General features: G+C 35.1%; 11 protein-coding genes, 1 long non-coding RNA gene and 3 other non-coding genes across 19 annotated transcripts in view; 9 read left to right on the forward strand and 6 right to left on the reverse strand.

Moving 5' to 3' along the window:
- The first annotated feature begins 354 nt into the window (after positions 1 to 354).
- Positions 355 to 18,701, forward strand: alox12 (arachidonate 12-lipoxygenase). Its single transcript, NM_199618.1, is given in 16 exon segments — positions 355 to 522; positions 602 to 647; positions 3,537 to 3,680; positions 6,879 to 7,083; positions 7,169 to 7,250; positions 7,327 to 7,449; positions 7,562 to 7,668; positions 8,502 to 8,674; positions 8,763 to 8,906; positions 9,886 to 10,089; positions 10,193 to 10,279; positions 12,562 to 12,731; positions 12,818 to 12,939; positions 14,512 to 14,612; positions 16,512 to 16,682; positions 17,224 to 18,701. Coding segments are annotated over 14 exon segments (2,013 nt in total). The 5' UTR covers positions 355 to 522; positions 602 to 647; the 3' UTR covers positions 17,404 to 18,701.
- Positions 18,702 to 18,783: 82 nt separating this feature from the next.
- Positions 18,784 to 20,083, reverse strand: rnaseka (ribonuclease, RNase K a). The gene is given in 3 exon segments (NM_001045405.2): positions 18,784 to 19,314; positions 19,417 to 19,499; positions 19,796 to 20,083. Coding segments are annotated over 3 exon segments (306 nt in total). The 5' UTR covers positions 19,874 to 20,083; the 3' UTR covers positions 18,784 to 19,169.
- A 486-nt stretch (positions 20,084 to 20,569) lies between these two features.
- si:dkey-6n21.12 lies at positions 20,570 to 28,752 on the forward strand. Of its 2 annotated transcripts, none has more exons than XM_001338781.8 (7): positions 20,570 to 20,906; positions 22,489 to 22,734; positions 23,192 to 23,307; positions 23,386 to 23,473; positions 23,617 to 23,778; positions 25,807 to 25,924; positions 28,183 to 28,752. In XM_001338781.8, the coding sequence occupies exons 2-7, from the start codon at positions 22,528 to 22,530 to the stop codon at positions 28,281 to 28,283; spliced, it is 792 nt and encodes a 263-aa protein (XP_001338817.1). In that variant the 5' UTR covers positions 20,570 to 20,906; positions 22,489 to 22,527; the 3' UTR covers positions 28,284 to 28,752. The 2 variants fall into 2 exon arrangements, with proteins under 2 accessions (XP_001338817.1, XP_017212507.1); XM_017357018.4 differs by having other exon boundaries at positions 22,517 to 22,734.
- A 149-nt stretch (positions 28,753 to 28,901) lies between these two features.
- si:dkey-6n21.13 lies at positions 28,902 to 32,906 on the forward strand. 4 transcript variants are annotated; one of them, XR_012383295.1, is made up of 3 exons: positions 28,902 to 29,114; positions 29,912 to 31,405; positions 32,421 to 32,906. XR_012383295.1 is itself a non-coding variant. In XM_073908435.1 (3 exons), the coding sequence occupies exons 2-3, from the start codon at positions 30,006 to 30,008 to the stop codon at positions 32,491 to 32,493; spliced, it is 1,251 nt and encodes a 416-aa protein (XP_073764536.1). In that variant the 5' UTR covers positions 28,927 to 29,114; positions 29,912 to 30,005; the 3' UTR covers positions 32,494 to 32,906. The 4 variants fall into 4 exon arrangements, 2 of the variants coding, with proteins under 2 accessions (XP_073764536.1, XP_073764535.1); XM_073908435.1 differs by having other exon boundaries at positions 28,927 to 29,114; positions 29,912 to 31,248; positions 32,486 to 32,906; XR_012383294.1 differs by having other exon boundaries at positions 28,935 to 29,114; positions 29,912 to 31,724; positions 31,853 to 32,906.
- Positions 32,907 to 40,183: 7,277 nt separating this feature from the next.
- On the forward strand, positions 40,184 to 81,834 carry si:ch211-196f2.3. Its single transcript, XM_073908432.1, has 13 exons — positions 40,184 to 40,237; positions 72,736 to 72,780; positions 73,397 to 76,510; positions 76,955 to 77,070; positions 77,335 to 77,393; positions 77,478 to 77,537; positions 77,705 to 77,820; positions 77,918 to 77,968; positions 78,231 to 78,411; positions 79,190 to 79,351; positions 79,615 to 79,697; positions 80,265 to 80,416; positions 80,661 to 81,834. The coding sequence occupies exons 3-13, from the start codon at positions 73,486 to 73,488 to the stop codon at positions 80,703 to 80,705; spliced, it is 4,050 nt and encodes a 1,349-aa protein (XP_073764533.1). The 5' UTR covers positions 40,184 to 40,237; positions 72,736 to 72,780; positions 73,397 to 73,485; the 3' UTR covers positions 80,706 to 81,834.
- Positions 42,198 to 42,331, forward strand: dre-mir-15b (microRNA 15b). The gene has a single exon (NR_030005.1). It is a non-coding gene; the product is annotated as a microRNA 15b (primary transcript).
- mir457a (microRNA 457a) lies at positions 42,751 to 42,833 on the forward strand. The gene has a single exon (NR_030141.1). It is a non-coding gene; the product is annotated as a microRNA 457a (primary transcript).
- On the reverse strand, positions 44,442 to 47,867 carry zgc:92664. The gene is given in 5 exon segments (NM_001002422.1): positions 44,442 to 44,943; positions 45,139 to 45,243; positions 45,355 to 45,575; positions 47,369 to 47,463; positions 47,672 to 47,867. Coding segments are annotated over 5 exon segments (507 nt in total). The 5' UTR covers positions 47,693 to 47,867; the 3' UTR covers positions 44,442 to 44,878.
- ache (acetylcholinesterase (Yt blood group)) lies at positions 48,502 to 59,161 on the reverse strand. Its single transcript, NM_131846.2, is given in 5 exon segments — positions 48,502 to 51,260; positions 52,105 to 52,283; positions 52,439 to 52,631; positions 52,801 to 54,278; positions 58,961 to 59,161. Coding segments are annotated over 4 exon segments (1,905 nt in total). The 5' UTR covers positions 54,212 to 54,278; positions 58,961 to 59,161; the 3' UTR covers positions 48,502 to 51,138.
- A 5,042-nt stretch (positions 81,835 to 86,876) lies between the features above and the next one.
- snapc2 (small nuclear RNA activating complex, polypeptide 2) lies at positions 86,877 to 96,002 on the reverse strand. The gene is made up of 5 exons (XM_001923692.8): positions 95,960 to 96,002; positions 93,141 to 93,397; positions 92,872 to 93,045; positions 89,100 to 89,625; positions 86,877 to 87,597 (listed from the first exon to the last, which is right to left on the reverse strand). The coding sequence occupies exons 2-5, from the start codon at positions 93,351 to 93,353 to the stop codon at positions 87,269 to 87,271; spliced, it is 1,242 nt and encodes a 413-aa protein (XP_001923727.2). The 5' UTR covers positions 93,354 to 93,397; positions 95,960 to 96,002; the 3' UTR covers positions 86,877 to 87,268.
- Positions 96,003 to 96,568: 566 nt separating this feature from the next.
- Positions 96,569 to 96,650, reverse strand: trnal-aag (transfer RNA leucine (anticodon AAG)). Its single transcript has one exon. It is a non-coding gene; the product is annotated as a tRNA-Leu (tRNA).
- A 6,895-nt stretch (positions 96,651 to 103,545) lies between these two features.
- Positions 103,546 to 116,545, forward strand: nat16 (N-acetyltransferase 16). The gene is made up of 4 exons (XM_001342820.7): positions 103,546 to 103,656; positions 109,134 to 109,357; positions 111,306 to 111,530; positions 111,635 to 116,545. The coding sequence occupies exons 2-4, from the start codon at positions 109,142 to 109,144 to the stop codon at positions 112,199 to 112,201; spliced, it is 1,008 nt and encodes a 335-aa protein (XP_001342856.1). The 5' UTR covers positions 103,546 to 103,656; positions 109,134 to 109,141; the 3' UTR covers positions 112,202 to 116,545.
- The window catches only part of LOC141375366 (uncharacterized), a 45,845-nt gene continuing 12,023 nt past the window's right edge, over positions 110,358 to 144,179 (reverse strand). Inside the window, exons 3-7 of the long non-coding RNA XR_012383302.1 lie at positions 143,628 to 143,739; positions 135,426 to 135,513; positions 133,583 to 133,831; positions 111,297 to 112,246; positions 110,358 to 111,041 (exon numbers count right to left, since the gene is read on the reverse strand). This is a non-coding gene — a long non-coding RNA (uncharacterized lncRNA). The remainder of the gene's footprint in view (positions 111,042 to 111,296; positions 112,247 to 133,582; positions 133,832 to 135,425; positions 135,514 to 143,627; positions 143,740 to 144,179) is intronic.
- On the forward strand, positions 138,391 to 142,529 carry si:ch211-196f2.6. Its single transcript, NM_001386734.1, is given in 5 exon segments — positions 138,391 to 138,612; positions 139,749 to 140,114; positions 140,188 to 140,320; positions 140,456 to 140,504; positions 141,913 to 142,529. Coding segments are annotated over 5 exon segments (738 nt in total). The 5' UTR covers positions 138,391 to 138,560; the 3' UTR covers positions 142,051 to 142,529.
- Positions 143,718 to 144,179, forward strand: part of nat16l (N-acetyltransferase 16, like) — a gene marked incomplete at its 3' end in the record, with an annotated part of 8,472 nt that continues 8,010 nt past the window's right edge. Inside the window, 1 exon segment of the mRNA NM_001123054.2 lies at positions 143,718 to 143,732.

The raw sequence follows: 144,179 nt of genomic DNA on the forward strand, positions 1-144,179 counted from the left end.
CATTTGCAGTGTCCAACTATAATGCAATGACCTCCTGACTTGAGCGTTTTAGATGTCTTGTTGCAGATATGACTGTGCTGCCTGCGATGTCAGTTCATGTGAGGTTTCGCACATCGATTGCAAAAATATTCTAATGTTGAGCCTTGTGGTTTTTCTGTGAGATTCTACTTCCTTGAAATGGAGAGCAAAGAATAAACAAATGAGGTTAAAATGTGAAGTAAAGGACCAGAGTGGGAGGTGGGAGAGGGGGAAGGGAGAGAGAGAAAGGTATGAGGGTGGAGACCAGTAAAGACAGGACATTTAACACTGCAAATATTAGCTTCATTCAGTCAGTCTCAGAGGAAGGGTCAGTGAGCAGACACGGTTACTGTGTGTGCTTAAGGCTGACATGAAAGAAGGAAACTAGGGGTGGCTGAGAAAAAAAATAAAAAAGTCACAGAGACATAAAAGAGCCAACAAAAAAACTACTGCTGAGAAGAAGAAACACGCATCAGATTTTCACCACCACACCACAGAGAATAGGTAAGTTTAGAAACACACATTCTTCAGATGTCTTGTCAAGATAATCACATTCATCTCATTTTTGACATTTCTGTTGCAGAGAAGAAGAAAACGATCAATTTCATCACCACACTACTGAGAAAAAGGTACATTTTTAATGCACAAAGTAGATATCGTCACCTTGGAATTATAAGGTTCTGTCTGCGTTCTGAATGATTTTGAGGTGTTGAGCTTCAAAGTTTTTGAATTCCATAGCAAACAATATGTGTGTAACATTTGTTTTTTAAATAAAAAGTCTTAATGTTAACAACTTATAAAAACATCACATGATGTAAATAAGTTGTAATCATTAAGAATATGTCAATAACTCAATTTTGACAATGTCAGATAGAACCTTATAATTCTAAGGTGACAATATATTGTTCAAATTTGTTTTTGGTTTGAGCGAAGCTTATTCTTCCTCAAGTTTAGGATGTTTTCTGTTTTTGGTTTTGGTTTAAGCTAAGCATATTCTTCCTCAAGTTTGGGATGTTTTCTGTTTTTGGCTTAAGCTAAGCATGTTCTTCCTCAAGTTTGGGATGTTTTCTGTTTTTGGCTTAAGCTAAGCATGTTCTTCCTCAAGTTTGGGATGTTTTCTGTTGATTTACATTCTTCCACATGTAGGATTTAGTCTGTGAAACACTGAATAACTAGTTTAGTACTAGTATAATACCAAGGCATGTTTGTCTACGTTTAAGATTTCAGCACAGCTCGTGTACCTGCACTAACAGAATACAATGATGCATTGAACTTACTGAATGGGCTTGCTGTAAAGGCAAACTGAAAGTGATATCAGATATTACTGGGTGGTTAAAGATAAGCCTGTGTGTTTGATCTAAGAGATCTACACCCTAACTACTTGTGAAGTAACTAACCTATAAAGGATAACAAAAAATGCATGTGAACTAAGTTATTAATTATTACAGGAATCTGCAAAAAGATGGTGACCTGATTCTTGGGTCAACTTAAAATATTAATGTATTTGGTATAAAGGTATGCATGTAAGTTCATTCAGTTTTATTTTTGGCCTTAATAAAACAATTTCTAGGTTACTATTTTAATTGTATCTGTTTATTTTTAACATTTCTAAATGCAGTAGCTAATGTAAAGTGATGTGACGCTACTGTTCAATGTTACATTTATTTCAGTTTATATTTATTATATTATTATATCATAAACAAATATGGTAGCAGTTTCTGCAGGTTTCGTAAGGCAGAATAACTGTTCAACTCTGACAACATTTTATGATTCAAAGGGAAAACACTACAGCATGTGTTCTTTTTATATTCTCCCTTTTTAATGTTATTTTAATGAATTGTAAGCAGTAGTAATATGATAGTAATTATACATTGTAATTTCCACAAACTGAAGTATGAAATGTGAAACTGTTTGTGACCAGAAAAGTTAATACATAAACTAATCAAAACTTAATTGGATTTTTTTGTTATTTTTTCTTTTTTTAATCATGATTATCTTATATCAGACAATAAAATATACATAATATTGATACATATAGACATACTAATACAATTCACCAAACAAGAAATTATGAGGAAAACATAGTTATACACTAAATAATTATATAAATAAATGGTAAAATACCACTTATATGCACAAAATATACACACATAAAAAAATAAGAATAAAAAAAATAATAAATATATTATACATAGAAAGGTAAGAGAAAAAAGGCAATTAAGATATAGGTGTCTCCTTAAACATTTTTTAGAAAAGGGCTCCAGACTTTTTGGAACTGTTCAAGCTTTTGTTTTATTGCGAACTAAATCTTTTTCATTTGAACAGCATGTAAGAAATCAAAAACCCATTGCCGATTGCCATTGCCCATTGCCGAAGGGAGAGCTGCTGACTTCCAATTCATAAGAATAAGTCGTCTAGCCAGTAAGGTTGCAATGGCTAAACTATTGGCCTGTAAAGAATTTAGTTCAACATATTCTGGCAGGATTCCTAACAATGCTGTTAGGGGGTTTGGGTTTATTGACAATTTAAAAAAAAAACTGCAGAAAAACACCTGAAGACTTTCCCCCAAAAATCAGACAGTTTCAAACAAGACCAGAAAGTATGTAAAAGTGTGGCTGGTTCAGTTGTACAGCGAAGGCAAGTTGGATCAATACAGCATGTATTCTAAATGTATAGGAAGCTGACAGTTGTATTAGAAACACTTCAACATTTTAAACTCTACACATAACCTCATTACTTTTAAAGTCATTTCACCATATAAAACTGCTTGAAGTGTAAATATTTTACAGTACAGTTCTCTTAAGTGCTATTGGGTTAATGTTAGGTTGATACCTAGTTATTACTCGGGTTGTGTAATTACTATATGTACACCATTTTTAGATGCAAAACATTACTATTTGACATTGTCACGATATGTGCAGACATACAGAGGAATTGCAATACTATTTCTCTTCTCTTTCATCCAGTGTTTACATTTTATTGCAGTATAAAAGTTTGTATATTCAGCTGAGGTTTTTTTTCTTCTTCGTATGAACAGATTTTTTTGTATAAAGGTGTAACCACAGTGTACTTGTAATAAATGGATTCTTCTAAACTGAGTGAATATAAGTCGATGAAGACAGTGAATCGAGCTACACTGATTTGGGAATTAATCATTTGGGAGTTTTCTGTTTAATTTTGGATCTCAGAGAAAAAACATTGATCAAGTAAATGTGTCTTGAATTAAGGATGTTTAGATATTGTATGTGAAAACACTTTTCAGGGTCTTTGAGGAGTTTTGGTTTTCTAGACGTTTACTTAACAGTAGTAGATTTATCAGCGGAAGACTTTCACTTCCATAATACTTTGCTCATGCTTTGTCCGGATACAAGTAGATTGCATAATACCTAAAGGGAACAGATTCACATCTGTTGTAGCTCTCTGTTGGAGAGTTTGTGTATATGCTAAAATACTTTGTGAATTGCGCTGCTCTAAAACTGTATACGTTACAGTAAACCACATTACGTGTATGTGTGCAGATGGAGTACAAAGTGACAGTGGCCACCGGGACTTCTGAATATTCAGGGACCAATAATTATGTGTACGTGACTCTGATTGGAGAGAAAGGAAAGAGCGAGAGGACGCTGCTGGACAATCCTGGCCTGGACTTCTGCAGAGGAGCTGTGAGTGAACATCAGTGTGTCTGATTATGTTCATTCAAAAATAACGTCATCCAAACCTGTGGGAGTTTCTTTGCTCTGCTGAACACAATAGAGGTTTTTTTTTTCTTGAGATTGTTGGAATGAAGAGAGCTGACCATAGCTGTTACCTTCCATAGTAAGAAAGAATAAAAATAAATACCTAGCATTAACTGTTTTCTCACCAAGAGTCTACCAAATGTCTTTGTTTGTGTTTGACAGAAGAAACTTATACAGGTGTGGAAATATATATGTATATATATATATATATATATATATGTATATATATGTATATATATATATATATATATATATATATGTATGTATATATATATATATATATATATATATATATATATATATATATATATATATATATACGATGGTCCCTTTAAGGCAAGTAATATCTCTTGGCGGCCATCTTTGAAACGCCTCTCGGGCAGTATGCTCAGACATTCTTTTTGAATGGGGAAACATCAAATTCTCCAAAACTGCTTGCCAAGATTACGATTACATTACATATTATGAAACAACAATAAAATTAAACAACAACTGTCTCTTTAGTTTCATTCCTAAATGTTCGTATCACACAAAATCTGCAGAAACTCGCGTCTAGTCCAAGCCCCTTCCCCAGAGTATTATTAATCTATAGCGGTCGCTGATTGGCTCCAGTATTAGAAGGTGGCGCTTCATTCGCCATGTTGACTGTTACACTTTTCCCCATTTAAAAGTTTACGAGTGACATGGCTTGTGTATTCTAGAGTCTTTGCATACGCACATACATGCATACATATGCACATACATACATACATACACTGATTCCCTAGTGTGTATAGTGCAGTAAAGTATAGTATAGTATAGTGCAGTAAAGGTCACATACATTTGTTATATGAGCTACAATAGGTATTAAATGCAAAACTAATTTAATTAAAAAGCCATCATATTCATATATAACCAGCCATATTTAACAGCATTTGCTAGTATCTAATAATCATAAAAGTTGCCAGATTATACATTTTATTACTTCATGTTAAAACTGCCTGACAGGGCAGTCAATATTATCATGCTATGCTAAAAAACTGATCAATGGCCAATATTTCACTACTATATTATATTTTTATAATAAAGAGCCACCAGAAAACAGTAAAGACAAACATTAATGCATAAAAATGTGTAAACAAGCCATCCACGCGTGAAGATTAAAAGCGCATGTGAAATGCAAATAGACCATAAATGCAAAAACAAATCTTGTGAAGGTGCTGAATGTTTTCACAATCGTGTGCCAATGATTATGAAATGAACCTTTATGTTTTAAACTTTGCGTTTTCTGGGGGAATCGTTTTGCAGGATATGTTGCCTTCATTTATACTTTTTCCCATTTAAATAAATAAGACACAAACTCAAAGTGGATAGTTTACCCCAAAAAGGTATTTCACACCTCTTTCAGTTTCAGTCTTCTGTTGAACACAAAAGAAGTTACTTATTACAAAATATGGATTTCTTCAATATATATATATATATATATATATATATATATTTTTTTTTTTGTGTGTTCAGCAGAAGAAATCTAACTGGGATATAAAAAAAGGTTCATCTTTAGGTAAATTGACCCATTAAATATTTTTTTCACTTGCTACAAGTGAATCTAGACATTACTCTACAATTTAGTTAAGATTAAGGAGGTGGTGATAAATTGGTCGCAGATATTTATTGGCCAATATTGGATTTATTTAAAACTATCAGCAATATGAAAACAGCAGATATAGATGGTTTAATAATAACGTAGAGGAAATTAATGATGTGCATGTGTTTTGTATAATCCATTTTTCTTGGAGCAAAATCATTAAATACTTTTTAAAAAATGTATTTGTGCAAAATTTCAGGCCTGAGTGCTAATATGTGCTCAAACGCAGACACAAACACAATTGATTAGTTTGGGCGTAAATGTATCCTTTAAATATAGCGACAGCTCTAGCTTCATTTGTTAAGTTTATTAAATAAATATGTTCTATTATACGCTAAATAAATGTTCACAAAATCCCTTTTGAAGATTGTCTTTTCAAATCAAATCAAGTCAAATCACTTTTATTGTCACATCATCAGCAGCACATATGCTATGATTAGTGAAAAGCCTAGGTGCTGGCTCCAGACAGTACAAAATACAGATGTGTATATATAGTGCAAATACAGCGACAGTGCAAAAAACAACAGCATACTCCCAAAAAAAACAGGACAATGTAAAATTGACAGCGATATGTACAATTGTATTTTATTTTATCTTAAATTGTGCCTCCCTTAAATTTTGTATTTTTGAATATTAAATAGATTAAATTTGTGTTCACTTAATTAATTTGATTTTAAGGGGGAAAAAAGCTAGTATTGTATGCAATTTCCCAATATTAGTATTGGAATCTGAAGGTTTTTCTTAAAATCAGTATCGGGCAAAAAAAGTGCATCCCTTTTAAAGGTTACATTTAACTCTTATTAAGCTATTTGTGTTTTAAGTTTCAAGCATTTAGTATTAAGTGATGATAAAAGTAATGTAACAACTTTCTTCAGTTAAGAGAAAAAGAGAAAACTGAAGTCATTGCCTTTGGGAACAGAGATGAGGTTCTCAAGGTGAATGCATACCTGGCCTCTAAGGGTCAAACAGCAAAAAATGAGGTCAAGAATTTTGGTCTTGAGTAAGATATAAGTTTCAGTTGTCATGTCAAAGCAGTAACTAACTACACATACTACCATCTCAAAAACATTGCAAGAATAACATGCTTTGTTTTCTTGTGAAGACTTAGAGAAACTTGTTCATGCTTTTATCAGCAGGAGGGTGGATTACTGTTATGGACTCCTCACTGGCCTTCCCAAAAAAGACAGTGAAACAGTTGCAGATCGCACTATTATGTCCCTTTTTTCTTTTTCATTCCTTTAAAACCCATTTAACAAATTTAATATTTTTTAAGTAACTTTTATTAATATGTATAATATTTAAAATCATATTTTCTTATACTTGCCTCTTTTATTCCTGTTTATGTAAAGCACTTTGAATCACCATTGTGTATGAAATGTTCTATATAAACAAACTTGCCTTAAATTGTGAAATGAGTATAAACAATGCAGTACAATACTGACTGGTAATAATAATTGAAACCACATGTAATGCAGATATATATTGTCATTGTTTTGTAGGTGGATGATTACATAGTTAAAAGCGATACTGATTTGGGCCCCCTGATTCTGGTGCGACTGGAGAAGCATAAGTACTTCATAGAAGACAACTGGTTCTGCCGCTACGTGAAAGTCAGTGTACCTGGAGAAAGATGTTGTTACACATTTCCTTGTTACCGCTGGCTTGTGGGAGATGGAGTGTTTGTAGAGCTCAGAGAAGGCACAGGTCAGTTACATTGATTGAAAGTTTAAGGATCAGTTTAAGAACAAGATTAAATCATAGTAATAAACTCTTGGTTCTACTCTCATAGCCAAAAAGCTGAGCGAAGACAGTCTGCCGCTGGAAATGGCTCACAGACAATCAGAGCTTCAGGAGAGGCAGAAAACATACAGGTCTTCTTGGAATTTACATACTTCATTCTTATCTTCACATAACAAGTCCCCATTAACCCCTATTTTCTTCTTTCAGATGGGTTGCATGGGCTCCTGGCATTCCCAAATGCATTGATGCAAAAAGTGAAGCTGATCTGCCCCAGGATGCTCGATTTGACAACGAGAAACGCAGTGATTTTGAGGGATCTCTTCATTATGCGTAAGTACAAATGTGATATGGTTTTATTAGAGTAACCTGATATTTAATTATCCACCTAATATTACATTAATCTAAACTGCACTTCATTTGTTTCTCCTTTCCTGCCTCTCAGTCTGTTGGAGCTCTCACTGAAAAAACTGGCAATCCGGTTTGGAAAGTCCTGGAGTGACCTGGAGGATTTCAGGAGGATCTTCTGGAAACTAAGAAGCCCTATAGCTGGTAATAAATGATTTATGTTCTCCTTTGCTTAATACTAATCATGTATTTTACATAATTATTCTTGGAAAGCACTCTTCCTTTGAAACGCCATTGTAAAAGGTGTTTATGCAACCTCTTAGCAATGCGACTCGCATTTCAATTCGGCCAATCGCAAATGAATGCTATTTCTCAATGGCATGTGAAAATTCCACAATTGCACTCCCACTGTTGAATGACAAATGTTGCTTAACCCAAGGTTATGTTGTTGTTTTTCTTGTTTTTCATGCTGACATGGTGCTAACATATTATGAGCTTTCAGTTTACAAGCTATAAAGAAAGTTTATATCAATTAATAGAGCAAATAGGTGCATTAAACGTATAGATAACATGAGTTCAAAAACTCTTGGGTTAAACTAACTGCTGACTTTATATTAATTGAAATCCTTAAACCTCTCCAGTAGCAAATTTAAATGGACCTTTAAAATTAACAACTTTATAGTTATTCCAGATTTGTTGTGAATTTAAATCCAGAATAAAAATGATGATTTATATCAATTTTTTATTAGATTTTAAAATCTGGCTAAGGGACTGCCATGAAAACTAGTCTTGGGTTAATTTGGGTACATTCATGTTCTTGATGAACTTTGATTATTGTACACAGTCCCTTGTTGTGAAAAATAAAATAAACTTCAACTAAAAGCCTGCTTATTCTGGAGTTTCATGCAACATAATCTTTAGATTAACCTTTATTTTAGTAAAACAAAAATAATCTTTGCTGGTGCAGCCTCTCTTATGACTATATTTTTAATGTATGAAATTGATTTTAAATTGAATAATATGAATATAATGTTCAGAATACACCATGGAGCACTGGAAAGAAGACTGGTTTTTTGCTTACCAGTTCTTGAACGGCTCAAACCCACGGAATATCACCAGATTGAAAAAGGTGCCTTCAAACTTCCTTGTCACTGGAGACATGGTTCAGTCATCTCTGATACCCACAACCACTCTGAATGAGGAACTCAAGGTGACTCTCACTGGAAACACTTATTCCAGTCAATACAATCAAATCAGTGGATTTAATAATGTATCTTTTTTGCCTCCTTTTTCTGAAGAAAGGAAACATTTTCCTGGTTGATCATGCAATACTGGATGGGATTCCTGCCAATGTAATCAGAAACAGCCCCCAGTATATTGCTGCCCCACTCTGCTTACTGTATGAACACCCTGAGAAAGGGCTCATTCCCATCGCCATACAGGTAAAACCTGCTGACGCTATCTGATATGGGATGAAATCAGAACTTCTCAATTTCACAATCACACACCTGCCTCTATTTAAGATCTACGTACAGAAATGTGTTGGAATGCAAGCACATGAATTAATCTTTCAGATATGCAGAGATGAATGGAGCATAAACATCTAAATTGGGTAAAAGTACAGATACCATAATTAAATGTGATAAAGTGTTGATTAAATGATAAAGTGCTATTAATGTTACTCTAAAAGTATCTATAGTCGAAAGTACATGTGTTTTTTAATGTACTTGAGTGTTACAATTAAAAAGTTACAATTATAGATCCTTATTTTTGTTGTTAAACTTGTCACACAATGATAACCATGCATATAATTAACGGTTATTCAGGTGTTCATATGAAAAAAACAATATATACTGAACAGGTCAGTATATAACAAAAAATAATAAAGTCAAAAGTTGTATAAATATGTACTGTTGAAGTCAGAATTATTAGCACCCCTTTGATTTTTTTTTCTTTTTTAAATATTTCCCGAATTATGTTTAACAAAGCAAGGACATTTTCACAGTATGTTTGATAATATTTTTTCTTCTGTAGAAAGTCTTGTTTTATTTCGGCTAGAATAAAAGCAGTTTTTTCAGGATCTTTGGAATTAATGAGTTGTTGATTCATGAGCAGATGTAATCTTTTCTGTTTAACTAAGGATTTGTTTAGTGAGATTTCTGAATTATTTGATATTTTAGAATAATTTGAGTTGAAATTTAATGCTTTCATAAACTATAAGTAGTTTGATAAAGTACAAAAATACTTAGAAAATGGCTAAAGCACAATAATGTAGTAATAACGCTTTCTTCGTACTTCTTTTTTACTGTCCACCACTGTTCGTATGACTCTTGCCTTTTACAGGTTGCAACCAGTAGACGATCACACATTTAAGATGCTAAGAACCACAAATGACTGATTGTCCTTCTGCTTTTCTTTCAGCTTGAACAGAAACCTGATAAGGACACACCCGTATTTCTGCCCAGTGATCCACCTCTGGCCTGGTTGTTGGCTAAGATGTGGGTTCGTCATGCTGAATTCCAGGTCTTTCAGTTGTTGTCTCATCTGCTGCGCACACATTTGATGGTAGAAGTGATCTGTGTGGCCACACTACGGCAGCTGCCAGCTGTTCACCCCATATATAAGGTCAGAGGACATCTGCAGACGAAAGCACATTTGCATGTTAGCTAATCACTGATGCGTTATTAAATAACTGACCATTCGTTACACTGTTTTTCTGTGGTCGCAGCTCTTGACTCCACACTTGAGGTACACGCTGGAGATTAACTGTCGTGGCAGAACACAGCTCCTCTCTCCAGAGGGCATCTTCAAAAGGGTGACATGATCTTCTAATAATTAAGTCTGGGCTTGCATAATACTTAGTATTGTTAGGATTCCGATAACAAAGTTTCTTGTGATACAACATTTAATCTCAAGAAATGCTTTTTTTAAATTGTTTTTTCCAATAGAAACATTTATAAATTTAATGTTCATACTAATATAAGTGAGTAATAACTCTATAAATCTACTGATCTATAATTAACTATATTCACCCTAACAAAAGACTGTTTCAAGTATTTAGACAAAAGCACTAAATGACTCAACTCTCTGCTCTAATGTGATAGGTTCATCTTTAGGACTGGTCTCCTCAAATAGCAAAATACTGAGTAGGTGGTTAGAAAGATAGTAAAGCCCCATCTGATTGGTCAAATTTAGATAACCTATGCATGCAACTTACATTATGATGATGATAATTTTTCAGTATGTTGTTTAGCCCTAATAAATACCAAAACATTACAATTATCAGCACTTACTTATAACACTTATTATCAAATTCTATCTCTCTATCTATCCATCCATACGTATATCCATCTGTATTCATCCATCCATCCACTGTATCTGTCTATCCGTCCGTCCGTCCATCCATCCATCCATCCATCCATCCATCCATCCATCAATCTATCTGCATCTATCCATTCGCCCGTGTCCATCAGTCCTTTCATCCATCTATCTATCTATCTATCTATCTATCTATCTATCTATCTATCTATCTATCTATCTATCTATCTATCTATCTATCGAAATGAAATTAAATGGATGTATGGTTGTATAGATGGATGAAATTGATGGCAAAAAACACTGAAATAACCAACAAATGGCATCCAAATTCAGGGCACTGAAGAAACATTGTGTACAATTAAACTGAAATTATTATGACTATCAAAATTAAAGGATATCAGTTTTATTTCCTGTTTTTATTTGTATCATTTGTGTATTTTCTTCTACTTGTGATTAAAATGACAACAATCTCATAACATCATGCAGTTATTCAATTTTTAATGGTATTAAACGTAACTTAAGAGACTGTAAATATCAGGTGCAGCTTTTGTGCTTCCTTTGCAAAATGCCTTTTGTATTCTGGGTGATTGAGTTGAATAATATATTTTTTTAAAATGTCATTATGAATACAACATATGCATGTACTGCAGCCTCAAAGATCATAAATGTGCCTGAAAATCAGCTTTTGTAGCAAATATAGTCCTTCAAAGGGATACTTCATTCTCAATATGTATTTACTTGATTGTTTACTTCTGTTGGACACAAAAGAGGATATTTTTAAAGAAAGCTGAGAAACTGTAACCATTGACTTTCATTGTAGGAAAAACAAATATTGTAAACAGGGTGAACTTAAAAAGTCTTAAATTTCAAAAGCTAAAATTTAGGCCTTAAATAGTCTTAAATTCACTGAAATATGGTATTGTATGTCTTAAATAGATTTAAGCAGGTCTTAAATGTCCTTTGTCCGTGTAAAGCTACAGAATTTCTGCCACCAACAATCCATCTAAAAAAACTTGTTTAACAAAAGTGAAATTGATGAACTAATTTAACTTAAATATATTCCATTTGTTTAAAAATTCTCTATGCATTTATGCATGAACGTATGTTGTGTGCGGCACGCAAGAAGGTCGCTGGTTCAAGCCCTGGCTGGGTCAGTTGGCATTTCTGTGTGGAATTTGCACGTTGTCCCTGCCTTGACGTGGGTTTCCTCCCAGTTCTCCGGTTTCCCACATAGCCCAAAGACATGTGCTATAGGTGAACTAAATAAACTTAATTTGTCCATAGTGTGTGTATGAATGAGTTTGCATGGATGTTTACCAGTACTGGGTTCATTCAGCTGTGGCGATCCTTTATTAATAAAGGAACTAGGCCAAAAAGAAAATAAATGTATGTGCATTTAGTTTATTATAGTTTTTAAAACATGCCTTTTTTTAAGAAAATTTATGCCAGTAACTAAAGTTTGCTTTTTCAACACATTATTTAAAATATGTGGCTAAGAAAAAACAGAAATTTCATTTTAATGGGACAACTATAAAAATTCCTCTGGCTGTTACAAAAAGTCTTAGCGTTTTGTTCTGGAAAAATCTGAAATTTCATTCATAATGGTCTTAGTCTTAAATCTCACTTGGTGAAACCTGCAAAAACCTTTTGTAAAAATAAACGGTTTTAAGCACAAATTAGGGGGGTGGGGGTAAGTGATGGCAGAATTGAAATTTTTGGGTGAACTATCCCCTTTAATGTCAATCATTTCTGAGCCTAACTCACAATGGTGTTTTTCAGGTGGTGTCCACAGGTGGAGAAGGTCTCTTGATATTGGCTCAAAGGGAGTATAAAGTTCTGACCTATCGCTCTCTTCAGCCTAAATTTGACTTCTTGGACAGAGGGGTTACTAAAGTAAAAGGCTATGTTTACAGAGACTACTCTCTGATGCTGTGGGATGTGATTCAGAAGTAAGCTAATGAAACATTAATTCTTTATTCAGTATTTAGCTTTGAAAATGAGACCAGTCTTTCCTTAAGCACATCTTTTCTCTCAGTTTTGTTTCAGGAATTGTTTCCCTGTACTACCAGTGTGACAGTGACGTGCAAGAGGACTCTGAGCTTCAGGCCTGGATTCATGATGTGGCTGTGGAAGGCTTTGTGGATGTTCCTGAATTTGGTAAGATACTACATAGCTGCATTGGGGGGACAGTATTCAGGATGCACTTATTTTGATGCAATTCAATAGTTTCCACAAAAATGTTCAGCGTAACAAATGTTATTAGTTTAGATAAAGAGTACTGTTTCTTAAAGACAAATGATTTTCATGGTCAAGGTCAACTTTATTTATATAGCACCTTAAAACAACATGAATGTTGACCAAAGTGCCTTACAAACATGGCAACAATAATAAACAGGTAGAGAGACAGGACAATATGTGCTACGATAAAATAAAAAAATAAAAATGCATTTTGAAAATCTGTATAGTCAATGAGTACTAAAAAAAAGAAAATATTTCAATAGGCCAGAGAGAAGAGGTAGGTTTTAACAGATTTTTAAAAACAGTTAATGTAGATGAAGTTCTAATTTCTAAAGGTAATGTGTTCCAATGTTTTGGAGCATAGACTGAAAAAGCTCTGTCTCCTTTTGTTTTCAAGCGGGATTTAGGAACAATTAGCAAGAACTGAGCAAAGGACCTGCGTGATCTTTGGGGAGAAAACAAACTGAAGAGTTCACTTATATAGGCTGGGCCAAGTCCATGTAGAGCTTTAAATACATACATACAAATACAAACATAAAATGTTTGAGTTAGTCAAGAAAGATTCTTCTTCTTCTTTGGCCTTAGTCCCGTATCGTTGCGGGGTCGGCTCTTTGGAACAAGTGCTCCATTTAGACTTCTCCATATCATAACCACTTTTTTACACATTTTGGCCGGTCTGTCGTCTGGGCCTGTCACCCTCATACACTCATACACTACGGACAATTTAGCCTACCCAATTCACCTGCAGGTTTCCTGTGGGGGAAACCGGAGCACCCGGAGGAAACCGACGCGAACGCAGGGAGAACATGCAAACTCCTCACAGAAATGCCAACTGAGCCGAGGTTCGAACCAGCGAACCTGTGAGGCGACAGCACTACCTACTGCGCCACTGCTTCGCCCAGTTAGTAAAGAAAGATTGTGTGATTTTATTAAAGATTCAGTTTTGCCATTGCACTAATGAATTAGATTTTAAAACATATGCCAGAGTAGTTGGCGGTTCATTCTGCTGTGGCGACCCCTGATAAATCTAGGACTAAGCCTAAGGAAAATAATGAATGTATTCATAAGTTGCAGTAGTAGTTCACAGTGTTTGCTACATTTGTGATTTAAAAAAATGCAGCCTCTTGATAAAATACAATACAGATACAGTCAAGACTAGATTTTAAGAGCCCAAAAGACATTAAAAGGTATTAACAGTACACATCTTTGAGATTAGAAAAAAAACTGAAAAAGAAAGGAATAAAAACAATATATAGACAAACAGCGCTCCCATGTGGTCAGTAAGGGCATCTATGCTGCACTAAAACACACAAGAAAACTATTTCTAGTTAAAAGTTTCCATAGTCTACTTAAAGGATAATGATAAATGTTTTGTAAAAAAGGAATTAAAATACATGAGTTAAATAAATGCCACTTAAATAAATGTTACTTTTTTAAATGATTAAATAGAAGCTATTAAGTATAACCACTGAGGTTTGTTCTTCATCTAAGGCTTGGCCAATGATATGAAGACAAAAGAGGAGCTGATCACTCTGTTAAGTGTGGCAATCTTCACCAGCACAGCACAACATGCTGCCACAAACAACGGACAGGTAATCAACACATTTCTAACAGCCTATCATGTCTGCAGCCTTATTTTAAATAGCTGCATTTTTATGCTATACTCGATGCACATGGCTTGTTCATTTACAAGGAACGATGACATGATTTTGTTACATAATACATATTATAGAATAGGGCTGCACAATATATATCGTTTCAGCATCGATATCGCAATTTGAGCATTTGCAATAGACACATCGCAGGATCTGGAATGTGGACTTATAATTAGTTGACCAGAAGCCACAGTTAAAAAAAAAATAACTAATTAACTAATTTATTAAACATTTGCATATATTTTTTAAGGTCTGTGAGTGTTTAAGTATTCTAAGCCAGTTTTAAGCATTCAGGTACAACAATTTATAATGTTTGTAACTTGATTAATGTAGTCCATATAGGGTTATTTTAATTCAGTTCATGTACATGAATACGTCTAGACTCCCAGAAGCACTGTTTATTTTTATGTGTATATTTTCTAGTGTATTTAGCACTGCTTGTGATTGGCTTATTATATTTTTTTGCACATGCACCTACAAAATTGTCTCAATCAATTTAAAAGGACAAATTCTTTCCAAATAGAGCCATTCAAGTCATCTGGTGAAGTTATGCTCAATATTGCAGAAAAATAAAATATCGCAATGTCCATTTTTTCCAATATCATGCAGTCCTATCACAGAAATAAATTAAGCATGTTATGAGTTAAGAACAGGATAGATATACAGACAGACGCCCATGTTTTTTTTTATTATTACAATCAAATATATTCAAATTTATTGGTCCATTTTCAAACAGCAAAAATAATGTATAAAGCAAAGATTGTATTTTACTTCCTGTTAATATTCAAAAATGGTTTATAAATGGAGAAGGAAGTTATCATTTTAGAAGAAAGTATAAATAACTTCAAAACATTCTTATGTTTGTTCAACATTAGGAAGCTTTTGTGGTGTGGAGTGAGATTATGAAAGTTTTGAAGTTTGACTCCCTTCATAAAGCAGTATAAGCAAACCATTTTCAGAATGCATATGGAAGAAGAGCAGATTTGATTGATGTTTCAACTGATTTTTTTAAGTGCATTAGAAACTGATGAGATGACAAAATAATGGAGATAATTTGATAATCATTGTTGAGGATTGTTATTTATTGTTGTGGACTGTTATTCATCATTGATGTATAGTGGAGAAAAAGGGTAGGATTAAATAAGCATATGCTTAAACATGTTGTTTTTTTGGACATGTATAGGTTCAAAATTAGATTTTTGAAGTTGATTTGCATACTAATAGTATTTGTTTTAATTTTTGACATGTTCAAATTAAAATCTAGACAGACAGACTGACTGACTGACTGACTGACTGAGCTAACTTTGCAATAAATACAGATTGTTTTTATTCAGGAAATAATTTAAGAGAAATGTTTAAAAATGTGTCTGTTAGAGCAATTTTAGAATAATTATTATTAGTCAAGCTAAAAGATTGTAAATGACTCTTCAGGTTGTTGTTATTGTATGTCTTTTGTGTAATGAATGTTTATTAGGAACCGATATGATTGCATGTTATAAATTGTAAATTCAGTTGAAGTTTTGCCATGAATCTAGCCAATGCTGCCGATATGGCATTAAAATAAAAATAAATAAATAAATAAATATATATTGTTTAAATAAATTAAGCGCTAATTAAGCATAAAGTTTTCCCAGAGATGGGTTGTGGCTGGAAAGGCATGCACTGCATAAAAACGTGCTGGATAAGTTGGCGGTTCATTCTGCTGTGGCGACCCTGGATTAATTACGGGACTAAGCCGAAAAAAAGAAAATGAATGAATAAGTATGAAGTGACTGGCATCACATGTATGTGGTCAGTGTATGGTGATTGTGGTGACAGTTTTTCTTTGTCCTGTAGTTTGACTGGTGCGCTTGGGTACCCAACACCCCCTGCACCATGAGACACCCCCCACCAAGAGATAAAGATGCAGTGACCATGGAATTGATTATGGACACGCTGCCCGACATCAGCCAGTCCTGTGTGCAGATGGCCATCACATGGCATTTGGGCCGGGCACAGCCTGATGCGGTGGGTCAACAGTGTCAGATGTACTTTAACATCATCTATATGTGCATTATAAGTCCAGTTGAATCCAATTAATCACTAACACAAAACTCTCTATTGACCTTATTCTGCAATGCGGAAGTGTGCTGGCTTTTACATTTTAGAACTTCCAATTTAGTTTCCTTTGGGAGAAATGACTTGGAATAATTAATGGCAGAAAATGATAAAACTGCTTGCTTTACAAACAAGTGTGTTTATGACTAAACATAAGAAGAAGAAGAATTTAATTGGAAAATATCAACTTGCAACATAAAGCAGCATAACTGATGGTGGAGGAGGAGTTTCCACCCTAAAATGTGTAGAGCGCTTTGTGTGTCCAGAAAAGCACTATATAAATGTGAGGAATAACAATAATAAGTGAATGACACTAGAAGTGTTGAGCCAAAAAGAAACCAATAGCTGCACCCTCTCGTACATGAAGAATAAGGTCAATAAGCTTCTCAAAGACACTTTAATTAAACACATTTACCCTTTGGTAAGGCTGTTTTTTTTTTCTCTCTTTAAGATCCCAATGGGCCAGTATGTGGAGCAGTACTTCACTGAACCCGCTGCTTTGAAGGTGATTGACAAATTCAGGAAAGAGCTGAAAGAACTGGAGGACAAGATAATGGCCCAGAACGAGGGACTCGAACTTCAGTACCTTTACCTTTGTCCAAGCCGCATGGAAAACAGCATCACTATTTAGAGACAAAAACAAACACTACCTGACAAAAGTCGTCGCCTATCCAAGTATTAGGAGCAGCAAATAATAACTTGACTTCTAGGTGATCATTTGGTATCAGATGTGGCTTATATGAAAGGCAAAGGCCTCTAGATTACACTTATTTTACCAAAATAAAACATGATCCTGCCTTGATTTTTAATTGTTTAACTAGGACAGTAAGGTCTGACTTTGCTTGGACAGTCTTGTTGCGTAATGTGCAGAAATAATGTCAAAGAAAGCGTTCTTGCAGGACTCCTCGAATCATCAAGATTCTTTGGATTCATCTTCAATGCCTTCTCCTTCATCTTACCCCAGACATGCTCAATAATGTTCTTATCTGGTGACTGGGCTGGCCAATCTTGGAGCACCTTGACCTTCTTTGCTTTCAGGAACTTTGATGTGGAGGCTTGAAGCGCTATGAAGAATAATAGCACAGAATCTTCTGCCAAATCTACCTTTTGCCACTTTTCCAAATGATCAATTAGAAGTCAAGTTATTATTTGTTGCTATTACAACTGGGATCGACGGCAATTCTTTTGTCAGGTAGAGTACATGTAAATACGCATTTGTACCATCTTTTCCAGTCAATGACTTGCTTAGCAATGGGATCTATCACAGCATGTGTCAAAATTGTAATATATATCATTTGAAACTTTGTAAAGCATCAGTACGTAAAGCTTTTTTATATTCATTTTAGTGAACCGTTTTTTAGTTTGATTTTAAACTAATAATGTGCATTGAACTGTTTGAACGGAACTTTCTATGAGCTGTTTCTGTGTATATTTTACCACTGTATGCATCAGCTTTAGAAAACACACGTTTTATATTTAATACATTTTTGTTTCAGATGCAGACAATGCATCATCACTAAACTTTAATCTGTGTACATATGCATGCATTGGCTTTTCATTTGTCCATTACAAATAAAGATTTTTGTTAACACTTTAGGTCACAATTTATTTTATTAACTACTCGCCTATTACCTGCCTATTATTAAGATATTAACTGTTCATTAGTGGTTATGAAGTATGATCTTATTCTGCATCCCCAATTCTTCCCATAAACTAAACTCAGCTTCTACCTTACTATGAATAAACAGTTAATTAGTTGTTTATTAAGGTAGTAGTGTTAGTTAATGGTTTGTTAATATCGTGAAGTATGACCTAAAGTGTCACCAAACATTTTTATTTCATATTTTAGTGTTGTATTCTTATTTTACTTGTAATATTTTCCTGCATATCTTTATCTGTGGACACCATTCATTAAAAAATTATAAATCATTTTATTCATTTTATTATTCATTAAGTAATTATAGAGCAATGGATACAATCTGAAAGTAATCTGCACACTGACAACACAGGCACCATTTTGAATGAATCATTTATTGTGAAAACAGGACCATGTCGATTTCCACCTAATATTCACCTACTCAGATTGTAAATTTGACACGTGTATAAATAAAATGGCAATAATTTATCAACAGCATTTGCAGATAATAGACATTTAAAGGTTTAACAGGTCCACATATACAAACAGCACTATAAAAGACAAATTAAGGCACCGCACATACATGATTAAACTCACTCATCTTCTATTTATGAGAAGCTTCAAGACAGAAAGGCAAGAGTAAAGTACATAATCTCATTCCATTTTACACATCCACATTCAATTTAAAGCAATTACAGCATTATTACATATAGACACAGTGAGGGAATGGACAGGTAGAGTTTAAACTCCAGTCACATGTACTAATGCACCAGATATTCCTTGCGCTTGTTCAGGCGAACCTGACAAAATGACAGGAATCCTATGCCAACGTAGATTACTGCTGCAATGAAGCAGTTGTATCCCACTTGGTTGTACAGTTTATAGACGCTTTGCGGTGGTGTGTCCCTGAAAGGAGACAGAGAAAGACAATGTCATGAATGCATGTGACATCCCCTATGTTAGACGCTCTTTATTTTCCAGAGTGACTCAATAGCAAGCGGAACTCACTGGCTGTGTAAGTCTTCCTCAGTCAAAGGCACGTCCTCTATAAGAATAGCTGAATGAGTGGTGAAAAAAATCCCCAGCAATGCCTAAAACAAATCAGAAAATGTAAACTATAGTGTCATGACTGTAATTTCACACATCACCAACAATCTACTAGTTTTTATATTGATAGTTCATACATTTTAATTAATCTATGACATTTAATATGCTACTTTCGTAATGTAGTAAGGAAATATGTTATAATGTAATGTTTAATAACGTTAAATCATCATGATCCACCCCAAAGCTGCTGATATTGTTGACCGTTTGTGCGAAGGTACTTATTACTAAGCTTAAATTGAGTCTTTTACATGTCTAAACTATAGAAAACATGTTAACTTACCAGCATAATAACACCCCAAATGCTCAGCACCAGTCCACACGCTGCCAGTTTAGGACCGCAGAAAAGCAAAGAAACCATTTTCTGAGCAGTCGCTGGTTGGGTTACAGTTACCCTGAAATGCCAGAGGACGGGTTCAAAGGAAACAAACTTAAAGCGACCGTCGATTTAACTTTCAGAAGTTACTTTTGTTAGAGTTTTTTTGACCTCGGTAGGATCGATGTCAACAGTCAGCCGATTTAATCAGCTGACTTTAGAGGAAGCGGAAGTAGAGAAACTACAGAGTGTAACGTCATAGAAAGTTTGAAACAAACTTTTAGCACATTTTGTATAGCTCAGAATACATTCTTGCCGATATTCTGAGATCCACGACTGTGTATTCAAAGCAATTTACTTACTTTTACTTCATTTACCAGACTCACTTTAACGGATTAAAAAAGTTTTTTTTTCGTTTTGACAATTTATGTACAGTTGTAAGTTACTTTATAACACTATTTTACAGGTTTAACCGAAATATAAACACAATCCTACAGTTTTCCTGTCATTAATATAACATGTTTAGACTTGTTGACGCTTGACTCCTCAACCCAAATTTGTTTTTCGTCTTAAAAAGCGTTGTGTGCATCTATTCATCATTAGTTACTGACTACATTATTGTTCAGTTTTAAAGTTTTATCTAATAAGTTTGCATTAGCTGTGTTTGCAAACGATTGAAACTGGACACCTTAGTGGTAACTTTTGTGACTCTTCGCTCATTCCTCCTCCCTTCATGCTCTCAACCCATAACAAAACGTCGCCAAATTCCTTAGGATTTTGCTCTCTGCGTTGAGTTTTAGTTATATTCTTTGGTTTTAAGAAACAAACTGTTATAATTGTGTAACATTATTAACCTTAAACAAGCTTATGAAAGTCTTAGTTTAGCGGTAGGAGCTGAAAAGAGAAACAGAATCATCTTCATGGATGAAAAAGAGAGAAAAGGATAAACGAAGACTTGAGGAGGGCGCGTAACGGGACGAGCCCGGAGGAAAACAAGCTTTGACTTGAAGAAAAGTATGGAAATGTATGAGTTCTGTTGAAGAGCAGGACAGAATTTGCCAACACATTCACCAAAAGAGTAAGTATACCGGTAAAAACACTTTTAGGATTCAGCTTTAGGACACATCGTGTCAGTTCAGTACGTGGCCAAAGGGGATAGCATCATGCTACATTACAATCCTATTAAATAACTGAAATGTACAAATCTTTTAAAACATGGAAATAAATATATTTCCCTTTCTGATTAAACTTAATTCCCAAACTAGTCAGTGATTTTTCAGGGCAGTTTTGTCCATTGCAGTTTCAGAGGTAGTACGGTAGATGGCTGTGGGGATGTTGTAACGGATCAAGGAAAAAAATATAAGAAGACATTTCGTCCATTTTCTCCAAAAGTCAAATAAAACAAAGATGTTGCACAACTAGCCTTTGTAGTAGGTAAAATGTTACAAAAGTGGACACAAGTGTCTACCATTTAGAAACTATTGTGTGTGTTTTACACGTTAAAGACTAAAGAGATTACTTTAGTAATTATTTGAATAGTTAGTATAAGTACATTTGTAACTTTTGTATATGTATTTGTTCCTGCCATAAAGATAGCCTTGGATTCATGCCAATAAAATAAACCACTCAAAGAATAAGCACTGTAAAGAAAATTAATCTGTTCACCAAAATTTTAAATAACTGCTTTCTTATTGTATGTAGTTTTAAATGAAACTATTACTCCAGTCGTTCTTGCTTTTATAACAATTATCAATAATAATAATAATAATTCATATTAGAGTGATTTCTAAAAGATCATGTGTCTGAAGACTGGAGTAATGAAGTTAAAAATTCCCCATTAAAATCACTGGTATAAATGATTGAGTTAAATGATAAACTACTTTTGAACAGTTATTTATAGTGCAATAACATTTCACTATTTTACAGTTTGTAATATGTTTTTGATCATATGAATGCAGCTTTGGTAAGCAGGAGAAGCTTTTTTAAAAACATTTAAAAACCAAACTGACCCCAACATTTTAAACAGCAGTGTACATGTATTTGTTTCTGCCATAAAGACAGTCTTGGATTTATTGCAATAAGATAAACCACTAACTAATTAGAATAAGAACTGTAGGGCTCAATTATACTTAATACATAAGAATTGGAAAGGGAGCTAGAAATAAATGAAATGGCTACATACTACTCTGGAATAAAAAAAAACATGTTGTTTGTTAACAGTCAAATAATTATCGCTGTTGTTACAACTAGAAGCAACTAAATAAAACCAATTTTAGATTGAAACTTCACACAAATATGAACATTTATTAATCCTCAAGTGAATCCAAACCTTTATTTATATATTTTTATTTTTTAATAAACACAGAAGATATTTTGAAGAATGATGGTAACAGTTGCTATTAAACATCCAAGTCAGGGGGAAAATACTATGGAAGACAGTGGCTACCAGTTACTAGCAATCTTCTAAATATCTAATTGGAAAAAAACTCAAATAGGCTTTGGAAACAGTGGAGGGGGAGTAAATGATGACAGAATGTTTGGGTTTGACATTTGGGTGGGTCATCTGTTCATTGCGGTTTCTCTTACAAAAATATAAAGAGAGTTATGTTGGTGTTTAAAAACGCTTTACACCTAAAATATATCGTCTCCTTGATCCTCAGAGGCCTTGTGTCCCTCTTATCCTGTTAGACATCTTGAGAATGGATGGACTAAAAGAAAAGGAGCGGGAGAGAGGAGATGAAAAAGAGAGTGACGAGACGGAGGAGGACGCAGAAGGAGCAGCATTATTATGGCAGGAGGGATACCCTGAAGATGACTTGGGCCTACCCATCATGCACTGGGAGGATCTGGGCCTTCGTATCGCTGAACTTGAGAAGCAACAAGAGGAGCGGAGACAAAGGGAAAAGGTCTATATGAAATTAAAAACAGTTTCGCATTAAATTAAATTTTTCATCAGGGGTTGCCATAGCAGAATGAACTGCCAACTATTCTGGCAAATGTTGTAATCCAGCATTGGTAAACACCCATACACTCTCACATTCACACACATACACTATGACCAATTTTATTTACCCAATTCACCTATAGCGCATGTGTTTGGACCGTGGGGGAAACTGGAGCACCCGGAGGAAACCCATGCGAATATGGGGAGAACATGCAAACTCCACTCAGAAATGCCAACTTGCCCAGCTGAGACTCGAACCAGCCACCTTCTTGTTGTGAGGCAACAGTACTAATCACTAAGCCACCATGCTGCCCTATTGTGAAACATTTTAATGAATATTTTTTTTTGTTGTGGATTGACTGGAGTGACACTTCATTTACTAGTACACATCAAAATCATGCTTTAATATATTTCTGCAGGACTTGGACAGGCTGACGGTAGACTGGCCAGACATCCGAGGGCTAAGCAATCACAGAGAAACCTATGAGGACATGGAGGATGATTGCAACAGTCGGCTCACTTCTCTGACATCAAGGTCACGCAGATTTCATAAAACCCAAACTTCATCAGAATCTGAAAAAATCTGTAATAACTGTGCTTGTTTACATTCTAGGCTCCAGAGCCAAATGAATCTACAGCTCTGCTTCATCAACAACAGTGAAAGTGAGGAGGAAGAAGAGGAAATAGAGGCAAAGAAAGAGGTGTTTTTTTTTTTTTTTTAACTGTTGTTGGGTGCAAAGTAATGTGAACGATATTAAACAACTTGGATGGAGACATACAATTTTGGGATTTGTACTTGATGGGGTTAATAACAGCTTGTTATTCATTTTGCTACATTTTTCAGGTGACAAAACAGTCCAGTAAGAGTGGCAGTAGTCAGCAGTTAGAGAAGGAGCGAGGTTCAAGCTCTGCATCTCCTAAGAAAACCAAATCAAGAGGGTTCAAGAATGATGTCAGAGCTGCACTGAGTGTACTCAGACATAAATTGAGATTGGAGCAAAAACAGGTGAGAGGAGAGCATGCAATTACTGCATAACATACATTTCACTTTATGCATTGGGTGTTTTCACAAAGTGCATTTATTCAAACAGTTATGCATCATTTTCTATTAGTTTTTTAAATAGAGTATTTTGTACATTATCATTTTCAAGTTTGGGTTTTTAGCACAGGTTTATTATATTTATCAAAACAAAGAATCCACAAAAAATGTTTCATGAATTCTGTAAAAATGTAACTCTTTTGAACATTAAATTTTTTCTTGTACAGAAAATGAGCAGATATTTATTCATTTTTCCCCTTAGTCCCTTTATTTATTAGGGCCCAGTAGGAATGGGCCGGTATAAGAATCTGACGGTATGATAATCTTGGATAAAAATATCACGGTTTCACGGTATTGTGATTACTGCTCTAAAATAAGTTGTTTTTAAATGTCTGGGTAAAAAAAACAAAAACTTTTCCCCGTTTTAACACAATATATTAAATCTTGAGAAACATTTAAAATATTTTGGAACAGTAAACATGTCATGTCACTAGTTTTAAAACAGATTTCTTTACAAATTAAAATGGCATCATTGGATTTTTTTCTGCTGGAGATACTGTTGTCCTAAAAAAAAAAAGTATATATGTCTATAGACGTCCTATAGCATGTCTTTGGACTGTGGGGGAAACCGGAGCACCCAGAGGAAACCCATGCAAACTCCACACAGAAACGCCAACTGACCCAGCCAGGGCTCAAACCAGCAACCTTCATGCTGTGAGCTGACAGTGCTAACCACTGAGCCACAATGCTGCCCCAAATCAGCATATAAGAATGATTTCTGAATGATCATGTGGCCCTGAATGCTGGAGTAATAGCTGCTGATGTCAACTTTTTCAAATATTTTAAAAGCAAGAGATATTTTATGCCCAGCCTGTTGTGATCACAGAATAAACCTAGACAGGGTGAAAGTTGAGATTTATTTGAGTTGAAACAGTTTTTACATTTTTAAATATTTAATTTTTAACAGTTTTAAGCTGTGAACATAACATAGGCAATTAATTGAAGGTGATTTTCATGCACATTTTGTCAGTTAATCCATTTCCAGTAAATCTACAGCAGGTGCTTTCAGATGGAGTAGCATTTACTACACAGAGTTGTAGTTCACAGACAAGCTATGCTGATTGCTGTGCTATTATTCTGATGATGAAGTCTAGTTAACGACAGCCGTTTTGCATTGCTTCTTAGTAAACTACTGCTGTGTGTGGTAAGCTCTGTTTTTACTCCAAACTCACTTCATTACTTCAGTCAAGTGTTTGAAATGAATCTTTCTGTGTGACGATTTCATAGTCTTATTATTATTAGTTATGTAGAATCAACATCATCAAGCAATAAATATTGTGATATCAATACAGTTTCACAATATAGTTTGAATAGTACTGTTTGAAGGTTTTCTGAGGAGCCTAACAGTATTCAGGTACAGAAATTAATAATCACAATGCAAAAAAATGCTTTTTCTTATTTTGCTTTGTCTCCTTCTAGTTCAAATATCTAAAAATTCTTAGATCAAGTAAAAATATTGTTTAGTTTTCAACTTTAAAATCAAAATGAAGAGTTTTTCCTTAAAACAAGTGAAACCATCTGCCAATGGGGTACAATAATATTGTTTTCGCATTAAATTGAAGATATTTGGACTAGAAACAAGACAAAAATAAGTAAGTAAGTAATTTATTTTTGCATACATTTTTATATATTCCATATAAATTCAGCAATTAAACACAATTCTTTGGCTGCTGGTCAACTATAATTCAGAATTGACATTGCATATCTTGCGATGTGACTATTGTGGGTGTGCACATTGCCATATTGATACTGAAGCAATATATTGTTCAGCCCTACTAGAAAGTCTGTTGTAATATTTCACAAAATATATGTTTTTATAAAAAAAAAAAATTCTAATTATGCAGCTTTTGTGATCAAAAGAGACCCCAAACTTTTGAATGGTAATGTTATCATGCACATGATATGTAATCAGCACTCCCCTGATCTCCATCACAGACTATACCTCCCAGTGAGGCTGTCAGAGAAAGGAAACACTATGAGCGAAATGACTTAAAGAATTTCAGCCTGAAGGAGTTGAAAGCATTAAGGACCTCACTAAGCAAAGACATACATGGTAAGTCAAAGCATTAACTGTTAGTCATCATATCACTTTCTGGTTTGGAAAATGAATACGACTGTAAAACGACTTACACCTGATATTAAGATCTGCTTTGGTCAGACGATCACTAAATGATGAGAAGTAGGTTGAGTCTTTTCTGCACTTTTGATCGAATGCTGCAAGAATAGCTTGAACAGATTTCAAATAAACACAAAAGGAGACAACAAAAAAATGATATGGGGAGCAGTAGCTTTTTATGCTCTGATAGCTGCAAAACTTTACCGAAGGTTGTCTGATTGTGTTAGATTGAGGACTGGATAGACAACATTGTATGGTGTTTTTCTTTCTTTTCCTTTTTTTGTACTTTAAAATCAATTGTACCATTTTAAACACTAAAGTTTCAATCCCATATGCCTAGCATGCTTCAGAAACACACCCTGTATTAATTGAGAATTTGGTCAGTAGAGGTTGAAATCCTTTAGTGGCAAATGTAATGCGTTCAGCCACATACACTACAAAAAGCATTTTGCTCATTTTTGACTGCGTCTGGAAGTGGTCAAAAGTGGACATGCCCAAAATATGTTTGGACCAAATACACAAGTATTTAGTTTGTCCCATCATGATCGGAGATTTGCATCCCAAATCTCATACTTATCCACTATTTTACGCCATTGTGTAGTGTAAGAAGTGCATGTTAGTGCAAGTGGTGTTAGTGAAGCCAGCAGGGGGCGCCCAACCTGCGGTCTGTGTGGGTCCTAATGCCCCAGTATAGTGACGGGGATGCTATACTGCTCAGTGAGCGCCGTCTTTCGGATGAGACGTTAAACCGAGGTCCCGACTCTCTGTGGTCGTTAAAAATCCCAGGATGTCCTTCGAAAAGAGTAGGGGTTTAACCCCGGCATCCTGGCCAAATCTGCCCACTGGCCTTTGTCCATCATGGCCTTCTAACCATCCCCATATTCAATTGGCTGCATCACTGTCTCCTCTCCACCAGTCAGCTGGTGTGTGGTGTGCGGTCTGGCGCATAATGGCTGCCGTCGCGTCATCCAGGTGGATGCTGCACACTGGTGGTAGATGAGGAGATTTCCCCCACTGTGTAAAGCGCTTTGAGTGCCCAGAAAAGCGCTATATAAATGTAAGGAATTATTATTATTATTATTATCCACACTGAAAACTCTAAAAAGAATAAGTGCACTTTAAATACCCAGATGATGCATTTATTTAACCGGTAAAATGAAGTGTGTTATGTTGGACACTTCATGCACTCAACGACTGCAGCTTTGCTCGCGTAGCGGAAGCGGCGGAGCTTTCAGACACTGATGTTGGATTACTATATTTATTTTGGATTGTAAAAGCAATATTCTCCTACGAGATTGATTATAGCGCCTCCCGGTGGTGAATGCGGTTATACTCATGGCAGGTATTATTTGGTAGTTTGGTCATTTATTTCACTAATTTGGCAACCGTCAAACCATCTGGAAAACAATTCAATTCAGCTTTATTTGTATAGCGCTTTTACAATGTAGATTGTGTCAAAGCAGCTTCACATAAATGGTCATAGTAACTGGATCAGGGTAGTTTAGTTTTTAGTGTTTAAGTTCAGTTCAGTTTAGCTCCGTTCAGTGTGGTTTGAAGTCATTATTGAGAGTCCAAACACTGAAAAGCAAATTCATCGATGAGTAGCTTTTCAGATCCTGAACCATGCAAGCCAGAGGCGACAGCGGAGAGGGAAAAAAAACTTTACCAATAGGAGAGTGAAGAAAAAAAACCTTGAGAGAACCAAACTCAGTTCGGCACGACCATTTTAATTTCTCCGCTGGCCAAAAGTCTTGTGCAGAGCTGCAGTCTTAGCAGTGGAGGCTGGAAGCTGGCCTCAGCGAAGACTCGTCTGTCCCTGGAGCGTCACTGGAATCAGTCTCATGCTCTCCACTCCCCCCTAACCAACAGTGCAGCAGCTCAGGATACGGCCTGGTCCCGGATATGGAAGCCTTGGGATCATCTCGTCGCTGGTCTTGGGTCCAATCAGTGACTCCGCATAATCTGAGGACCTCGGGATGAGTATCCCCAGGTGGAAATGGAGAATAAAGAGAATAATAACAGTTTGAATTTTCAGCTCAATAAAAACATTAGTGTTCCATTTGGGACTACATTCATATACTATGCTGTTGAGTGTGTAAGTGGATAAGTACATAGTGCATAAGTGCATGGTGTGTAAAGTGTGCCGTTTGGAATGCAGCTTAAGACTAAGTGTGCTTGTGTACTTCTGTCTTTAGACCTCAGTTCAGAGTTGGTGGGTCGACTTCTCACAAGGGACCAGCTGAGAACAGAGCAGGACGCCATGCTGCTGGAGGTACAAGATATGACATCACTCTGATGCACACCTAAAATAAAGCATTTCCTCTGAAGAAGAAAATGATCGGGACCTTCGTTTACAATACTGCCTAAATAAACTGACTTTACTGTGAAAAGCTTTGGCACTCCATCACATCACAACAAAAGACTTTTAAGGTTTTCACAGTTTTTCAGTTAATCTTTTTGTTGATATTTTTATGGCACAGGTGAGGATTTAAAACTGCCGTTTACACTGCTTTTTTAGCTAAGTCATGCAGATAAAGTTTCAATTTAAATATATGTCATGATGTTTGTCTTTGAATTACTGTAATTTGTTTGGTGGCAAAGCCAATTATGCAAAGCCTCACATGTTAATAGATGGCTCATTACATGCTACAAAGTATGTGTTCATACATACATTGCCAAGCAACTCATAACTGGATTGTTTGTGTCACTGTTTGTGAAATACTGAAATATTATTTTGTGGAATAAAAGGGACTTCATTAAGATTGTATCTGTGCATTGATTTGTTACAGAAATCATTGCCTTTTCTCCATTTTATGTGTGTGTGTGTTTTGCCTAGCCAGAGTTTGTATTGTCAAAAGGCCAGCTCAGCACTAATAGAGGAAAGAAGAAAGAGGGAGGGACAGATCGTGGAGCAAGAGATGACCAAGGAGGGTTGGATTGAGAGCTTGTTCAAAATAATGTGAGAAACTGGCACGAAAGAGAAAAATTCAAGGGCTGAACGACAAGACCGAGTCAGCGATGCAACCACATTTTTTTTTATTTGCTATTTGACAACTGTTTTCAGTGTTGGAATAAAGCTGCTCCTACGGTTTTGCTCATATTGTGGTTTTATTGCTCTATTAAATAGGTAAGTGAACATTTTTAAGAGTTCTTAACCACATTGAACAGGTGTCCTTGCATATGTGAACTGTTTTACTATACGCAGACCTAATTTATCCATATAGACATTTGTTGCCTATAGATATTCTTGTTTTTGTAGTCTCACTATCACGTTTACAGCACTTACAGTGAACTCTTGCAATATGTTGGTAATGTGATTTATAATAAGGGTTGTTTGCACTGTTTATGATGTTGTCGTATTTCCCAAGTAGGGACCTTGTTATTTATTCAGCCAAAGCAGACTACCTTAATGTCATTTAGTGACCTAGAGGTACTCACAAATTTATTGACATAGTGTCTCATATGTCTGAGAAGTGGTAGGCAATAAGCCCAGTCAGCTGTGTGCTAACTTTACCAGGAGGTAGGAATGGCCATGGTGTAGCATCCCAAAGGATGTTTAATGTGCAAATGGATCCATGGGGAGCCTAGGCGTAGTTTGACAAAGGCTGAAAGTTTCTAAAGCTGCCAATTCCATATGAGTTCATATTTGTTTCGAGGAAGAGGGATGGGATAGAGAGTCCTGATGTGAGGCATGGGGTGAGGGGTGGGTAAGATAGAGAATAGGACATAGAGGGGAAGTGTGGTTACTGTTTGATGGGTTAATGAAGTGAAAAGGGTCTGAATCAGCAGCATATATACCTATGCGCAAACAGTACCAGAGGTTGTGAAAGAGAAAGGGGGATGCGGGGAGGGCTAGAAAGAGCAGATGGGATGACAACTGCAAACGTTTTGACAGTTTGTCACATTTTGTGTGCATCCTAACAGCAGCGTACATCTCACAGATGTTAATCTAGACGAGGAGAAGGAGGACCATTGCCATTCTGGAAAAGAAGTGGTTTCAGAAGCAAAGAATGGGAGGATGAAACAAGGACGCTCCCTAAGAACAATGACGACAAGTTGGATTGAAACAGAGAAGGGGGTTGATGCCCGGCTTTCCTCTTCAGCAAATTCTTCAGGTAACGGCACCTGCAATATTGATGAGTCCTACAAGTACATCTTCCTGCCCATATGCTACTCCTTCACCTTTGTCTTCAGCATAACCCTTAACTTTGTGGTTCTGTACCGTTCCTTTCGACGCACCAGACGTTGGAACGCATCCCTGATTTACATGGTGAACCTGGCCACCACAGACTTTATGTATGGTTTATCCCTGCCCTTCCTTGTTGCCAGTTACATCATGCAGGACGACTGGGTGTTTGGAGACTTCATGTGCCGCCTTGTCCGCTTCCTCTTCTACTTTAACCTCTACTGCAGCATCTTCTTTCTCACTTGCATCTCAGTGCACCGCTACCTGGGCATCTGCCACCCCATGAAGACCATTACCTTAGAGAGCAAGCGAGCAGTAAAAGGGACTTGCGTTTTGGTATGGATTGCTGTTTTTGCACTAACATGCCCCATCTTTCGTTTCGCACAGACGCAGTATCTTCCACGGGAAGGTAAGGGCACAAGGGAGGAGGTGTTTAATAATTGCTGGGATGATGCAATTGATAGAGAGTTCCACGACTACATCCCTTACGGGGTCACGCTCCACTTCTTGGGATTTTTCATGCCATTTAGCATCATAGCCTGGTGCTACTCGCGTGTAGTGTTAACAATATTTCGGACGCTGAACTCTGAACCTCCTTCTCAAAGAGCCAGAAGTGGGACTGGTCGTGAAAGCGTTGCAGGAATTGGAGGAGAGGGCATGTCAATCATCTTAGGAGCTCGTTCGCCATATGTGAACAGGCGTCGCAAGTCTATCAAGACCATAATTACTATCACTCTGCTCTTTGCCCTGTGCTTTTTCCCCTTCCATGTCACACGCACTATTTTCCTGTTGCTGAAATTGACGAGTAGGGTTCAGTGCCACACCATGCGCATGGTTTCCATCTGTTATAAAATCACTCGGCCGCTAGCCTCATTCAATGCCTGGCTAAATGCATTACTTTATTTCCTCACAAAAGAGAAAAACGGGCCCTGCTGTCAGAAACCTGAACATGCCCAACATGGCCTGCTGTGGCCTCTGAGAATGCTGGGGAAAGGAGAGGAAGAGGAGAACGAAGCTGAGGAGACTAGGAACCACAAGGTCAATGGGCCAACAACTGAACACAATTCATACAGAGGTCTACCTTAAAGGCTGATTTATACTTCCGTGTTAAGCGCACATGTATGCCCTGGCGCAGCCTGGGCGTGTACGCATAGCACTCGCCAAGGCCAACTCTGAAGTGCACCTCTCAAAAAATGTAACTACATATCGCAACAATGCATGGCGCAATCTATGTGATTGGTTGGCTTGGTAGCTCTGGTGAGTGTGGGCGGGACTGAGAGCCATGCAATCCCGTTGGAGCGAGTATTTACAAGTGTCTAGTCCTGTGTAGGAGCTCAAGATGGAAAGTTTTGTTTTGTGTTTGCCTTATGATTAATGTTGTTGCACGTTCCCCGGTTCCCACCTCAAAATGAGCGTGTTTGAGCTACTTCTACAATAAGGTAGCGTTCAGAAAAAACAAAACACCAGCTTAAAAACTCGACACAGAAGACTCTCACTGCCAGGTAGTGTTTCGGAAGTGTTATTGCAGAGCAACACAAACAGCACGCAAAAGTATAAATACACGACAACCACATGTCATGTGCCGTGGGTCACGCCGATCACTCAACGCAGAACTATAAACCAGGCTTAAGATATATAGACATCAACGTGTTAAGCCTGGTTTATAGTTCTGCGTCGAGTGATCGGCGTGACCCACGATACATGACATGTGGTTGGCGTGTATTTATACTTCTGCGTGCTGTTTGTGTTGCTCTGAAATAACATTTCCGAAACGCTAGCTAGCAGTAGGTTTTTGTGTCTCTGTGTCAGGTTTCTTTGCTGGTGTTTTGTTTTTTCTGAATGCTATCTAAATATAGAAGTAGTGTAACCCTGCCGGTCCAACAGCACCCAACAAGCTGGTATCGAACCAGTGACCTTTTGCATGAGAGTCGGTTTCTCTAACAAGGAGGCTAAGGACCATGGCCTCTAGGGTATGTCGCTAGAGCAGCTTTAGAGGAGAGAGGAGTGAAGTTTACCTGCACAGCACTTCAGTAGCTGGCCTCCATTACAGTAGCTCAAACTTGCTCGTTTTTGAGGCGGGAACCGGCGTACGTGCAACAACTTTAATCCTAAGGTAAACACAAAACAAACGTTTCCATCTTGACCTCTTTCATGGGACTCGACACTAGTTAACATACGCTCCAACGAGTTCCAGTGGCTCTCGGTCCTGCCCATACTCGTCAATTCTACCAAGCTGACCAATCACAGAGCTTGCGATACGCGTCGCTGCAATGTGTAGTTAGATTTTGTAAAAATACGCATGAGCTTGACAGAAGTATAAATCAGCCTTTAGCCTGGTGTGCATGGCTTCATGCGGGATGCTTTCCAGATAAACTGTGATGTTTTTTTGTTTGTTTGTTTGTTTTATTCATTATTATTTGTATAATAATGTAAATTTATTTGAAACATGAAGGATCTTTTAGTTGTTTTGTCTTTTTAAGACTCCTTACAGATTGTTTTACATTTTGATTGTTGGGGGGGGGTGTTGATTTGTTATTGAAGAACTATTGATTTGGTAGAATTTTGAAATTATTTAAAGTATATTAATATATATTGCAAAGTCATTTATAGAGTGTTCTTTTTGCAGTTGTTGGCATACCTCAGAGTGAAGACATTTTGTGCACTGTCGTGGTTTAATATGTCATGTTGTAAATAATTAAGCAGTTCTAATAAACTTTCTGTTGTAAACTTAAATCAATTAATGACTGATTTTTTAGGTTACGAAGCACTTCCATGTTTTTGTGTGTGTATAAATCTATATATTGTAGAATAAATCTATTGGGTGTCAAAGTTTTTTTTAACATTACTACTGATATTTTCATAAAGGTAAAGCTATTTTGAATTTTGATTCAATCAATATTTCATACAATTCTATTGTTTGTTACCAGGAGCGTCACTTTGTGTACTTTTCGAAGTACACTGAACATGAGTACATCGGTGTAAAGCACGAGCAGTCTACCCTTTGTCCTTCCGTATTACTAAAATATGTTCAAACCAGATGATCCACAACAGACCTCAGCCTCTTAGACAGGTAATTACTGCTTGGTATTACACTGGTTAATCATCAGCTATCCTGTTGCAAAATTTTCTAAACCAAAGAATATCCTGCCTAAACAAACATTTATAGGTAGCGGAAGAATGCATGGAAATACATTTTCAGTCAATTCTGCAAAAATAAACTAATAACTTTCTGTTCTATGTGAGACCTCAGTATGGCTAGATTTTAATTGGCTTTTGCAGTAAATGAAAATGTAAACTACACAATAATGATTGTTTTTGTTGTGCATCTATAGATATTTTAATACGAATGGGATTTTTACATTCATAATTCAGATGATTATTGTTCAAACATATTACATGTTTTTTGTCTCTTTAAATTTGCCTTGAATTAGAAATAATTTTAATCTCAACATACATTTCAAAAATCAAGAAAACAGATTTCTAAAAAAATGGCTGAAGATCTAAAGCATCAGGCCTATAGCCAGCCTGGTGAAAGGGAAGATTCTCTTTTCTCAAAAAGTGGAGCTTTTTGCAGTTATACGCCTTATTTTCTATTTAATTATGAGATTTAAATACTGCATTTTAGTGACAATTTAATATGGATTAGCTTGTTGGTTGGTCATCATAACCACAATTTTTGATGCATCATAATTATTTCCTAAAGATTTACACACTAACCCCTTTTGTCACTTATGTAACAACTCGACACAAGGTATTGTAAACATATGTTCTGGGAATGTCCCCAAATTACATTACTCTGGACCAAGGTACGAGACTTTCTATCAGTACTTATGGAAATTCAGATCCAATGTGACCCATTGCCTTTTCTCTCCTTATCCATCAACCAAAAAAGAACTCTGTCAGTTGTTCTGACTGCTGCTGCTGCTGCTGCTGCAAAAAAAAAAAAACCAATCCTGAAACTATGGCTGGATCCATCTGCTCCAACTGATCTATCCTGGAGGCTCTATCTACTGGACATTATTAGTTTGGAATACAAAACAAACTGTGCCAGGAAAAAAAAACTGTACAGTTTTGGTTAAATATGAGAGAGACAGTATCATTTATGTTTCAATCCTGATTTTGTACTTATTATTAAAATATTACTGTTTTTATTTTTATTTTACATGTTGGGTGGATCTCGGGCTCTGTTCAAAATCAAAATGTTCAATAAAACAGAATCAAAAAAGATTTACAAACTGTAAAACCCAACAACCAACTTTATTAATTAAAATGAGTGTAGTTAACTCAAAATTGATAGAAGGCTAATTTTACTCATTTGAAAAGAGTTTTGAACTCAGTGTTGAAAGTAATGACTTAATTAAATACCTAATTACTTCAACTTAAATGGATTAAGTTCACAGTACTCATTAGGATTAGTTTTTAAACTTAAATGGTTTGTTGCCATGGGTTACCTTTTATTATTACTGGGTTTTACAGAGCAATAAATAAATATGAAAAAATACTTATTTAAAAAAAAACAATTTATCACATCATTTATCATTGATTTTTTTTTTTTTTTTGGAATCTGTTAAAAGCTGTGGCCTGTTGTAATTTATTATGCAAATAACAATCTGGCCCAAAGCACATTCAACTTTCCTCAGAATTTGGCCATTTAAATGATGAAAAATTTGAACATAGTAATAATAACAATGATTGAGCTTCAAGATTTTTCTAGCATTACTTGTAGAAAAGTACATTTGAAAAGTCATGGATAACAACAATAGCCAAATTAGGGTTCAAATTCATTTTAATATGGGCCACTTTTGATAATTCACACCTTTTATTGGTCTTTTTTTGAGAATAAGGTCCAAGAATAAAAGTTACTTGTAAAATGTTTTCTCAGTTAAAGATGACTTCACTTTTGTCAGATTGTATGTTTTCATGCACAGCTGGATGTTGGACTTTCATTAAAATTGTTTGCATTGAACAAAACTGATTAGTTAAAGTCACAACAGCCGACACCGGATTCCGCTTGGTCTTCAAGCCTTTTTCAATGGGTTATTTTCACATTTATGTTGGCACATCAGTCAAAATAAGACAACTGAGCTCATGTATGGAACAAATTCTGGACCGTTGTTAGGGAGAAGTGGGTCTTCCGAACCACCCAAACCTCCCTTGTTTAAAATTGAACTATTTTAAAAAAATGAATTGGAAGTATTGCATTTTAATATAGGGTAACATAAAATATTTTACAAATTATGTCCATTTGTGGAAGCTTTTTTTTGTTTTGTGTGTTCCACGCTAGATTATATATTTATACATGGCAAAAAAAAGCTGAAAATATATTTATGTAAATATATATTTTTACAATTTAATATATATTTTATATTTTCAAATAACTTTTAGCAATTATTTTTGTAAATACAGTGCTGAGCATAATTGAGTAAACCAAATTTCAATTTTTGCAGTGAATATGCGCAATGTATTTTGGTGCATTTGAACAAAACAGATTTATTAGACAGATATTTATTAAAATAATATTTTAGTCACAGAACATCTTTAGAAATGTAATAATACATTTAACTTCATGCAAAATATTGTAAAACAATAAAAATATTACATTATAACAATATTATATATATTTTTTGTTTCTCTTGATTTTTACTGTTTTTTGAAATTAAAAAAAAAAAGATTTTTGGATAACATATAACTTTGGGCTACTGATTTCTGGACCAATATTGTAAGTTATTTTGTCAGATAAGCTCCAGATTTGGCTTTAGTACTGACTAATCTCTTGTATATGCACAAATATAATATTGTAAAGCATCTTATAGATAATATTAAATATTTGAAATAGAGATTTGTGGGGGTCTACATATATGCTGAGCATGTGTATATGTATGTTTATATATTTTGGCATTATATTAACATTATTTATGTGTTCTCTTCTTTAATAATATGTTATTATTTTTGCTAAATGTAGTAAACCTCACCAGTTAATTCTCTTTAATTTATTTACATACTAATCATGGGGCAAAAATTAAATTTTCACTTTAGTGCAAGCTCAGAAATTTCACAGATTATACAACAGGGGGCGACATAGCGGCGTGCAAGGCTGCACCTCGGAAATTTAAAAGAAAACTAGCAAACTTTCTTCCCGAGCTGCACCGCGGCTGGGGCATGATCTGACGGTTATTAAAAATCATCAAAAATAATTATAAATTACTGAAACAAGCAATTCAACAACAGATAACCGGAATAACGTATGGTAACCAATGTGCAATCAATACGGCGGCGAAAAAAAATATTTTTCCCTGAGGAAAATTTATATTTATTTTTTTATCTGCCCCGTGTCATCACAGTGGTAGAGCTGCTGCAGTGGAACATTGGCGCCATTTTCAAACTTCAGAGCCTCACTGACTGGAACTCTTCTAACAGCGACATTATTCCTCATTATTACTTTTTTCCTCATTCTTTCTTCGACACCTATTATCACTTCAACGATTATTATTTTTTTACATATATTGGCAACTGGAAGAGGATTTTCATTAAAAGGTGAGTTACTATTACTTATTTATTTATATAAATATAATAAGCTTTATAATCGATACATTTTACAAGTTTCGTCGACATTTGTTCCCTTTATAATTTCCTCTTTACTGGCAAACTTACACATTTTATTTTATTTTTCAAAAGCAATGAACACACAGCTGATAAAAGTGAGCACTTAAAAAAAATGTATGTCTAATAGAATTACAAGACTTTATAGCTGTTGTTTAGGGTAAGCTGTTTCGGCATGTCTTTCTTTTGTGTTTCTTCCAAACCAAAACAAGCAAAACTTTCTTAGTATAGTTAAACCGACTAGCAGTTACCTCACAAACGTGTTGGAACCCGCGGGATAACGTCCAAACAACTTTTTACAGCTAACCCGATGCTTTGACTAATGTTATAATGGCAGCTTAAAGCAAAGCGAATAAAGTAGGCTTCTAGTGTTTGTCATATGTTAGCTTTTAAAGACAATGATTTCTCCGTGCCTCTAATGTTCTGAACCACTCCCCTCTGCCTCTGTCCCCTCACCCACAACCAAGCTACTTTCCCCTCTTTTAATTCGCTCCATCTAATGAGTTTTGTCGGTACATTCACGGCGATTTCGCGATTGAATCGAGTGTAACTTGGAGAGGAATGAAAATGCGTCAGCAAAATAACAATTAAATAAAGTCGTTAGTCGGCGTGATTTGAAAATCAGAACGCTGGACAGTTAAATAATGACACATATGAAGGTGACGAAACAAAAAGAAAATAACGACATATTTCGAACGTTTTTGAAGGCGCCTTTTAAGTGGCAAAAATACCACAAGATAATTATTTGAAAAGTTTCCAAGTTATGTTACTCGTGTTATTTTTTATTAGGAACTGCCTAGATTATACATAGATTTTTTCTATATGTCCGTCTATTGGCTGATTTGAAAGGCGCATTCGACTTCAGATGACTGACTTTAATTGTTATTTCTATATTAATAAGTTTTTCGCGGTTTTGATAGGCAAATTAATATTCCAGACTGTAATATTGCAACCTACGATCGTGCTTTACTATTTATAGTATTATACTTCTGTTGGGGAGAGAAAAACGAAAATATGTTAGTCAATGTAAGGCCAGTTAATTTGCAATTAAAATGACATACACATCAGTAATTCATATTATAGAATGATGTGTGCTGTTTATTCAAACTTGCTATCAAGTGTGCGCAGTAATGTTGAGGTCTTTACAATGACATTGTAACCTTGTGCAAAATGTACATATTGTGTTCTCTTTGGCATGGATTTTGTTTTATAGGTAATGTATTAATTCCATTGGTTTCCTGTTTGTCTCTCCGTTTGATTTTACCTCTCAGAGCTCACAAGATGTTTTTAATAACAGTAATGTATACGTGGCATAGAGTATAGATGAAAATTTTGGGTATCTGATGAAAGCTCTGCACCTGTTCATGGATGTCATATTTTACAATATTTTTTTATATGCTAAAAGTAATTTAAGAGGTAATGCTGAGACGGTTTGGGAGAGATACAATTTAAATAAAGATAAAAAACACTTCAATCTGCTCAGTATGTGCAAGCTGTCATTTGTATAATAATTTCATAGATGATGTGGAGATAGATGTGTGTAACAGAGTTTTTTTTTGTTTGTTTGTTTTTTTTTAATTCAAGGAAGCCTCTTTACTTAAAGAAAAAAAATCTTTAGTGCTGGCCTTTTTACGCTTTTAGTTGGGGTATTTTTAGTCTTCCTGTTTTGGTGTGTGGTTCCTGAAGCTTAATGCTTTTGTTTTTGGTTGTACGGGATGACACTGTTAAGATTAAAAGGCAAAAGGCAAGGAACTGTATACTTTTGGCACAGATTAATTTTTTTTTTTTGCTGCAAGAATATAATATAAACGAGGTGTTTCAATTTAATTCTTATTTTTACAAAAACAGTGGCTTTATTGAAGTGTGTAATTTAGTTTTGGTTGTGTATCATTAGTATTAATTTGAGTGTTATTATGATTTTAAGACAACTTGAGTTGTGAGATTGTATTTAATGGGAAATTTCTAAAGCAGTATTTTTATTTGAACATGTATTGATGGCTAGACATTGTTCATGTTTTGCTGTTGTTGTTGTTGTGTTTTGACTTGAATTTTGACAGAGGCCTTTGTCTTGTCTGGCTCTGTGTATGCGCGCTTGTGTGTGTATGTGTGTGTGTGTTTTGTGTGTGCTGTTGGACCATGGTTGTGCTACTCAGTAAAACTATCTGTAGAACCAGATCAACATATTCTCCACTCTTTGTAGCCAACCGTGTACAACACAGAAAAGCCACAGAGACCCTGCATAAAATGCAGCCACATTAAAAGCATAAAGAGTTTGATAACTTTGCTTTGCTTGAGCACCCTAAACTCCTGGCATCTGTTTTTTGCTGTTTCTTTAGTTTTTTTTTATTTATAATGAACTAACGGCAAGAATATAAAATTGTGTATTTTCTTTTTTCTGAACAATGCGTTTGGGGCCAAAACACCCCCTATGTGGTCGCTTGACTTTGGAGTTTGTGGTGAACACTCACCCGCACCATAACGTAAATAAAACGGCACAAACCTAAAACACTTTTCCTAGTTTCATATCCCCTTTTTTTGTGAGTCTTTGCAGCCGATCCTTCTCCCTCTTTTGTTTCCCCCTCCCTCTCTTTCTCTCCGTTGGCTGTGTGAATGCTTTGGCAAGGCTACAAGAAATCAAGCAAGCGAGAGCTGCTAGCACTGACGCGCCTCAGACACTAAGCCCTAGAAATTAATTTTTTCCTCCAAAACGGTAATGCCGATGGTCCTCAAACTTCACACTCTTTTAAGGGGACCCCAGGGCAGTGCCCTAATTTTTTTGTGGATTTTTCCTGTCCCCCGAAAATGTTCATTTTAATTGTAGAAACTGATGCCCCGGGAAAAAGGCTACAACCCCTGCTTTTTATGCCTACCAAGTTCCTCAGGCAGCCTCACTAGCTACAGCTAAGCAGAGGCTGCACACTGCACTGGACTGCTGGTCTGAAGGTGAATAGGGAAAGAAAGGGGTTTGAGGGCTGGAAATAGGTGCTGGTGGACAAAAGGTTTAGGCACTTATTTGACTCCTGGAACCCCACCCCCCAATCTGGAATGGGAGCCCCAAGCTCAGACGAATGGGTGTATTTTTGACCTGAAATTAAGACTTGGGATTCCCATTGATAAGTGCATGTGTGGGTTTGTTTGCCTTTCTAATTCTGTTTCAACAATTTTTTTGAAAGCTGCCAAGCTGTTTTAAGTGCATGTTTAGCTGTAGATTTGTGAAGAATTAAAATATTTGCAGTGGGCGAACTACTTTGTGACTTTAATCGAGTTTTCTGAAAGAATGAAAAAGTCTTTTTCAACTACTTTGCTTGGGTTTTTCAATACAGAAACAACTTCATTGAATTAAGTTGAGGAATTGCAATTTTTTCCTACCCAGGTGCAGGAGAGACTACACTGGAAGAGGGGAGTCAGGCGGGTTGGGAATCCTTTCCCCTGTTGCCTAACATACTGGAGAACGGGGATCGAGGGTAAGTCAGATCTTTCCTGTGTCCGTTTCTGAGCCTAACCAAAACGGCCTCTGGCTTGAATGGGTGAGCAGAGTTAGGCCAGGGTGTGTATGTGTCTACATAAGCGTGCGAGCTTCTCTTTTAGGTCTCTCTCTCCAACCCATTTGCTGTCTATCCTTTTCTCCTTTTCTCTCTCTCCCTCTCTTTTGCGAACACCCCTCACCCCCCTTTTTCTCCCTCTCTCGATGAACAACGGGCAGAAGTAGACAGAAGCAAATGCCTTCTGCAACTGTGCTGACGTGATCATTTGACTTAGACCTTAAATAGGCTGCCCTTTATGAGATCTATCTGTGTTTGTCAGGGCTGATTTAATCTAAAGCTATTAAAAATAATATATTCTATATCATACAAAATTTTCTTTAGATTTTGTGTAGCACAAATGTAGTCACACTTTAGCTTTCAGTTTGCTTTTGATAAGCTTCCTCTTTTTTTATTTTTACTGTGAGCTTCAACTTCATGAAGCATCACAGAACTGTAAGCAAAAAAATAAACTGTGTTTTGAAATATTACAGCAGTCAGAATTAATTATTTTGTAATTAAGCCTTGATTCTCTGCTGACATGGGAAGTTCATAACACAAAACAGGGTGTGGTGTATTTAAAAGAAAATGTGAAAACTTCAAAAATACTTGGTGTTTCTTAGGTCTGCCAAAACAGTTAGTTACATAAATAGAAATAAAAAAAAATATATATATATATATATTTTATTTCTTTCAACTTTTGTCATGCTTTTTACAATATTACGATTAAATTAGTTTTTTAGCACAAGGAGGGTTATTGTGGTTTTCCTGCTCCTACCTACTTTGTTTTTTTTTACTTTAATTTTTTCAAAGGCACAACATTTTCAAGCTAAAGAAAAACAATAAAAATAAGTAAAAACTAAAATGTAGCGATAGGTCAAGAACTTTATGCCATTCACCTTTTACACACTACAGCAAATAAGCTGTTATTCACCCTCACCGCTTTGACCATTCCTGGATAATTTTTAAACAGAAAAATAATGCATATTAAAATACAAACAACTCAATACAAGTTAGTAATTTCTAATGTTCCTCCATTAGTCATCACTTTATCAGTCCATAATTAAAACCTTTGTTTTTTATATATTGCTGGCTATAAAGTTATTTAATTATACTTTATTCCTTCTGAATTTGTATGCACACCTTTCCTTTTTGTTGAAGTAATGTCTTTTATGCAAGTTGTATAAATAATTCTCATACATTCTTTTATTTCTGTCTACTTATTTGATTTTACATGTAGGCACATTCTTTTTTTAATCTCCAGAATCCTTTAAGATAATGTTATTTGTTTACTTATTTTTGCAACAAATTATTGATTGGCTAATTAAAATATGCTCTGTCAAAATACTGTACCTAAATGTGCTTTAACTTTTACTATAGTGGTACTTGATCTTACTTTATAAAATTAGGCCTAAGAAGCTTCAAAATATGCAGCTTTTTTCAAGAAAATAATAAAAAACAATATTTAGTTGCTTTCATTTTAACCTCATGCTAATAAAACCATTTTAACAGGCGCTAGTTTTTTTCTTCCTCTTCATCTCCCCTCTTTGTTATCCTCCATTTTGTCTTCATCCTCAACATCCATTTTAGGACAGTGTGTGCACAGTTACTCACTTATTAAGTCTCAAAGGGCATTATTAGACTGTCATGAAAAGATGTGGGTGACCACGAGCTTCCTCACGATTGCCTGTGCCAGACAAGTCATGCTGTCACTCTTTTGTGTCACAAAACTTTTATGACATTTTATTTTTTCAGAAAGAAGAGAAGCGATCTGTTCATCTACTAATTTTGTTCTGTGTTTCCTTTATTTGCTGCCACTAAAATGCATGAGACATTTTTTACATTATAATCCAACAATACATTTTTTTTTGTCCCCAATCTGATCCTAGAGAGGACCACCGGAGTCTGTCGTCATCTTTTTATTTAGCCCTGAGTGCCCTGTAGCAGCACATCATGGTTTGTAAGTTATAAGGGCAAATTCCGAATCATGATGTGCTGTCACTGGGAGCCTGGGAGTTTCTCCATTAACATGACAGCATTAAACACCTAGTCTTTTGCTTGTGTCGTAAATCCTAGTGTAATAAATACATCAGAGGTTATTTAAAAAAAACACCTAGTGTTAAATACTGTCTGTATTGTTTTGTATTATAATTATGATTAAGCTAAAAGTTTAAATTGTCAGATAAAAATGTGACAAGGCAGCTTTTTTCCCCTCAGGAGTATTTTTGTAAATGACCAGACACACAATAAATGATTCGTGGCTGAATCACCAGGTTTGGCTCGCATGGCCTCTTCAGACAGTTGGGAATTCACATCCTCTTTTTTTTAGTCTATATTTTAAGATGTCAGCTACTTTCTGCGACAGTGTAACCGTTCAAGCTGATGAATTAATCTGCATATATTTGTGACGTTCCCATCATCCTCTTTCCTCCCTTGGACCACTTGATGCCTCAGTGTGCCTGACAGAAGCAGCACATCAATATTGGCAGCTGCCCTCTCTCTGGGTTGCCAGTATGGTTTGTGCTGCTCCCGTCAGACAGACACACTCAGCGATCCTCCAGTATTTGGAGCAATATGAAAACCACCTGTCCGGAAATTAATTGTATGTATTTGACTTTGACAATCTCACTTTCAACTGAAATGCTTTCTCTTTGTTCGGACTTGCATGAAAAACCTAACATTAAAAAATATTACAAACAAAACCTTATTTGAGTGAAATTATTTTTATTTTCAATACACGAAATGAAAGATATCCGTGGTTTCAGTTTGTCGCTGATAAACTGGTGAAAACCAATGTGTGCTGTCGCTATTCTGCTTATTGAAATGTCATTCAAGTACAGGTCAGATGGCAGAGTAATTTCAATATATCAACGCTTTCAGTTATTGAGGTTATGACATACTAAAGAACAAAGGTATAGATAAATAAAAAAAAAATTAATGGTGCTGTTAATGAGGAGATCTGCTGGGCTGCATTTTATTTTCAATATGCAGTCAATAATGTAACTGATTTGGCTGTTATTAATCATTTAAATATGTATATTTGTGCTCGGCATAATTGAGTACATCCCATTTTTTAAATTTTTATCCATTTCTCATGAATATAGGCAATGTATTATGGTGCATTAAATAAAACAGATTTGTTACACAGATACATTTATTAAAATATTTTAGTCACTAAACATATTTAGAAATTGAAAGATAATACAGGGTGACTGCTGGGTGTAAAAAAGGATTAAAAGTTAATAAATAAATGTAGAGAAATTTAAAGCCCTTAAAAAGTATTAAAAAATCTTAAATGGTAATTTGCAAGGTATTAAATTTTATTTAATTTTTTATTATGCAATGTATGGTTGTATGCTAAAGTTTGCCGAAATTAAATCTGCGCATATCAGGATGCTGTGTAGTTGATGACATCATGCTGCCTCGTTTGTTGCAGTAACCAAGATAATACCATTATATCTGCAGTTGTATGGGCGCCAACCTGCTGAATTAGCTAGATGTAATAGATTTAAATATATGAATAATGTTTCAGTTTTAGATTCGTTTTTTTACTTTAATATTTAGTAAATATACTGCAAGTTAAACTCTCGCCATTGTTTCCATTTGAAACCTAAAGTTATAAGGTTTTAAAATGTATGGAAAGAGCCTTAAAAAGGTCTTAATAGGTATTGAAATACACTCTCTGATTTCTGTATATACTCTGCAATACAATTTAATTCAAGCAAAATATTGCAAAAAAAAAAACAAAAAAAAAAACATTACAAAATTTCAACTACGGTAAATAAGTACATTTTTTTTCTTAACTTTTTCCCTCCTTTTTAAATTTGTGTTTAATATTTTTCTATAACATATAAATTTAGGTGTACTAGTTTTTAGAGCAATATCGTAAGTTATTTTGTTAGATAAGCTCCAGATTTGGCTTCAGTACTGAAAAAACTAATGTATATGCACAAATATAATATTGTATAGCTTCCTTTTAAAATATATATATTTGTGAGGGGTGTACTTATATATGTTGAGCCCTGTATGTAGTGTGAGCCCTGTATGAAGTCAAAATGCAAACAGTTATCTTGCTAAAACTGTTAAAATCATCTTTAGTTGAACCCTTTTTTGTGGTGAAACAAAGAGATGTGGGTGGAAAAAGACCCAAGGTATTACAAAACTTTTTATTCACTTAGAAAAACATGAAAGAGATTGTGTGCATTTTTAACAGTTTACCAAACAAAGCTTTTATATACTCAACAAAAATGTAAAATCTTTTCCCTACACTTTCCACATTTTCCCCAAAAACAAAGTACTGGACATAATTGATTAATGAGTAATGATTGTAAAATATATACACAGTAATTGTTTTACAGTAACATATTTTAAAATCCGACATTTTGGACCCAGCATAGCAATATGTATTTAGCGATGTTTGCTAGCTTTAAAAACTTTGTGCTACATTGATGAGACATCCATCCATACCTTCACAATTCACTATTTTTAATGAGTCTTTCGCTTTAAAAAGTTCTTCCTCCATAAAACAGATTTCTTGAAGTGACATGATTAGCTTCTTTTTCGGATTGTATGTTGCAGATGATTTCAACGGGATAACAACGGCAAGTCACTGGAATTCATGATGAGACTTGAGTCAAGGTTTAGACTATCTGCATGGGAAAAAAATGAATACATATATTATTTTTCATGGCAATGAGCGGAACCTGAATAAGACAAACACAAAATTTGTCATTTAAATTTGTATTTAAACAATTAACTGCCAAAATCTTTGAAAAAATACAGGACAGAGATTGTGAAGGGGTTAAAATTTGGAGAGAAAAATACACCAAAAAGCTGTCTCTTACCTTGGTCAAAATTAAGCTTTTTAGATGATGAACTATCACCCAAGCCTTCAATATCTACCAAATCACTGTTGGCATCAGAGTCATTCAGTGCACTGAGAGTGACGTCTGTGGAAAAAGCATATCAATACATTAGTTGTATTTGACAATTTTCAATCTGCTAAACAATTTTGCAAGTTTAAAATGAAAAACAAAACAAGTGAATTAAGTAATGCCGACCTGCCGTTTTTGATGACTTAATGCTAGATGGACCTGTGCTTGCCCGCTGTAAGCCTGCAGTCACAACAACTTGAGATGTTGGCACAGCAATGACTTTTGGTGGGGCTGGTGGAGCCATTGAAACCGGCACCTTTTTGGTGCTCTTCTTTGGTGAATTGGTGGATAGAGGGGCTCCACTGTCATCATACAACTTCCTCTTGACTGCTGTTGTCATTTGGGCCCTTATTTTGAGGAGGAAAAAAAAAATTTATTACTCACAAGCTACGCAACTTAAATGTCCTTATTAATTACAAATGTACGATATAATAAAAGACTAATTATTACAGAAGAGCTACACAACTAATGAGTCTTTATTGATGGCAAATGTAAAATATAAATAAAACATCGGGGGTCTTCTTGAGTTTCCGAAAAGAATGGTACTTAGGAACTGTAATGCAAATTTCACCTGAATTTAAGATGCTTTCATTTGTTTACTTTTTCTAAGCCATACGCATAGTAACTTTAAAAAGATTAAACCAAAACAGTTGTCAATTCTACAGACAGGTATTTTTTGCGTAATGTTTCTATCAAAATGAACAGAATAATCTCAGGCTCTAGTCAAGTCTTAATTTAACATTTGACAATTCAAGACCTTTAAGGGACAGTTCAATCAAATTTGCATAATTTAGTTTTGTATTTGGTCCAGACTTACTTGAGTTTTTTTCTTCTATTGAACACAAAAAGAAAACATGAAGAATGTTTGACTTCCATAATTTATTATGATTAAATAAATATATATATAAATAGTTATACTGTGGATTTCAATGGCTAACAGGTTCCAACATTCTTCTAAATATCTTTTGTATGCAATATTTATATATATATATATATATATATATATATATATATATATATATATATATATATATATATATATATATATATAAATGTGTAGCACCACAACAAAAATAATATTTCTGGTCAAACAATACATTTGTTGGTCAAACTCAATAATTCTTTTACACAGTATTTTACCACAGTGTGGTCTTAAAAAGACTTAAAATGTCTACAATTTTTCAAATAAAAATTTCAGGCCTTAAAAAAAATTCTTAAATTCACTGAAATCTTGTGTTGTAGGTCTTAAATCATTTTAAACCAGTGTTAATTTTTTCCATGTAAAGCTACCCAATTGGGCCAACACCCATCCAATCACTATCATTCCAACTCACTGAAAGTTTAAACAAAAGTTTATTTATTAACTAATATTTTGTAAATCTATTTACCAACTCTATTTATATTCATAGACATATGGTTTAATTATCTTAAAATAACATTTGTTTTAATGTGTTTTTTTTATGTTTGGGCCATTAAAAAACCCTTAGTGTTAGCCTTGTGTAAGTCTGAAATTTCATTCAGAATGGTCTTAAAAGGTCTTTAAAAGTCTTAAATATGACTTGACGAAACCTATAAAAGCCCTTGTAAAATGTTTTGTTTTTAAACAGTACTTAGGGTTTATTATTAATCTGTCAATGTTGTGAAACATTTTCTTTTCTGTTTGTATTGGGCTACTGGCAGATATTTGTTCTTGTTTTAATTATAAACCAGTTAGTTTAAAGTTTGCAAAAATACTTGGCCCTGACAGAAAGCAAAAGAAGTGTTTTTGCCCATAATGTCAGTAAAAACAATGGCTTTAAAAATTTAGCAATTACAAATAAAAATAAATGGATAATATTAAAAACTGTTTACATAAGAAAATGGTTTAGTGCTTTAATTTATTGCTAACATTAAAACGTAACAATTATTCGTAAATTGTCAAAGCAGACAAGGGTTAGAAAGCGTTTGAGGGACCCAAGGGAAATAAAAAAAAACATATTTTTAAATGATCAATAAAGTATTTTCCATGTACACCATATGTATTACTTTGAAGAGAAATGTACACGTTATACAACTTTTTACACGTGCCAGTTTAAGTATAAACCATCCAGTCCGAACTGTGATGCAGAACGTGAAGTTAAATAGGCAGCGAGTGTCTCACCCTGCTGGAGTAGTATCTGCTACTGGATGCAGCTGCATGGTCAGCTCTCCCAACTTTGTGAAAGCAGCTCCAGCTGCAGAAAAGATCTCGCCGACCTAAACACAGACATCAAGAAATAAGTAATGTACAGAATCCGCCGAGATCGTAGAAACGTGTATTTAGGAATTGACATTACGATGATAGTTAGCATGTTAGCCAGTAGCTTTATTGACAACACAAAGCATTGAATACAGTAAGCATGGATGCACACTACCAACACAAACATTTAATCGTTCTTTAGGTATCATATTTGTAAACATTTACCTTTGTAGAGGCCGAAGTCATTGTTTTGATTTGCAACCAAGTAATGAGGACTGCGTTTTAGAAAAAGCTAGGACACTTCAAGCTAACGTGGACAGCAACGGCTGATATAAATCGGCAGCGATACTTATTCCTCAATTATTTACATTTTGGAACAACAATAAAACGTGTTCTTTGACTAAGCTGGTAGCATAATTGTAAAGATGATACTGTGTTTCGGCGATGCCCATTGGTTTGAATTCCAGCAATCGGTTGTTATTGGTGCCCACCAGAAATGAACTCGGCACATTCAAAGCTGCGTCGAAACTGCGCAGCTCGTTCGCGCTTTCTCCTCAGGGTTTCCTCGGTCCAAATTCGTAATTTATTAATGCGCAATACAGCCGTACTTGTTTCTGTAAACCCTACGTAGACCGTTGGTTTTAATATTTTCTTGTCAGAGCAGACGGAGGTAATAAGGTTTTATTGGTTTAGATGAAAACCGTGCTATTTAACACATTCATTCGTCTTTGCAATCACAGGCAAGAGTTTTTAAAATGAATAAAATCTTTAAGCAAAATATAAAGTGATTTTATATGATGTTAAATATGCCTTTAACAAATGCGACATTAGTCCAGAACCTCAAAATTTGATATTGAAAGACGGGGAAGATAGTGTTCTGCGTCTTATCTATTCACTACCACTATGTACACTACAACTAAGAAAAACATCGAAATGGAGCTGAGAGAGCATCTATCGCGCATGCGTGATGTTTATACTGGCGTCAGCTGCCCTCTAGTGCACAAAGCAGGCAACTAGAATTCATTTACTTTTAAAAGAAAACACCAACAAGTAGCTTTCCTTTAATTCAATTACTGTTTATTGAGGGATGCGTTGGAAAGCTTCTGATATGATGTCCAGAGAGGGCGGATATGACAAGTAACACCATGCAGAGGATTTGCACGATGCTGTCACTATACATGTTTGGCACTATTTTGACACAGCTGGCAATATCTGGACCAAATGAACAATAAAAACATGAACAACAAGAGCAACTATAACAGTGGTTGCTATTATTATATGCATGTTGTCAAAGTGCAACAAATGCAGAACATAAAATGCTTGCTCAGCAATGTTCTACATATACTTGGGGTAGAATAATAAGGTTTTACAATTTCATATTTTGTCTGTATGATGAAATTTAAGAGGCAGGTATCAGCTGCAATACATTTTCTTAACAATTATGTCATCGGGGAAACCTTTAAACCCATTCTAAAATGAATGCAAATTAGACAAACAACAACATACTAGAAAAAAGATAGCACATGGCACTCTATATTGCTTTGAAGAACCAGTTGATTTGTAGACATTTACAATCCCCATGATCATTCCTTCAATTCGTGACCACTGTTTATAGTCAGTGAAATTGCACGAGTGTAAATGCGTTCAAATAAATATATTCTATATTAAGTGTATAGTGTTATTGCTAACATCAATCTCTATCTCTGGGCTATTATAAAATGCTTTCTTTATAGCTATAAATGTTGTACATTAACAGACATCAGCACTAATATTGTCGGAGGATAACAGTCCATTTTTAAAGCACATAGTACAGAGCAAGGAGAGTCTAGGACATGCACAAGGGGATTTCATGGAGTGGAAGAGATAAGTGGGCAAAGAGCAGCTGTCACTTTTAGATCCATAAACAAACACACATAAATCTCACCTTTCCTGCATTCATGTTATAGCTAGTACAATATTTTAATGGCATTGCTTGAAGCTAATCTACATTATTCTAGTCATATTTAGAGGTTAAATGTTTAATGTCAACCCATGGTGTTGTGTGCTGGAAGACCTGCTGTCTTATCACAGCACTGACTTGGATCCCTTCCACAGTGTTAACAAATGTACTAGACAAGTACACGGATCAAGATTTAGCAGAAACTGACTGACAGGAAGTTAGGCATAGACTAGCATTCACATATTCGGCATTTTCATCATAAATGTGTGTAAGAGAGAATGACTGACCATGATACATTCACACAGTAAGATGCTAAATAATGTTTGCTCCAGATCGACAGGCAAATATATGTATGCAGTTCCACACTCTTAATAAATACACAAATAATAAAATATTTCCTCTTAATTACGCTAACTAAAACACTGAGTTTTAGTTCAATTGATACTTGATGCAATCATGCAAATAATTTACTCAAATAAAAAATACATCAAATATTACAATAAATATATAGAACACGATAGGAGTGGCTTTTGTAACCCTGTATTCTTGTTTGTCCTCACAGCTTCCCCTCGCCTGTGTTTTCCTTCATCATACTACCACCGCGTCAGAAGGGTGAAGGTAGGGCTGGAGTTAAGATGGCTGACACAGCGGGCTGTCATTTCAAATGAGCACTAAGTAAATTACTCTCCCTCCATTATCGTAATGAGAAGCCTTTCCCATCGAGAGAGGGAGACAGCAAAGGAAAAAAAATGATATTGACCCTTTGGCACACAGACAACATTAGTCTTACTCGCCAAGCTTCCTTTCCCCAAGATAAAACAGCCAAACGTACAATGCCCGTATGAAATTGTAACTAAGAGGTGAAATTCATGAGTGGTATGAAACATAGACATGTATACTGACCGGTGTAAATGGTATATGGTAAACGAAGACTTTCTCTTTCATACATCCACACACACACACACACACACACACGAGGAGTCATGCTGTGGCCACTAGAATACATGCAATATAAGTAGCAACTGAAATGAAAATAGGTTTCAGATATTAGTACGTTAACACACACACACACATACTCGCCCACGTAATTCAGAACAGTTAGACAACATAGATGAAATGGCTCCTGATTCCTTCATGAATTATTAGTATATAGTTGGACCACAGTCAGAAAGCAGAGACGGCAGACGAGTTCACATGATAATTGGGAAAAAGCACGAGATACTGAGTAGATGTAAAGATAAACATACGATGAAGCAGCCATTATTATTTAAGCCTATTTGAACACAGGATAAAAATAATAATAATAAAAAAAGTGGGATCCTGAGGACCAGTGTAAATGAGGGCTTCTAGGTTCCAGTGGAAAAGACATGCACACTCACTGTTCAGAGGTAATAACTAGAACATTTTTTTTCTGTTACATTTATTCGATGACCGTAGCACTTGATAATCTCTGGTAGCAGCTTGAACTGGCCTTTCCTTGGGTTTATGTATAGCCAATGCAATATTGGAAGATAATACTTACATTTTGTAACAATTTTTAATTGAGTTATAAGAGTAAAATCTTACACGGGGAGGAATAATATTCTGCACAAAAGTGCAACATTCGCTAATTTATAGTCATGCCTATTTGAAGATCGCAATCAACTAAAAAGCTTTGGCAGCCATTGCCGTTCTGAAAAGAGACTATTAAGGGTTATGGTCATCAGTTTTCCCTTTTCTTTGATCTGCACTCTTATGCTTACAACAGATTAATCTAGAGATCTGTGCAGCGCTCCTGCTTGCTGTAATGGTCGAACTGGCTCTTCCAGTGCATCATGTAAGAGCTCCAGCGATGAAACTCCACTTTCCACTGTCGCTCAACATCATCAATGTTATCTGGGTAAGAAATATGAGGAAAACAACAGCATGAGGTTTGACAGGAAAGTAGAGGCAAGAATGAATTGAAAAATCTCTGAAAAATTTAAATGTTTCTTTATGGTCAGCAGTAAAAACAAAGGCATCCATTTAACGACTCAGCAATGCTACAAAAAAGATCCCACCCATTTAATGGAGCATTTGCTAAAAGCCCCCACAGGAGAATTTATAACTTATGATTTAAGTTACTGTAGACAGGCCTGCACAAGCCTCCCTGCCCCCACAAAAAAAGAGCAAGAGTTTAATTGCTTCATATTCTGGTTCACTTCCAGTATAATAGTTGGCACAGTACGTTTGTTTAGATTCACAGCATAAAAGATACACTTGCGCAGACAAGGCATTTCCTTGATAAATAATCGGATGGTTTTTGCTAAGGCCAATACTTTGTTTTTTGAAGCTCTTTTCCCCACTGAAGCAAAAGAAAACCTAATAATTATACAATTCAAGACAATATAAATTGTTCCTCCTGAAAACAGGAAATCATACACTTTTGGAAAAACATTTAAAGAATAACATTTGTCAAACATTTAACAGTATGTGAATAACACCTTATTTCAGACTTTTTTTTAGCTTGAAAAAAGAAAATGTAAGAAAGAGGCATTGATTCTCACTTCTGTTATGACTTCCTCTTCTAAACAACAATAAATTTCACTGACCAAGCCATAAAACACATGTCTGCGGTTTCTCACCATCAATATAAACTCTAAAAACATGAACTACAGTTCCTTAAAGTCAATGTAATAAATGTAAAAAAATTAAAATATTTAAGTGCATGACATTAAGAAATACTGGTTGAGTTTGTTACCTGTGATGTTAAGCAGACGAGGCAGGAAGCGGTTCCACAGAGCACAGAACTGTGTTCTTAGACCCTTGTGCACCTTCATTGGCTCTGTGTTCAAGCCCACATGCTTTTGCTCATTAGCTGAAAATTGAGGCCATCGTCTCCGACTGTCCATGGTGCCATCAGTATTAACATTGGGATTACTTTGTAATGATACAACAACAAAAAAACAGGCTGTCAACTTTCTACACAACACTAGGAAACATTCCACAACAATAAATAAATTGTTTTTTTTTTTCTGCTGAAAAAAGTCATGACGATAATTCTTTCAAAGACATTAAGTCTTGTCATCTCTTACCCAGTGCGGGCGAAATTAGCCCAGTATCTCATTATTCGTCGACTGAGTTTCTCCTCCTCTGCTGTGTAATTGAGTCGCTTCTCTAATGGCAGGCCAAATACAAACTCAATCTCATAGCCGTGGATGACGCCCATCCACTCAGGCCAGGCCAGGTTTGAGGCTCGATGGTCAAACAGATAAAGGTACACAGCACCTAAAAAAATAAATTAATTAAAAAAACTTTTTAATGGAGAAAATGCTATTTTGCATTAATGCTGCATTCTGTAATTCTCTCTTTTGCTCTCTTCTTCCTAGCAGTCTTGCAATCTAAACTGAATTCTGTCCACAAGCATGAGTTATCTTTACCACTAGAATAACCTTACCATGCGAGTTGCCACTGTTGTAGCCTGTTGGTCCTGAGTTTCCCCAGCCTAGTGTTCCTGGAGCTGCCGCTGATGACTGGGCATGGAGGGCAGCGTATTGGGCGTATGACTTTGCAAAATGCTGTAGAGGACAGATGACATTTTGATCTCCTACAATATCGTCCATGGCATCTCTATTCTTTTGGCCGTTGTTCTCATCCATCCAATCAGTGTATTGAAGGATAACTGCTTCCAAGCCAATGTCATTGGCATGTGGAACACCCATCTTCACACTTTCCAGGAAGTCTTCCCGAGATATTAAACTCTCATTGTCTTTACTGAAACCTGGTGCCCCATAAAGCAAGAAGTAAGATCCCTCATCCTGATTTACGCCCAACAGGATCTGAGTGTATTTGAAGTTCCCAGAGCTAATCATTGCATCTGGGGTGTCGGGAAAGAAAACCCCATCGACGACAGGCACAAAGGAAAAGCGGAAAAGGCTGCTCCAGGGAAGAACTTGCCACTCCTGATCAATTAGTTCCTGTGGATGTTTATTCCTCAGACAATCAATCAGTTCAGTATCATTGCCCCAGGTGCAACCAACCAGTTTGCCCAACTTGGTGGTTCTCCGACGGGCCTCATCAAAGGTAACAGTGGCCCAGGGTGTATTTGGAACACCACTCTGCAATATGGCACGTGTGAAGAGGGGGCGGCTGTCTGGTGACAGAACATGCATGCCAACTGATGCTGCCCCAGCACTTTCTCCAAAAATGGTGACCTGTTTTGGGTTACCGCCAAAGAAGTGGATGTTTTCTTGTACCCACTGGAGGGCCAATCTCTGGTCATAGAGACCCACATTTCCAGGTGCGTCTGATGAGCCATTAAGGGCAAGGAATCCAAAAGCTCCAACACGATAGTTCATAGACACAACCACTACCTTTTCAGTATAAGCCAGGTAACGGCCATCATAGACATCAAGAGAGGAAGAGCCACTATAGAAGCCGCCACCATATATCCAGACCATAACTGTGAGGTTCTGTGGTCTGGGCGTAGGAGGTACCCACACATTCAGATAAAGACAGTCTTCACTCATCACTCTGTTGGGGTTCCACATTTCAATACCTGGAAAGCCCGGGTAAGAGGTATCCACAAACTGATAGCAGGCATTTGAGAACTCTTTAGCCTCAAAGACATTATTCCAGGGCTTTTTGGGCTCAGCTCTCTTGAAACGCCTCTTCCCAATGGGTGGTTCAGCATATGGGATGCCTAAGAAAGCAATCACATGACTCCGGTCTGGAACAGGCAATCTTGTACCCTGCACTCTGCCCAATCTTGTTGCTACTACGAGGTCAGGTTCAGCCTGTGCGAAACAGTTATGGAAGAGGAACGTGAGTAGCACAGTGGGCAAGAGCAAAATATCTGAGGTCTTCATGGCTTCTTTTCACTTGTTGGCTGGAAAGTACTGTGATCTCCCTGTTGTGAGCCAAGCCAAGTATGACCTGTGTTTAAACAACAAAAGACGAAGAAATTTGGAAAAAATAAACATCCATTCAAATTCATTCACATGCATGTGAAAACAGTAGACAAAACATATTATTATGCTACGAAATTCTTATGGGTAAAAAGATCATTTATTATAATTGAAAGTAGAAAGTAAAAAGTAGTTTTGCTTACTCAAAGCTTAGTGTGACTGTGTGCATTGACAGGGATTCCAAGGCCAAACAGGCTATAACAGCGTGACCAACCAAAAATGGACAGATGAGTAAAGAAACAGAGTCTGCTCTAGACATGTGAATGCTCGCTTTCTAGGACCAATAAACACACCTGTGAGGTGTATGTTTATGTTTTACATGTTGCCTAGTTGCTATGCTGACTGGATTAGTTCTGGGGGCACAGTTAGGGATAAGGGTACGTGAATTTAACTGCAGCTGCGCGAGTGTCTGTTTGAACAAGGCTATTTCTGTTCCCCCTGCCTCCTTTGCCTGTATGGGGTTCTATTTTTGAGGGTGTCACTTCTCTCTATCAGTCCATCTGCCTCTCTGCCCATCCAACCCTTTCTCCACTATATGCAAATTGCACAAAGCATCACTTAAGTAATCTTAGCAAGTTTACCTTTACACGATAGATGAGTTTGCCCCCAAATATCAAATATTTCATCCTTCACATGTCCTCATATCTTGCCAGGCCTGTATGCCTTTCTTTCTTTTGTGCATGACATTTTGTAAACACAGGTTTATTGTTGTTGATTTCTCTATACATAATTGCAGCTTCCATAGTATGGAACAATTGCTGCTACATGGACTCAATTAGAAAAATGTAGTGCTTGGCAAGTGCAATAAAAATCATCTTTCACTTCACACTGAGATATACCTTTTGCACAATGTCATGTACAATATTTATTTTAATCTCACGTACAGCCACATGCTCACAGTATATGTACAGTCAGATAATTCCCTGATCTATAGAGGTTTATATTTTTCATTTGAAGTTCTGTGTTCTATATTTGTTTGCTAATATTTGTTTAATTAGTGTGTAGCACTGTGCCCATGCAAGACATGACGTTTCGTTCTATGATATGTCCTCCTGTATAGTAGAATGGCAATAAAGCTTTGCTTGAAACATTCATTCAAATGCTCTTGAAGACACTGTTCATGAATTATTAGAATAAGAGATTGGTGCCAAATTAATTTAAAAGGACTGCTTATTACATAATCTATTGGCCATTTTAGAAAAGTGGTCTTAAAATAACTTTATATTAGACTCGATAGTGAAAAGAGGCTTCAAGGACTGCAACACAATTCATCAGCCAAAACGTCTCAATGGATTTATTAATATTTTGAAAGACAGCTGCATGTCGGAAATGGGGGGCAAGGGTAGCTATAAGGGGGATCGAGGATAGGCAGAGGGGGAGAGGCTGTCCGGACTCAAATTAGATCCTGGAATCCATGTATGAAGTTCACTGGGGGTTTGCTTTCAGCTTGGGATTACACGTTGTTGTGCACACCATCATGTCATTAAACACATGGCTTTCTTTCTCTGTTTAACTTTCCATAATTCCATATGAGGCAAGATGATCGAGATAAGTTATCATCCTACCCTGAAGAGAAAAGCACTGTTTTCAATTAGCACTGCTAAATCATCAATCCTCATTCTTTGCCAGAAAATCTTAATGTATCTCAAAATGAACTCTTGCCATAAAAACTAGCAAAAATCCATAGCATCCTAATTTATTTGTACAGTTTCCCCATTTATCCATATCTAAGACCATCACTTTTTGTGTTATTGAAGTGGTGAATTCAAAAAGAGCCATCTACTGCAAAACTGCAGAATCAAATATCTGGTTTTCAAAGACTACAAGTCCAACAAATGCCATATAGCCTGCAATGTGATTTATCCAAATGCCTAAATTAGTCAGCATTTCCATCTCATTCACAGTGGAAGGGCTTTTGACTAAATGAAGACTACAAGCAAACCTAAATGACGCTCGATTCATACTGTCAGCTCTTGGTACCCACAGCGTGACATGACCAACAGGCCAAAACATTTCAAAAGTGACAGTTTGATGAGCGGCTCTGAGATGAATGGAATTTTCCGTTTCGTGGTCTGTCCATCTAATATTTCATGAGAGAGTTCTCAGCAGCGAGCACGTGCCGTCACATACACACTTGTGCTCATGCTGTCTGGAAGCCAACTCTGGAGACACTACGATTGCAATTGCAACCACAATATTTTAAGCTTTCAAACAATTCCCCAGTTGATGAGGTAGTGTGCATGCTACAACAGAATGTTAACGTTAATTACCCTTCTCCGAGGCACTTGTACGACTATAATTAACTTTTCCCAGCGGAGCACAGCTTCTGAAGTCTTAAAGCTTATCATAACTGCATCAATATCGGAGTCAGAAGTCTCTACGTAATTGTGAAACCAAGTGGGTCATTCTTGTTTTGGGGTATATTTGGAGCTTTTTAGCTTTTTACTTTTAATAATGTTCTCAATTTAGAGATGAATTCAGAGAAAATTCTAGTTATAATACCATTGCAGTCATCTTTAAGAGTGTGTTGTAACTAAGCATATACACTTTTTTTTAAACTATAGCTTGATTTTTTTATACAATGCATGAAAATTAATAGAATAAATAAAGGTATACAGTTAAAAGGACAGTTCACACTCCACTTGTTACAAACCAGATTGAGTTGTTTGTTTGTTTGTTTGTTTGTTAAACACAAAGGAAGATATTTTGAAAGTGTTGGAAACCAGTTACCACTGACTTCTATAGTATTTGTTTTTCCTACTATAGATGTCAATGGTTACAGATTTCAAACATTCTTAAAAATAGAACAAAACAACAGCAATTAACAATAACAATTGAAAATGATTTGGAACAAGTCAAGGGTGAATATATTATGGTAGATTTATTTTTGGTTAACTAAGACACTCCTTAGTGAGACATTGATTACTAGCTTATATAAGGGTGCTACCAGTATGTCAAGGGGATTAATGATATTTTACTTGTAAATGATGACAGGATTTTCATTTTGGGTGAATACCCCTTATTGTTATTATATACAGTTGAAGTCAGAATTGTTAAACACCCTTTGATTATGTTTAACAGAGCAAGGAAATTTTCACAGCATGTCTGATAACATTTTTTTTTCTTCTGGAGAAAGTCTTATTTGCTTTATTTCAGCTAGAATAAAAGCAGTTTTTATTTTAAAAAAAACAAACTAGTTTAGGTCAAAATTTTTAGCTTCTTTTAACTATGTTTTTTTTTTCGATAGTCTGTCGAACAAACCATCCTTATACAATAACTTGCCTAATTACCCTAACCTGCCTAGTTACCCTAATTAACCTAGTTAACTCTTTACATGTCACTTTAAGCTGTATAGAAGTGTCTTGAAAAATATCTAGTAAAATATTATTTACTGTCATCATGGCAAAGATAAATTAAATCAGTTATTAGAAATTAATTATTAAAACTATAATGTTTAGAAATGTGTTGAAAAAATCTTCTCTCTGTTAAACAGAAGTTGGGTAAAAAATATACAGGGGTGCTGATAATTTAGGGGGGCTAATGATTCAAGAGTATGAATCTTGACTATTCTTTTTATCATTTCACCAACATCGCATATTAGCTTTTGAGAGTTAAAGAAGGGAAACAATAAAGGTGACAGGGTTTACAGTAACAGAGATGATACTGTACACTATATGAAAATAAATCTACAATACAAAATAAATATGCCAAAAAAGACTATTATTTACAAACAATCTCTATTCATAGTATTGGGAAACTAATAAATAAGTCCAACATCCTGTATTAACAGTAGCCTGTTTATAACGAGAATATGGCAAGCATTTGCAGTAAGGACCCATTATCAAAATAAGCGTAAACAAGCCAACCAAATAGGGTACCTGTGCTGAACTGACACAATGAAAGCTGTGAGAGGGAAATCTGACATTTTATTAGGCTATTAAAATCGCAGTGATTTGCGGTGGACTTCAACAGATAGGCTATCAGCACGTTAATTGTAGCATCAGGATAAAGCAAACGAGTAACGAAGTGGTAAAAAACCAAAGGAGACGGCAAGGTTACAAGCAGACAGGTGCTGAAGGTAAACAAGCTTTAATTTGGGAAACCGGGGCCTCGGAGTGCGCGTGCGCCGATGTATTTCTCCAGCACGACTAATTACATCCATATTCTTTAGCGCTACAACATATTACAATTACAAAGCACGAGCATCCAATGCTCACAACAGGTTTTGTTTTAGTCATTTGTTTGAAATGCACATAGTTTTTACAGGCGACGCTTTTGGTATTATTTGTAATTACCGGATTATAAACAAATGAAAGGCATATAATACAATTATGCAACAATCTGGTTGGCCTGCAAAACGATATAAACTGCAATAATCAAAGGTTAATCTTAATTAAATCGCTGCAAACCATTTGCCATTCACGACTGTATAACAACCGCATACTATATACTACAGTAAATAATAGCCTAATGTAAACTGCCTCAAATCGGTTACATTAGCAACATGAAATGTAATAAATACACTGACGACAAATACACAGATCTCACCGTGTTTATTATTTTCTACACAGTGTTGCCTGTTGGACCAGTCAGCAGAAGAACACATTAAGAGCGCGAGTAAAAACCTCAAAGATGCCTAAATTATTGTACCTGGTGTCTCCAGTTCACAAGCCGGCTTTGCTTCAGCGCCTCTCCCACAGGCTCTTCCACTCCTCCGCCTGTCCTTGAATGAAGAAAGCCAGAATTGTTGCCGTGCCGTAGGGCGAAAAGCAAAAGCAGGACAACTGGGCTGGGGGAAGCGTGAAGGGACTGAATTATAGTCTCGCCTGTCTGATTTGAACGCTGGATCAAGCTTCTGACGGAACTAGGAGAGGAGTCGTACTGCACTGCTATGTCGGTAGGGGGAGACTCCTTATAATAAGCACAATCGAGTATAAAAAAACAAAAACAAACAAACTATAGAGTTCTCGCGAGACGACGCGCCGCTGTTGTTCGCTCTCAAGCACCCAGTTTCTGAAGTGCCTATGTAGGGTGAGTCGTTTGCACAGGCGTCAGCTTTAAGTGCACTGCTACATGTGTCAGGTACTCTGTATTTCTCTGCTTGTTTCTCAGAGTGTAGCGTACTGCATGTAGCACGAAACCATCCGCTTCTGTTTGAATATGGCATAACAAAATAATAATAAGCCAATAATAAATAATTGAATTTTAAGCCAACCTAATCATATACACTAGTTATACATGTATAATAACAATTCTAAACTTTAATGGTTTATTGCTTTGTGTTGAGGTGAAATGTTATTTTTTTAGTAGCTAATGATAACATTTCTTAAAAATATTATATAAAAGGTTAGTTTTTTTGTGCATAAAATAAAATAGGTAAAAAGTTCCACATTCTCAAACATATTTATATTAAAATGTGGATGCCATTCCAGTGTTTTAACAGAAAATTTAAGAAATCAATTTTGGAGCAATAGCTTGATTTGAAAAGCCTGATTTTTTTTATCACAACAAATAAAAACATTTGTTATTCAGACCAACATTCTCTTGATTTTTGTATAGCTTTGTGTTAGTATGTAATTGGGAATGTAGATATGAAAACATAAAGGTGTTTAGATTATTATTTAAAAATATTTGTACTGAATAATTTAGTTTTGTGTTTTTAGATTACTTTCCAACACTTGATGTACCAAAATCAGAAGTATACTCCAAAGAATATAAACTCACTGGCCACTTTATTGAGTACACCTTACTAGTATTGGGCTGGACCCTTTTTTACCTTTAGAACTGCCTTAATCTTTCATGGCATTGATTCAACAAGGTACTGGAAATATTCCTCAGAGATTTTAGTTGATAATGACATGACAGCATCACGCAGTTGCTGCAGATTTGTCGGCTGCACATCCATGATGTCAATATCCATTTCCACCACATCCCAAAGGTGCTCTATTGGATTGAGATCTGGTGACTGTGGAGGCCATTTGAGTACAGCAAACTTGTTTTCATGTGCAAGAAACCAGTCTGAAATGATTCACACATTATACATTATTCTGCTGGAAGTAACTATCAGAAGACGGGTAAACTGTGGACATAAAGGGATGGACATGTTCTGCAACAATACTCGGGTAGGCTGTGGCATTGACACAATGGTCAATTGGTACTAATGGGCCCAAAGTGTGCCCCCACACCATTACTCCACCACCACCTGCCTGAACTGTTAATACAAGGCAGGATGAATCCATGTTTTCATGTTGTTGACTGCAAATTCTGAGCCTACCATCCAAAAATTGCTGCAGAAATCCAGACCCATCACACCAGGCAACATTTTTCCAATCTTCTATTGCCCGATTTTGGTGAGCCTGTGTGAATTGTAGCCTCAGTTTCCTGTTCTTAGCAGACATGAGTGGCACCTGGTGTGGTCTTCTGCTGCTGTAGCCCATCCGGTTCAAGGTTGGACATGTTATGTGTTCAGAGATGCTCTTCTGCATACCTCGGTTGTAATGCGTAGTGATTTGAGTTACTGTTGCCTGTCTATCAGCTGGAACCATTCTGGCAATTCTCCGCTGACCTCACTGGATATTATTTATTTTTCGAACCATTCTCTGTAAACCCTAGAAATGGTTGTGCGTGAAAATCCCAGTAAATCAGCAGTTTCTGAAATGCTCAGACCAGCCCGTCTGGCACCAACAACCATGCCACGTTCAAAGCCACTTAAATCACCTTTCTTCCCCATTCTGATTCTCAGTTTGAACTGCAGCAGATCGTCTTGGCCATGTCTACATGCTTAAATGCGTTGAGTTGCTGCGATGTGATTGGCTGATTAGAAATGTACGCAAGTAAGTAGTTGGACAAGTGTACCTAATAAAGTGACCGGTAAGTGTATGTATCATATTTCATATTAATTAGATCACTCAGAAAACACAAATTTCTTAAAAATCTGTTTGAAAATTTAAGTATTCTCATTTCTTTGGCATATAACAAACTTAAACATCTAAACCGTTTTTATGATTTATTGTTTTTGTATCCAAATTTGAACTGAAATATTAAATTTCTCTCAAAAATCAGAAGTTTACCAACCATAATATTTAGCCATTTATACTTATATTTCTTAGAACAGCAAGTAAAATACTGTAATAGAAAAAAAGTGCTTTTTACTGCCTTTCTTCTTGCTCAATTAAAATATAATTTTAAAATGACCATTTCACAACATGTAATGTAAATATAATTCAGTTATTGTTAGTTTTCTATAGCATGTTACACCCTTTTGCATGCATGTTGCATGCGTGTTGAAATGTACTTGTTTTAGATTAGATAAGTTATAGATAATTGTTTTAGATTAGATAGTTATAGTTATTGTTTTAGATTAGATAAGTTATAGATAAGTTATCACTTGGTGAAATCACAGTGCTTATTCAGTCTTCACCAGCTTATTATCTAGTCCTGATGCCACTCGTTTATCATCATGCCAGCACCATGTAAGAAAGTAGCAATATAAAGAATAACACTTGGATGTAGTACATTCGCCATATTGTTACTGTTAATTGACCTATCTGTGTAAGTGGCGTCACTTCACTGCCATTCATAAACTTTCTCCCATGGCCTCATTAGATAGTAAAGTGTCAATTAAATATGCACTGCTGGAAGTAGTAGGTCAGTTTCTGAGTAGTCTTTTATGAGTACTATGAGATGACAATAAATTTAGTCACATATCGTAGTTTGTGTACTATATAGCAGGGAAATTGTTCATTGCTGCTACAATCTTTATAATGGCTCACAGTGCATAAAGTCTCACATTATGTAATTTCATGCATTCATATCAAAATATCATGACTTTTACAGTGCATTTCATATTTTTGTTGACAATTTTATTATAGGATGGTGAAAGATTGGTCATGCTACTCTTTCTCACAGCATACACTAGTCTTTACATTGGGCATTATAGTGCACCATTTTAAATGCTAAAACAAAGTAAATCCATCTTCCTCTTTGTTGGTTCTGCATTCTCTGGTTCCTGCCAGATCAGCACCAGCCATGGCCTCCATGTATTTCCAAGCCAAGTAGAGAGTGAAAAATCTGCAGACAGAAAAACGCAGAGGGATGGCGGATAGGAAAAAAGCCTTGTCAGAGCAATCAATAAGGGCAGTTAAAAGCATCTGTTTGCTGAGCTCAACCTATTATCTAATTGCTGGCCTACTGGTGATTGCATGGACACATTAATCTCTCTCTCTCTTTCTCTCTCTTTCTCATTCCCTCTTTCATTGTACCCCCAATAATTCTGGCCTCATAATTCACTGCTTTAAGCTTAAGCGATTTAAACATGAAATGCTGAATGAGCTTGCAATGATCAAAATCTAGTTACACCATTAGCTTTAAGATGACATATTCAAGGTGCTTGAATATGTTTTTGACTCTTCTAAAGCATAAAAATACCATAATATGTTTGCAGTTATTTAAGAAACATGCTAAGAGAACATTCTTGTTCAAATTTTCTGCTTTAAAAATGTGCATTACGTGCTGGAAAGTGTCTTTGTTTTGGTTTTTTTAACCCGCCCAATGCCAGGGTAGTCAATTATATTTTAGCACCCCAAGTTGCCTTGGTGGAAAACTGTAGTTGAGTCATACAGTTATGAATTCTCAAAGCAAGCATCTGCCACCGAAACACGACCTTCGGTGGACAGTAACAGCCTCCGAAATGGGACGCAGATTCATAGTTCCGCATGGGGTGGTAATTAATTAGCAAATAACATAAACATTACAAACCTAAGACTTAGGTGAACAGGTTACATTGTAACCCTGTGTCCTAATAACACGCTACATGACGAGATTTGCAGTGATAAGCAATTCGGCTGTTTAGACCAGACGCAACATGACTGAAATTTAAAAGCAATCCTTTAGAAACATAGAATAGTGCACTTACTGCACACCAACGGAATGGTAAGTTTTATAATTTAAATAATACATAATAAATCTCATTAACATTATTAAATGTAGATGCTGAATCACTAATATGTGTTGGCTCGCACTGAGTCCCAGTTCTATTCTATAAGTTCTGTTCTCTCAGTTCAATTTCAAACAGTTTACTTTATTTTCAAGACCTGAGCTGAACTATCTGCTTCTGCTTTCAGTAGTATGGCAATAAATGTCATGTAAAATGGCATTAAAACTCACATTATTGAATAAAGCACCTTTTAATATGGAAAACATTTATTCTACCACCTGTGATTGCTTTTATTTATCTGGCAACCTGCTCTTGCTTGTGTTTTGAAGCATGGGTGCAGGACCTAGTTCGACCACTGGGTGTCAAACATGCATACTGCACCTTTACGTCAGCAGCTAGAAAATAGTTTGTATTTGTAAGTTTAATTATTACTATACTGATATTGACTCTAATTCCCAACGGAGGTGTGAACTGATTTGTAGAATTGTGGCAGATTTTCAGTATTAGTTTCTCTGCCACTGTAACCAGCAAATCTAGTGTGACGTGTAAAGAGGAGTATTTCAAGAGAAGGAGCAGTTTAAAACTGCTCTTCCGACATGGCAAAGTGTGGAAATGCATACATGCTGCTGTAAAATGGCAGAATGGGTCAAATGTTTACAGATTTTTAATGATTGCTTACAAATTGAAGTCTGTCTGGCGCTGATTACAAATTCCATTCCATTCTTTATCAACAACATGAAGTGCATTAAACTTTGTGTTAGAAGTTGATAAGTTATGCAATGTTGTTAAAACAAACATACGTCAAAGTATTGTGCAATCTACGTCAGTTGATTGGAAATGTCAAATTTATAAGCAGCTTTGTAACAAATGTGTAAAATGCCAGTCTATGAACTGCACTGGCTGCTTTTTGGTGTTTGTTGACATGTTAACAACACACTTTCTTTGTATCAGACTATTTTGGATACAGATTCAAAAGATGACGACCAGTGCCATAAATAATAATTGCATCACTGTTTACTAGTACTTATTAAGCCTCCAGAGCTGATATTCAGATACGGTAATGGGTGTTTAGTTTCTAACATGTGCTAGAAACTGTAAACCAATCACGACAGACTGGGCTATCTAACCAATTAGAGCAGAGTAAGCGTTGAGAAAGACAAGCTATGCATCTGAAATAATGTACCGTCTCAGTACTGTTCTGTCTTTCAGTTTGAACGTACTTCACAACCATTAAAAAGTTTGTTATTGTACAGTGCGAATATTTGTTTTTAATTAAAAGGACTTGAACATTTCTGCATCTGTCATGCTGTTACTGTCATGTGACCAACCAGCTTCACTTCACTTTCATTCATAAATCCTTTCCCATGGCCTCATGGGATTGTGTCATGGTGAGAGTTACAACTGAGCACTGGTTAAAAATAAACATTTTAAACCTAATTTACTTGTTTAATTGACATTTCTTTCAAAATCTCGCTCAGGCCATTTAATGGGAATATTTTTTTTTTCTTTAGAAGATCATTTAAGATAAGAAAAAAAAAACTGTTCTAAAACATTATTTGATTTAAAAAGACTAACATTAAATGTTATTAAATACACAATCAGTGCTTAAGCATCACTTAAGTCTGTCCGTCTAAAGGCAAAGTGTCTCAAGGTACAACATATATACACACACACACACACATACACACATATATATATATATATATATATATATATATATATATATATATATATGCATACACATACATGTGTGCATAATACACACACACACACACACACACACACATATATATATATATATATATATATATATATATATATATATATATATATATATATATATATATATATATATATATATATATATATGCATACACATACGTGTGTGTGTGTGTGTGTGTGTGTGTGTGTGTGTGTGTGTATGTTTGTATGTATTTACTTACTTTGCTGGAGCTGCGATCTTTCATTCATAAAAACAGGTCAACAACTACTAGCACTTTAATACACTTAACACTTTAATATACTTTACTGTTCAAAGTAATGTTCCTCTAGGTGCTCCAGTTCCCCCCAAAATCCTAAGACATGCAATATAGGTTTAAATAACTACAATGGCAGTAATGTGTGAATGGAAAAGTGTTTGCTTCCTATCACTGAGGATTGTACTAAGTGCTGGGTTGCGTTGCATAGACCCATATTGTTTGGCTTCATAAGCTCCTAATGTATTATTAGGAGTGACAGGACTTTATTTTGGTCTGCCTGTATATGGGATTTGTCCTTAAAATAAGGTACAATGTGCATTATGGATGTCCTGAGCGCGAGTAAATTAAACACACATTTTCATTTTTGGTTGAACTGTCACTTTAAACATTCTCAAATAACAGAGAGCCCTTTTTTTCTCTTCTTCTGACCCACTCATACATGTACAGTATATGTCTCTTTTAGCTTCACTGTGAGTAATCCCCAGCAAGCTGCTCTAGAGCGCCTCCTGGTGGTAAATGCTATTGGCCCTGGTGACTTTGACATATAAATAAAAAGGGCGGTAAAAACAGTAAAGTAATTAACATGTATTCTGCATATGTATTTAAAAGAGCTTGAAACAAGCTTGATTTGAACATTATATGATTTGATTTTAAATATCCATTTAAAGTCTAAAGGAGCATCTCACAAAAAATAATAAAAACTGAAAAACAAACTGTTCCAATACTAAGCTATCTTCTAAAATGCTTAAATTACACAAACATTACAATCCAAAATAAAATGTTTAGCTAACTGAATAATCTCTAACTTGACAGTCTGGATTTAATCATTCTATATTCATAAAAAATGTACTGTTCAATATAGCATTTGACAGATTAAATGTTCAGCCGGTAAAAGATATTCTCATGATCCAAAGTCCTGCGCTATTTATATTTCCCTCATCACTGAAGAACAAACTATCACTTAGTGTTTGATTTCGATATTAAGAACTTGGTAATCATTTGCTGACAGGGCTCTGAATAATACTTTGTTATCTGCAACATGTCAGTGGCAACTAAGGACAGAAGCAATAAAATACTGATAAATACTAAAGACGTATAAATTATAAAACAGGCCTTTAGTTCCACGATCAACAGCACACAATTACTTGCGTAAAAAAATGCCTGACTAGTAACTAGGCGGAGTCCACATAGACCATAAAAAACAAACAGAAATGACGTGCGCAGACGCAGGATACAGGTGACAATGCCACATGTCCACTGTAAACTGAACATTGCGACATTCACTTAAGACTTCTTCATGTAGAGATGTTGCAATAAACATTGTAAAAGTAATGTTCTTTTTGTGGAAATAATATGTAAGAATTCCAGTTTACAGTGGAGCAGGGGAGATCCAGACGTTTTACAGTGGATTACAACTGCTACCATTTTATTACTGTAAATTCAAAAGGACATTTATTACGGTTTTATTTTTTTATGTTAGCCTAAAGAGCAATGAAAAACCATGGCGTTTGTGCAGATATTCTGTGTATGACTAGCATTTTATTAGAACAAAGTACAGAGTACATTGTCTTCAAAGCATCAAAGAAAAGCTTAATTGTAGTCATAAACACACATTCATGGAACCATGAGAGCAAATGAAACGCATGAAAACATCATGTTTCCTTGTTCTCTTAACCAGTGAAGGGAAAATGTCTTATAGTTTGTCTCACCATTGTGTAATTTTCATTCAGCAATATGCCAATCCCTTTCCTGTCTTCTGCGCAAGTAAATTTACTGTATGTTCTTTGAATTTTTCAGGAAAATCCTGAAAAACAAGGGCAAAATTAGTTGTTTGAGAAGAAGAAAAAAATATGTCATGTACATTCAGGTGAAACCTAAGACAAAACAGTAATGGAAGGCTCAGGGGAAAATCTAATCTTTTTTTCTGATAATCTGATAATATGGCCCATGCAGTCAGGTGTAGTTAACATATCGCATCACATAGGGATTATATAAATGGAGAATGTACACTTCAAGTGTTTAATCATAGATATCTCAACTGTTGTTGTTTCTATCTTTCAGTATAGATATCTGTCAGAAAACTTTTTTTTTTTTTTAAAGTAGACATCTAATAGACATCCAAACAGATGTCTTGACTAGAGCAAATCAGGGCTGTCAATGAAAATCTAATAGATGTCTAACAATACTCTAATATTATCATTAAATATACTACACAATTTGGAGTGCTTATGAGTCCACATGAGCAGGATGGTGAATCGCTGCTCTGTAGAAGGTAATGTATGTGATTTGTAAACAATGCCTATATGCAGCACTACCCTGAAGACCTTTGATCTTAAACAAAAAGTTGTGGAGAGGAAATAGAAACTTTAGCAAGGACTTCAAATAATCACTACGTTTAGCAATAAATGAAACTCAATATCCTTGACCTTTGATATGAAACCATTACTTGAGTGTGAGGAAACAGAAGCTTTGCAAAGTTTTCAAGTAGGGCTGAAATATCGTTTGAGCATTGATATCGCAATGTGTGTATCCTCAGCAAATTATTTATTTAAGATAGAAAGTTATTAAATAGATCAGATATTATTTAATATTATCTTATATTATTGTATGAAATTGTTTATACAATGATCACCGTGTATTTTTACATTTGATAGTTCAATTTCTATATTTCAATACTGTTAGACTTCTCAGGAAACCTCTATTTGTTTAACATTAATTTGTGCTCTGTCGTTTTTAAATATGCTTGCATTGAATTAAATATTTCCGAATAGGGCTATTCAAATCATCTGGTCAAATTATATTCATTATTATTATTATATTCATTCAATTTTTCATTTTCTTTTTGGCTTAGTCCATAGTTATTAATCTGGGGTCGCCACAGTAAAATGAACAGCCAACTTATCCAGCAAATGTTTTACGTAGCGAATGCCCTTCCAGCTGCAACCCATCACTGGGAAACATCCATACACACTCATTCACCCACATACACTACGGCCAATTTAGCTAACCCAATTCTCCTATAACCCATGTCTTTGGACTTGTGAGGGAAACCAGAGCACCCGGAGGAAACCCACCTTAACACGGGGAAAACATGCAAACTCCACACAGAAATGCCAACTGACCCAGCTGAGCCTCGAACCAGAGACCTTCTGTCTGTGAGGTGATTTTGCTGCCCACTGCGCCACTGTGACACCCCATTTCGCAATATATATCAGCAAAAAAAATATTGTAATGCCAGATTTTTCCAATATCATTCAGCCCTATTTTCAATATTAAATTAATCAATTAATTTAATTGAAATATATTTTGTATTTTGTTATCTATCCATCCATGCATGTCTGTTGTGGAGAGTTATCCAGAGGTAACTGATATTGGTCTAAATGATATTGATGTAATGGTTTTTTGTAAATGTACACTGAAAGAAATGCTTACTTAGAGATTTTGGGCCCTATCATACACACTAGTTTCAACTTGGCATAAGAGTTGTTTTGAGGCGTTGCGCTACGCTGTTTAAATAGCAAATGCATTAGCGCTCATATGTGCGCCCATAGGCGTTTTGTTCTAAAAAGGAAGGTGTTCTGAGGCGCACTGCTGGCGCGTTGCTATTTTGAGAAACTAATAGATTTTTCATTAGACCAAAACAAACCCGGTCTAAACTCCAGCGCAGAGTTGCGCCTCGCTTACAAACTGCTTAATACGCACAAGAGAGCAATAGGCGAATATCTTTACATATGAAAAAATTTTAATATTAAGGATATATATAGGATTTAATAAGAATAGATATAGGATATAAATATAAAGGATTAAAATATTACAAAACATATTATTTTCTAGCCTACATAAATATGAAAAATCACTGCTTTTATGTCTTCTTCATCTCGGGAGGCTTTTTCAGTTCATTCATAACAATTTACTTTTGTATAATGTTATTATTATTTGCAGTATTATTTATTATATCCATATTTATATTTGTTTTATTAAAAACAAGCTTAGATTTGCCCACCTGTCAGGGTTTAGACCATATGGGGCACAGCATGTGTTTTAGGATATAACTTTTTGAGCACACTTCGTTATTATTGTTCATTTATTCATTTGCTGGAAATTAGAACTGAATTTAGAAATAGTTTTGAAACAAATATTTGCGCTTAAACGCAATTAATTATTTATAGACTAATTGATGTCTGTGCGTAAAGGTTTCCCTATCCAAGAGAGAAAGTGAAAGTAGTTCCATTATCTCTCGTTGTCACGCTGTAGATGCTCTGTTTAACAATTTTCTGTTAAAAAACTATTTGCTGGTGAAATGATCAGTTTTTCCACTTAGACTTACTTTAAGTCCTGTAAGTAGCAAATGCGCTTATGGGGCGACGCAGCTGGCTCTTAAAGGGATTGGGAGATGAGACTCTAATTGGTTTATTCTCAAAACACACCTATAACTCATTAAGAAAATAAACTCAACCCTTTTAGCCCATGCGCCACGGCGCAAAGCAGATTTTCCCGTCCTTAAATTAGCAAAAATGCATTCTGACACGCCCTGAAAGTGTTTGCGCCCTGCGTTTTGCACTCTGCGCATGGACTGTCAAAATAGAGCCCTTTGTCTTGTTTCTAAATGTATTTTCTAGACAGTTAAACAAATATTGTCCTGTTTTGAGAAATAATAAATCAAGTTTTACCTCGAGACAAGCTGAAAAATAATCTGTAAATGGAGTAAGCAATATAATATTTTTTGCTTTGAAATAAGATTATTTTCCTTACCCCTTTAGCAGATTTTGCGTCTTTTAAGGGAAACTCACTTCATTCTGATTAATTATTCCTAAAAACAAGACAATATTTTTGACTTTTTAAATTATTTTAATTAAAAAATTCTTACATATTTGGACTAGAAACTAGAAAAAAACTCTAAGCAAAAAAAGCATTTTCTGTGTAATTTTCTTGATTTTATTTGAGAATAAATGGAAGCTCATTATTATAAATAGAGGAACAATAAGAGAAGCTTTCTAATTACTTAAAAAAAGGCATCCAGGGATTTTATTTTTTTTAGTAATTGGGGCTTTTAAAAAAACATATCTCAATTAAACTAGGAAGGAAAATTTTACAGAGAGACTCAATATAGTAGCTTCACATTCTCTCTCTCTTTTTTTTTTTTAAACACAAATGGGAAGTCCATAGGTTTATGAGAAGATTGCATGTTTCTATTTTTATGTTTATTTTAATTGTTTATTAAATAATGGCTTAAAGACTAAACTGAATACAGTTACCACTTAACTATTTTAAGTAAATTTAAAAAATGTTAAACCTAAACTTTAAACTAGACTTTATCTTGAAAAACTATGTTTAATACGTAATATAACACGTTTGTTAACTCCAAATGTGGGATGACAGTTAAGTGGTTAAATAACTTTGCCTTTATGATGTAATATATTATTTAAACATATAATTTAAAAGGAATGTCTTTTATTCTTTTAAGGGCTACTTAACCACTTTGTCAGCCATTTTACCCAGGTCATGAGAGTATGTTCACATGTTAATTGAGTGAAACTAAATCTTTGAGAAAATTCATGCATATTATAAAATGGCGGTGGACAATAAGTAGAATGTAAAACGTTTTGAGGAAAAAGACTCCTATCTTAATAAGTGTGTCATGATCTGTGCAACACCTCTCCTACAGTGGACTTTGATTTATGATTAAGGTTTTTAGAGTGAGTAACTTTTAATAGCTGTACCATGTACTTGGGTCAGTAAATGGCTTTGAACTGTGTGAAAGTTGCACAGGCTGAGATGTGTTAGAGGCTACATCTGGACAGGACTGAGGATCCGGTGTATTATTTTTCAAGCATCTGGACTGGCATCATTTTGGAAAATGATTGGGATACGCTACAAATCTGGTTTTATTCTGATCCTTAGTCTTTCTCTTATTTCAGGTATGGTGAAACTAAATATATATGCATAACAAATGAATGGTTTAAAAAAAAAATACAAATTGTCTGGTAGACAGAGAAGATGATCTAAATAAGGTTTTTTATTTAATAAGAATAGACTAAATTAGGAGACCAGAGACAATAAAAAGACTTTTGGACTTATGCGCACGCACTTCGGTCTTTGTCAAATTTATTACGCATTATTTGTAGGACATCTGCAGAGAATAACTTGTGGCTAAATGCAGGAGACAGATTAGCATTAGCATATATCTGTTCCGGTGAATGGTGTATATGTTAATTCTTGCATTTTAGGATAGTACATAAACTGTTTAGAAGCAAACTTTATCTAATTTGATTAGTTTGTTTAACATACATTGTATAGTGAGTTCTGGATAACGGAGGGATTTACTTGTACAGAAGAAATACTGTGTTGCTACCTGCTGTTGGCTTATTGTATGACAGACAAAACCTTGGCTATAGTGATGTGGGAGAAGGAGCTGATTTGAGATGTGGATTAAGCGATTGTGTAGTTTAATTGCAATTTGAATGTGAAATGGTTGGAGGAAGGGGCAGCGCAGTGGGTAGTCGCCTGCAGCAAGAAGGTTGCTGGTTCGAACCTCAGCTGAGTCAGTTGGCATTTCAGTTTGCATGTTCTGTGGGTTTCCTCCAGATGCTCCGGTTTACAAAGTCCAAAAACATGCGCTATAGGTGAATTGGGTAAGCTAAATTGTCCGTAGTGTGTGTGAATAAGAGTGTTTCCCAGTGATGGGTTGCAGCTGGAAGGGCATCGGCTGCGTAAAACATATGCTGGATAAGTTGCTGGTTCATTCCGCTGTGGCGACTCCTGATTAGTAAAGAGACTAAGTCGAAATGAAAATGATTGAATGAATAAATGGTTGGGAGAACAGTTTTTTGAGTTTTGAAAAGTTATTTAATTTGATAAATGTGTCTTATGGATAGTACAGAAGAAACTATATGAGAGCTGTTGTTAAATGCAAAAACGGAAGCAAATAAAAATACAATCGGATTGTGAATTTGAGCGCTAAAATATGAGGAACAGAATGTTTTTTTACCAATACATTGTCCCGGAGAGGTGTATTTAGCAAGATATACAGAATAGGTTTTGTATGTGAAATTTATTGGAATATGGCATGATAATATTTTTAGAATTTGTATAATTCTGGGTTATGATTTCATAGTTTTCTTTGTGGAGATTGCATATCGTGTTTTTATGGGATTTTTTTTATTTAAGGGTATTTTAAGGAAAATGTTTGACAGATGCTGACCAAGACTTGGTAATAACTAAAGGACAAGAATTATGGAAGTATATTTAATAATATTTATTGTTGTTGATGCCCTTTTAATACTAATTGCAGGAACACACTATATGGCACATTAGTTACCCTGACCTAATCTAAATGTAGAGGGGGGAAAAATAAACCTGTTTTTACAACTCATATAGTTCATCCTGTGTTGCACGCTTGCCTCATAACCAGACTCATTACAGAAAGTGGTGATTTGTTTATTTAATCAGATAACACAAACAACAGTCAGTTCTATATATAACTGATTTTACTTTTATTCTTTTCCCAACAGCAAACACTGATGCTTCATCTTCTACAGGGGATCCAAGCTCTACAGGTAATTTACATCACAATCTTTTAATCACAACTTAGGGTTGTTTATAGGAAATAAGGATGTTTTATATATTCTGATTAACTGTTTATTTGCCCATTGTTCTAGTAAATTTTTTTTTAATTATGTCTTAAACAAAACAATTAAGGTATACTAAAAATTGTATATGATATTTATACTATAAATCAAAATTACATATATTATAAATTATATTATATATATATATATATATATATATATATATATATATATATATATATATATATATATATATATATATATATATATTAAAATTATGGTTTGATTTATTTCATACCAACCTATGTTTTTGTAAAAAGTCAGTTTAATCTAATGTAGGTGCAAATTACTTGATAATTTTATTTAACATGAAAAATGATGCAAAAATGTTTTTTAAACTTAAATTATTTACTAAATAATTTATTTTACAGAAAGTAATCTTCTCTTTTCTCTTTCTCTTTCTATTCCATTGGATTGTGTGCATGTGTTTATATTTTTGGTTGCAATTAATTGTTGCCCAGTACAAATATTATTTAAACATTTTTTTTTTTATTGAGGCTAAACTGTATGGAGAATTGTCACTTCTGTTTTTATAAACACACAGAAACGCCTGTAACTAAAAAAGAGACTACAACAGAAAGTTCTACATCTCCTGATGGCACAACGGCCGGTGATTCTACAGGTACAACAGAAATGCCTGTAACTACAGAAGAGATAACAACAGAAAGTTCTACATCTCCTGATGGCACAACAGCCAGTGATTCTACAGATACAACAGAAACGCCTGTAACTACAAAAGAGATAACAACAGAAAGTTCTACATCTCCTGATATTACAACGGCTGGTGAATCTACAGGTACAACAGAAATGCCTGTAACTACAGAAGAGGCTACAACAGAAAGTTCTACATCTCCTGATGGCACAACACCCAGTGATTCTACAGGTACAACAGAAACGCCTGTAACTACAGAAGAGGCTACAACAGAAAGTTCTGTATCTACTGATGGCACAACGGCCGGTGATTCTACAGGTACAACAGAAAGTTCTACATCTCCTGATGGCACAACGGCCGGTGATTCTACAGGTACAACAGAAACGCCTGTAACTACAGAAGAGGCTACAACAGAAAGTTCTGTATCTACTGATGGCACAACGGCCGGTGATTCTACAGGTGCAACAGAAACGCCTGTAACTACAGAAGAGACTACAACAGAAAGTTCTACATCTCCTGATGGCACAACACCCAGTGATTCTACAGGTACAACAGAAACGCCTGTAACTACAGAAGAGATAACAACAGAAAGTTCTACATCTCCTGATGGCACAACACCCAGTGATTCTACAGGTACAACAGAAACGCCTGTAACTACAGAAGAGATAACAACAGAAAGTTCTACATCTCCTGATGGCACAACATCCAGTGATTCTACAGGTACAACAGAAACGCCTGTAACTACAGAAGAGGCTACAACAGAAAGTTCTGTATCTACTGATGGCACAACGGCCGGTGATTCTACAGGTACAACAGAAACGCCTGTAACTACAGAAGAGATAACAACAGAAAGTTCTACATCTCCTGATGGCACAACATCCAGTGATTCTACAGGTACAACAGAAACGCCTGTAACTACAGAAGAGGCTACAACAGAAAGTTCTGTATCTACTGATGGCACAACGGCCGGTGATTCTACAGGTGCAACAGAAACGCCTGTAACTACAGAAGAGACTACAACAGAAAGTTCTACATCTCCTGATGGCACAACACCCAGTGATTCTACAGGTACAACAGAAACGCCTGTAACTACAGAAGAGATAACAACAGAAAGTTCTGTATCTACTGATAGCACAACGGCCGGTGATTCTACAGGTACAACAGAAACGCCTGTAACTACAGAAGAGATAACAACAGAAAGTTCTACATCTCCTGATGGCACAACACCCAGTGATTCTACAGGTACAACAGAAACGCCTGTAACTACAGAAGAGGCTACAACAGAAAGTTCTACATCTCCTGATGGCACAACACCCAGTGATTCTACAGGTACAACAGAAACGCCTGTAACTACAGAAGAGATAACAACAGAAAGTTCTACATCTCCTGATGGCACAACACCCAGTGATTCTACAGGTACAACAGAAACGCCTGTAACTACAGAAGAGATAACAACAGAAAGTTCTGTATCTACTGATGGCACAACGGCCGGTGATTCTACAGGTACAACAGAAACGCCTGTAACTACAGAAGAGGCTACAACAGAAAGTTCTACATCTCCTGATGGCACAACGGCCGGTGATTCTACAGGTACAACAGAAGTGCCTGTAACTACAGAAGAGATAACAACAGAAAGTTCTACATCTCCTGATGACACAACGGCCGGTGATTCAACAGGTACAACAGAAACGCCTGTAACTACAGAAGAGATAACAACAGAAAGTTCTACATCTCCTGATGGCACAACACCCAGTGATTCTACAGGTACAACAGAAACGCCTGTAACTACAGAAGAGGCTACAACAGAAAGTTCTGTATCTACTGATGGCACAACGGCCGGTGATTCTACAGGTACAACAGAAACGCCTGTAACTACAGAAGAGATAACAACAGAAAGTTCTACATCTCCTGATGACACAACGGCCGGTGATTCTACAGGTACAACAGAAGTGCCTGTAACTACAGAAGAGATAACAACAGAAAGTTCTACTTCTCCTGATGACACAACGGCCGGTGATTCAACAGGTACAACAGAAACGCCTGTAACTACAGAAGAGATAACAACAGAAAGTTCTACATCTCCTGATGGCACAACACCCAGTGATTCTACAGGTACAACAGAAACGCCTGTAACTACAGAAGAGGCTACAACAGAAAGTTCTGTATCTACTGATGGCACAACGGCCGGTGATTCTACAGGTACAACAGAAACGCCTGTAACTACAGAAGAGATAACAACAGAAAGTTCTACATCTCCTGATGGCACAACGGCCGGTGATTCTACAGGTACAACAGAAGTGCCTGTAACTACAGAAGAGATAACAACAGAAAGTTCTACATCTCCTGATGACACAACGGCCGGTGATTCAACAGGTACAACAGAAACGCCTGTAACTACAGAAGAGGCTACAACAGAAAGTTCTGTATCTACTGATGGCACAACGGCCAGTGATTCTACAGGTACAACAGAAACGCCTGTAACTACAGAAGAGGCTACAACAGAAAGTTCTACATCTCCTGATGGCACAACACCCAGTGATTCTACAGGTGCAACAGAAACGCCTGTAACTACAGAAGAGACTATAACAGAAAGTTCTACATCTCCTGATGGCACAACGGCCGGTGATTCTACAGGTACAACAGAAGTGCCTGTAACTACAGAAGAGATAACAACAGAAAGTTCTACATCTACTGATGGCACAACAGCCAGTGAACCTACCGGTACAACAGAAACGTCTGCAACAACAAAAGAGACTACAACAGCGATTTCTGATTTTACTACACAAAGTCCTGGCACAACCGATGTCACAACTGAAAAAGACACAGTGACTACCATACATGCAACAACAACATCAAGATCAACTCAGTCAACCATCAAAACTACAACCATCAAACCTATTCACTGTGAAAATGGAGGAACTCCACAGCCAGACAACAAGGCTTGTTTGTGTTCACCTTTTTTTACGGGGAAGACCTGCAGTCATGTGGAAGTTGAAGTTGTCCCAGGTTTGTTAGAAGCCCTTTCAAATATTTATAGATCATTTTATTATAACAGTGTCATAAATTATTATTACAGTATACATTAGTACAATATTATCTTTAGCTGTGTCTATCTGAAACATTTATTTGTAATTAATGTTCCTGTAGTTTTTACAATTTATCCTAATTCAGATGTGATGCAGTAAAACTAATTCACAGCTCTTGAAGCTGTTATTTATTGCCATACCTTTTGTAAATGTAATTTAAAAAAAAAAAAAAAGTCACAATACACTATTCTTGTTTGTAATTTTTCAGGAAGGATGTTCTTTCTATTTTTAATTAGTTGTTACATTACTTTTATTAAACATTATATATGTATATATATATATATATATATATATATATATATATATATATATATATATTTAAAGTGATATTCTTCTTTTTTGTCTTTTACTTTCATTGTTGTAGATGACATTGAAAGGCCAGTGAATGCTGAAATGGAAGTTAATCTTCCATTTAAAGATGAACATAAAAACACATCATCAACTGAATATCGTGAAATTGTGGAAAAATTCAACAAAACAGTAAGTTTCCTTTTTTCCAGAGTCTTATTTATGTAAAGATTTTGAGTGAACTATCTCTTTAATTACTGAAATATTATTGTCCGCATATTGAGAAAGGGATGTGATCATATTTACTACAATTTCACCTTGCTTTTTTTAAATGAAAAAGCAGTTGTTAAATATGCAATATTCCTAATAGTGGCTTCAGTGCTCACTTTGACAAACAGTGGAGGTCCTAATTTTGGGGCTTGAAGCTTTTGCTGACATATTTTCATTCAAATACAGGTTCTACCCAAGTATAAAAAAATCGAAAACTTTCAGCGTGTGGACAATATCATTCTAAGGTAATACATCTACTTAATCTACAGTAACAAGCCATTTTGTAATCATAATTATGTCAATAGAATGATAATTTATTTTTTTCAAAGCCCTGGTAATCCATTTACAACAAGGCGAAGAAGAAGCGTGCCTTTGGAGGAAGAAAAAAGGTAACAGTACAAAATGCAATAAACATGAATAACTAAACAGAAATCTTTACAAAAATTGTTACACCTTTAAATCACCAATTTGAAAATCGAGTTTTTTTAAGATGTATTTTTTATGCTGTATATATAAATTTAAATTGATGTTTTTGTATTTTTTATTCTGTGGCTAGTGTGAACATTAAGCATGATGTCATTCTTCACATTCAAAATGACAATATAAACAGTGCTTATGATGAAGTGGTCAGTGAACTGCAAACGGCTCTTGAAACATTAAAAAACAGCTCAGGTAAGTCATATGTCATTTCTTTATTATCTACTACAGTATATGATTATTGGATGCATTGTTAATTTATTTCTGTTTTTTTAACATTTATCTTTTCTAGATGATAGTTTTCCTATTGCAGAGGTCCAGACATCAAAGACTGATTTTAATAGTAAGTAATGAGTTGCTCTAATAATAAAAGGGGGCTGCCTTTAATATTTATTGATAGGTCATTCGTTGTGTCAAAAGACAGGAAACAATGAGTCCTGAAAATTCTGCAAGACAACCTCACAGGGGCAGTTTCAAAAATTTTGTATTACATGTATTGTTTACAAAAATAGTGTATTAAATTCAAGAAATATTTTGTTTCTGAATCTTGTCATTTGTTTGTTTTATTTATTTAACATGACTGTTGCTCTTTTTTATTTCCATAGTCAAAGAGGTGTGCGATAAAGCATTACAAAATTTTTCCAAAGAAATACAAAGACATTTTACTCCAATGGAGATCAATGGCAAAGTGGCTTGTGTGACTGAATGCAATGCAGATCATCCTACAACAAAAGAGTGTGGCTCCAAAGGCACTTGTGAAGTAACTAGGGATGGTGCAACTTGCTAGTATGTACTTTTATTTAACTATATAACTTTTTGATATTCTCACTCTTTATGGATTGTGGCAGTTAATGCATCAACCCACTCACTCTCATGACCTGAAATCTTCAAAATAAATGTTGTTTTAGAACAAAGATGCCCAAAGTTGGCCCATTGTAACCTTTGATTTGGCACATCATCACATCTGAGAAGAGAGGGAGAATGATGGGGATGGTTTAAATATTGTCATTTCAAATTTGATGTAACCTTTTATTTGTAAGCTACAAAACGGCTAACTGAAATTATATATTTCAATTTAAATGCTGTAATTTATTTTGAAATGTACATGTCACCTGATGGATAGAGGACAGTGCAGAGACTTTGATGAGAGAATCAAGGCAATGGCAGATTTGGCTGGACCAGTGTATTCAGCATTGAACTCCACTGTGTCATAATCTTTAATTGCAACAAGTTATAATTAGAAAAGTTATACTGCAGTAGTTAATGTGATTCAAAGTAATGTTTTCTATTTAGTTTTAAATATTAGGAAATGAATTAGAACATTACCCTTGGCAACTTTAATGCAAAATAGTTTGGTATTTTTATCTTCGGCCCACAGCTCTTGATAATATTTGGCTTTTGGCTCTTCGTACCAAAAAAGTTCCTGTTTTAGAAGGTGATCAAAACTAATGATTGGAGCAAGACCAATTTAAAGATCTGCTATGATCTAAATAAAACAAACAGTAGCAAATATGTGCACATATTTCTCTGAACGCATCTTGAAATGAATGCATCTTTGTTTTAGCTGCCCCTATAATGATGCTAACTGGTACCTGGGAGAGGATTGCAGATTCCAGGTGAACAAAATTGGATTCTATGCTGGACTGGGAACAGTGGCAGCCTTAGCAGTGATAACTGTCGCAATCCTAACAGCTTATCTTGTAATAAACAAAAAGACTGTGAAGAGGTAAGTAGTCGCATCTTTATAACATTCTTTTCTGATGTGTGTTGCTGTTTTAAGGTCATCTCATGTCACAAAGACATCAATTCAATTCATCTTTATTTCTATAGCTGAAACAACTGATTCTGAACTTCCAGATATGTGTCAGAAATTCCAGTCTTACTTCCTGAAATTACTGCCTTTTTTATGTGTGTTGGAAAAACACGATGTTGACTTCTTATAAAAAAGAATTTGTTTTCTGTCTGTAACTGTGTTTATTTGTCTGACAGGAATAAGGACATGAAGCAGGAGCTAGTGAAAGAATGGTTAGAAGATGACTTTGAGTGGCCAACCAAAAAAGCACCATTCCCAGGTACCAATAAAAATCCATTACCCAATACAACAGTTCTTACTTGTAGGTAAATATCTGAAGCGCCAAACAAATGATTTCCTTTGTGGATATTTAACAGTACTCATAACAGTTGTTACGTCAGTAAATTGGTGGGCTCAAACATATTAATTAACAGGTAAACAATATTATTTTTTTCAGTTTAGTTTGGAATATTTCAGATGCTTGTTTATCTACTTGCAAAACATTAAATAGCAACATATATAGAGATTTGAGGAAGAGCAAAACTTCCATAGATTTCTTGAAGTTGTAAGCTGTAAAATGTAATAAATATTTGTGTTATGATTATTAGACAAGCTTTTGATTACTTGCATTTCATCTAACCATTAAAATTGAGCGCAGGAAAAACATAAAAATAAATTTCGGAACACAATAAACTGGAATTTGCAGTAAAACAGATTTCATTGTGCCGTAACAATGTTTGCGTTTGCATTTTGTTTGATTTGTAGGCATTTTTCCCTTATAGAATGTCCATTTTCCTCATCAACAAGTCTCAGATTAATGAATTTACATTTTTGTTTATATTTCCAGTTGACCGATATGATAATCCAGTCTACTCACCAAGAGACACACCTAACAGTTTAGTTAAATATAAACCAGACATTTTTGCGGCTCCATCCTACACAACAAACTACTCGCCTGAACCCGACATTCATCTGCGGAACTTTCAGAGAGATCCATCTGTGAGTACTGGAAATGATGTGATTCATGTAAACTAATAAATCAACATATGTCCACTTAAAACATCAAAAAGTCCAACGATACGTTCCCTCTAGCTATTTTCTGATTGATAAAGGTTGCATTTTGTTTATAGGATAATTTTTACTTGAAAATACCTTGCGATACAAGCATTATTACATCATAATTATCAGAATTTTGCTGTTGCTTTTGATAATTCCTCATTCTTTGTTTTATTGCTCTTAACAGATGAAAATGGACAGACCTCAGATGCGGAATTCTTTTGATACCTAAGTGTGAAGCTTGAGTCCATAACAACACAAACACACTGAAAAATAAATGATTTAAAGCAGATACCTTGGATTTACACATTTTTTAAGTGGTTGTAAACAATTTATTTGGGCTGGATTTAAACAAACAAATGAAGTTGAACATTACTCAGTTTCATTTGTTTGTTTACATTCAACCCATATACAATGTTTGCAACAGTTTTGCTGACCTCATTTGTTTTCAGTGGGGCTATGTGTGGTATACTCAATGTATCTGTTGCTTTTAAAATTCACAGTCTTGATGGATCAAAACTCTGTGAGTCCTATTTATATATCAATAAAGTCGGTAGCAGTAGAATTGTACATATTTTCTGTTTCTCAGATGTGTGACGAACACTGTCTGAACATGATGCGTTTGATCACATGATGAAGAGATGGAGGAAACCTCTGCTTATCTTCTCTAAACATTATTCAGATCTCTGTCAGATATCCTCATGTTTTATTATTGTTGTGAATAATGATACAACATTAATATGAATCGGTTTGGTAATTGTGATGTGATTAGGTATGCAAATGCCTGCTTGATGTATGTATTAATCAGTCAGTATTAGATAAACTGTTTATCATTTTACAAGAGGTGCATTGAGAAGAGACTGTATTAGGGAAAGTAAGCTTAATCAGTCCTCATTTTCCATCAAAAGCTGCACACTAATGAAATATTATACTAGCGACTGTAAGATATATAAAAACATTTGAAGTATTTCAGGTTAAATTAATAATATGGTTAATTACTACTCAATCAACATTTTATTCCTATATTTGATAGCTTGGGGAGTATGTCTGTTGTGCACTTGTGTATTTTTATTTATTTTTTTATGGATTGTGATGTGTAAATCTAAAGTTGTTTTACCATGTACTTTAATGACATTTTCTTTAGGGCTACTTTTAACATTTTGTTATGGCACTATAGATGGAAAAATATCCTGGTACATTTACATAATTTTTTTATTACTGTACAATGTGCCTGTTAACTAAACAAGAGAAGAAAATTGCACATTAACCACAAATTATTTATTGTTATTATACTTTTATTGCACTTTTTTTTTGTAAATTGACACTTGCTTGTTAAAATAAATTACCTATATTCTCAATAACTCTTCATTTTAGTTGTAGTTTTTCTTTGTGACTGTGATTTAATTATATTCTTGAGATATTGAGCTTTTTTCTCAGTCATTTCTCTTGATCTGGGCTTTTTAATACTTTGTTTTATGTTACCTTTGTACATACAATGCTTAGCATATTTAAGTACACCCCTCACAAATCTCTCGTTTAAATTCATATTTTTAATAGGAAGCTATACATTATTATATTTGTGCATATACATTAGATTAGTCAGTACTGAAGCCAAATCTGGAGCTTATCTAACAAAATGACTTACAATGACGATCCTAAACTAGAATACTAGAAAACTAGAAAAATATTAAATACAAATTTAAAAAAAGATAAATTTTTTTTTGCAAAAATTGAAACATTTAGTAAATTATTTTTTCAATATTTTGCTTGAATTGAATTGTATTATCTTTCAATTTCTAAATATCTTTGGCGACTAAAATATTATTTTAATAAATAAATCTGTTTTGTTTGAATGCACCAAAATACATAGCCTATATTCACTGAGAAATGGATACAAATATTAGTATTATATAGTAATGATTACAAAATATAGTGCTCAAAAAATAATGGGAACACTAGGAGTTACATTGTGTTGTTTCAGTGCTCCCTTTATTTGTATACAGTATATATTTAGGTTGTACATGTAAAAAAAAGAAATGTACAGTATTTTGTTACTTTGTCAAAAAATAGTTTATGATGAAATGTTCAGACTTGTGAATAAGTTGTGATTTTACAGCCTTGTGATTTTTACAGCCACAAGGTGAGTCTCTTTATCTCAGATATCTTATCCGCAAGCAGTCAAACACTATGAGGGATGTTGCATTACATGCGTCAAGACGGGTGGGGAGCAACACTTTTAACAGATAATCAAGAAAAGGAAACTGATAATAAGCTCTTAAGTCATTACTATGAATAGTTTCAAATGGTAGCATCCCTTAAATCGATGTAATTACGCCTCTGTTGCAATGAGTGAACGCTAATCACTTGTGCAATGCTATACTTGCTCTGAATCAGTGGTCTCAATCTCAATTCCTGAAGGGCTGAAGTTTAGCTCCAATCGCCTCCAACTCACACCTGCTTAATAGTCTCTCGTAGTCTTGAACACCTTGATTAGTTGTATGAGCTGTGTTTGATTACGGTTGGAGCATAATTGTGCAGAGCTGCAGGAGTTTTTTTGGGGGGGGGCAGGCAATCTTTTTCTGCCATAAAATCTTTGTGGCGCAGAGTCTGTCCAAATACCCAGGCTTGATGTCTCTGCACTGGACTATTTGTTTGCATGTCATATGATACACACACATACATATGATGATTGTCACGAGGCTTTGCTTACTTTTAAGTTACTTTATAGTCTTTTTTTTTTTTTTGCAAATCTTCGGTTGTGAAATCGTAGTTCACTGTTTAGTAGCTGCTGGAAATGTTGCCAACATGTGACTTTGTACAATATTTCCTTTTTGAATGACCCTACAAGTTGAAGTAAAGTATTAAAGTATAAACAATCTGTCACATTTTGAAGAGGAAAACACTTTGTTTTGGGTATTTAATAAAAATGCATAGTCTTATGACAGAAAATGGCTTTCCTTCACTACAGAAAATGCAAAGGAAAAACAAAAGACTTTTTTTTTTTTAAAGTAATTTCATTGTTTCTCTTTACATGCAGGCTTAGTACTCTTATGAAAAATAGTACAGGCTACAATGTGTAGATACAATCAACCAAACAGTTAAAGCCTGGTTTCACAGACAAGCTTAGGATTAGGCCAAATAGTGTACATAGGACATTTAAGTGAACTTTTATGCTGAGCAATATGGTTGTTCACTTGGTATAATGCTCCGATCAGGATTTTTGGAGCTGATATCGAGTGCTGATTTCTCGTCGTGGTGATCAGCCGATCAGAGTACCAATTCTGATGCTTTAAGCTTCATTTAACTTTAACATTGCATAAAGCACTTTTTCCCCTCTAAGTATGATACTTAAGGGGAGCTTTCGCCTTTCCTAAGGAGAATAAATGAAGGATGTTGGATATAATCTCTTAAACACGTCTCATAACTATTTAGTGAGAGCACATAATGGTCAGAAGCAGCTTTACAGAAAATAGTAGATAAGACAGATAAAAAAAATTGGTAAGAAAAATGACTAACAAAGCAATTTAGAAACATTGCAAATTACGAAAGAAGAATTCAACATGTCTCAGTCAAGAAAAAGTTTAGAGTGCATATTTGATGCGTAAGAAGTTAAAATGGATCTTCCTCTGCTTGTAAACCCGTAAACGAACACGTAGTATTTGGTTCATGAGAACGGCCAGATTGACGAGTACTGATCGAGTCTTAAAATGTGATTATCGACCAATAGGGATCTCTGGCCGATCAATGGGAGCATCCAACCTCCATACTTTTAGCTGATGAGCAATACGGTTTCAGGAAAAATAGATCTACATCTCTGGCATTAATTCTAATAAGATAGATAAAAAGGTGAAGGTAGTTATTATTAGATTTAAAGAAGAAATTTTATTTAATAAATCATAATATATTAGTAAATAAATTAGAAAGGTACTGTATGGTATTCAAGGAGTAGCCTTGGATTGTATAAGCAGTTATTTAAAAAAAAGAGGCAACAGTTCGTTTAAATTGACAACCATAAATCTTAATACCCATCTAAATATAAATTGTGTCATACCACAAGGATCAGTTTTAGGTCCAATATAGTTTATAATTTACATTAATGATAAGTGTAAGAAATCAGAGTTGTTTGAGTTTATTTTTTTGCGGATGATTCAAGTTTTTTTTTTTTTTTTCTGGGGATAATTTACCACAACTTATGGAGCTGATTAAAACAGAAATTAATAAATTGAAATTGTGGTTTGAAGTAAACAAATGGTCATTAAATATAAGTAAAACAAAGGTCATGTTATTTGTAAAATTAAAAAGTAGCCATATTATAGATTTAAAAATTGATAATTGGTGTAAAGTAACAAATTACAAATCCTCAAACTACTGTAAGTGGATAGTTTTCTGAGAAGTTGTAATTTACTAAGTAGTGCTGTATCGGAACTTTTACTTTACTATTTCTCTTTAACCTGCATTCACTACTTTATTTCTTTGTTTATGGTGATTAGTTAAAGTAGAAAAATCCGACCTGCAGTTCTATCAAATCGCACATGAAAAATTGCGTCATACTGAGCAACCTTAAGACATGGGCACTTTATAAATGCTACTAACCTTTTGGAAACATTAAAAATGTACAAGAAGATGTCCAAAGTCTTTACACGCAAAATGATGTCGACTGTACGATGACTGAAATGACTAAACAGCTTTAAACAATCACTAACTGGAATAAGTGAAGAATAGAAGCAAAGGCCGAATGAAGGAAAGATTCAAGGAAGGACTGAACAAACTAAGGAAGGAAGGGACGAATAAATGAACAAAGAACCTGATGAAAGAAGGAACAAAAATACAAACGAACGAGTGAATGAATGAAGGGAGAAACGAAGGAAGGAACAAATGAAGGAAGGAACAAACAAACAATGGCAGAAAGGTTGAAAGCAACAAACGAATAGGAAAATCACTAAACGCACTACAGAATGTTACGTTTCCACATCCCTGCACAAACCTCATGTAAATGCAGCAGCCTTTCAGAGCCTAATACTCACTACTCATAAGTACTTTTGAAAGGGCTGCGTTTAACTCATATTTTAAATAACATTTACAACAGATGCTTTTACTCTACATTTTTGGACAAGTAATGGTACATTTACTAGAGTATGATTTTCCAGTTCTCTTTCCACCACTGTTGATTAATGATGTTATACAAAGAGTATATGCAATTAAGTTTCATGGTGTTGTATTGGATCCTAAAATTATCTAGAAACTGCAAATAAATATTGTGAAATTAAAATTGGTAAAAACTGTAGCAATATTTGGGGGAATACGTATGAATATAACTTTCCCTTATGTACAATACAGAAGAAAGTCATTAGAATGATAGAAAATGTGGAGTATTTGGCGCATACAAATCTTTTATTTTTTAAATTGATGATACTTAAGTTCAATGATTTGGTTAAATTTCAAAACAGGACAATTTATGTTTAAAGCTAAATTACTTCCGAAATGATTTCAAAAGAAAGGCAAGGGGGATAACTATGAAAGGCAAGGACAACTTTAAAATATTTCTGTATGTGAAATTATGAAACAATGTCAGGATGGCGCAGTAGGTAATGCTGTCGCCTCACAGCAAGAAGGTCGCTGGTTCGAACCTCGGCTCAGTTGGTGTTTCTGTGTGAAGTTTGCATGTGTGTGGATTAGGGTTGTAACTGTGGATGTTTCCCAGGGATGGGTTGCAGCTGGAAGGGTATCTGTTGCGTAAATACTTGCTGGGTAAGTTGGCGGTTCATTCTGCTGTGGCGACCCCAGATTAATAAAGGGACTAAGCCGATAAGAAAATGAATGAATGTCAGGATATTACTCATTAAATATATATATATATATATATATATATATATATATATATATATATATATATATATATATATATATATATATATATATATATATATATATATATATATATATATATATATATATATATATACATATATATATATATATATATATATATATATATATATATATATACATATATACATATATACACACACACACACACACACACACATATATATATATACACACACACACAATGTCATTACATTTTTTTTTTCTTAATCGTAACTTATTGTTTTACACAATTACATTTCAACTTGTAACCATGGTAATTTACAGAGTGGGCCTAAGCCATGTCTAAAAAACCAGGAGAAAATATTTTACTCACATAAATCAAGCCTAATTTGCAATCATTATGACAGACAGAACAGAGTATAAAATGACAAAAATATATATATTTTATTATTTATATATTTGTTTTATATGAACATTCCATTGACTTGTTAACTGCAGTAGAAGCAGAATGAAAATAATAAACTATGAATGATTATTTCTAAGTTCCACCATTTAGGCATCAACAGAGCTGCAGTTTTGGAAAATTTGGGAAAAATTTAATCAAAAGATATAAAAAATGAATGATGGGGTATGACATGAACACTGTTTGGCTAAACTGACAAAATGACAAATAAAAGATACACCTTTGTTTAACTGACCTTTTTTAGCATTGCATTCAAAATGGATTACAGACTGAAACTCACAAATATACATCAATTATATACAAAATAGGATTCACCACAATTTGAAGATGCAGAATCATGGTTTAACGTTCACATTAACTTTTCATGGTTCACATCTTGGTTTTATAACAAACTTTTTTGAAACAGAATCCTCATCTGGAAGAATTCACTGAACTCTAGTAAAACAATACCTGACAAACCAGACTCAACCCAATCCAAATTCAACTGTTCCTGGAAAACCATGTCATTTATCACAATCCACAGATTTTCTTTTCAGCAAAGTTACTGGAACTGACAGAGGATTGAGAGGACAGATGCCAGCCGAGGCCCAGTCATCACTGTCCTTCACTGGTCCATGCTTTTCACTGGATCCGGCAGCAGCGCAAAGCTTCTGTACTGATGTAGAGCTGTTAGCTTCACCAGAAAGTGGGCCATTTGAATAGGATTCTGGCTTCACTGTGGGCTTGGAGAGCTGCGAGTGTAACTGGAGGAGGTGATGTTGAAGCCCCTTGCAGTCCAGTAACGGGAGCTCCTCAGGCAAACACATCAGCAGATCCAGCAGCACTGCACACTCTGAAGACAGAATTAAACAGGTATATCAATATGAGCAGTTCATTTACGGTCATTATTTATCCACATGCAGGACTGACTTCTATAAATAAAAGCAGTTTTTGCAGATACAATGTATGGAATTGAGGCTAAAACACCAATCATCCTTATTGAAGCTTTTTTGTGACAAAAAACAACAACTCTAGGTTTGGAATGAAACTGTATTTTTAGTTTGGTGTCACAGTGAGGAAAAGTCCTGCAGACAGGGTTCCCACTGTAAACCAATTGTCAAAGAGTTTTCCCAGACTTTCATTGACAAACAAAAAAAACTGCATTTCCATAAGCTATAATAAATAGAAAAGATGTGTCCCTGCATGTAGTAATTCTGCAATCACTAAATTTAAAGCAAAATTAAGCAAATCGCACATAATTAAGGAAAGCTTGCCATTTCTTTTTAATTAGCACAGAAGCCCTTTGAAAATTAATTAAAATTCGCTGCCTGCCCTCCATCTGAAATTCGCACCTCACCAGAACCACGTGATTGAAAACAACCTATTTTATATTATTATACAGTCTTGAATGCTCAATTCTGATCGGCCAGTTGCAACATTTACAAGGTATGATATTCCGAGATAATAACCGCTAAATAACACTACGAATCACCTTGACCATCGGTGTGAATACATTCACATCTATATACTTGCATCAACGTTAGCATTTCCTGTATCTGCTTGTCAGTCACGCCTCGGTTTTTGACTGTTTGGTGCTTTCTTGTGAATGAATAATACTCAAGTAAGTATATGATGCATTTAGATGGTTGCATTTCTGTTTTGTGTTTTTAACAGTTTGGCACCATCTTTTGTCTGATTAATGCTCAGGTTAGTGAATGCTCCATTCAGCTCTTTTAGTTTCTGTTATCTTTGCTTTTATTAAAAAAATAATAATTTAACTGGGAGGCGCGTTGCAGCTAAAAGGTCGTTGGTTCGAACCTCAGCTGGGTCAGTTGGCATTTTTTTGTGAGTTTGCATGTTCTTCTCATGTTCGCGGGGGTTTCCTCCGGATGCTCCGGTTTCACCCACAAGTCCAAAGACATGCGCTAAATTGCCAGTAGTGTATGTGTGTGAATTAAAGTGTATGGGTGTTTCCCTGTGATGGGATGCAAATGAAAGGGCATCCACTGCTTAAAACATATGCTGGATAAGTTGGCGGTTCAATCCACTGAGGCGACCCCAGATTAATAGGGCAAAGCCAAAAAGTAAATGAATTAAACTATTTTGGCTCAGAACAATGTTGTGTGGCAAATATCGGTGTAATAAGTGGTATAAAGTACATCCAGGTTAGTTGTTTGCGCGAAAATTGTTTGTTGTTTGCGGTTAATAATCAGAAATAGTATTATTTTTGGGTGAATTATTTTTTTAAGAACCAGGACTGGACACAGATGTCCTTCCTGTTACAATGTATAGTCATGATGGGGAGTGTAGTTTTCAGAACTAATGTTGGATGCAGAGAGTATCAACAATACATACCCATTGAAGAAAGAGCTGAACTGCAGGTTTTCGAGTCCATGTCACCTAAATATGCATAAATCTTGTCAAAGTTCACAACGCTCTTCATTATTCTTGGTTTGCATGGGTAATCGTGACCTAGCAGTTCCAACGAAATTGGACTGGGCTTATTTGAGGAAGTTGATGGAGATGGTCTGCTGGACACAGGACTGGACACTGCTGCTTCTGCTTCTGATCGCGACTGGCTGGAACTTGATGTGGGTGTGGATGCTTCAGGCATGACTGGCTCTTGATGTAAACTGCTCGATACCGTATCAGATTTGCCAATGTGGCCAGCAGCGCTTGAACTAGAGTCAGGTCGAATGAATGATACGGCTGAGGCAGTGGAAACACTGGAGCTTGGGCTCACGCCAGAGGTGGTAGGCCGTGAAGGGGTGTTAGGGGTGTGAGCAGGGTAAAGACGGGAGAAAACAGGTGTTTGTGTAACGGGGTGTGGAGGTTCAGAGTGCATCAGGCTACAGGGCTCGGTGGCAGCAACCACAAGCATCTGATGACAGTAAAAAATAAACAGAAGTTGCATAACACTTAATCAGCTATAGGATCCATTAAGATAATGAAGGCAATAAAAATATAACACTATAAATAGACAATGACAGAATCAGCTGCTGAACTTGCCCAATTCTGAGGCAGGAATAGAGCATGAGTGTAACGTAACGTCACCGTTAATCAAAAACTTTTAACATTTCAACATTTTATCAAACATTAACAGTATACATACATACACAGCTGACTGAGATTGGGTGGAATATATATATATATATATATATATATATATATATATATATATATATATATATATATATATATATATATATATATATATATATATATATATAGTGATGTTTATCTATTTAACCATCACTGTATGTATATATATATATATATATATATAAATATATATATATATAGTGATGGTTAAATAGATAAACATGTATACAATACCAGCCAAACGTTCGGATACAATTAGGTTAGTTAGCGTTTTTGAAACAGGTCTCTTCAGATATACAAGGTTTCTTCCTGACAGTGAGATAATGCATAATAGATAACACAACTTGATTATCAAATATTGCATTAATACCATCACCAACTTCTTCCAATCCGAATCCACATTAGCCTTTCCACACCGCGGCTCTCCTCACCGCCGTCAGTATTATCGGTTGTTTCTACATTTTCACATTTCGAGCCTACTTTATTTTTACCCCATTAGTGCCTCTCCTCTTCCATGTTAACTTTTAGTTTGTCTTTAGTTTCTTAAATGTATCTTGTAGGCCAGGGGATTCCAAACCTGGTCATGGAGGGCCAGTGTCCTGCAAAGTTTAGTTCCAACCCTGATAAGACACACCTGGGCTAGCTAATCAGGCTCTTACTAGGCTTTCTAGAAACATCCTTGCAGGTGTGTTAAAGATTTTAACAGATTTGTGTGTGTTGAGCATCATTTAAGACAATGTTAGCACCTGCCAGCTTTAATTGTGAGGATAATTGGATCATTTTGAGCTTTTGTCAGCTAATTTCAATTTCCAGGTTTAATATGATTTTTGGGGCGGGATCAAAATCTGTGACGAATCGCAAAACTGCAAGTGAAGTGATGATGCGTCGAGTTCTCATTATTATTCATAGCGGAGTTTTCTTATCCTATGAGAAGAGCCTGCTTCTTAATTTTTCATGACTGCGCATGCTTTCCGAAGGCAAGACACACACAGACATGCCAGTGCCAAGCTGTGAGAGCCTATGTTGATGACTGGGAGAGACCGCGTCCATGAACCCACGGCACGCAGTATTCCAGATTACCAGCAGGGCAAAAATGTTGAAATAGACAGGGCAATAGACCTGCTGGACTGAGTCTGCATTCAGACCCGGGGATTGAGGGAGAAGTCCTCGTTAATAGTGTTTATATGAACACGATTATCTTTATAATGATATAAATTGTGGTTGTGTGTAAATGAAATTACGAATACCAAATGTAGCAGGGCATTAAATTACTGTTTATTTCTTTGCATTTTAACTTTGTAAACTAAAAAATCATGCGTCTCCTCATGGTTTGTGTCTCATTTTGTGAGCTAACTGAAAACAGTTGTTCGCTCCCCTCCTTCTCCCCTGCTCTGCTGGCCACGAACACTCCTGCCTTCGATCTCACGAGCTCCACGCCCACTACAATGCATTTTTTGAACTAATTCTGAGGTTGACTTGAATCGAAAGTGGGGGGTGTCATGGCCCTTTAAGGCAAGTTGGAGCTAAAATCTGCAGGACACCGGCCCAGCAGGATCTAGTTTGGATAACTCTGTTGTAGTGGATTTAGAATCAACTGATTAAGAGAGGTTCTTTAACATAGCCATCAGCTTCGCCGACTAATTTAGAGTTGTCTTTTTTTTTGCTCTGTTAAACACAAAAGAAGGTATTTTAAAGAATGTTGTGAACCTGTAACCATTGACCTCCATAGTATTTGTTTTTCCTACTATAGATGTCAAGGATTACAAGTTTCCAACATTCTTCAAAATATCTTTTTTTGTTTTTAGCAGAATAAAAAACACAAACTGGTTTGGGATAAGTCAAGGGTGACTAAATAATGGGCAAATTTTCATTTTTAGATGAACTATCCATTTAACAAATCCACAGTATGGGGCAAAAGCTCATTCAGTGGTTTCAGTGTGGATGACCAACTTCTGAAAACAATCGAAAATGACGTTTTAAACTAAAAATGCTTAAAAACTTTAAAATGTATCCAGGTTATATGCATAGATGTAGCCTAATGTTTTTAAATTACTAAGGTCCCGTTTACACTAATACATTTTAGTTTTGAAATGCATAAATTTTGCTACGGTTACGCCTTCTGTCTACACTATCTTAGAGTTTTCAAGCCCCGAAAAAGCTGCTGCTCTGTGTTAGTGTGGATGGGGGGAAATGGAGACATCTAAAAAACGGAGGTGTACTTTAGAACGTCATTAACATCACCCTGGCTACGTTGTTGTCTCAACAATAAAATGAAAACATGATATAAGAAACTGCCAATTTTTATTTTGATATTAGCATCTTAATAGACACTAAAAATGTTGAGGCATCGTGAAGCTACATATTTATATGAGCGTCATCTTCACTGTATGCATTTTTATAACAAAATGAAGCCTATAACATCACTGCCTCTATTCATTTTCATTAAAAAAAATATAAAACTTTCGCTGAATATCAGTTTTAATAATCAATAATAGCAATCAATAATACAATAAGTTTATATAATATAGGAAATAAAGGCAAGCAATCAGTGAAATGTGCAAAATCACTGTATGTGTTTATATAAATTAATATATTAACTTTTTGCGCTCAGCCAAAACACGTTACCAAAGAGTCCAAAGAGTCATTAGAAAGAGACAAGATGAATGAAATATCACATTTAACAACTATAGTGAGATGAGATCCAGCAGTAGAATTTTGATGAACTGTCTAATATGCACTGCTCTTGCCTAGGGAGGTGTGCTTAAAGCAATCAGACATCCACATATGCTGCAGCGCATGCCAGAGAGTGTGTGTGATCACGTGATGTGTGTTTTTAGCAGTACAGTGTGGATAGAGATCGTTCAGACATGCTAGACAAAACACTAGTGTGGACGTGGATCGTTTTCTTTCTAAAATGCAGTTTTAAAACTAAAATGTATTAATGTAAACGGGGCCTGAAAAGCATCTGTACATGATTTTGTTGTGTTGACTAGTTTGATTTCTCGTTGAAATTTCTCATACAGACCTGGGAAAAGGCAGCGGAAATAGTCTTCCCATGAGATGTAGAGATTTTCTGTACCATTTCTCCCCAGGTTTCAATGGGAACTTTAGCCTTGCGTTCCTTTTTCCTCTGACTCTTGACCTGTTTAAACACCTTCTGTAGCACACGCAACTTCACTTTGTTTATCAGGTTTTCAATCTGGAACCATACAGTCAAAACAAGAGCATTAAAATAGATATTAAGTGCAGAATTGCAGGCATTAGTGCTATTTTCGGTGATGCCTGTGAGCTTACCTGTTTGAGAGAACGCTGAGGAATCTTCTTTTGAATCTCAGTCAGATCTATTTCAGATTCAAAATCCTGCTGCTGTTTTAAAGCCTGCAAGAAGCTGTGGAGGTCTTTGCGATTCCATCCTTTGCAGAGTGATCTGGCACTATCTATCTGTTCTTGCTCAGGGGTTTTATGGAAGCGTGATGGGACAGTTCGCTGACGACGTGGAGGTTTCATAGTTGCTAAATACACAAGTCATATCCCATATAGCACAAGACTGCCTGTTGTATAAAAAAAAGAACATGACCTAGTTTAATTTTAATCACACTGGACCATCACTACAAATGAGGACGTTTACATGGACACCAACAACCCGATTTTAATAGAATTAAGACGATACTCTGATTAAGAGTCTACCATGTAAACAACGATTTTTGATTAATTTATTCAGATTAAGGTCATAATCGAACTAAATAGAAATCAAATTAAGGCATGTGGAGTATGCTGATTTTAGTCGCATTATTGAAGTTCAGCACAGACATGTAAACACCACAAACTATTACCGTAGTGTAGGATTTGCAACAGGATAGTCTATATACACACGGCTGTTTGACAGTATTCTCTGCACCTACCGAGTGAGTGAAGGACGACAAACACCTCCATCATTAAATGCAGTTTTTTTTTCTCCCATTTAGTGGGCGAGATTAAATTCCCTTGAAACTACACTCTTCCAGCAGTTCATACTCACATCCAATATGCTCTAAATGTTCCTGAATGAAAGTGAAAGTGCCAAACTGCAGGTAAAGTCGACAAATTAAAAATGAAACACCCATAATTACATGAAACTCTAAAGGAAATGTGGATAGCGCAGCGACGCAATGATGTTAATCGAATTATATGATTTAACATGTAAAACGGGATCATGAAAGAAACATTCAAAAAGCAACTCATGTAAACACCTTAATCATATTATTGTCTGATTCAGATTAAGGCAATTAATTTGATTACTGGTGTCCATGTAAACGTAGTCATTGAAGATTTTTTTTAAGGATGTTCACTAACAGTCAAACGTTTGCAAATTTAAAGATTTTAAAAAATAATTTTTCTCTTCTGCCCACCATGACTGCATTTATTTGATAAAGAAATACAATAAAAATAAGAATATTGCGAAATATTAACTTTTTTCTACATGAAAATACTGAAACGTTATTTAATCCTGTGACTCTGTGACTCATGGTATTTAATACTGTGACTAACTTGAACCTTAGTTTTCAGCAACTTTACTTCATCCTTTATTGTCATGTGATTCTTCAGAAATCTCTTATAATGATTTATTACAGCTGCTTAATTACTTACAACCACTATACATTGTTTACATCTGTTTTCATACTACACAATCAGTATTATATCATGTTTACATTCATATATATATATATATATATATATATATATATATATATATATATATATATACACACACACACACACACACACACACACACACACACACACACACACACACACATTTCATAGCTGTATTTAGATCACTTCTGTGTATATATGTGTATATTATGTATATGACTTCACTGTGGACGGCAAAGTAAGAAATAATAATTTCATTGTACAGGGAAACTTGTTTCCTTACTGTGGACATAAACAAATGGAATTGAAATTATGTGTTTTACATGAAATGCATTTTAAAATAATGATTTAAAGCATATGAGAAAGATTTCTGATGGATCGTGTACCACTCAAAACTAGAGTAGAGCCATTCCAGCTTAACGGATGTGACTTTGCAGTAAAAAGTCAAAAGATAAAGTCACAGAGAAAGTATATTATGTTAACATTATATTGAAACAACTGTTTATATTTTCCTGAACAACAAAGCACAGAGTAATGTGAGCAGAAAAATATCAATCTGTAAAATATTTTTTCTATTTTAAATGAGGAAATTAAACAGGTTTAATAGATGTGACAAAAAAGTTAGCGAGTTTACAGTACAAGACATACTTTGTAGAAATTCTGTGAATTAAACTTCACAACCCAAAAGAAACAACGCTTTAATTTTATTTTATTTGAAATTTTTTGCATTTATGAAAAAAAGATTTAGAATGTATGTCACATCTCTCCGTTATGGATGTGACAGATGTGAAATTGCCACTTGTGTGACTTTGGTAAATCAAATCAAGTTGTTTGAACACATTGACAGATAGATTCTTGAGTATTTTTAAAGTACAGTAAAATACAAGCCTACACAAAAAAATTTAGAAACTACAAGCTATTTTGGTGAAAAACAAATTTTTTTAATGGCAAGTTTGATGTTTGCATGAGATTGCTCAGTATTGAATGCTGAAAATTCACATTTAAATCACAGGAATAATTTATTACTTCAAATGACATATTCACATTGTTTTAAACTGAAATAATACTTCACAATATTACTACACAATGTTTTGGTTGTACTTTGATTAATCAAATGTCTCCTTTAAGAGCAGAAGTGGCTTTCTAAAAACCTTTAACACATCTTAATGCTTCCAAACTTCTGACAGTAGTGTACCAGTGATGCCCCAATACATATACATTCAATCCTTTCACTTACATTAAAGTAATAGCTGTGCTCTCTTAAAGGAAAGGTTAACTAAAAACAGCTAACGTTACAGAACTCGAACCGACAGACACACCATCTAACCCTAAATATGTACTTTTTATTCTATACGAATGCTGTTGACTAAAATGACAGTTTATTTAATGTATGTTTTACGGGTTTACCACGATATTAAGACATTTTAGGTAAACAAATAAACTACTTGTGAATTTAATGCATGGACTTTGACAACACTTACTCGCTTTGTGGTTGTAAGAACAGCTCATCCGCTGTCGTATGTTGACTACGAGTCACCAAAGGGATCAAAAAACACGAGACTGAAACGCGTTTGCTTTTTCCAATAGCATGACTGGTTCTCTTTTATGTACTACACAGTAGATGCTGTGATATGTAGATATTTGGACTTGCTTAAAATGCAATGAATAAAATATGTCGTAAAACTGTTTATGTTATGAAATATGTAACATCTTCTGTGACATTACAAAATGCATGCGGGACGTGTGCTGTTGTAATTTATAAAACACACCACTAGAGAGCGCTCGAAACTTCGACAAGAAAATATATTTCTCATTAAACCTGCTTTGTGTAACACAAAACATACCCATATAATGTATATACATTTACCTTTTTGTATCAAGTATAATGCTATTTCTGTCACGTATTGGCAGGATCTGTCGACCCAGCACATATTTTTTTTTATCATTTCTTTCACATAGCCTGATTCTGCAGGTGACATTAGGCGCATTAATACCGTCCAGACAGTCAGACATTTGTTTGGTGATGGGTAGCTCAAATTCTATGAAAATGCAACATTTTAAACTTATAATTGCAGCAAATTTAAAAGTGATGGCAGCGGTGGGATTCGAACCCACGCCCCCGAAGAGACTGGAGCCTTAATCCAGCGCCTTAGACCGCTCGGCCACGCTACCCACAATGCACATGGTGACCATCATAAAATATAAAACTATTTTTATATCTCTGCAGCAATATTCTTTCGCTCTTGTAGATCGTTTCTGAATACCAAATTCAACCGAGGTCAATTGCAATAGTTCTCCTTTTTGTCTCAGTTTACCCGAACTAGGGTTTTTAAATGTGTATTATAAGTGAAAACACTCTTGAAAAAGCGAAGTTGGCTGAAAGATACCGTGAAGCGTCTGCGCACCGTGACGGTCTGCGCAAACACGTGGAACGGATTAAGCCCTGTGTTCGTTGGGGATGTTTTCATCCATCCTGGGGTGATTTTGAGTCTTAATTTGGCCACAACTATCTCTGTGTTTTAGCAACTAAAATGATACTTGGTGACATCCTTTTTGGACACGTTTTCAGAAACTGCTTTGAAAACTTAAAAAAAAATCAACAATACACTCTGAGCAAATTTTAAACCCTTTCGTTATGTTAAGGGCTGATTTTGCCCCATTGACTTCCGTTATAATGACGTTATTTATTGCAAAACCATGACACCATATTATCATGCATTCTTGGTTGTTGCTGTTTTTCCCTTTTGGGAGAAGGGACATTTTATTTTTTACTGTTGATCATTTGTTGCAATGCAAAAAAGTTTGGTTTGAGCCTTCTATAGAGTATTGAGTAGTGTGTGTGTGTGTGTGTGACATCTTACTTATGTCTGAGAAAATCCAAATAAGCAGCTCAGCTGTCAGAACATAGTAAGCATACATGTATTTATGCACACACGCTAATCTGCTGTTTTACTCTATAGAACTTGATAAAAAAGCCAGAAACATTTTTTGCACCGGTCTACCTAAAGGGTTAATGCTGCCAACTGATAATCAACAGTATGCATTTTACCTCCTCCCAACAGGGAAAAACAACCAACAATCAAGAATAGCCTACATGATTATATACTGTCTGTCATTGCTTTGCCATTAAAAAAAATATATATATATAATGGAAGTCAATGGGGCGAAAACAGCCACAAATATAACAAAAGCTTAGTAAATTTTACCACAAGGGTTACAACACCAAGGATTTGTAATCTTGTTCTTGCAGATGCATACCCCGCAAGAAAACTCTTATTCTAAAGTCTAAAAGATACCTATACAGTTTCTTGTATACAGACCCAATATACAACAAAAAAGTAATATTAGAAATGGGCCTAAATATATTTTTACAAGAACATTGTTATTATTTTTATAATGGCGCACATAAAAATACAGTGCCATTATTTATTTTGATCTTATTTATGTCTGCTTGTTTGTTTTATAGTCAAATTGTGGATAATTTAACTAAATACATCATATTTTTGGCATTTCATATATTTTCATCTCGTATTTATTTGTTTGTTTATTTGTTTGTTTTTATTTTGTGTGATCATTTACTACTTTTTTGTTTAATTATTAATGTCCAATTTTTGTTTAAATGTTAATGTATAATTACTTAGTCTTATTTTCATTTATTAATTCAAATATACATTAATTATAATTAAAAACCTATTTAATTATATCGGTAAGAGCTTATTATGCATGGTCTAGCAAGGCCGTATCAAAATTTTTAAAATATTATTATTATTATTATTATTATTATTATAAAAACAAAATCATTGATAAACATGCTATAATAAAAAAGTATAATAAATACATTTAACTTTAAGAAAAATGCTTTAATAGTATATAATGTATGGGCTAAACTGATGATAAATGAATAGATAAATGAAATTTAAAACAGCCTAAAAATGGCAATTATTTAGTGGCCAGTACAATAATAAGCTGTCACATGTCTTCTCTTAAGCTGTAGCACAGGGATGATATTTAGCTGTGACTGATTCAGCAAAAAGTGAGAGGTGTCAAGATGTGTCAGTAACTGATCCAATTAAACAACCAAGAGGAATGAGGCACATCCTTAACAACATTTCTATTATACTAATCAGAGTTTTAAAAGGCTGCAGACTTTCAGCATTCTAGATAAACTGACTATAAATGAATTGTCAGCACTCATATGCATTTAAATCTTAAAGATATTGGCATCAACCCAACATAAGACAGCAAGGAGATTTGACTTGTTCACAGTTGTATGGACTGAAACACTGTCAAGCTTGCATAAAAAAATAAAAAAATAAAGATTGATCTGAAAGCAATATAAGACAACTGTATTCAGTATTGGACATCTAGATCTCACATCATATTTTGTTGTTTGAGAGGATTTGCCTGAGAAGCCTATTTCATATACTGCTGTCCAAATGACTCATCATTCCACCTAATGAAACGCTTTTACACCACTCCTATATATTCCAATAGTTTTTTATTTTTGTTTTGTTTTTATATTGTAAAGGAAGCACATGCACTTTATAATTAAGATAAATAATATTACTAATAATAATATTCAGTGTCAATACATAATTTTCAGTTCACTGGTATATTCATTCATTCCTTTTCTCTTGGCTTAGTCCCTTTATTCATTAGGGGTCACCACAGCGGAATGAACCGCCAACTTATCCAGCATATGTTTTACACAGTGGATGCCCTTCCAGCTGCAACCCAGTACTAGAAAACACCCTTACACTCTCACATGTACACACAAACTATGGTCAATTTAGTTTACCCAATTCACCTGTAGCGCAGGTCTTTAGACTGTGGGGGAAACTGCAAAACCCATTCCAACACAGAGAGAACATACAAACACACACAGAAACACCGAAACTGGCCCAGCCGAGACTCGAACCAGCGATCTTTTTACTGTGAGGCGACAGTGCTAACCACTGAGCCCCCATGTCACACTGGTAAAGTGACAATTAATTTATTTTCATATTTTTTTCTTGTGTAGTTTATTGCTGTGAGAAAGCTAAACAATGTCCTCCACTTTCCCACAAAAATCTGCCTTGTTCACCAAATTCATAAATTCATGATCTGTAGAGTCCTACATTTAACCAATTTCATTAGGCTTAACAAAATAGCTCATCACCTTTGACTTTTATTATTTAAAAAATAGATATTATTAGATTAAAGTCCCCATGAAATCAGTTTTAAAGTTTTTAGATGTTTACTTTCAATGTTATTCTAGAGGCAATCTATTATCTAGTGCCACTTCAAAACAATGACATAATCCAAATTTAGAAGATAGACTATAAAAAATATCTGCTTAACAGTTTCTGATTTTGTCATTTGTGAAGTGTTTCCCATTTATTTAAGATTGTGAATTGCATTATGGGACCTTCATTCCATTATGTCAAGTCTGTCAAATTTTGATATTGAAAATTCAACTCTACAGTTTAACAGTGACTTTTATTGACATTTTAGTAGTTTGAAATAATATAAATAAATGAGAAATAATATGGAGGCGAAGCAGTGGCGCAGTAGGTAGTGCTGTCGCCTCACAGCAAGAAGGTCGCTGGGTTGCTGGTTTAATCCTCGGCTCAGTTGGTGTTTCTGTGTGGAGTTTGCATGTTCTCCCTGCATTCGCGTGGGTTGCCTCCGGGTGCTCCTGTTTCCCCCACAGTCCAAAGACATGCGGTAAAGGTGAATTGGGTAGGCTAAATTGTTCGTATAGTGTATGAGTGTGTGTGGATGTTTCCTAGAGATGGGTTGTGGCTGGAAGGGTATCCGCTGCGTAAAAATGTGCTGGATAAGTTGGCGGTTCATTCCACTGTGGTGACCCCGCATTAACAAAGGGACTAAGCCAACGAGAAAATGAATGAATGAATGAAGAAATAATACATAGAGAAAAAAAAATAACAGAAAATGTACTGGCAATTTATTATTAGGTTAATATACATCAACACAGACAATATATCAATTTACGCTATAAAAATGTTCAAAAGCCACAATTTCAAACTTTTAAAGGTTAAAAGCAAGAAAGATCAAGATGCCAAAATGCAATTCAAAAGCATAAATAAACAGGGAAAAATAAAATAAATAAAAAACATGAATCACAAAATAAGTAGAACTGTTAACTTATGGATTTTTTAGTGTATAAACATTCATTCAAATCTGCATGTTTGTCACTTCCGGCAAAGTGAATCAATGATTTTTTTGACATCATCTCACACTTCAGTTTCTCATCAAATCTTCTGACCAACCAAATGCTCTATTTGATAATTCCCGCCCCCTTCATAATGCTATTGCACTCTTTTTAATAATTAAAAATTACGATGAAAGGGAATTTTTCATACCAGCAAATAGACAGGGTATCATTGTTTTACACATACTCTTTCGACATGTAACTAATCTGAATCATATGCATTACATGTTTTGTTTCACTGATTTCAGTTGCATTATATGATGTTAACCACCATTACATGATGTTAACCAATGACTGAAGTCATTTTTCAGTGACACTTTAGTTTAAGTAACAATTCACACTATTAACTACTGGCTTATTACATGCCGTTTATTAGTACTTATAAAACATCTTATTCTACATTCTTAACCCCCTAAACCTAACTTCTAACTATTAATAAGCAGCTTAGCAATTTATTGAGCTAATAGTCTCAGTTAATGGTTTATTAATATGAACAATACATTAAAATAAAGTTAAATAATAATACATTAAAATAAAGGCAAAAAAAAGAAGTAAATAAATAAGAAAAAAAAGAGATGACAGGTTTCTGTAATTGATCACATATAGCAATAGAAATGAATATAACTTACCAATTTTATTTATTTTTAACGAAAAAAATCCACATTAAACTTTTTATTTTATTTTAGATAAATTCATTAATTTTCCTTTGGCTCACTCGCTTTATTAATCTAGGGTCACCACAGCGGACTGAACCGCCAACTTATTCAGCATATGTTTTATGCAGCGGATGCCCTTCCAGCTGCAACCCAACACTGGGAAACATCCATACACGCTCTTTCACACACATACTGTACACTACGGCCAATTTAGCTTATTCAATTCACCTATACTGCATGACTGTGGGGAAACCGGACGATCCGGAGCCAATTTACACGAACACAAGGAGAACATGCAAACTCCACACAGAAATGCCAACTGACCCAGCAGGAGCTCGAACCAGCGACCTTCATGCTGTGAGGCAATCATGCTACCCACTGTGGCACTGTGACGGCCATAAAATGTTTAATTATAAATATGAGGTTGTAAATCCTGCGACTGTTTATGCAAAAATACAAATAAAATTAGTAAGAAAAAAAGAAAAAAACAGAAAGAGATGACAGACTTCTGTAATTGATCTGATATAGCTATAGAGATTAATATGCCTTACCAATTGTTTTGTATTACTTTTATTATTTTTTGACATAAAAAAATCCACATGAACCATTTTGATTTTAGAAAAAAAAAATGTTTAATTAAATCTAATAAATATATCTATTTTAAAAAACTTAATGAAATAAATATTTGAATGCAGCTGAGGAAGCTATTGGTTTAAAGCATTCTACACTCTAAAAAATAACTCAAGAGGTCTGTCACTACACCGCTTAATACATACAAATTGTAAATTGATGATTAGATCAAAACTTTTAAGTTGCCAGAATAATTTTTGTTAAGTTTTCAAAACAGGAAAATATCGATAAATACATCAACTTAAAAATGCGGCTAATTTAAAGGTAAATATATCTGTCAATTAGTTTAAAACAATATCTAACTTGTAGCAATTCAATAGCAAATAACTCATTTTTTTCCATACTAATGAAGTTTTTTTTTACACACACTGATGTTTTTTTTAAATTTCATACTGTTTATATGGGACAGTGCATGTTTTTGTTTTGTAAAAGAATGAAAATCTGTTGTTGTTAAATGTATTTCTTACAAACAACTAAATGAACACTAAATTTGAAAACAAACAAAAAATTTAACAATTTCAGCTACCTAATGGGCTACTGTATATGCACACAGAGTTTTAATTTTCAGCCAGGCAGCCCAAGGGTTTCCGGTGAACTGTCTTTCCGTTACAAAATTGTCTTTAAAACACAACAGTTTATTTTAGCCCAGGATTTTCAATGGAATTTCCGCGCTAAACTGTTGCTACTGATGACGCTCAGTTGCATGCTCGTTTTACACTTAAACAACTAAACTGTTTAACTGAATGTATTGTAATTACATTACAACATCGATGCTTTAAAAACAACCTTGTGAAATTGAAAATAGTCACATTAAGCTTTCACCGGAAGTTTATCGTTGCTTTAAAATTTTAACTGTGCATATTAGGGCCCATTTATTTGAAGTTCTATACTTGAAAACTTGCATCTAATTAAGTACATAACACTGGATTTGTTTTACATTTTAATAAAAAAAAAACTAGTTGAAACAACTTAATTGAAGAGGAATAGGTAATTTGGCTAACATAATAAAGTTCTGTTGTCTGAGCTTCATTTTATTAGATGTTGTTGTAACTTGAATATATTAATGCACTGTTGCGTTCTTTTTTTTTTTTTTTTTGGTCTACACAATATTTTTTAGAGTGTACTCCAGGCCTTAAAAACGTAAAGTTTAGCAATTTACAGGACCTTTAATCTGCCCCACCACAGTGTCCTCCTCCAAAAAAAGCCACCAATGTCACCTTTGCAATTGGAACACCTGTACACCACCTCCTTTGTGTATGCAAACCACATTTACACAAATTCAGCAGTGTATGTACAGTATCCATTTAAAATGCAAAAACCAAGGGGAGCAAAGCATGTACACTAAGTCAACACACTCGTGATGATGATGATAGTACCATGTAGACACTGGGACTGAGTGAGAGAGAAAGATGGAGAGAGAGAGTGAGAGATCGATCACGATTGGGTGATGCTTCAGGGGGTTGGCAATACCACTTGCTCCTTACTGGGGGATGGGGATGGCGATTATGGGAGGGGCTTCACAGTGACCTCATACTTCATATATTGGATGTCCGAACCGGCATCCACTAAATATTCCGCCATTCTTCAATCCGCAGCGCAACCATATATCCAATACATCTATTCAGCATCTGTCAATCTGACCTCTGTCTCCTTCACGGGTCCGACGCGCGCCGCAGAGGTAAGTGAACTGGTCCAGTGTGTCCGCTAGAAAGGCTTTTCTCGCAGCGCAGCGTGTGCCAGGAGCTCGAGCTCACACCGCCGCTGCACTTGGAATTTCACGTCCTCGGATTGCCATGAATATCACGCATTTGCCGTGCATAATCTTTTTTGCGGCCATTTTGCGCGACTCCAAACTAATATTTCTAAGATACGACCTGGCAGCAAATGAAATGCTAAGAATCCGCCGAGACCCCCATTCATTATAGGTTTTGTTACATGTTGGCATTCATGCCGAGTAGCCCATTTGTCTCTGTGCGTGCGACGTTTTTCAATGTATGCCGGATGCCGGTACTGCAACATTGTTGGAAACGGAAAATTTAACGGTGCGTCTATTGGTACTAATAATAGAGCGGGTTTACATACAGAAGATATGAAGAATTGCCTCCCTGCTTGACATGTCAGAACGTTATTCACAATGCACACTTTTCATTCATTCATTCATTCATTTACTGGCTATTAGCTTTAAACGCAAATTAAACATTACATATTTATGTATTAGTCTACATATAGCATGCATTGCATCCTTAAAAAAGAATGTATGTGTGTGTGTATGTGTGCGTGTGTGTGTGTGTGTGTTATATGTAAAATTGTATTTGCAGTGGGGGCGGGGCGAATGAATAGAGGTCCTATTGCAGTGATGCTGAGAACCGCTTTGACTGTAAGATGCTGAATGCACCATCGGTTAAAATATCGTGTATCGATCGTATTTATGTCTTATAGAAATTCGGTCGAATGCGGTGCAGTGCTTGATTATAAATGCACCGGTGGAAAATGCCCTTGTGTGCGGCATGAAGTCTCCTGCCTCGGCCCGCATCATGGTTATTTTCCACTGGCACGTGAATGCCCATGCTGACGCACCATACCTCCAGTGTACATGACATAACCGCGAGAACTAGGAGAGACATATGGCATGGCCTATTATTAATGGCCATGGAGTGCCGGAAAGCTGCTGCAGTGGTGCGAGGATTGTGCCATGCTTGGCCCATTTTGTGATGCTACTTTTGGGTTTTTTGATGTTGCTCCACATACTGCGGTTAATGAGCACAATTTAAAGGGGTAGTTCATCCAAACATGAAAATGTACTCTCAATTCACTCAAGTGTCTCCAAATCTTTACATGGAACACAGAAGAGGATATGTTGAAGAATTCTGGGACACAGTGTTCTTGTCAACCAACGTCACAGAAAAACAACATTATGAAAGTCAAAAATGTTTCTTCAAAATATATTTGGGTTGTTTAAAAAAAAAAAGTGAGGTGTGTTTTTGGTGGTCATAATTCCGCTGGTTTGCATGTTTAACACATTATTATCGACAGCAATAAATGTGTTTAGTCAAGCATGCAAACAAATGCAATGCAATACAAAAAAATATGGAAATTTCCTTATTATTTACTTGCTCTCTTTTTGTTTTCCTCCATGGATCACAGTGGAGATTTTTCTAAAGAATCCTTACGCAGCTGCTTTCCATAGTGGCCCTGGGAGTCATACTCCAAAAAAGGACAAAACCCGACCATAAAAATAGTTCATATGCCTTGTGTCATATGATAGTTCCCTGTGAGCTTTACCCCCTAACCCCAACCTTGGCACCAGGTTTGAAGTCACTGGTGCCTAAACACTTGGTCCTAATGTGACTTAGAAGTGCAGAAGTTTCAATGTGAAAGAAACTTTCAGAAATTAAATGTAGTTTTAAAATTTCTCTTTGGAGTCATTTGTGAACTGCTGTTGTATACAACGAGTAGTGCAAAAATACTTCAGAATGACTAATTTTGTGTTTCATGACCCAGACACTTATAATGACATGAGGGAGAATAAATAATGAGGGAGCTGTTCTGTTAAATCACAATCTCTTTGGTATTCTCAGATTGCTGTCGTGTATTCATAATGCACTTGATGTGTCCACTTTGCTTTCATGCTCACCACATGTGACAGGACAGAACTTGTCATTGACCTAAATGTGTGCTCAAAACTATTGACGACTTTAACCAATACCAGTTTGATTTTATGCTGACATGAGACACCATTATGACAGTGTATGGGAAAAAAGCATTTAAAGCATAAAGGCATCGAGAGCCAACTCATTTCATAGCATTACGGCAAGTCACGCATTGATAAACACTAATTTTTAAATCTACATATTACACATAAGCCTTTTCTAAATCATACTGCAGTGATTTAAAATGTTGATATTATGAAAGAGACATTATTTTTCAAGGTTATCCTCTGTGCTTTCATAATCTGGTCTAATGAATTTATATAAACAAATAGACGGGAGGGGAACCGCCTGAGATGCAGTGTCATGATATATTGTGGATCCTTAATCCTTAGTGCAATTCCATGATGAAAACAAAACTGTGATTCACAGACAGACATGTCTGATCTTTGTCTTGTTCTTTACATTGACGGTACAGTGAGTATTATGTGATTGTGTTGTTAATATTCTGCAGTAAAACAGCGTTCAGTTAAAATTAAATCTAATTAATAGTCTTTAATGCTTCAAATATCAATCAAGCTGAGCAGTTTCTCTCATGACGCCCATTGATTGTTAAAATTGTGCCAAATTTTTAGTCAAATGAGACACTTCACTAGAATGGTATGCATAAAATCATTGGCTTTTTATAATCTCATGACAATCTGCTTGACCAAAGCAGTTTCACAGCTTGAACAGATTGCGAGAGCAGGGGTTAAATGTGTAATAATCAATTCTATGCTGTTAATTTAAGGAGAAGTTCACACAAAAATGAAAGTGTCCACATCATTGAAGTTAAGTAGTGCTAAACAATTATGCATTTTTCATCTGTTGAACGCAAAACAAGGTATTCTGAAAAACAGGAACAAAAACAGGCATTTTTCAACATTCTCCAGGATAAATCATATTCAACAGAAGACAAAAACTCATGTTTGGCATGAGTGAAGAATGCATAAAAGGGTATAAAACTATTCCTTTAAGCAAGTAGTCATTTAGCAGACACTTATTTAAAACCATCCACCATACATTTATTATTTAAAAGATAATCCCAATGGAGTAACTGAGGTAAAGTGCTTTGCAGCCCACAGATCATTCTTTGCAATGGTCGAAGCTTTTTATATTGCCAACCCCAGATCTATAACCACAGTCGGGACTGTGAAATGTCTCACACTGTAGAGCATCTTAGCAACAGCCATATCTTGGGTGTGATTCCTAGGAAATGCATGAACTGATAAAGTGTAGATTTTGGATGAAAGAGGCTGCCAAATGCCAAAAGGGAAGATTCATATCCTGAGGTCCAAAGTTGTGTAGTTACAAAATGCAAACTATTCTATATTCAAATCTTTTTGGATAATTTGAACACACATTGTTTTAATTGCCAGACAATTAGGATTTCACATTTTCTGACTTTCATGTTTTCGATAGTGATGTTGATATGGTGATTGATTGATTGATTTGTGACAAAAATTTAAAGGAGTTTTTCAGTATTTCCAGAATGGTGTCAAAGTCACACTGAAACCACATTTTTGTGATATCAGCTTCAAATGCGTAACATGATTAGATATATGGCTTTATTGTTTAAGCAAAATCAGATTTCAAATATTTTCATGCATTTATTTGGAAGGTTTGGCAGATATGATAACTTAATGTAGTATTTGGAAAGTGAAAACATATAGTTCAACAGATATACATCTTGATTAGCCTGATTAAAAAAAAAATGCTACAAATACCATGGACATCTTATATTATTTTAAAGCATTTCCTTTTTCCACAAGCGTTTACAAATTGCAATTCTGCAATCCTCTTTTGCACTGTGAAAAACTCCCACACTGACGGCATCTTGTCTTCCCTCTAGCATGACCACTTTTAAAGCACACATCTGCTGTGTACATCATGCCTTGTCATGTGGAAGGCACCAATCAAAAGCCTTATGGCCAACATCGCACATCTGACTCAGTTCAACGGTAGAAATAATTCAACAACAATTTATAAAACAGAAAGATATTGGCTGATGGTCTTATTTCAGGGCTTTACAAATAAGCATTTATCGTCAAGAATGCCTTGTCTTCATAGTGACTTCAAATGTCTATTTCACTTAAATGTTTTAAAAAAAGAAACCAACCTCTGCTCTGTAATATGAAGCATTTATGAATTACCTCCACTTTCACATCTGTGTTCAAGAGTTAAGAGGTAAAGCGTGTTTCTCCTTCCTGATGTTATACTATTTTCACATCCATCCTCTCCTTCAGTGTGATGTAATTGTAATAACTCCGCCTGAAGCGAATTTAAAGTGTTTCCTACAGAGAGATGACAAGCCCTGTGATATAACAGCGGCATTTATATAACACATCTCAGCTGAAGATGTCACGCACAATATCTACATGTTCACAAGCACTAATTAACACGTTTGGTGCTGAAGAGAAGTTGTAAGTTTCACTTATATTTTTGTACCTCTTTTTTTGGAGATTGTTTGGACCTCATTAAGAGACTTCTATCCAGCCTCACAGACCGCACCAACCTGATGGAATTTGCTAATTGGTGCTTTGATTTTTCGTTGTCTTATTTTCAGAGCTAAATTAATTTGGGGTTAATAAGGGTTACCCAGACTTAGACTGGGCATGAGTTAGTTTAGGGAAACTAGGGTAAAACATTGATTCAGCCCAATGGAAATATCAGACATCCGTTCGGTTTAAGCGTACAACTCCATTACAAATCGAAGGACAAATGAAAGACTATGAGAGACGGTCACATGGAAATGTGGAAATCGAATATTGCATAGCAATAGGCAAATGAAGCATGAATGAATAGTTTTTGTCACAGCCTTACAAAGTGCTGCCCAATACACGTTTGCCAAACTCAAACAGGCGGACATGGAGGGCTTTCCCATTACAGTAGTGCATCAATGGAAAAGTACCAGGGCTTTCTCAACCGGTAAGGGCCCAAGGGGGTGCAAACAATGTTTTCTCTGTGACTTGTTTGCAGCGTTGCTCCCCCTGCATGGATTTTCAGCCTTTCAATCCCCCGACACTCAGCACCCATGTATGCGTGCCTGCACACATCTGCCTACCCATCCGCTCCACCTTCCCCTGGACGTCTCACACCATTATTTCCCAAGTCCTTACAAAAATGTGTTGATTTTCCTCTGGGAACCAGCGCAATGCTGTTCAGTGAGAATTAAAAAAAGGATTAAGGGTTCTGGCAATAGGAGGTGGACATGTCTGTGTATGCGCGTTGGCTGTCTCGCATTTGGGCATAGTTACTGCTACTGATGCCAACCTGCTGGCGTGTTGGCGCGGGATGATAAGCACTGCGACATCAAGCTCAAACCTTGCACTGGGTTGATAAGCACCTGCACACATTTGTTTTTATTTTGACAAACTTAAAATAAAGGTGAACCAAAAAAATCATAGGTCGGAGATCATAGTGTGATGCTCAAGTTGAAATCTGATTGTATCTCTCTGTCTGTCTTCAGCTTAAAGGATGAAGATTGAAAACAGCCTGCCTTGCTCTCAGCTCCCTGAGGCTCCTCCTCAGACCGGCCTACAGTTTACAGTGGCCACAGAAGAGGACTTTGATGACATTATGGCCATGAGCAAGGACATCTATGGCGGTCTGGACTATCTGCCCTCCCGCTATCAGGCTTGGCTGCAAGAGAGCAACCGCACTGTCATTTTGGCTCGCAAGCAAGGGAAAGTGGTAAGAAAGCGGATATGGAGGCTTTTGTGCATACATGTTCCATCTTCAGTCCTTAAAAGGAAAAGTTCACCCAAAATGAATTATGTATTCACTTATGCTTATATGAACGGGCGGCATTTTTATATGGCACATGCTATACATGCTGACAAAATACCATCCCAAACACTGATTGATTGTGTTGCTAGACACTGGTTAATCACATCACAGAACGTGAACTTCTTAAATGGCAAATATGCCATGCTCTAGGTTTTTGGGAAAGATAATATATACTCAATTATAGCCCATATGAAAATAAATAAATATATACATGCTCTGTTTCAGCTAGAAATATGTCATAATACTGAATTAAAGTTGGTTGGAACACATGAAGTGAGTCAACTGGAATATAAATATAAATATGTAAAAGTGTAAGGACCATAAAATAAATCATTGCATTATTGGATGGCCAACCTTATATGTTTTTGCATACCTTAATGCATTTATTAGTCAGGTTTAGGATGTGGCTGCAATAACAGGCAGAGCCGCAAGGTTTTAGCCAGTGTGGGATTGGGGAGTGGAGCAATGGTTTGTTCACAAGATGAAGGAATTACATGTAATGTTGATATGTCAAATGATTCAGTTGATACGTCAAACTTGCAAAGAATCTTCACAACATGTTAACGTCAACTTATTTCTAATATGTCTCTTACCTTTTGAGACATGGCTCCACTTTTATAGAGCTATAATTTAATCGAAATTTGTATTGTTTTAATTGCGAGAGGTGTGACATGCAAAAAAGGCATTTGAAAAACATTTAAAACATGATTTATTTTGTAGTTCTGCTAAACGTCACTATAGAAATGGCATAAAGTCTTAGCCTTTCACAATGTGATGAATGTACATGGCTATATTTCATTTTTAACTTTATTTAAAGGGCACCTATGATGGAAATCATCTTTTGTAAGCTGTTTGTACAAAACTTTGTGTAGGTATAGTGTGTCCACAGTCATATTGGATTGATATAAAGGCAATAAGTCTCTTTTTCTTTAATTTTATGATGCTAAAATAGGATCCAAATCTCTCCCATTTTGAAGCCTACCGCAACATGACATAGAAGTGCGGTTTTGCCACCCACCGAATTGATTGACTGCCGCGTATTAACATGTCTCTGCAGTAACACATAAAATCATATCAACAAGACAGGACGTGTGCAAAGCAACTGGGATTAAAAGATCTGTTCAGCTGTCTGATCATCAATCATCATCAAATGTAATCAAGAATGAGTTTTCCAAGTTTAAAATCTTTTTAAAACAGTGTATGTTTGCAATGAATTACAGCAAATGTACCGTCTTTACTTCATCACCAATTGTAAATGAAGACAATTCAATCCCAGTTTCTGGACGTTAAATCAGGTATATTTTTTACGTTAACATAACGGATATCCATACAGCAGCATAAATTGGCATGCATCCTGTCGCACGCACATGCTGTGTGTGTGCGTGCGTGAACTTTGTGACAACATGTGTGCAACTACATAACAAATACATCAAATAATCATTGGGAAAGTTCTTACTGTAGTATTTCTCACAAACGTTGCGTGACATCTGCTTCCTTCATGTCTGTCACTGTGCTGTTTTTTTGACGCAGCTGAGGTGGAGATTGAGGCACACTCTGACAGGCACGGGGGAACGGTGGGCAGTGAGATCTAGAATTAAAGGCACAGGCAACAAAACCAGCTACATTGTGTTCAGAGCAGAAAATCATATATTTAAAAGCTATAATAAATAATCTGATGGGTGTTTTAAGCTAAAACTTTGCAGACACACTCTGGAGAAACAAATGACTCATCTTAAATCTTGAAAAAGGGGTAAAATAGGTGCCCTTTAAACAAAATGTGCAGTATTCCAGGTTTAAAAAGAAAATTTTTACTTTGTTATAGATATAACTTTTATACACCTACATTCTCCAGATTGCGCTGGAGTCAGTGTGCGTCATCGATGATGGCGAGACCATGCTGGTGGAAGGGCTTCGTGTCGCCCCACAGGAGCGGGGGAAAGGTGTAGCTGGGGTACTTCTGAGGTTTTGTTCTCAACTGGTCAAGTCCAAGTACCCTGACGTTAAAGTCAGCAGACTGACCAGAGACGACCAACTGGGGCCAAAAGACTTCCAGAAGTACCGGCTCATTACCAAACAGGTAAGACATGCTAACATGAAATATATAAATGTGTTTAGGCTGTCTTGAGTAAAATCAGCTAAAGCCACATTATCTTCGTTCTGTCGCATGATTCAAATAAAAAGGGAATCCTCCTGGTGCGCTTCCGTGCTGAAGACCTAAAATTACGCCTTGGTGATCTCGGGCCCAATATCAGTGTAGCAGGAGAGGCTTTGTCCACCGCAAACATCCCGGTCTGCTTGGAGCCAGCAGAAGTGCATCAGCTCTTCTTAAGCGATGTGCTAATGCAGGACGTCCTACCCAATGCCACCATCGTTCAAGACTGGCAGCCTTTCAAGCCTCTACCCAGCAACATGGCCATCCTGATGAAGAAGGACATCGATTGGATGGTCGATGATGCCAAGCGCCCAACCATGACCAGCTTGTGCACCTTCCCATTTCACGTGCCAATCGGTGACGACTGGTACTACCTCAACATCGACATGTTTGGTAAAAACCTGACACTGGCCATCCAGCAGCTGCTGTGCCACCTGAGGCGCCACACTGGCACTCTGAAGGGTTACGTCATGTGCCAGGTGTTCATGGAGCCTGCGCTGTGGAAGCCGATGGCCGAATTCTTTCGGGAGACCCTAAAAGTTGAGCTGGTCAAGGAGTACACGGAGCAGTGCGTCGTGGAGTCCGATGTCATTTAGTCGAGGAGCTGCAGAAACACTTTCCCTTCAATTTAGACGCCAAACCTAAATAGTAAACAAAAGGAAATTTAACAGCTCTTTCAAATATGGCACCTAAAATATCTACTTTAAAGGGACGAAAAAAGCTTCAGTTCTATTCCGCTTAATGAAGTAATTATCATAGGATCTAATTTATTTTAATGACAATGAGTAAATTAACAAATTAAAAATGAAACGCATGTAAGAGAACAAACTAGAATAAACGTAGTTGACGCTTGTTTAGGTTACCTAATTTATTTCCATATGCAGTACTGTAAACGGTGGCGCTGACAGGACAGGGACCGGGAAAGAGGGGAGCGGTTTTAGATTATATATGTATAAAAATGGGGACCCAAACTGTTCCAGGCCTGTTTATTTCTGTCGGCATCGCTGACAGTGAAAGCATATTTACTCATGCTGAGTTGAAAAGAAAACTGCACAATCTTTAGGGCACTTTATGAAAAAACAAATAATACTAATGGGATCTCACTTTAGTGTCTGTTGCTTTTTAAGAATGTGGCACTGTAGCTGCTAGTGTATTTGGAGGGAAAAACAAACAAAACATTTTAATGGGACTTTATGACAGCCCATACATAGATTGAAATGTTCTTTAAAGGCAGTTTGAATTAATTCGAAATAACTAACATTTCCACATTGGGAAATGGACTCTCAGAATAGACACCTTTCTGATGCGCTCCTTGAAAAATTGTCTTTAATAGTCGTTCCTCTAGAAGTACTTCGCAGTGCTTTAAACTCGGTATCATATTATAAATGTCTGGCTTATACATTTAGATGACAGTCTCATGTTTTTTGCTTTAAGTACTTGAACCTGTTTGCTAAAATGAAGTATTTGTACCTAACTGTAGTTTCAAAGTGCAATTTCAATAATACACTGGAATATTGCTAGAAGTACATTCAGTTAGATACTATTAATAACTAATAATGAAACAATGTCGTGTTTTTTTTATTTCATTCAAATTTCTTTTTACGTAATTATAAACTGTTTGACAGGATCACAATTAAACAAAGAAGGCAGGTCAACTAAATTTAGGGATCCACCGTTAGGTTAAAAAAGAAATCAGTGTAGGCATCACTGTATAGTGACTTTCTTCAATCAAGTACCTATGAATCAGAAGAAACGTGATCTTAAAAAAATTCAAGTTCTGGAAATCAGAAAACAAAAATCGCATTTTCTGGACAATCGGAAAACTGAGCAACACCAGTGATAACCACTCTTTTTTTTAAGCTATCAGAAAATGAAACTCATATATTCTGGACTATTGGAAAACTGACCAAGTGACAACCACTCATCTACGCAGATTTTTATTTAATTATTTATTTTTCTTAATCAGGAATTGGAAACATGAGCAAAACAAGATGCTCGTATCTACAGATACATTTTTTTTAGATTGACAGCGCTCATTTTTATAATACAGAACACACAGGACATAATGTCCTTCAACCGGCTTTGTTTTGAAAGAAAGTGAAGTGAATTATTACCAACATGCATAAAGAAGAACAGAAATTCCTCACAAGTTAATTTTGCGGTTAATTTGCCCCAAACGCAGATTGCAGGAGGATCTTTTCCCTGAAGCACTGAATGACAGACACACATCAGGAAAGGCAAATACTCATTTTCTGCTTCTAACTGGAAGGTTAAACGCAACATCTTTCATTAGTATATATACATTTAATGTGGATTTTGAGTTTCAGAATCAGATTCTTCATCCACAAAATTAATTTCTTTATTCTTTTTGCTAATGATGTGTCTGGTGGACTTATTTTGTGCCCTTTCATGAACTCTCCACATCCACTGACGGAAAAGGAGGCCTCCACTCCTCCTTCATTTGGACAGAGGCATTATGGGACTTGTATTGCGGTCAGAATTCTTAAATGGCAAACAGGCAGCCTTTTTTATTTTGAAAGTCATGCCATTTTACAGATTATTAAGTGAAATTCAAACAGCAGTTTCTTGCATTTGTAAAGGTGTACATATATATAAATGTATATGTTTGATTTGAAAGGGAATCTTTGTTCATATCTCAAAATCCTTCATGCCGGCTGTGTGCTTTCAGAGGAAAGATCAATTTCAAAAATAAATAGTCGAGAAGCACAAGAAATATGCTTCGGTTTGTCAAGACAATGACATTTTCTCAACTCCAAACAGTCTCTTTTGGCCTTTAAAAGCTACTAAATGCATCCTTGCTACTTTTAAATAGTCTATTTCTCCTCTCAAGCACTTGTCATGATGGATTAGAGACCCAAAATGTGTATTTTTGTGTTTGTACATAGTGCCGTGCATTTAGATTTTAATTGTGCTGTAATCTGTCATTTTATTTTTCAGGTTTGGTCACTAGCCTCATATTTCGCTGTTACTTTTCTTTTGCCACTTTTTATCTGCTTGACATCTGATCCAGTAGTCATTTAAGACTATTTCTCTCTTTTTATTTGTTGTTTTAATCTTTCAGCTCCACCTTTTAGCACTTCTGATAGTCTAATTGCCTTTCTAAGTATTTGTGAATTGTGCAGGAGCTTGTAACTCAATATTTTACACAGGTCCCGGTGCCAGGGCCATGAGACTATAAAAGGTTAGAGGCATGTGACCACCTGATGGCGAAGCGATGTAAAGGATACTTGCCCCTTGTTTCACTGGCACGCAAGGAGTGAACTCTAAACCCAATTCTTTCAATTATGAAGTGGCTTTTCACTTTCTTTTTCTGGAATGGAAAAAAAAGATTGCAGGGAGAGACGTGAGAGATTAAAGCCGGGGCTAGGAATAGATGACGATGTGATCCAGATTATGTTACCACTCCAAATAGGAGTAAATGTTCATTTTGAATTGTGACAATGACTGGGGACTATTGCAAGGAATTATTTACAATGCTGTATTTGTAATATAAAAAAGGGAAATAATCTTTAGCCAGAGAGGCGATCAAGCCTTGTGTTTGTAATAAGTGCCATCTTATATCTCAGTATTTAGAAGGACAACATAGGTTGACCACCCTAAACAGGACACTTGTATTGAGTTACCCAGGCTCAAATGAAAAAGACGTGGCTTTGGCAAGATTTTTGCAAAACTTCTCAAAAAATAAAACTTACTTATACAAAAAATATGTTGATAAATACATTTCAAGCTTATTATGATTACAGTGTTGTCTCCTTAAAACTTACTGTACAAATTAATTAGTTGACTTTATTTACTGAAAAATAAAGATGAGTAATACCACTGCATTTAAATTATTAATTAAATGAACTACACTTCCAGTCAAAGGGTTGGGGTCAGTTTTTTATTATTATAATTAATTATATTAGAGTGATTTCTGAAAGATCATGTGACTCTGAAGAAGTAATGAAGCTGAACATTTATCTTTAAAATCACTAGAATAAATGATTAAATTAAATTAGAAACTGCCTTTGAACAGTTATTTTATAGTGCAATAACAATTTTACAGTTTGTCCTGTATTTTTGATGAATAAATGCAGCATTGGAGAGCAGGATAAGCTTATTTTAAAACATTTAAAAATCCTACTGACCCTAAACGTTTGAACAGTAGTGCATTATAAAAATTAAGTTGTCAACTTAACAGTTGCAAGTTACAGCGGGTTTACTCACTTCTTTATGTAAAGTAAATAATCACTTTTATAGTGTGCACGATTAGTAAATGAAAACATTTGTTAGGTTTTTTGGGCATAGTAAACTTGCTCAGTGCCTCACCTGGTACAGCATTGCATTTGTGGTGCGAACAATCAGATATGAGTCAGGTATCAAATTTTGCCTTTAATACTATAAACATAAAACTCAAATATTATCCTCTTAAAAGGCAAAGCTTTGATTGTACCGCTTCTATGTCTGCTGTACGAGATGCAGCATTTTATAATAGTTTTAGGTATTTTTAAAGGGTTAGTTCACAGTCAAGAAAAAGAAATGAAACATCAAAACAGTCCTTGTGACTTCTGTGGTTCAACAGTAAACATGCAAAGCTCCAAGAATACTTTTGTGCAACAAAAACACAATGCAAAAAACTGTTTGTTCGTCAATATTTTCCTTGTCGGGTTAGGTTGCACATTTACTACAGCCAATATGATGTATTGCCAAAAGCATTATGTTGTGCACACACTGATCTGAATCTGAAGGTCAAGTTTTTCTTAATGCACAAAAGTGTTCTTTGCGCTTTAATGCGATAATAATTAATGGTATTTATTTGAGAATTTCTATCTTTGGATGAACTAACTCTTTAAGTACAGGTTCTAGTCACATTGCACACTTCTTTCAATTGACAGAAAGCAAGTTAAAGCATTTACAGTGCTCAGCATAATTAGTACACCCCATTTTGAAAATGAATATTTTTTATCAATTTCTTAGTGAATATAGGCAATGCATTTTGGTGCATTTAAACAAAACAGATTTATTAAACAGATTTATTTATTAAAATAATATTTTAGTCACCAAACATATTTAGAATGTGAAAAATATTACAATTAAATTCAAGCAAACTGTTGTTTAAAATTAATTACAAACTACAAAATTTCAACAAAAGTGTAAAAATTTTTGCTTTTCTTAATTTTTCCTCCTTTTTAAGTTTGTGTTTAATATTTTTCTATAACATATAAATTTGGCTGTACTAGTTTTTGGACCGATATCATTAGCTATTTTGTTAGATAGGCTTTAGATTTGGCTTCAGTTCTGACTAATCTAATGTATATGCACAAATATTGTATAGCTTCCTAATAAAAATATGAATTTAAAAGAGAGATTTGTGAGGGGTGTACTTATATGCTGAACCCTGTACATACTGGATGAAATTGGCTTAAGGGACAAAAAAATCTAACATCAACAACTTTTTCATGCCTAAGCCGTTAATGACCTTACTCAGATAAAGGAAAACCAGTTAACGGTGCACACAAAACGCACATCAAAACAAAGCAACTGCAAAAATGTGGCCACAGGCACATATTTTTTCCTGAGCCTGGGTTTGCTTTGACAGATTCAGCACTACAGCAGTACCTCGAGTGCTAAGACACACAAAAGCTAATATATACACAGACACTGGTTATCCTGTATGTCTGCGGGCCAGCTAAAGTTTCAGGCCTCGTCTCAGAGTAAGTGAAACCGGATAGTGAGAGTGTCATCTTGCGTAGAACAAGGGTTCGCCCCAGACTCCCTTTACCTTCCACCTGATCCCTATCAGCCTGACACATGGAAAGAGTGAGCAGGGGAGCTTAACACAAGAAGCCCTGTCATATGCAGACCACCTATTCCTGGTTTTACATCTTGCTTATGTGGCATCTTTTGCTTTTCATTTTCCTGACTGCTTTGTAATGTTTCTGAAGGGCTTTAAGTGTACTAGAATCAGCTGTGTTTTGTATGTTTTGCGAGGGGAAAACCACCAGAGAGATTTCCAATTTCAAGACACCATTTGAACGTTACAAAACTGAAAACTTTAACTGAATCAGGGGGTGATCTCAGTTGAATGCTGATTTGCACTATCAGAGCTTCGACTCTGCTTCTCCCTTACTTGTTTTCCATTGAAAAAGAAACAAAACCCCATAGTGTCTGTACACAGATGCTTCTGAAATGGCTTAAACAACACAGGTATTTTCCACCTGTGGCGCACTATGCCATTTTTGTTACATTTGATCTACAAATCTCGTGCAGTATTTGGAGGTAAAATGCAACTGGATCCCAATGCAAACTGTATTTTATCTCATGCCATGTCAGAATCATCATGCTCCTATGGGATTAAGCGTTCATCCGGCTGTTCTGATGTGCTGCACTTTATACTGTAGATATATGTAGATATTCCAAAGCACAGTTGGGATCTTCATTAAACCATCAGTGTGTGTTGCTGTAACAGTCATGGTCATTCAGTGGATCTCACACACACAGAAATCTTTTTATGTTTCAATTCGAGGAGTTTTTTAATCTGCGAAGCTCCATCATAATGACCATGGTCTGAATAAACCGCACTGTACCGTTCTGAATTACCCGCTGATGGACATGTTAACCACTATCAGCAAAGCAGGGACCATGATTTCTACAGACCTCAAGAAGGTGGTTGTGGTTTGAATGTCCATGTCATTCATTCTCTTGACGCAGCAGTGGCTGTTGAGTTTGTTTTCACTCAAGTCTTCCCATTAGCCCTGGATACAAACTGGGTGTCTTGTTTTGTGTGTTTGTGCATTCGGAATATACATATGATGGGAAACCAATGCTTCTAGACGATTTGAGATTTTTCAACATAGGCTCATTCTGAAAATGTGGCGCTATATACATTTCTGAAGATCGAGAATTATGTAGCCAGAGGAACTTATGGCTGCATTTCGTCTTTAAACCGAACGTAATGTGGCAGTATGATGTCAATCCTTTTCGCACTTACCAGCTGACCGGTAACATCCGTATGAATGGCTTCTTCGCTGTTGCCAGTTTTTCTGGTAGCTCGACATGTAGGTCGGCAGACTTGAGATGCAAAGAGGACTTGACCGTGACAACGAGGCTGGTTCCAGAAAGCAGGTAAGGCAAAAACAAAAGCTAAAAAATAAAATAGACAAGTAATTAACAGGGTGAGAAAGTGGTAAAATCTGAAAACGTGGTAAAAATTAGGGGGCTTTTCTTTTTTTGGATTGCTTTTTGAAACACTGCGATAGGGGAAGGAGTTGGGCGGGTAAGTTGGTGCTTTTTAAGATATTATAGGTTAGGTTTAGAAGGGGATCGGGATCGGTCTGTTGGTCAGACGGTAGATCAGTCAGTCGACAGAGTTCTCGGATTTAAGTGAGAACAACAGGCGTGAATGGCACTCGTGAGAGAAATTTGAGATCTGAAAAAGTGTACACAGCGACCTCTGGTGGATTCGCAAAAAAACTTAGATCATAGGACGTATTTTGCTCTCTCCAGAAATGTATATGGGGTACGTAATCAGAATGAGCCTGGGTTGAGATTTTCAATACAAAAGTACCAACAACAAAAAAAGAACTCATGGCCAACTGTCAATCAAGAGGGTGTATACAGTTTCAATGCCATAGGCATTCTGATTATGTGAAAAACTGTTTCATTTTTTAAAAGTTTTTTTTTATTATTATTACCCAATATGACTGCTTATTCTCAAGCAGTGATGTGACAACTAATGCAAAAGTATTTTAGTATTTTGTTACCTTTGTCTGTTTCATTTTTCAAAGATTGTGAGAGATGCAGAACTATTTTAAATACAGTAATTTTTTAAAAACCCTATAATCCATGAGAGGTTTTTGAAATGTGCATGTTGTGTGATTGGGTGGGGAAGGGCTTTACATTGAGCATGTGACTAGATGTACACCGAGCACAAACCCTATACTAATACATTGACATTTACAACCTGTCAGATTGGAATCGGTGATAATGTACCAATAATGATGAAACAAGATATTGAAAAAGGTATTTAAAAAAATTCTAAGGGTAAACTTTTTCTCCTTTTTTCTTTAGCCATGATATACATTTTTAGAAACTACAGGCTATAATTGTATAAAATAACTTTTTTTTTGTTTTGTTTTGCTTGCGGTATTGTGGTAATTGTGTGCATCTCTATATACATAGTTCTTTGTATATTTAACAAATAGCTCAGCTTGAATATTTTAATATACAATACATATTTACAAATGTTTCCAAAACTAGAACAGCAGCAGTTTTCGTGTGTGAATTGTAAACTAAAAACTGTAATTTGCTATTATTTATGTATTTATGTTTTGTTTTTTGATAACTTGAGTATGAATTCTGGGTGTCAAACTTCATTTGCAAAAACTAATTTCATTCCCTATTCTTTTATTCGTTTAATTCAAGAGTTGAAATTTGCCTTTAATGTTAAATGTACCAAGGAATGTTAGTAAGCAACTGTAAATGGGTGGATGATCCAGAATGGTCATCCAGGATGATCCAGGAGCAGATTATAATGTGGCTCGGCATATGGTACGCAGTAACCTTATCTTAAGTAATGGATATGCCAACGAAACTAGTCTGTGCTCTACTGAATATTGTAACATTGTGTTTGTTTAATATGTATAGGACAAAGTTTCTGCACTTAAGTTTTTGTTTATATCTCTAACATCGAAGAGTATGTACATAATTTATGTAAAAAGCAAATCTAGAAGGCGTCAAGTGGGACGAGTTATTCTTTTAACAATTTCCCAAAGATCTTTCAAAGATGTTGAATGCAGTAGAAAACACAACTTCTTTTTGTTTATTTTCATTTTTTTAAAGCCCCAAATCCAGCCCAATTCAATACACAGCTTTGAAAAAGCCCCAAAATGGTGAAATTCTGGACTTCCTTTGAAAAAAAACTTGTATGCTGATTTTTTTGGGAGCTTAAATCCAGCTCGGTTTTGTTTTTAAGACTGCAGCATGTGAATGAAATCAAACAGCGTCACTGCAGTCTACTGGTTAATGTCACCTTTTGTTGTGTTTTTCTTTCACTTTACCTTGTGCATAAGCATTTACCATTTTAAATTTGAACTAGTTTTCCTTTATGTTGTTAGAGTGTTTTACCATTGTAACGCCGTAACCGTAATGAGCTCTTATGCAGTAACTCCTTTGCAAGAATGAGAATATGGCAGATAACAAACGGCTTTCTTTGTAGACCTGTAACTAATATTTTGTTGATCAAATGAATTTGTAAAAGGACTTTGCAATGCAGTTTATCAGGATGAACAACATGTATCCAAGCAGCATAGTTTCGCTAAGTGATGTTTTGAATTGATGTATTAGTATAAGTGTTTTATTTTCCAAATTGTTAATCAAAGAGTAGAGATATTTGTGTGTGTCTACCTAACTGTATATTGTACTGCTATTTAGCAATAAACAAGCAAACGAACAAAAAGAAAAGAAAAAAAGAAGAAAAAAAGAGAGAAAAAAAATCACTAAACCAACCTTTAAGCAAACAAGGCATAGAATGAATGAGCCGCATATTCATTTTTGTAAATGATGCATTACAATGTGCATTAGCATAAGCTCAGCAAATGCTTTCAAAGTGACCTACAGTACAACACACAGCACACAAATCAGGTTACAGACAAATGCCAGGACAAGCAGCTGACAATACACAAAATACATGCCAATCTAGGCCTTAGTCAACGAGAAGAAACTCCTGACTATTGCAGGAGTATGTGCACTTCAATTGCTTTGACTGCTAGTGGGGATGCTTGGTAAGAGGCTGCTAATCAAATTTGTTGTTAAGCGTGTTTCATTTCTTTCCTTGAGGATCATGTTGAAGGGGTTTTACATCTTTGATGAGCTGTTATGTTAATGATGGACTCTTTAGTCAGCGCTCGCAAAATAAAACACAACCCAGTGCTGCATTGAGGCATTATTAAAGGGATAGTTCGGCTTAAAACGGAAATATTCTGTTATTTACTCACCCTTTACTTGTTCCAAACCTCTTTGAGTTTCTTTTTTCTGTTAAACACAAAAGAAGATATTTTGAAGAATGCTGGAAACCGCATTGACTCCCACAATATTAGTTTTTTTTCTACTATGGAACTTACAGGTTTTCAGATTTCCTCCAAATGTCCTCTTTTGTGTTTAAGAGAATACAGGAACTCATAAAGGTTTAGAACCTTGAGCAAACAATGAATAAATTTCCATATTTGGGTGAATTATCCCTTTTAAACATTACGAAAACTAGTGCTGTGTGCTTGGGGTTGCTGTTATTCATAAAAATGATTGCATCGTTATGTTATAGAGAACACATCTGTAATACTAAGGCACTGTCAACATGCACCATGATACATTTTGCAACAAACATGCAGCCACACAAAATATAGTTTAATAAATGATAATAGGGTTTCATAGACTGTAAAACTCATACTTAATATCCTATTTTTTAATTTGGTGTGTTACTTGCAATTTCAATTCAATTATTTGTAAATCTACTCACAATTCACAACTCACAAAGTTATTTTTCAGTGTATGATTATCATTAACAATTTTCATTCAGACATTGTGAGTAAATTTACTAATAGTTACAAAGAAATGACTAGAAAAGTTTCCTATAGCTTTCTTGCACATTTAACAAGCAGTTTTGGAGTGCAAGTTGATTGTACATCATTTTCTTTTGTATAAACTTAACTTTGAAACAAAGGAAATACAGCAATAAAAAATAATACAGTGCTCAGCATATATAAGTAGACCCCTAACAAATCTATCCTTTAAATTCATATTTTTAATAGGAAGCTTTACAATATTATATTTGTGCATATACATTAGATTAGTTAGTACTGAAGCCAAATTTGGAGCTTATCTAACAAAATTACTTACGATATCGGTCCAAAAACAAGTACACCAAAATTTATATGTTATGGAAAAATATTATACAAATTTTAAAAAGAGGAAAAAATCAAGAAGTGTAAAAAAAACAAAAAAAAAAAAACAGAAAAATTAAGTTACAATTTTGTAGGTTACATTTTTTTTTTCTAAATATGTTTGGTGACTAACATATTATTTTAATAAATAATCTGTTTAATAAATCTGTTTAGTTTAAATGCACCAAAATACATTGACTATATTCACTAAGAAATAGATCAAATTATTCATTTTCAAAATGGGATGAACTCAATTATGCTGAGCACTTTATGTTTATTTGCATTTATTTAGGTACTTTACTAGCAGAAATGGTTTTCTTACCAATTCAATCATATTCAAATTGCTAGTACATTTCACAAATAAATACAAAGAAACACTAGTAGAAGATTAAAATAGTATTTTCCTGTACTGTTCTTAAATATTCTTTAATTATTACAGGGCAGTATAAGTGTGTTGTTTAATATCCACATGAATATATGTTTTTCTGAATGACTGTTGTGTGACACTGAATGATGCTTTTTTTTAAATGAATAATGTGAATGCTTTAGTACCATGCTGCCTACACTTGGTTTTTACATTATATGAGTTTTGATGCCAGAAATTCAACACATTCAGGAAAAATGTTTGGGTTTCAACTTAAATATGGACACATTCAACAGCTGGGTTCATTTTTCAAAATGATTTTAAACTCATTTTTTTAAAGCAGCTGTTGATTTCTCCATATTTTACCCAAATTAAGGACAAAAAAAAACATGTATTTACATAATAAAAATGCTGGGTTGTATCACCTCAACATTAAAAATATGGACTCACCCAAACAGTTAAAAATTGAATTGAGAAAATTAACTCAACAGATTGTGCATATTTCAACCAACGATTAATACAACCCAGCATTTTTTAGAGTGTACAACTGGGAAACCTTTTTAAATACCCAAGTTTATAAACCAAACACAGTGTAGGAGATAACGGTTGCCGCTGCATGACCCTGTCCGGTCATTAAAATGTTTTGTATATCTACATGAGCAGAATTAGCTGTTGAAAAAAGTAAGGATTTTGGCTTACGTTCTTGTGACTTTACACCATATGTTCAAAGGCCTATAAGTATCCTACGTTCAGCTCTATTTAGGAATACCTTTAGTTTGCCAATATGACTTCATTAGGTTGGGGTTTTCTTGTACAGAAGCCCCTCAGTGGTCTCTTAAACTCGTGACTGTCCAGAAACAGTGGTAAGCTTTTCTATCAATAGCAATCCTCAACACCTTTCTCTTCCGTTTGCTGAGTGTTCTGCTTTAGCTATTGGTTCTGCATTTACTTTGTGTTTGTGAGCATCTAAAATAAATCAATAACACAATTTACTTAAAGGGGTGTTCATAAAACATGAAACTTTCAGAATCATGAATATAAAGGAGGTTTTATGCACGCTGTCATTAAGTGTCATTCACTCACTTGTCATTTTATATGCAAAGGTGTTATTGTTTGAGATGTCTTTGACAACTTTACATTACTAAGACAACAACTTGTCATAAATCTGTCATAAAAATGATTGCTATTAAGGTTATCCTAATTGTGGGGTGAATTTGTTTCTGATCTCTTTTTTCAGTGAAACAAAATTAATTTGTCATTAAAATTTCTCAGTAATAGTGTAAATACTCTCTCAAATAAATGCTATAGCAGTTAGCCCTGTCACAATAATCAATATAACGACCTATCGTGCAATACTTGAGGATGACCTCAATAGTTTTTGCCACTGCAATAATTATTTACAAATTCACAAATAACGTTAAAGCCATTTCACAATGACATTTACATTCTACCTCACCGGTGTCAAACTTTATAACTGAACATTTACCTAAAAGGACATTTATTAGTGTATATATAATAGGACATTTAGCTATTAATTTAATAAGTGTTTTAAATTGTTTATGGCTATTTGCATTATATAATCATTATAGTAAGTGGCATAAAAGTGATCTTGAATAATATCACTTATCGCAACAATTTCTTTGACACTATATCACATAGTCATTATATTTAATAACATTTCAATTAGTACTACTGTATTTGGGGTCAAGAAAAAGATTCATGGTGCTGTTAATTCATGAAAAAATCATCATTAATTAGTCACTAATTAATATTGGTCATGTTTATGACAGATTTATGACCAGTTCTGTAATTTCGGTAATGTCAAGTTGTTGTTACAAAGACAAACTGTGATGTATTTGATTAAGTCAAGTTGTCATAACAAAGACATCTCAAGCAATGTCACCTTTTGATTAAAAATTACTGAGTGAATGACATACATTAGATTTCCTTCATATTCATGACATTTGAACTTATGGACACACCCTTCAACTAAAGTTTTACTTTTACCATTATGTTTTATCAAATGTATTATATATCTGTCTAATACATGCTAAACATGCTAAACATTCCTCATTTATCTGAAATATAAATAAGATGCTAAAATTGTTATTAATATATTGATACTGTCATTCAGAGTACAATCTAAGAATTATTTCAAGCTAAATTTTGGGTAAATATGTACAAAACCAACCACTGGGTTTGACTTTTTGAATTTAAAATTCAAATTTAACTCAAAGTTTGGGTTTGTTCATATTTTACCCAAATTTGGGTTAAAATAACCAAGAATATTTTCAGAGATTATCTTATGACACTGTAGTGAATTTGCATAACACCAAATGACAAATCTACAAAAATTTGGTCACACTTTACAATAAGGTTTCATTAGTTAATGTTAATTCATGTTTGTATTAACATGAACTAATATTAAACAATACATGTTCAGCATTTATTAATCATAGTTCAACATTTATTATTGCATTAATAAAACACCCACTTTGAATTTTATCCCTCGATTGAATGGGCATTATCAGTTGTTATAAGCTGATAGATATGGGCCAGCAGGGGCCTTCTGTGCCTACTGGTAGGCTTAGAAGGCTGTTATCATCCATCCACATGGTTAATCAGCTATACTATTAAAGAAGACTCCAGATGCAGATGTGTTTTTTGCATTACTGTGACAGTTGGGTTTAGGATTGGGGTAGAGGTTAAAAAAATACAATTAATGGGAAATTTAATAAATAATATAAATAATTCCTGTAAATTTTCCGCCACAGCCTTATGTTATCTATAGCTGATTAAACATGTGGATGGATGAAAACAGCCTTCTGAGCCAACCAATATCTTTAAAATCCAAATCTACGCTTGTTAACATTAGTTAATGCAAAGTGAGTTAATGTGAACTAACAATGAACAACTTTATTACCATTAATGTTACCAGACATGAACAAATACTGTAATGAATATATTGTTTATTGTTTGTTCATGTTAGTAAATGCATTAACTAACATTAACTAATGTAACCTTATTGTTAAGGGTTACCAAGTATTTATACTGCACCTTCAACAAACAGTGAGCATTACCATTCAATTTAATCATGATTCACAAAAATAAACAATTTCAATTAAGTATTATTACTGTTTTCATTCCATGGGTTCAAAGAAAATGCAACAATAAAGGTGTTTTTCACAGACTGATGTGATTTGGTGACTGAAATGATCAAATATGATTTCAAGATGCCTTCTTGACACTGACAATGATTAACAAAATGCACATTTAAAACTAAAGTCCTCAGGTTTTTTAAACACTCAAGGAAAACAATAATCATATACTGAAATACATACATCCAGCAGTACCTATTTATATATAATGACAAATGGTGCCCGTGAGAAGCTTCTTTGCTGAAGTATGTTGACATGAGGAACAGCTGTTCATTGCACATCACATTGTTGCACTCTTCTATTCTACTGCCACACAACAGCAATACAGTGTGAAATGGAGGAGCATTTCTAAATAAACGAAGCTAGAAATACACAAATGCCTCAATTATTTGGTAAAATCTGTGTCAGCTTCATTTAAGCAGAAAATGGACGGTGGACAGCTGCCACCTGTTCTTGGATTACAATGACCATTTCAGAAATTCACTGCACTCTAATTCAGATAAGCAAATCACATGAGAGGTTAAATCAAATGAGAATGTCAATCAATTAATTCCTGGTATTTCTAGGCTTGCCCTGATTTACTGCTCTTGGCAACTAAACAATAATCAGTAACATTACACTGTAGCAATACCTGTTTAATATCTGTCTGTATTTCATGATTCATGGATATTTTTTTGCGTATTTATGATTATGAACTGCATTATGGGACCTTAATCTAATAAAAATAAGAGGAATTTATGTTTATATTTCACCTTAACTCTTAATTCTCAAAGCGCTTTACACAAAAAAAGATACAGATATAAAACAGTTTAGAGTAACAGTAAAATTAAATCATTCAAAATAAAACATTTTAAATAGATAAAACATTCAAATACCTAGAAACATAAAACAAATGAAGAATGCACAACGAATAGGCGAGTGTAAACTAGTGTGTATTCAAGGATTTAGCGTGTCTAATTTTTATTGGGTAGAGAATTCCACAGCCTCAGAGCCAGAATTTGTTCTAAGTTTGTTCTTGATGCTGAATGTCCAACTCTCCAGTTCAACAGATTAACTTAAGTATTTAAAACAATATATTTGCTATAGGAAATAATATATATTAAATTAAATAGAGTAAATTAAATGATAAAATACCAGAAAAAGAACTGGCAGCGTAATTCCAGGTTTTTGTGCCCTAATTTACAATACCAACACATACCATATATCACTTCAAACAAATAAAAATATAAATACAATCACTTTTCAAAATCAAAGGTTGCTGGAGAATACATCAAGGTCTTACAATGCAATTCAAATGCATAAATTAATGAAAAAAAAACATGAATCACAAAATATTTATTAATTTAGGGATCACTTTTAGAGTATGTAATTTTAAAGAATTGGCCGAATAATCTAAATTAAATTACAATGTAGTCAATTGTTATAAAAGTCTATGAAGTCCATGATCTTTTTTCTGTTGAACACAAAAGAAGTAATTTTGAAACTGGTAGCCATTGACTTCTATGGAAAAAAAAATAGCACTGAAGTCAATGGCTGCCATTCTCCAACATTCTTCAAAATATCTCATGTTCAACAAAAGACTGAGAATGAAACAGAATGTACTTTTTGGGAGGATCTATGACATGAAGACATATTCAACTAATTAATCACATAATTAATGCTGGGAAATATATGAAGAATAGATAAGAGAAAATATATTTGACTTTAATGTGGAAAAACTGAACGATTGTGATTACGACTATCTCTGTTTTTTTTTCTTTTTAAGTGATCATACCTAACATTTGCTCTGAATCAGTAAAGAGGTGTTCAAATCAAAATGAAATCCTCACATTTGACCTGCATGAAATCAAATGAGACGGGATTAAGCGGTTGTCAAATTGATTGTAATGTGAAACGCTACTGCGTGTACTAACAAAAAAGATAATGAAACAATCTTTTTTCAAAAAATACAAAAGTCTTTGGCGAGTTATATAATGCCAATGGCCTGGCCACGTCACAGTGGAATTTACCCAAAGCGTGAGGCTGTGGAGGGGGATGGGGAGCTGTAATGACATGCAGTGCAGGCGGGTCGAGATGGGATGGGGGTGGGTTCAGGGTTCGGGGGGTTTCAGACCAGTAGTGAATACTGAAAATAAAGCTGGGTTTAAATGAGAAGAGCTATAATGCGCACACAGGCCTGTTTTTTTTTTTTTTTTCTCAGTGTACACTGCTAAAAACAAACCAAAAAATGAAAATAGAAATGCAGGATGATGGATATGGTGTTATGGATTATGCAAGGCATCCCTTGGGAGGGAATGTAAACATACATCAATGCAAATAAAAAAAGAATCAAATAAATAAAACAACATGTTTATCCGCGTATATGTTTGCTAAATTAAATAAATTATATTTGACAAATTATATATACATAAAATTACTGCTATTAAATCACACTACATATGCATTAAATCATTTGTTTATATAAATAATAATATGTATTTCTTAAATATATATATGCACAAACATAAATTATACACACACATATATGACTTGCCAATGTTGTTTATGATTATTTTAAATACAAATATATGCACAAACACACACTCACACAGAGAGAGCAACATATATATTCAGAACAATGTCAGCTATTTTTAAACAGTATTTGATGAAAGCTATTAATATAAGAGCAGGAAAAGCAGACAGCGGGGGTCTTGCAGTCCAGTCCAAGACAGTGCATGAGTGCTATCAAATCTACATTATGCTGAGAGAGGTTATAAAGTCTGTCAATCCCCCCACGGTTTAAAGCAAAGCTAATGAATCTGCATCTGTGTCGAGGTGAAAACGGTCAGTTCTGCACTGCATCAATATATCCGCAATAGCTATTGTTATTTAGCATGTGATAAGAAGCCAGAGACGATCTGTATGTACACCTGTCCATCTGACAGATGGGATTGGGGGAGGGTGAAGAGAAAGACGGAAGAGAAAAAAATGGGTCAGAGGAAGAAGCAGAGGATACAGAAAAAGGACGCCGTGTATCTCTAATAAAAATAGAAGGGAAAATAATCAAGCAGACAGGATTTAAGGACAAAGCGCAGAGCCATGGGGGACATCGACTGTGTCTATCATTGATGTTATTTTAGGATTAAGCAGCATAAGAATTTGCAGGACAACAAAATCTTGATGAGATGAATCACAATCATTTTTGTGAATCTACATGAGAGCGCTGTCAGAGAACTGGAGAAGTCTGCTTCCTCTAATCAGATCATTCTGAAGTTAAAGCATTGCATTTCTATGCACCTATTACATATTAGTTCTCATATTACCTTTTTTTAGTCTGGTGTATGTCGGTATGAAATCTTCTTGTGATTAAATGCTGTAGCTTTTGTCACGATATACGATATTATCACATTAATAAGCTAAGATGTAAACACGTATTGCTTTAACAGAAATAATAACCAAAAAACAAACAAACAGTGAATTTGTTATGTTTTATATACATTAATTCATTTTTTTCTTTGGCTTATTCCCTTTATTAATCAGGGGTCGCCACATCGGAATGAACCACCAACTTATCCAGCAATGAACCACCAGCTTATCCAGCATATTTTTAACACAGCGGATGCCCTTCCAGCCGCAACACATTACTAGGAAACACAGATACACTCTCACACTCACACAGACTCATACACTAAAGCCAATTTATCTTACCCAATTCACCTATAGCGCATGTCTTTGGACTGTGGGGGAAACCGGAGCACCCAGAGGATACCCACGTAAACATGAGAAGAACATGCAAACTATACAAAGAAATGCCAACTGACCCAGCTGGGGCTCAAACCAGTGACCTTCTAGCTGTGAGATAACAGTGCTAACCACTGAGCCACCGAGCCACCCGTTTTTTATGTTCAGAGTAAACAAATGTTTCAATCTAGTTAAATTGCAAAAGAATATATAGGTAACACTTTATAATTAAGTCTCATTAGTAAACACTTGTTAATATATTAAAATCAACAATGAGAAATAACCACATTTATTACAGATACTATGTTAATATTAGTTTTAAAATACTGAACTTTATTAGTTATTAACTCTATTTTTAAAAAATGATTACAACTTTTGATTATACTATTTTATTAGGCATTGAGAAATTCATTAAACATGTACTGTACACAGACATTGCCTATTTGCAATAAAATTGCAGGGTAACTATGTCTGTATATACAGTAATAACTAATATTTGATTGTAACTTTAACTTAATTTGATAGTAATGCAATAATGTGCAGCTTTTGTAAAGCTACTTTGAAACAATAAGTATTGTAAAAAGCACTACACAAATAAACTTTAGTTTAATGGAATTGAAATTAACATCATTAACATTACCTATTAATAAATGTAGTTGTTCAGTTTTCATCATGAGTTTAATTAAATACATATATAGTCTGATGTATGTAAAGAAAACATTGAAAAATGTGCACATAAAGTTGAAATCAGAATTATTAGCGCCCCTGAATTATTAGCCCCCCCTCTTTATTTTTCCCCCAATTTCTGTTTAACGAAGAGATTTTTTTCAATACATTTCTAAACATAATAGTTTGTTCTGTAGACTATTGAAAACAAAAATAGCTTAAAGGGGGCTAATAATATTGACCTTTAAAACTGCTTTTATTCTAGCCAAAATAAAACAAATAAGACTTTCTCCAGTAGAAAAAATATTATCAGACATACTGTGAAAATGTCTTTGCTCTGTTAAACATTCATTCATTCATTTTCTTGTCGGCTTAGTCCCTTTATTAATCCGGGGACACCACAGCGGAATGAACCGCCAACTTATCCAGCAAGTTTTTTACGCAGCAGATGCCCTTCCAGCCGCAACCCATCTCTGGGAAACATCCACACACACATTCACACACACACTCATATACTACGGACAATTTAGCCTACCCAATTCACCTGTACCGCATGTCTTTGGACTGTAGGGGAAACCGGAGCACCCGGAGGAAACCCACACGAAGGCAGGGAGAACATGCAAACTCCACACAGAAATGCCAACTGAGCCGAGATTCGAACCAGCGACCTTCTTGCTGTGAGGCGACAGCACTACCTACTGCGCCACTGCCTCAACGCTGTTATCATTTGGGAGATATTTGAAAAATAAAAATAAAATCAAAGTAGGACTAATATTTCTGCCTTCAAATGTATTCTTTTCTCGCACTTAATTTTCTGTCTGTAAATTTTAATTACAAAACATGTTTTTAAAAGTTGTTTTCTGAAATAAAAGAAGCAAGAGATTTTACTCTGACCTAACCAAATCTGACCACTTTCATATTTGTGTGCATATGCCAAATAGTACTGCATTTGCATATTTAAATATAATATTTTGCAAAGCATATACATATTTTGCACTTCTTAGGTAATGAAATTAATCAAGTGGAAAAACTGATGGTAATAACTGTTAGTAGCATTATATCCACCTGCAGTGTTTTGGAGTGAAATTTAAACCACACTAACCTGAACTAAACAGAAATGGAAATCTGAAAGCTGGACTGACACAGTCTCAGTTTAGAACTTCAATATTGAGCTGCATTTACACATTGTAAAAGTGCTATAGACATAAACATGAATTGAATTTAATCTAAAGCCTGGCTGGAAATAAACTGAGAAATAAGGCAGATCTTCCTGTGGTATACAGACAATCATGCTACAAAGATTTTTTTTCAAAAGCTCTGAATAGTCTTTAAGGGGAGCAGATGTCAATGGCTCATAAATAACTCAAATGGATTTGTTGGGGGTCAGAGCAGGGCAGATGTGTGTGAGTGTGTGTGTGCAAATGTGTAAGTGTGTCTATGTGTAAGGAAGCAGGAGAGAGACAGAGCACATGGTGTGGACTGAGTGTCAATAAGGACCAAGGCCATTTAAGGAGAGTGAAAGAGGACAGCCTGACCTACACACACACACACACACACACACACACACACACATGCGCACAATTGATCTGCTAAAAAAAACGCTTTTCTTTCAAGAAATTTGGCTTGGTCTTAGGTGCTCCATTTGCTCATGAAAAACATTTAGATCAAAATGTTCCTCAAGATATAAATGACTTTTTTAAGAACTGTTGACCGAAAGGTTCTTTAGGGAGCCAAAAATGGTTCCTCTAAGGCATCACCACATCATGTAACCATGATATTTAAGAGTGAATACTGTTATTAGCTGATACATGCTTATTTTTATTGTTAGCATTATTGGACTTAAAAGAAAATTAGTTTAGATTATTTTCATAAGAAGTGTTTAAGCTAGAGAGGACTAGCAGCAGTGTGGAGTTTCTAACTGTGAAAAAAGAGGACATCAGAGCTGCAGCTTGTAAAGGAATAAAAGAAAGCAAAACACAAGTTTTTCATTAAAGGTTTTAAGATAAAATCTGCTGTCTACTTTATTTGTTTACCTTTTGTAAGGAAAATAAGAAAATTTGTATCTCAATTTGCAGTTAAGCCTGAAATTACGCACACTGTAAAAAAATCCTGGTTTCCTTTTTAAGCTGAATCAACTTAACCCTATGAGTCCATTGAACTTTGAGTTATGTTCAACTGACTTAAAACAGCTTGTGTAACCTACAAACTTAAGTTAGAACATGATTACTTTAGTTTAATAAGTTACACGACCTAAAAACATATGCTGTCAGGACTAATTGATCTTATAATTTTTTTTTTACAGTGCAGGGGTATGAATAATTTTGAGCATGACTGTATAACAGTTGTTGACTTGAAAGAGTTATCTATGGTGGCTGAGAGTGCTCAAATGGGCTGCAAGTTAAGAAAACGTGCAAGTAGAAAAACACTAAAATTTGAGAAATCTTCATCAGTTTGATAACGTACTCGCACTGCAAATTCTCAGAACGCATGCAAATACAGAAATGTACTGCAAGGCCACAAAGGAAATGTGTTAGTGTTGGGACCCCCAAAAAAAATTAGTGACTTACACGGCTGCTTGCTGTTTAGAGTCAGTGGTGTTGTTGGAGCTCTGAGAGGTTTTATTTTAACATCCTGGTCATACAGTTTCTTGTATTTTTTTTATATTTTTATACTAAAAATTTTATGGATCTCACAATTAATGTTAAATGAAATGTTGTTTTAATGCCAAGAGTAACTGACCTTTCAGATCTCCAACAGCATCGTTGACTCTAAACAGGAATTGCATTTGGTTTTCGTTGAGTTCATCTGTTTGGAGTTGTTGTGTTAAAGTGAAGACAGAAGAGACTATAGGATTTTTTCTTTCTTTCTTGTTGAATATCAGTGATATCACACAGACACAGGTGGAAAAATACATGACTGATTTACGACTTCTAAGTATTAATAATTATTCCTTTGGCGTAAGTTTCTTTTTTATGAGGTTTCCTCACAACAGTGCAACATCATCTTCTGGCAACTTTCAGTTTACTATCATGTAAGATATATTCAGAATAAATCTGGACAGGTATTGCACCATAACCACAAATCTCACAAATGTTTGCTTACAGGCCGTGGCATTTACATGATTACTCTCACCTTTTCATCATCTGGCAGGCTTATCACCCTCTTCTGAGATGATGTGTCCGAGTTATCTAATTTCTGGTGTTCTTATCTGCCGCTTGCTCTTGTTTAGTTTTAGATTCCTTTCTCTTGCTCTTTCCAGGAGCTTGAGGTGATCATGTTCTTCTGCTGTTTCTCCTCATACTAAGATGTCATCTATGATATTAAGCACACTTTCCAGATCTTCAAACACATGCCTGACTTCACACTGGAAGATTTCAATGCCTGAAAAAAGACACATTAAAAGGTAAACAAAGAAATATATGCCTTCCTCTTGTTGTGTGAATGTGCTGTTTCTTAAAGGGATAGTTCACCTAAAACTAAAAATTATGCCATCAATTTCTCCTCCTGCTCTTGTTCTAAAGCTGTTTGAGTTTCTTTCTTCTGTTGAACACTACCATTGAGCTCCGTAGTATCTTAGCTCCTACTATTGATGCCAATGGCTACCAGTTTCCATATTCCTCAAAATATCGTTGAAACTGCATGAGGCTGAGTAAATGGTGGGTAAATTTTAATTTCACATGATTTTACACTGGATGACTTCCATGCCTGAAAAAAGACACACCAAATTTTAAATTGACAAATTTACCAAATGGTAAACTGTAAATAGTGGGTAAATTTTAATTACGGGGTGTACAATCCCTTATAAACTTGGTTTATTTGCCTAAACTCTTATTGAGCACCCACATATGAGAACATTTGCATGATGGATACCAAATCCTCCCCTTGTTCATGTCAATGTATTCCTTTATAAAGACCTTTTGGATGCTGATACGCTCCACTGCGGTTACCATGCTGTACAGCCATTCTGTTTTGCTAATACACCCATACTTTTCATCTAGACCAGTGCTTCTCAAACTTTTTTCATCAAGTACCACCTCAGAAAAAAAAAAGATCTCTCTAAGTACCACCAAAATGAGCAGTATTGAAATACAATAGTGTAGTAGGCCCAGTAAAGCTGCTACACCTCTGCACAGTTAAAAGAACGTGGCAGATTACCTCAGAAATATAGGCAATATGTCATTTTATATAGATCATTTTTGATAAATGTCAAAATGTGTATAGCATGTACATGACATATTTCATTCCTCCGGGTACCACTAGAAGGAAGCCTGCGTACCACTAGTGGTACACGTACCACAGTTTGAGAACCACTGATCTAGACCAACTATTTCCTCCTTGAGTTAAAGGAACCTGTTGGATGAACAGTCGCTGTGACACTTTGTGGTTTATTTTGATGTAAACGACCAAGGCCAGAAAAGTGGGGTCATCTTGGGGTCTCATTTTTATTTATGTAGTAATTTGTGTATTTTCGTTCTTCTAACCATGCTTTTTCAGGTCGTGCAATATTGCTGGTACCACTTCAAACTGAATATTGAGCTTTGTTTTCTTTATTAGGTGAAGGTAAGTTGAATTATTCCACAGGCGACATCTTGTGGCCAGAATATGTAACTTATTTTGTTGTTTGTTTTCTTGAAGTCTCATATAAAGTCTCAACACGACGCTACCCCGTCCTTAAATTAAACGTAATTAATGCTATTTGCTTTTAGGTTTCCTGCTAAATCGTCTTTTTGATTATGTGTTTCAATACTGTTCGCATTTACCATTGTGTTGTTTGCACACAAATGGTTCGTCTTCCTCTATTGCTTGTTTTTTTGTTAGTGTCTAGCGTTCCAAGCTTTTTAAAATGGGTTTCTTTTGATGGTTTGCAAGTTTGTCCATTAGCTGGGCAGGTTTTGTGTTCATGTTGGTAACCATGAGCAGTCCTAATTTGCCTTGTGCAGAATTTCCATTGTATGACATTTACTTTTCTGTTTACCTTTGCAGTTCACTTCCTCCGTTCTTTGTGTTTTGGCTTATCTTGTTCACGTCGATTTCCACAGCTAACATTTTCATCTGATTTGACCCTGCAGGTGGAATTTAACAGCGGCATTTAAGCAAAAAAAAACATGATGTGCAAATAATTTTACCAGTTAAAGAATAACATGTCTGTCTGTCTGTGATATAATTTAATGTGGTTTTGTCTTTGAATAGGAATGAACAGGAATAATCAACTTGCAATTTCTATAGGCTTTCATAGCTACTTATTTAAAAAAAATCTGTGGTCCACATCAACTGTCAACAGTTTTATGTCCTGCTCTACAATATAAATTACACACAGCCTTACTACAACCATACATTTTTAAAGCAACTATAATTACGTGACAAAATGCTTTTTTATTTTAGGATAAATTGTAACATGATTGTACGACAACGTTATGAACAAAAAAAAAAAAAAAATAATTTCCATATCCAATCATTTCAATAAATCTGCTACAATAAAATTCGTTACACAAACTAACTCAAAAATGTTATTACATGATGAAGTCAGTCATCATGGAAACACTGCTTTAACCTTGGTTAAAGAAAAGTTTACAGTTATTTAGTATAAGGGTTAGCACAGATATTTACCCAGCGTTATAAAAGCAGAGGTAGCACTACGTTTGTGCTTCTCCCACACCATTGTGCCAACATGTGAAGTATTAGAACGCTACAGACAGATAAGTTGGCATGTTTTTTTATATTCACTTATAATAGTTATAATCCAAAACAAAACAAAGTCCATTAAAGTCCATAAAGTCCAAAAAACAAAGTCCATTGCCTGAAAGTCCAGAGTCTATCCACGTCTCCATATCCAATCATTGATATATTTGCTATTTACTTTTTTCACATAATTCGTTGCAACAAACTATCTCAAAAATGTTATTAAATGATGCAGTCACTTAGTCATCATGGATCTAAACACTACTTTAACCTTGGGTAAAGGAAAGTTTACAGTTATTTTCATTTCAGGGTTAAGAAAGATATTTACCCGGGGTTATAAAAAAAGAGTTAGCACTGTGTTTATGCTAAGTTGTTAATCCCACACCAGTGTCCCAAACATGTAAAGTATACGAATGCTACAGACAGATTTTATATTCACTTATAATAGTACAAAACAAAACAAAGTGCTCTGAAATCCATAAAGTCCAAAAAAGAAAGTCCATTGCCTGAAAGTCCATCGAGTCTACCAAATAAAGCGGATTTGCGCTCATATGTGCGCCCATAGGTGTTCTGGTCTAAAAAGGAAGGCGTTCTGAGGCGCATTGCTATTTTGACAAACTATAATAGATTTTTCCATAGACCAGAACAAAGCCGGTCTATTGTCCAGCGTTTGTTCCAGCGGTCTATTGTTGAGCGTTAGTTGTGCGCCTCGCTTACACACTGCTTAATACAAACAAGATGAAAAGCAACACGCAAATATCTTTACAGATGAAAAAGAATAAAATATTAAGGATATATATAGGACATAATAAGGATATATGGGATATAAATATAAAGGATTTAAATATTACAAAACATATTATATTCTAGCCAACATAAATTTACAAACCATACTTTCATGCCTTCTTCATCTCGAGAGGCTTTTTCAGTTCATTCATAACAATTTGCTTTTGTATAATGTTATTATTATTATTAGCAGTATTATTTATTATATCCATATTTATATTTGTTTATTAAAAACAAGCTTAGATTTGTCCACCTGTCAGGTTTAAGACCATATGGGGCACAGCATGTGTATTAGGATATAACTCAGTATTTTGACCACACTTCGTTATTATTGTTTATTTATTCGTTGGCTGGAAATTAGAACTGAATTTAGAAATAGTTTTGAAACATTATTCGCACTTAACAAACGAAATTAATTATTTATAGACTAATTGATGTCTGTGCGTACAAGGTTTCCCTATCCACAAGAGCGAAAGTGAAAGTAGATAATGAGAGGCCTTATCTCTCATTCTGGCGCTGCAGATGCTCTGTTTAACAGTTTTCTTGCTTGTGAAATGCTGTTTTTCCACTTACAAAGCCGTCAGGTAAATAGCAAATGCACTATGGCACGACGCAACTTTGGTTTTTATACCTTTTAAGAACTTTTAACATTAGTCCTTATATTAGCAAAAGTGGATTCTGACACGCCCTGAATGCATTTGCGCCCTGCGCTTTACACTTTGCGCGTGGATCGTCAAAATAGAGCCTTTCATGTAAACCCATTAAAATAGGTACAGTAAACATAAAGGAAACCCTTTTAAACCTGTTTTTTCACCAATTAACTTTTTCAAATAATAGTACTGATGAACATTTTGATGACATCTATGCAAATACTAAAGGATATTAAGATTCGAAAAGAACATCTGTGATTGGTGTGAATATAGCGGGGCGTACAATCGTACAGATGGATTCGAGTAGGAGTATAAAAGAACAAACTCAACTTAAGGTTAATGTGTGAATGTCTGATCGTCTCAGTTGTCACTTGTAGCAAAAATCGTGGCTACATGATATATTAAGTAGAGTTCATTTAAGGCAAAATTTCAATGTGAATAAGAGATGCCCTTAATAAAAGGTGACTCATTTGATATGACCATTTATGGTAGATGTTTCCATTTTTCTAAGCTATCCCTTGCAGTTTCCATTAAAATAATTCCATTTCCTTGAGACACCTCGAGTTACTACCTCTAATGTTTTAAGTGTTGTTTAAGCACATGATGTTTGAATTCATGTAGAAGAGAATAACTGGACTTTTGCACATATAAAAAAAAAAAAAAAAAATATATATATATATATATATATATATATATAATATTACTAACTGCTAAACTGTCTTGTAATAACTTTCTTTTGAGTGTTTTTTCTGGGTAAAAAAAAACACTCAGTGGAAACTCCCACATGTTCAAGTGCAGTAAGCATCATTTCCTTATACAACATCAAAGATGAGCTGAGCTGGCAGTCGAAGTTAAACTAAAGAAAGCATGAGGGAAGAAAGCAGATGGTTAGAATGACAGCCTGATGGTTAGAGGTTCAAAGAGGTAAAAAGAGAAGACAAACAAAGCAGAAAACAGACGGAAGACAAAGCCAGAGTTGGTGAAGCTCGACAACCATGAGCCGCAACTTTCTCTGTGCTTTTCTCACCCTCGCCTTCTTGGAATCAGGTAACTTCATTTTGTGTCAAATTGTTTAAGAAAATGTAATATTTGTACATTTTAAATGTACCTAAATCACCATAAAGGTTTTAGATGTAGTTTGAGCAGAGGATGCTGAAGTTGCTATGTCACCGGAAAAAGCTATAAATTGAAAATGGTAAATGAAGACATCATGCATTAAAATGTTTTAAACGAAAGCATATCCCTTCCGCATGCACCACTGAAATTATGATTACCGACACTTTCACTGACAATATTTTATATAGAAATTAATACATTTTTTATTATGGGATTCAATTTAAGGATTCTCTTAGCCAATTTATTTTGATCTGAACACGGATTTTGCATGGATTTTTGTTTTAATAAAAAAATAAGTACAAAAACAAGATGATTCAATGAATTTACTAAGATAAGTGTTTTATATGGACTAAATTTAACCAAACAAATTAAGTTGAACATTATGTATAAATTGTTTGCAACCGCACTGTAAAAATCGATTGTCTGAAAAAATGAGTAAATTAATTACCTTCAAATTATTAAGTAAACAAACTATGTGCATAATTACAAAAATGAGGTAACAGTTCTAAGTTACAACATAAATATGCACATTTTTAAAGTAAAATCAACTTGTCGTTTTTTAAGGGCATGGGTTTACTTACTTTTTTAAGTAATCGCTTTTTGAAGTACAGTTACCTTAAAAAATGTAAATCCACAGAATCTTTTTTTTTGTGTAATCACAGCTTGTAGAGGTTTCACAATGCGTCACCAGCTCTCCCAAATAAATGTTTTGTATATAAAGTCCGTCAAATATGCAATTAAACAAAAATGAAAAGTTAAACAAAGTAAAGAAACGGAAATAGCATTTTTTGTAACACACACATATTTAAAATCTTTGCTTAACTGACGCTATGTATAATTTAACACTTAACCATTTAAAATCTAAATTATTTTTTTACTTCAATTAATATTTACAGTGTATTAAATAACAATAAAGTAACGTTTTCCACAATTCAAACACCTTGAATGTAAACATAGTCTTGTCTGAAACTTTCTTCTACATTTATCAATATTTTTAGCATTCTGTCTCAGTGATCCTTGAAATCACTAAATTTTTTAAAATTGTGTGTATGTTTTTTTTTTACCAGGCAAATCAAACAGTGATGTGTCTATCAGTCACCGCTTTACCGGAGATAGCCAGAACATTACTTGCGTCCTCTTGGGGGACGAAAACATGACACAGATCAACTGGGAAATACTTCATGGCCCAAACCACACTAAACTGGGCACGTATCATCCTCATTTCGGCATACATATTATGCATAATTATAAGACTAAAGTGGAGATCAAGGGCAGACAATCTCCACGTCCGTCATCATCATCCCTTCTCATTAAAATAGCATCAAACGAGAGCGTGCAAATCTGTTGCGCGTTCATAACATTTCCCTCAGGTAAACTGGAGCAGTGTGTGGATATCAGTAAGAAAGATGCCAGTATCGACACATCTAAAAAAGGTAATGCTTCTACATTGCCATTCCAATGGGATGCGTGATTCTATTTTATAATAACATGCTGTTTTTTGCATAGAGTATACTTACATGCAATCAGAACGAAAGCTGGGATTATTTGGACTTTTGGGCGCAATGATTACCGGAACTATTCTTTGCCTTTTCATCCTGATCCTCCTGATCTACTTATGGAGAAAATGCAATTGTAGAAGGTAAAGTTATCACAATTGTTTATATGAAAAAATGAAGACTGGTATTTCACATTTCAGGCTAAAATAAAGCAACAAGTTTTATATTCAATGTGTCTTCTTCAATGCAATCTAAAAGAAATATTAATGACCTTGCAGGATAAAGTCTTTTGAAATACGAACATACATGACAGACTCGCCAGCTGAGGTAAGAAATTTAAACAGCTATAATGAAGTAATTGAAATAAATAATACATTTGAAATAATCTAGTGAATAATTGATGAGAGTTAAAGTTTCTGTCATTGAGAAGATGAGAGGGGTTAATAATTGATTGTTCTACTAAATAGTAATTCTAAACATGTCAATATTTGAAGGCTCATTCAGTCCCATTTTTAATTCCTGAATGATCAATTCAGTTCAGTTCATCTTTATTTCTATAGCGCTTTTGCAATGAGGATTGTGCCAAATCAGCTTAACATAGAAGTTCTAGATTGAATTTGTGTCAGTCCAGTTTTCAGAGTTCAGTTTAGTTCAGTTCAGTGTGGTTTAATAGTCACTGTTCTTAAATGTTAACCTAATAAAGCCTTTAAATTGCACTTTGAGCTGAATACTTGTATCTTGCAACATATGTAGTAAAATAGTACATCCTCTCATTGTGGCAAAGACAAAATAAATATGTTATTAGAAGTTAGTTATTAAAACTATTATATTTACATATGTTGAAACAATTCTCAGAGGGCTAATACATTTATATGCAGTTACAGACGTGTGAAAAGTGCAATTCAAGTGCAGTGAATTGTTTTATTTACAGTGCAGTTTCCTATCAGTTTTAAATGCACTTTATCATAGTAAGTGATTTCATTAAAGCTGTCAGTTTCCTGTTATTTTGTAAAGTACATGATGTGTGGTTGTGGTTAAAGCTAAAATGCTGCTCAACATGGCCGATTCTCACAGCCCATGTTTGCCACAACTTTTGTGATTATTGTTTCAGTTTAATTCATATTGAGAATTATTGGTTAAAATGTAAAATATTTGAATACTTCTAGGTATTTTGGATTGAAATAATGAAGCCATCATGCAAATGCAAATATATTACTGTATATATACAGTACCGGTCAAAAGTTTGGGGTTCTTTTAAAGAAAACGATTCTGTTCATCAAGGTGGCATTTATTAAAAGTAAAAGTGAAATTGTTAAATATTTATTAAAACTTTAAATAACTGCTTTCTTATTGTATGTAGTTTCATATAAAAGTATTCCGCCAGTCTTTATTGCTTTTATTACTATTATCATTTATAATAATAAAATTAATAAAAATTAAAAATTGGGGGTATTTCTGAAGGATCATGTAAAAGTGTTAAACTGAAAATTTATCTTTAAATTGACTGGAATAAATGATTAAATTAAATGATAAACTACTTTTGAACAGTTATTTCATAGTGCAATTGTTGATGAAATAAATGCAGCCTTGGTGAGCAGGAGAAGCTTATTTTAAAACATTTACATCCTACCCAAACATTTGACCGGTAGTGCATGTATTATTCATATGTAGTATAACATTTTAGTATATTTTATTAACAGTATAACTAAACAATCTTAAAATGTCTTCACTTTAGGGCGAACAATCTGTTGATGCAGCGACTGCTCAAAGTTCTCCAACTGGTTTTGACCCCTCAAAACTTTATGCCAAGATCAGAAAAGACCTTTTCTATGGCCGCTTGTGGAAGTCTTATCAAGGCCAGCCTAAACCATAGACTCAAGGTGCCGTGACTGATCACGGACCTATTTTTTCATCAAGGACTCTAAGTATGATAGCACAAAGAGGATTGCAATGTATTATTCAATTCAATTCAGCATTTTGTTCACAATAATTAATGTTTCAAACCAACTTCACAAAAGGTGCATATTACTGCATTTCAATCAAATTGGGAAAAATTAAGTGCATTGGTTACCATAACTTTATTAGTTACTAATAACTTATCAACTAGTAACTAATAGCTTTATACTAGTAACTAACAGCTTTAAATAGTATAATAAATGCATTATACTGTATATAAACATATAACCTGCAGTTATAAAACATATACTGTAGATGATGTTCATGTGTACATGTACAGAAGTGTAGTTGTGTATTATATTAAGGCAATGATTAAATGTATGGATATTTTAACTTTTAAGATTAATAAATATAAATCGAACACAAAATAAATTTATAATAAACTTATATAACCCATATTTAGAGTCAGTAATTTTGTAATATGTCAAGTCTTTTAAGTCTGAGTAAGATTTAACAAGTCTGTTTCTATGTAAAAATATAAACACATCAAAATAAGGGTAATAATAAAATCTGTTCTAATCTTTTATAATAATAAATCCTTACATTTATATAGCGATTTTCTAGACAGTTAAAGCGGTTTACACGTTGGGGGTTATCTTTTCTTCCACCACCAATGTGCAGCATCCATCTGGATGATGCAACAGCAGCCTTATTGTGCCAGTCCACACACCAGCTGATTGGTGGAGAGGAGATGAAGCCAATTATGATATGGGGATGGTTAGGAGGCCATGATAGACAGAGGCCAGTAGGCAAATTTGGCCAGGATGCCAGGGTTTAACCCCCATTTTTTTTTTTTTTTTTTTTTTTTTAGAAGGACATCCTGGTATTTTTAAGACTACAGAGAGTCAGGACCTCAGTTTAACGTCCCATCCAAAAGATGAATATATATATAATATTATAATATATATATATATATATATATATATATATATATATATATATATATATATATATATATATATATATATATATATATATATATATATGGCCAGTGAACTTCACTTATTGGGGCAGTAAATGTTAAAAATGTTACACACTTCCGTTATCTAGCTCTTAATGACCTTATACTTCCTGCTTGCGGTTACAATTTTTTTTAAACAACCAAAACACATTTGTACTATTGATAATATTGGTTCATTGAACTTATGGTTAAAAAAATAATATTGGTTTATTGGACAAAATTGTAATTTCGCCTTCTGTGCGCTTGGTGGAGCTACAATCTTGTTTTTTTTTTTTTTTTTTTTTAAAGGAAACACCGAGGAAATGGCTTCAGTTTGGAAAAAAAACAGTTTTTAGGACTCAAATGATATTTAAAACTTACTAAAACGTCTTATAAAAGGTTTTCGTGCCCACTAATTTAAGCCGGACTCTCATATGGTTGGATGATTGCTATAGCATACGACGAAAGATGTTGTGCTGGGTTATTAAAAACAAACAAAAGGTGTTGAGGCGACGTAAAGACTGGCCGTTTGAAACATTCAAAGTTTTACATGCCTGCAAGAGTAAAGTCCATGTCCTGCCGTGGAGGAACTTGTCAAAAATCGTGACCGCCTTCTAGAGCTCAACGTCAAAATCACACGAGCCTCGACACGTCACGCGGTGAGTCCTGCAGAACATCAAACACCACATTACTGAAGAATTAAATAGAGAGATATTCTGCATAAGCATTTCTGAGATCATTATTAGTTGTAAAGTCAGCTATGCATTGATTATATTGCGTTATTGACTGTAGTTTCATTTACATGTTTTAATAATGTTTAATGTGGTTATGTGATCAGCAAGCCTTCTTCTTCTGTAAATAGGTTTCCTTACAATTCATTGATATTGTCCCAACTAATGATTTAACCAGGATGTGAATTATACATTGACAATCAGGGGGGTTAACTTATTCGGAAATAGAATTTTGTGTAATATGCTTTAGTGACTCAAATTAAAGAAATCTATAATGCAACATATTTGATTTTTCAGTGTTTTATGGGATAGTTTGTGTATTCTGGCCTACAATATCATGTGATTAGCCATTTAAGAGGTTACTGGTCAAACTAC

The sequence above is a fragment of the Danio rerio genome, chromosome 7 (genome assembly GCF_049306965.1).
Source record: "Danio rerio strain Tuebingen ecotype United States chromosome 7, GRCz12tu, whole genome shotgun sequence".
NCBI classification, from domain to species: Eukaryota; Metazoa; Chordata; class Actinopteri; order Cypriniformes; family Danionidae; genus Danio; species Danio rerio.

Coding starts and splice junctions, on each gene's coding strand:
- si:dkey-6n21.12 (XM_017357018.4), top strand. CDS start 20,855: ATGAGTTCTGTTGAAGAGCAGGACAGAATTTGCCAACACATTCACCAA. Junction 20,907..22,516: donor CCAACACATTCACCAAAAGA/GTAAGTATACCG, acceptor TTATCCTGTTAG/ACATCTTGAGAATGGATGGA. Junction 23,474..23,616: donor AAATAGAGGCAAAGAAAGAG/GTGTTTTTTTTT, acceptor TACATTTTTCAG/GTGACAAAACAGTCCAGTAA.
- si:dkey-6n21.13 (XM_073908434.1), top strand. CDS start 30,006: ATGAAACAAGGACGCTCCCTAAGAACAATGACGACAAGTTGGATTGAA. Junction 31,255..32,499: donor CAATTCATACAGAGGTCTAC/CTTAAAGGCTGA, acceptor GTATAAATCAGC/CTTTAGCCTGGTGTGCATGG.
- si:ch211-196f2.3 (XM_073908432.1), top strand. CDS start 73,486: ATGCCTGTAACTACAGAAGAGATAACAACAGAAAGTTCTACATCTCCT. Junction 76,511..76,954: donor GGAAGTTGAAGTTGTCCCAG/GTTTGTTAGAAG, acceptor TCATTGTTGTAG/ATGACATTGAAAGGCCAGTG. Junction 80,417..80,660: donor ACTTTCAGAGAGATCCATCT/GTGAGTACTGGA, acceptor TGCTCTTAACAG/ATGAAAATGGACAGACCTCA.
- snapc2 (XM_001923692.8), bottom strand. CDS start 93,353: ATGAAACCTCCACGTCGTCAGCGAACTGTCCCATCACGCTTCCATAAA. Junction 93,046..93,140: donor CTCAGCGTTCTCTCAAACAG/GTAAGCTCACAG, acceptor GTATGGTTCCAG/ATTGAAAACCTGATAAACAA. Junction 87,598..89,099: donor TTCAGCTCTTTCTTCAATGG/GTATGTATTGTT, acceptor TTCTGTCTTCAG/AGTGTGCAGTGCTGCTGGAT.
- nat16 (XM_001342820.7), top strand. CDS start 109,142: ATGAAGATTGAAAACAGCCTGCCTTGCTCTCAGCTCCCTGAGGCTCCT. Junction 109,358..111,305: donor CTCGCAAGCAAGGGAAAGTG/GTAAGAAAGCGG, acceptor TACATTCTCCAG/ATTGCGCTGGAGTCAGTGTG. Junction 111,531..111,634: donor ACCGGCTCATTACCAAACAG/GTAAGACATGCT, acceptor TCAAATAAAAAG/GGAATCCTCCTGGTGCGCTT.